We start from the raw sequence: 137578 nt of genomic DNA, 5'->3' as shown, positions 1-137578 counted from the left end.
TGCATAGATGTCTCAGGAGCAGGAACCTTGTGCTCAGCATCAGAGTTTGAGTAACCCATGCTGTTTTGAAAATGCAAGCCCTTCTTCCAGAGGGGAAAAATCTTACTATCTGTAGCATTAGATGTTAGAAATCCCCATTTCAGGCAGGGGGTGTGAATCCTTGATGCTGTTTCCTGTCTAAAAGATTTTAAATATTCTTTATAGAGAAAAAAACTCCTTAAAAATGCTTAGCTTTTTATTGATTGGTAATATCATTTAAAAGTTCTGTCTGCAGAAATTTCAAAATGCAACTTGCTTCAGTAGGTAGCAACCATGATATGCTATGAACCCCATGTTCATGGGTTTTTGCCCTTTCCTCCATTTTTTCTTACGACTGCTATATTGATCTTCAGAAGTCCTAACTGTTAATGTCAGGACTGATGGAAAACATTTCAATTCAGCATTGATCCTTACTGAAATCTGTTTTTTTTATGAGAAAATATGTATTTACTAAAAGATTAGAGTTGTTGAATTTTTTTAATCTTCTGTAAAGCTATTGAATTGTCAGTTCGGCTTGTATTCTGATACACAGTTCAAATGCTAGTCACAGTAGTGATCCAGAATGATTTCTTCACAGTAATCTTCTACATCAAACTTAACTACTGCTGAAGTAATTTTATTTTTTTTTCACCTTATTTTTATGAGAAGAAAACTACTATCTCTTTCCCATCATCCCTTCTTGGGGTTTCAATAGATGGATCTGTAGTTCAGTAGGAGTTCCAGTCTTCTGTAAAAGATTTTGGCATAGTATTTTTAACTTTAAGATAGAATTATGTGACTGAAAAGTTCTTGGAAGTAGCTGTCAGGTTTGCTGTGGGCCATATAACTAACATTGTTTACTCTTCCAGTGACACCCAATTTTTTCAGGAAGAGCAGATTTATTTACAGTGCCTAACACTGTGTAAATTTTAAAAAAAGTATATATTTTTATAGTATTTTACTACACGTAGCCTGCCTGAAGGATTTAATACTTGTATTTCCAAAGTATATAGCTTTTTTAGGAAGCCAAACTTTTAAATCTCTCTCCAATGTCCTTTTTCTCTATTATGCATGTATCAACAAACATTTCACTGGCAAAAGCTGATCAACAGTAAGGATCTTAGTATCTGTACTGATTGTCAAGATACCCTTCCAGCTTTTAATTTCTGAAGCACTTCACAGACAGTGCTATGCTTCTCATGTAAATCAGTTCAGCTTTCACAGATCTTTTTCTGGCTAGTGATTGAGACACAACAGGAAAAGGAAGCTTGTCTAAGGATGGCTGATTTCCCTACAGTAGCAGAGAGCACTGCTATTAGTCATCTGAAAACATTAAAGAAAGTGCTAGAAGTGCACTGTCATTTATTTTTATTTAGCTTTGATATACAACAAGAAAACAGTAGCAGTAGATCACTGAGGGGAAAGCAAGAAGCAGTTCTTCTGTAGAGCCTTGAATTTGAGGTCTGTGTTACTTATTTTGTTAAATCTAGTCTATTAGGAGCAGGCAAAAAATTGCTGCTGTTATTGCTGCTTTGCAAGCAACAAAGCCATGTCCAGCAACCTTTGCTTTAAACTGGTGCTTGAAACTTTACAACACCTCATCAACCAATTTATTCTGTTAAGGCTATGAGTAATAATCTGATGTGTATAAAAATTGAGAAGGATGTTTTCTATTTGTAACTTTTTATTCATAAAACATTGCCTTTAAAATTGCATATAGGGAGCATGTTTCCCTTTGCCAATTTTTGGCACAGAAAGCTCCTAATGCTGTGAAGTAATTTCAGCAGTTGGTAAAAATCAACATGGTGTCAAAGATACCTGTGGAATTCATGCACTGAAATTAGCTACTGACAAGAACCAGCATCACAGATCAGAATTCTAGTGTCTGCAAATCTTGCCAGATTGCCTGTAGACAAATGAATACTTGGTTTCATTTTGAAGTACTGTTTGTATGCAAAACAGATTTAATGGAAGTGTTGTCTTTCCAGTGTGTTCTTACCAGCTTTGGCCATATTAATTTGATAGATGGACCACTTGGTGGACAAAGAGATGGCTGGGTGGCCGCACGCAAAGAGTTGTGATCAATGGCTCAATGTCCAGCTGGAGACCAGCAACGAGTGGTGTCCCTCAGGGATCAGTGTTGCGACCGGTCTTGTTCAACATCTTTGTCGCTGACATGGACAGTGGGATTGAGTGCGCCCTCAGCAAGTTTGCTGATGACACCAAGCTGTGTGGTTCGGTTGATACGTTGGAGGGAAGGAATGCCGTCCAGAGGGACCTTGACACACTTGTGAGGTGGGCTGATGCCAGCCTTATGAAGTGTAACCATACCAAGTGCAAGGTCCTGCACCTGGGTCAGAGCAATCCCAGGCACAGCTACAGCTTGGGCAGAGAAGAGATTTAGAGCAGCCCTGCACAGAAGGACTTGGGGGTGTTGGTCAATGAAAACTAAACATGAGCCGGCAGTGTGCTCTCACAGCCCAGAAAGCCAACCGTATCCTGGGCCTCATCAGAAGGAGAGTGACCAGCAGGTCAAAGAAGGTGATTGTGCTCCTCTACTCTGCTCTCATGAGACCTCACCTGGAGTACTGTGTGCAGTTCTGGTGTCCTCAACATAAAAAGGACATGGAACTGTTGGAACAAGTGCAGAGGAGGGCCACAAGGATGATCAGGGGACTGAAGCACCTCTGGTATGAAGATAGGCTGAGAAAGTTGGGGCTGTTCAAGCCTGGAGAAGAGAAGGCTGCGTGGAGACCTCATAGCAGCCTTCCAGTGTCTGGAGGGGGCTGCTGTGGAAGGACTCTTCATTAGGGACTGTAGTGATAGGACAAGGTCTAATGGGTTAAAACTTAAACAGGGGAAGTTTACATTGGGTATAAGGAGAAAGTTCTTTACTGTAAGGGTGGTGAGGCACTGGAATGGGTTGCCCAGGGAAGTTGTGAATGCTTCATCCCTGGTGTGTTCAAGACCAGGTTGGATGAAGCCTTGGGTGACATGGATTAGTGCGAGGTCTCCCTACCCATGGCAGGGGGATTGGAACTAGATGATCTTAAGGTCCTTTCCAACCCTAACTATTCTATGATTCTGTGTTTCTATATTAACACCAGCTTTGTATCATCAGTACTGCAGTTACTGGGAACTGAATTCATTAGAGCAAGTTCAACCTGTTTAAGGATCTATAAATTCATGGAGTGATTTGTTTTCACTGAGGATAAACTTCTCTGTCCTTGCTCAGTGTTACTTTTAAAACCCTAGAGCTCTAGGCTGGTATACCCCAAGGCATTTTGAAGTGCACCCCTATTGGTTGTACACATGGTAAATGTAATTTTGGACTTGGAATGGAAATACTGTCTTAAAACTTTCTGCCTAGCACCTTCTCTGTGGACCTGAAGTGACTTCATGGGTAAAAATTTAAGTTATGGTTTAAGAAAAGTCTTATCAGCTAAAAGCTGTTGAGTGTGAACCTGCCTCTAAAGCCTTGAAGGAGAAGCAATTCAATGATCTCACGAAGAGAGGTTTGGTAAATTGTTGGTGTTGAGATTTCAGTGGTTACATTCAGAACGACTCCACAAACAGTACAATGGAAATGAGTTTTAATGATGTCAAATATGAGATCAGACTTGAATAACTAGACTGAAAAAGAAACATTTCAGTGTGATCCCTTTTATTTCTCTGAAATAAGCACAATCTATTTGTGTGAAGCAGTGTATTTATTTGGCAGTATGTATGACAGTACAACTGCCCTTTTGTTTTTATTAATATGTCTGCACTTGGGCACAGCTTCCTTGTATGGGAAGAGGTGTATGAATATAAGCCCTAAAAACAAGTACAGAGACCAAAGGAGCTTTGATCGTCTCCTAACACCTCAGTATTTCTTCCCAATGGGTTTTGTTTTGGTGATCCTTGTATGGTGCCATGTGGATAAACTTGTACCTCCAGTCCACTGAGGTCAGTGTGATGATTGGCTTATACATAGAACTTGGTTTTGGTTTTTGTCTCCCCATTCCATCGTTTCCTCTCCCTTCTCCCTGCCACCTGTGGTTAATCATGCAGCTTGAACACTGTTCAGCCAGTGGAAAGGGGAGGTTCTGTCTTCTGAGATGGCTTTTCTGAGTGACTTTCAGTATTTTTTTTTTTCTCAAGCATTATATTTGATTAAATAAAATTTAATGTTTTGTACTCCTGGAGTTTGATTTCTAGGATTTGTTGCTTCCAATCACTAGTGTTTCCCCCTCTAAGGTTTATACTGGCTACTGAGACTACAGTTTGCGGATAACTACCGGAACGGTAAGGGCCTGCTGGTGTTTATGTGTATATTTTGCTGAAACTAAGTCTTGGCAGCTGAATAATAGGTAACACTGGTACTTTTTTCTTCATTGCTAATCAAAAGCCATGAACAAGTAAAGAGCTGCAAAAAGGTGTAGAGAAATAATTAAATATCTGGACATCCATAATGTTCAAACTGCTGTTAGCACTTTGACTGCTGTTATCCACAGTTATCGCTCTTGTGATTTGAGCAGTCTGTGGTTTGTCATATTTGAGCAATGTTCCTGAAACTGTTCTTCAGAGTGCAGAAGGGAAGTCACTTCCAGGTTTGAAGATGAGACTTACCGAGATAGATTTGTGACTGCTTATTTGACCATTTTAATGTTTCTTTAATGCATTAAAACCTCATCTTAGTTTTAATAAGGTCAGAGAAATGTTTAACTAGTAGATAATGGCTATATTGGAATAATGCAATATCTGGAATTAGATACTCTGAAATTTTAACGCTGGATCATTTCTGGTAAGAATAACTTAACTTGAATATGGCTATTTGGTGTGTATGTATAAAACTTGTAATAGATTCTGATATATTTCATAGTACTTCTGGTTTAGGCATGATCCCATGAAGTTGAGATTGTCTGAAGCTATTTCTTATTTTGATATTGGAAATATTTAGGATGTCCGTATCACTGTGTGCTTTAGACTAGAGGAAAACTGCATGTGGTTCAGCTCTTGTTTTATTGTTCTCCTGCTATGTGGTCAAAATCTTGTGTGTTACTCACCAAGTGACTTGTGTGATGTGGCTTCATGAAATTCCCTTTCTCAAGAGTACTCATGATAATGTTATTTAGTGGGCTAAATAGTATTAACAAGTTTTTCAAGTAGGGAAGCTTTTGCTTTTACAGAGTTGTAATATTCGTGCACAGACCTAAACCATTTATACTCAGATTGTTTGAGAACTTGATGTCTCTTAAATATTCCCTGCTCTATAACAATTTTTTTAAAGGTCAGTATGTTCCTGTTTTTTTCACAGTAACTTTTAATGCTGACTAAAAGTCATTGTACCCTAGCTCTTCAGTAGCTACCACTAGAAGGTTTTGAATTTGATCTCCTAGGTCTTGGCAATGTGACTGCAACACACTTGCAACAGCTTCAAGAAAGTTCCTATAAGGACAATAGATCCTGTTACCTTTTTTTTTTATCAAGTGACCATTTTTAAATATGAAAGGTTGCTGCAGAACTGTTCAGAGACGTTTGTTGTACTACAGTTTTTCACTGTCTAGAATTAAACCCAGGTTCCCTTACTGGAGGTACCTCCAGCTGCTTCTAAATCTTCACATGTGCCCACCTATAATTTCTAGCTACCTTTAATTTGTATCTTGTCTAACCACTGTATGGACATTGAACTGCAGTTTCTTATAACTTTGTTTCTACCAAATCTCATTCCAGGTTGCAATAGCTGCAACTCTGAAATTAGGGCAAGACTGACCCTATTTGAGACATGAATATGGCATTTTACTTGCACTAGCAAGTAAAAACTCAGGTGAGCTTTGAAATTGGAAATTGAAGGGGAAGTTAGTTTAAAGGTACAGTTTTGCTGTGTTTATAAGATAATTAGTTAACAGCTGGTCTCGCAGGTTGATTCACCATGTGCAGAGGTTGAATTTGTGCCAATTAGCCCTTTGCATTTTTTAAGCTACAGCTCTTATGTAAAACCCCAGTGTTTCGGGTTGCATGATATAAGCTTGAGATCTTTTTGTAATGATTTTGAAGTCCCGTTGATACAATACAAAGTTGCAAGTGATACCCTGATTTGATAGAACCAAGCACCTGAAAAATATATTGCAGAAGTAGTAGTTGTCTGATGCTTCTAATGTGATGTGTTCTAAGACTACTTGCCTTATTCCTACTGCTGTGCGTTAGTACCTCAGAGAAGAACAGCAATGATGTAAGCATCTGTAGGCCAAATAGATGAACAAATGAGTATTCTTTTTTTCTGTTATGTACAGCTTTAAAAGCAGGAGCTATACCTGGGCTTTAGTAGTCTTGGTTATGTGGCAGCATGATGTATGCAAGGTTGGGTTGTCAAAGCTACTGTTTACTGCGTTTGCCTCAGTGGCAGTGCAGGGTTGCTCTGGGGAAGAAGGGAGGCTAGTGGGGTGTTTCTCCTCTCAAAACTTGTAATGTTGTGACAGCTTCTTTGACTACATTTGCATTGCTGTGACTGCAGAGTTGTTCCAGGGTTTCTTTAATCTTGTCCTCTTCTATTTCTTGCCTCAGATCACCTGAATAATGATGAAAAGCTGAGTTTTAGTGACATGCCATGGCATAGTGGCTCCCAACTATTGTTGTAAGATAAGAGTTTGGAGTATTTACTGTTTAAAATGAGCTGATTTAAGTAAACTTCTCTCAAGAGACACACTTTTCAGCCATTGAAAGTATTTAACAGGTTAAGATTTTATTTTTTCTTTTCCTCCTGTTTGACTTCCAAGAACTGATTGAACAGAAGGAAAGGACTTTGTTGAAAATATAATACAGGACAAGTTCCAGGATTTTTTTGCCTGTATGCTTTTTGTTAGTCTTTTGTATTGGCAAGACCTAATTTTTAATATTAGTTATAATTTATAGAGTGCTAAGTATAGACACCTCTGGAAAGAAAAGTCTTAGAGATACATCTGTTGTGTCAGTACCCTGTGGTAGCACTGAAGGATGCAAGTACTTATTCCTGTTCCAAAGTCTGTGTGGCTACAGGAGAAAAAAGAAAAAGTATACTGCAAAATCCATCTTGTCTGTCAATACAGAGTGACTCCAGGATTCGAAAGGCAGTTCCTCTTGTGGCAGATCCTTGCCTTGAGCACAATCATTTTCAGCTTACATGATTTATGTATTAAGATGTGAGAAACTGGCATGAGATCTTTGGCCTCCTGGTTTCAAGGTGGTTGTTTTCAATTAGTGCCACACATCCAGGGTAAGTCTGATCTTGCAGAAAGCATTTTAAGTCCTTCCTAACCATAGAGTGAGAGAAACTGAAATCATATCCTTCATATGTTTAACTAAAAGTTGCTGTGCAAAGGCAGCATTGCTAAAATTGCAGTTTTGTCTGCTTCTCCTTTGCTGACAGCATAAGCAGAATAAATATATGTCTGCATGTGGAAGATGATGCAGACTATTTTGTGGAACACAAAAAGGCTGTGGTACATACAGGACCTGGGACTGCCAGACATTTGTGCATGGTGAATTTGGACAAAGATGCCTTTATTTCAAGGCTCTAATTTTACTATTTCAGGACTTGATTATGCCACTGACTCATTGAAATAAAGCCTTTTTCTTTTTCTTTTTTTTTTAAATTCAACTGATGGTTTAATCAACTTTTCCATACAGAAAGAAGCTGCTCAACTGGGATTTTTGGTGATGAATAAAGGATTAACCTGTTTAATTCCTTTACTACTCACTGACTGCAGCATTGCAAGCAGCACATTTCAGTAACAGAAAATGATGGTTTTCTGTTACTGAAAACACATCAGAAATACCTATCTTTTAATGACAGAAAACTTAAATTACCTGAATTAAGAAGACTGCACAGAAGACCCATTGAGTTATATTTCACCTCAGGACTTGTATTATCATCTTGTAGAAGTTTGTGTAAGCTTTGAACTAGCTGTAATTCCTTAAAAGATTCTTCAAGGGTTTCTGAAAAATAAGCAAGCAAATACCTGAGCTGTTACCTGAAAAGAAGCTGGGAAGTGAACATGCTTCCTTTTTAAAAATTAAATTCCTGACAAGCTTCATTTCAAATTGGCTATGCAGGGATGTCTTGGGCATCTGTTGTCCCTACTGGAGAATTTCTGTATTATTTTTCATGTAGCGTTTCTTCACTGCTCTCATTCTGGAAGACAGAACCTATGTGCTGTAGATTGTATAAAATAACTTCATAATAGATTAAGATTTGCAATGATTGGTGCTACAAATGTGGATTTGCATTACTTGCCCAGTTGAGTTTGAGAGCCTTAATGGTGGACTGAGCAGTAAAATGGGCTCTTTATTGTCTTGTTATAGGAAACTCCAAATTTTCAGTTTATCTTTTGATTTATGTAGGTTTGTGGTGACTGTCTTTATTGTAGTAAATTGAGACCCATTTTCAGATGCGGTCAGCCATATAGGAAAAAGCTAAAAAAGAAGTATACTCAGTCTTGAAAAAAGTATACTCAGTCTTTCTGAAAATTAGCTCAGTAAAAGTAGGTACAGTTTTCTCACTTGTTTCATTTGCACCTTCTACAAGGCCCTTTTGTCTATGCTTCTGCTTTGTTTCCTGCATTAGAATGTCTGTTTTCTGAAGATTATTTCTTCCATTTAGTCTTCCTTGACCATTCAAGTCCATAATTTGTCCTTAATTTTGTCTTCATTTAGGCTTTCTCATCTTTTTTTCTCTAGTCTTCATTACCTTTCTGTTTTGTTGTGTAGGTTTCTAGCAATATACCATTCTACTCGTAGATTGTGCCTGTCCACACAACCTGATCATTTGACTCTAAACAGAAAAAAAAATCTTCAGGCAATTACTGTAGCCTGCTGCTTTTGTCATCTTCTGAATGGCTGACCTTTATTTCATGCTGAAGAGCTACATCTAGGCAAGAAACACACTTTTTCTTAACATGGTACATAGAACTAAGAGCATTATCATGTTTTTTTAATAATTGAGGATCTTGCACAAATAATTGTTTTCAGGAGAAAAGTACCTAAATTGATTGCAGATGCTATTGCCAAGGCATTCAGAGCCTCATTCTGCATGCCAGCATGTTCACTTGTTGTCATGGAAATCAGATGCTTCACTCCTTGTGCCTCCTGGATGGCTTTGACCACTTCCTGTTAGATCAAAGGTAAAATATCACAAATGGAAATCTGACTTGTGAATAATGTAAAATGAAGAAAGAAATTATATTGCACTCTTCAGCCTCTTAATTGATGGCAATGATTTACCTGCTGCAGTGCAAACCAGTATATGATGACTAAATAACATTGCTTTGGGCACTGACCATGCACATCTGCCTCGGGCTGGTCCAATTTACTTGGAATATCAATACTTGCAATTGTGTATATGTATATCTATAAGGTAATTTTTATATTTTGTTTTAAGAGGTTTAGTTTGACCTAACTTAATTTTTTCATTTCAAGCCTGCAGACTAGCAAATATGAGTTCTACTTTATCAAACCCTTTGCAGATAGTATCTACTTTTTTTGTTGCTACCTCAAATGAAGCATGATTGAGATGCCTGTGTATGATGACATGATATACAAAAAACAGATCCTGTTCTAATATGCCAGCAGGCACAGGTCATGCCAGATTTATCCATCACTAGGTAGGTAAGTGGGCTCTTTGCTCCTGGAGGACTGATATTTGGGACAGGTCTGAGTGATCTTTGCCATTTTATTTAGAAACTAATACAGAAATAGAAAAGCTTTACCTACTTAACATTTGTCAAGCCTTACTCAAGTTAAAAGTTGACAAGTGACAGTAAAGTAACCATGTTATTCATTTCTGTGCAGTATCTGTGGCTATGGAGAGCATGGCTTTTCTGCTTACCTCCCCATTACTGATACTGAGGCAGATGAGGGGTTTTTACTGTGAGGGGTTTTTACTGTGATTTTTTTTCATGTTTCTAATGATAAAGCTGTATGTGCTGTTTAACACAACCCCCAGCTATATCGACAAGCTTTAAAAATATTTGAGAAGGATAAAATAGATACGTATCAGGCCAGTAGCTCTCGTACTTGGGATCTGTTGTGATGCAAGATCGATGCTAGCAGCCGATTTGCTTCTCCATGAACACCAGTATGGTCATTAGTACTGCACCACTGCACAAGTCTGTTGAGTAGCATAGGGTCTTGGCCCAAGATTTCAGCCGCATCAGCTGAAGAGAAAAACATCATCAGGAGGCATTCAAAATCAAAGTTCTCAGTCTTTCTGTCACAGGCCTGAGCTATCCTTTAAGAGCTGTAACTAAAGCATTGGGTTTTAAGAAATCTTGGAAATATTACCTGAGGAATGCTACTTGTGTTACAGTAACTTTTGGAGTTGAAGAACAGAATGAGCTGTTCCAATAAACGTATCCTTTTTAAGAAGCTGTTGAAGCAGGGCTTAAAATGAGCAACTACATATCTTTGAAAACAAATGTTCTGCTGCTATCCTGAAATGTTCATGGGCTGTTTCCTGTGTAGTTTCTTGTACTTGCTGTTAGAGCTCTGAACAAATGAAATCGTGGGCTCTTTAGATCCTGTTCTTGCTGTTTCAGTTCTCAGTAATGGTGTTAATTACTGTTGGTAGCATGTAGGAAGCCAAGTCTTAGAGCAGGATTGCAGCATGTCTGTAATTGCATGTCTTAAGACTGTGTTTAACTGTGTATTAGGCATCATCAGGATGGTGAGCCTTTTAATGTGCATTACCTTGTGTTTCAGGAACCCTCTTGCAAGACTTGCTCGAAGTATTAATCTGTTGGTTGACATTTGGAAAAAAACCTCACTAGGTAATTTTTGCTAAGTAGTGGAACTCTCATGATAACACTGGCTTAATGCTCATTGCCACTAAGGAAGACTACTCCCAGAGCTCTTAGAATTTCAGGAGCAAAAGGAACTCTGATTATGCTCTTTATCAGTCAAACCCATGGTTCCACAGGAGTCTTACTGCAGTTTAATAACATGTTTTTAAAGTGCTGTGAATCAAATGTAACTAACTGGTAGAAAGTGATTTCCTGAGAAAAGCTAAAATGCAGGTAGAAGGGTGCTGAAGGCTGAAATACTCCTTTCAACCAGTTATGTTAAACAGAGGTTCAGCCCTAAGAACATCCTGGTAAATACTGCTCCAGTAATTTCAGTTAGTTGATCCTGTTCAATACTTAAAGACTGAAATTCTACATCTTGGTTCAACTGGTATTTCCTTCTGACTGAAGTGTACCAGGAGAAAGATAAGAAAGTAGTAATGTGCACAACTTAATTCTTTTTGTGGGAATTGAGTGTTCAACCATTTGGCTTTGAGCACAAGAGTTGTTTTGTAAACTGCCAAACAGCTGTTTCCATGCATTTCAGTTGATCATGAACTGAGGGTATAAAGGCGCAGTATTTCCAGCTGGGCATCAGATGTAGCAGCTGAGAGACAAGAGTAGTCATAGGACAGATGCTCACTTTCAGTGTAGAATTGTTCTATTTGCAAAAAATAGAAAAAAAAATACTGTAGTTATAAAATTTAATTCATATTTAGGAGTCTTGTATAGTTAAGGATTTTTCTTGTTGATGTCATTTTGGTGGTTCATAGTCTTATCCTGTGTCCACCCCTCATTGCTGGAGGACCACAGCAGAGGAACATGAAACATGCATTGTGTGCTCTGAAGGAGAGATGTGTTGAAGGCCTTCCTGGGCCGTGTACATTCCCTAAGAAGGATTTATAGGATTTGTGAGCTTCTTCCAATCTTTTTAATTTTTCCATTTTTTTAAAATAGTTCCAGTCCTGAAGTAAGGTAGCCAGGGAGATCCTTGCTCCTTTGGAAGCAAAGACTTGAGCTAGAACCAGTATTAACATCTGGAACCACAAGGAATAGGTTTGGCTGATAAGGGCATCACCCTGCTCCTGTCTCTTTATCTCTCTCTTTCTCTGTGTGTGGCATTTGTTTTGAAATATTCAGGAAAGGGTCAAATAGAGCATGCACACCAGAAGGTCAGTATCAATAAACCACATGATTACTCTGGATATTTTGCTGAAACCTGTCAACAAATAAGTCAAAATAAATCAACTTTACCCTTTCTATTTTGGGGAGGAAGACAAGGAAGGACAGACATGTTTGTTTGTTTATTTTTATCCAGTATGCTAAGAAACAATCCACAGATCAAAATCCCACAAGGAATCTGGGACATTCTAGCTTAGTTGAACATGTTTGTTTTGAGATGAGCTGCTTGTCATTGCACAACCACCTGTGTATTACCACATGTAACAAGCTTTTGTTTCTAGGTCAGATGTTACACATTAGTCTGAGGAGATCATGGTAATCCAATTTAGTACAGGAAGCAGAAAGTGATGAGAGGATGGTGAATGGAACCAGTCTAAGAGGTTTGATCAAAGGAAGTGTCTTGACCCAATTTGACAAGGACTTCCTGATGTCTACCAGCAATAGAGTTCTTTGAAATAAAACCCAATTAGTTATTAACAGGAACAGGCAGTTTTAACTTACAAAACACCAAATTTTAGTAATTTGTATGACTGAACTTTCAGTTCAGCTGAAAGTCTTTGGGCTGTTAAGTGCACAAATTCTTCTGCTCCTCTGAAGCAAAACAATGGAAAATCAGGAGTTAATGTTAACATCTCTTTAGTGTAATGAAGCTGACAGATCTGATTCCTGTTTTCTATAGTTAGAAAGAAATCCACCTCTTCTAGTCTGTAGGCTTCAGCATGCCCAGTGATTGTCACAGTAGTGAACTTATACTAGGTAATGCAATTAACTAATTTAGTGTGGATTTCTTAGTAGATGTGTATTCATAAGAGTTCAAGCTGAGTTAATTAAGGACAATAGTAACTCATGGGTAAACAGAATAGAAAGTAATTAAAGGTGGGAGAATTATGTGCTCATAGACAGGAACAGACAAACATTAAATAATCAGCCTTTTTGGTTTTTCTACTCTACACTTGAATATCTGTATTGTTTCAGATTCAGATATTGTAGCATTTTGTACCAAGTTCTGACTTTATACAAGGGCAGGTAGATAGCATTGAGTTTAAAAAAATGTATAAAATTTAGTGTTTCATAATTTAGATCTGTGTAGTTAAGATGCCACCGTTTTAAAAGCTAAACAGTCTCCATCACCATTCAGATACAACTTTGGAGAAATGATCTTTTAATTACTTTTTTTCAAGGCCTGGAAGGAAGAGGGTAAGTTTCTGTATATCTTGTAGTATACCTCGGTGAAATGTAAGTGAAAGCTTTTTACTGGACTGGAATCTGTTTATTAATATGTGGGCTAGATCTACATGTCTATCATGCATATTAGTTTGAAAAAGGATGCAAGTAGCTTGCTATATCGAAGTGATGTCTTCAGTGGTGTAAACAAGTATGCAGCATGGAATGTAGAAGACTGAGATTTTTTTCTCCTTCCATATAATTAATGAATTTTTAATTGTTCTGTACTGTCAGTTTCTATTGCAAAACAGTCACAACTTCTCTGGTTCTGTTTTGACCTATTGTTATTAGTGCACATCTCAAGGTCTTCTAGGGCAGCTGCTTTGGTGATATGAAAGAATTGGAACACTTATTAAGAAAACTAAACCCCACAATGCTTGTTTTTGTGTTATACTCTGGTAAGAAGCTATATAAATCTAAGGATAAATTTAGATACTATAATAGATCTTAACATAGTTCTGAAATTGTGCGTGTTTCTAAAAATGCAGGTATAAGCACAGAGTGAGTATTGTTGCCTTTGCATACCCACCTCTGTGTAGAAGTGAATGAAGTGCAAGTAAAAAATCCCATATTTCAATGTGCAGATTAAATTCAACATTTGAGCCGTATCAGGCAGAGAAACCTGGCACCATATGTGTAGAGAGACTGGGTGGTAGAAACTCATTTCTCCTGCCTCACTCCACCCCAGCTCCCTTTCATCCTTTTATTATTGTTTTATTATTTTTATTTATTTCATTTTATTATTATCATTTATTAGTTTTATTATTGATTTGCTTTCCTGTGATTTGGCACTGTAAAGCCTTAGCTTTAATCTTTTCCATTGTACTCATGCCTTGCTAGTATATCTCTGGTGGACAACATCTTTCTTTGAGGCCTTTGACATTTCTCACTGACTATGCAGATTTTTCCATTTGGTTTCTTTCTTATGTACTTCTGAGACTGACTGGGACAATATGGAAGGCTTGCAGCCTTTGGCAATCATCTGTGTTGGAACCTCTCCAGACTGAGTGGAATTAGGTCAGCAGGACTCTTAGCCTGTGTTTTCCTTGCCACATTCATTGTCTTGCAGGGAGATGGGAGAAGTGGGGTGGATATTTGACATAAGTAAACATTAGCAATTCCTTACCTTGACCATCTGCTAACATTCGTAGTGTTTCAAGGAGTTTAAACTGCACAGGAGGCATCTCTGACCTTAGAAGTGTGTGAATCCGTTCTGCCACACCTTCTTCCAGCATTTGAACTTTGCTAACAACTAGAAAATGGAAAAATAAAGACAGTGCTGTGAAGCTCAATAACCACACAAGCATCTGAAAATTTAGATACAATATAACTGTTCTGAATTTTAGGCTGCATTATGCTCTTACCAAAAAGTCCAGCTTGTTAGAGTGCTCAGAAACGAGGTCAGGACTACCCAATTGTTCAGGTTTCTCTTGAACTAAAAGCTTCTTAGGAATTGCTGTTATAATATTTTGGTTAGTTTTGATCTGAGCCCTGCCTGGAGTGAAGTGCATAAATAGGATAAACACAGCATTGTTGTTTCTCTTTCTAGTTGTACTAGACAATCCATTCATTTGATCACTCTCACGAGCAAGCCTTTCCTATGCTTGCTCATCTCAACTGGGTGGCAGAAGTGATTTACATAGCCATATTTATTGAAAATTAATTTTCTTTTATTATTTGAGCTCCCTGATCCACTGTTGTTCATGCCTTTTGTTTCTGTGCTTTCTCTTCCTTAATTCTTGTGTTTGTTTCTGTGCTTTCTTCTCCTAATTCTTGTGTCTTTGCTCCAGTTATTGCAGTAATCCCTGGTAATAATTAGAAGCTTGTCTGGAAAGAGTCCTAATACTGCTTAACTGTGTTACCAAAAGCTGTTTCCTTCAGAGCAATTCTTTTACCATCTTCACCATGCCTTTTTTGGGGGGGGTGAGGGGGGAAGAGAGCACACATGACACACAGTGAATTTAGGGAGACAGCTGTTCTATCCCTTCCTCATCTTATTGGACAAATTGAGAAGCTGACACTGTTAAGTAACTGTCCTTAATGTCCATGTTTTTCGGTGGCACATTCACTACAGCATAATTACTTTTTTCCAATTTTTTTTTTATAATCTCCTTGGTCTCAAAGATCATTACTTGAATTGAAGACTTTCCCTGTTTTCATTTGCAAGTGTTGATCCATATTCATTTTTGGTTTATGATTTCTTTGGATTTGCTCTCAGTCTTTTTGTTGGCTGGTGGGGTTTTGTTGTTGTTGTAGGCTTTGTTTTGGGGTTGGTTTTGTTTGTTTGTTTTGCCTCCATGAAGCAGACTATATTATTGGAAGTGGTAAGAGTTTGTGTATTTCTGGAAGTGATTTATTATTGTGAGGGAAAGTTATGGCATATAAAGAACATTGAGATGTACTGGTACTATGTATAGTACCAGTACCTGCTGGCAGTGACATAGGGAATGAAGTTGTAGATTGCAACCATGATTTCTGGAGATTTAGATCCTGTAATCTTTGCAAGATCAGTTGTGTTTGTTGCGTTGCTAAGGAACTCCCAAGGATTGCCTGGGCTTGGCATTACAAAAAATGGACCTTGGTATTTGTTGAGGAACATGTTCTGAGTTAGAACATAATTATCTGCTGCTTGTCAAGGGAAACTACATCAACACTGCTATCTTTCAAATGAGATTAATTGGGATCTTTGCTGCTTGTAATCCTTAATTCCTATTGTACATATTGCAGGAGTGAAGTCAATGGGGACTAAGCATGGGACACCCCTACGGTTATGGAAAAAGTCCACCATTTTATTCTAATAATGATAGTTACATTTTGCCTACTAAATCACTCTCCTAATTTCAGCTGGATGGCTCTCCGTGATTTTTTGTGGTTCTGTGATTATCTTCTAATAGCTCTGTGTTAGGTTGTAACTGATGTGAGGTAGCTGGCATGCATCCTCAAAGTGCTGCATACTCTATTAGCACCAAAAAGCAATTTGTCTGCTGATGTGAGTGGTGGTGGAACATCTCTTCAGAGAAATAAAGTACACATAAAAGCAGTGAGGGGCTTATGGTGTGAAATATGTTTGTTAAAATACTGGATAGACAGATAATGTCTGGTTGTTATGATCCAGAGAGTGTGGTGATATTATAAGCCAAACTAAATAAATTACTTGAGAGCTTGTAAAAAATAAGTTGAAAGAAATAGGTGAGGTTCTGAAGACAGCTGTCTGCAAGAAGGAAGTGTATCAGCTTTAAAAGGAAGTAGGGGAAGCAAAGTAGCAAGTACTTTATTCTGTGGCTCTCACTTGTTCAAAGCAGTGATTATGTCTAAAACTGTCAGACCAAGCATGCTGGCTGGTTTACATAATAAAATTGGCAGACAGATTCAAAATCTGTTATTTTTACAAGATATTATTGATGCCATGCTCTTCTCTGGAGTACTGCATAGCAGTGTAAGGACTGTTGCAGGGTGCTGCTGCACTGTTAAGTCTCTAGGAAAACATTTCTGTCCTGAATTGCAATTTCACATGGAAACAGTAAATTTGAAATAAGAAGCAGCACGATTCCCTGATGTGTGTTAACAAAAGGTCACAAGTGTAGAATCATAGAACTGAGTTGGAAGGGACCTTCAAAGCTCATCTAGTTCAACCCCCTCCCTCCACCCCACCTCAGTGAGTGGGGAGATTAGATCAGGTTACTCAGAGCCCCATCCAACCTGACTTTGGATGTTTCCAGAGGTGGGGCGCCCACCTCCCTGGGCAACTTGTTCCAGTGTTTCACAGCCCCCATTGTAAAAAATGTATTCATTATATCTAAGCTAAATCTAATCTCTTGTAGTTAAAAAACACTGTCCCTTGTCCTATCACAACAGGCCCTACTAAAAAAGTCTGTTCCCATTTTTCTTGTGCTTCCCCTTAAGTTTGTAGTTTTAAAGTGTGTTTGTTACGAAGGCTGAATTCAGAATGAATATTGGCTGTATAGAAGAGAAGCAGATTTATGAAATCGCTGCCAGCTGTGATGCAATAGCTTCACCCCATACTCTTTATTTTAAGCTATAAACTGTGTTCTACAGTTTTGTCTTGAACTGCTCTATGTTGTTAACATGAAACTACTTTAGCAGCCGGCAATGAGATCACTAGTATGTGTAGACCCTCTATGTAGGTAAAAAGTATTGATGAGTTACTGAAATACATATGTCTCTGCAGGGAGAGAAAAAGGTCAGTTGCCCCTCAAAATACAAGGGGCTGAAATTGGTGACTTGGACAGAGCCACACAGATCTCCATTAAATGATCCATCTTTACAAAGAATCACAGTAAATCAGTTTTCTTCAAAGTCTGTACCTGGTATAGCAAGGTTTCGAAGTGCACTGAGTGCAGCATGTTGAACAGAGATGTCCTCACTCTCTACATGTTTCTCCAAAAGATCCAGAAGCTGATGTATGACTCCCAGCTGTACCATTCGTACACAGTTGCCATCTGAAGAAAGGCAAAACCAAGCAGTTGAGAGGTAAAAAACACAATGGTAGACATTAATCATGCAAATTGAGAATTCAGGGAGTCTTTACCTTGAGTGTTTTAATGTCTTGATAAATTTGAGACTATAGCTTTTGCATAGTCTTTTACATCCTTCAACTCTAGAGGTAAGTGGGCATTAGCCACCTGTGAATGATGTTGAGACACCCTTGAGTAAAGGTTAGCTTAGAGAGCTTTCTAGACAGCCACTGTCAAATTAAAACTATATGTCCTTCAATAAGGTTTGTTGCTTTTTTTTTTATTCTCTGACACCACCACCACCCCACCCCCCCAAACTGCTTTATTTTCCACTATATATGTGGTAGAATACTGGTAGCATTTTCAGTTTCTCCATAGGAGAAATTTAATATTTCAGTTTTGCTATTCTGCTGGTTTAAGAGACCGTTGTGAGAGCAGGGATCTTATCCAGCAGTGGTGAGTCTGATTACTAGTTTTGTACTGCTGTTACTCCTTGTATTCAGTCAAATAATTTGTCATTAATCATGGAAAGAATTGGGCCTAGCTTTTATTACCTGTTTTGAGAAACCCACTCTCTGAAATGAGGACTTGCTCTCATATGAAGCTAAGAAAATATGAGCTGACCTAGAGAGTTCTGATGTGGTGAAAGCAGATTTATACATTCTGCAGAACTACCATTTTGCTTGGTATATGCTTTGCAATGTTTTCTGTGAGTATTTATTTGTTATATATGTCTCCCTCTCTCTTTGAGAACTTGCTCTGCAGAGGTGACAGCCCTTTTGTTATCAGCAGCTACTTAGTCCACCTTAATAGGAAGTGAGGTGTTCTCCTAAAGAGCAAAAGGAAACTGCATATTATCATATGCATCCTTCCTGAAGGAAGTATTTTGAAGATGCCTGTTACAAATATTTTTCTGTGTTTTATTCAATACAATTTATTACACCTCAAGAGAACCGTATTCCTGACACCAGTAGAAGTTTCTTTATTGCTGTGCTGTTACCTTGTGAATGCTGTTAAAAAGTGGCAAAACACCATATAGGAATACAGTATTCTACAGGAAGGAAGAAATACAGGGTCTTATAGGAAGACCACATCTTCACCTGCAGTAAACAATTATCCATGGAATTATACGGACTTCATGTAAGTAGAGAATCTAGCCAGAATTAGCTTTAGGTGCCTCTTGTGGTACTAACTGCATGCCTAAAATGTACACTTTCAATTTTTGTGTGTATAGCACTTAAAATTGGCTGTAGCAATTTTAACAGCTTCATTGATTTGAATGTTATTTCCAAGCATATCCCAGTATTTCCATGTAGTAGAAACTCCATGTTGTCTTTTGAACCAATGCCTATTATTCCTTTAATCTCTTAGCATTTCAGTTAGTAGCATATTTTTTTCCCCTGTATTACTACATATGTTAAATAAGAATGTCAACTGCTTATAAAACATAAGTGGATATACTCATGAGAAAACTATCAGTCTGGAAAATAGTTCAGTTTCTACTCATGCAAAAAATCTTTTGGTATCACTTATGTATACATTCTCTAAAGCTGATGTTTTTGCTTATGATTCCTCAAATCTTCCCTTGCTTGGTTCTAATCTTTGGAGATCAGAGTGTATGAGGAAAATTACCTAGTTCTCTTTAAGGACAGGTTCTCTAGAAACAGACCATCTCTTTTGGTCTGACAAAAATCTGAAGTCAAAATATTTCGATCTTCATGTAGACTAACCTTAACTGAACTTCATTTCTCTCCTCCCCCCATCTCTCCTCCCCTCACCTTTCAAACCAAAGAATGGCAGGGCATTATTTTCTCTTGTACTAAAGTGTGAATAGGCAGGACCCATTAGTGTCTGCCTTGCTTTGAATGTCACAGAGCTCCAAATTGGTTCTTTCTTCTGTGGATTTTTGCTTGGATAGCAGCAGAACCTTCAATTTAATGGCTCATAGTTGAAATATGATGGAACAGCCACTTCATAGTTGCAAAAGCTGTCTGTCATCTTTTCACTGCCTTGGAAGTTATTTGATGCTGAGATCAGATTTCCACAGTGGGTTTTTTCTCTTAGATTAAAGGCTGTGCATACATCAGTGGCACATATTGAGGCCTGAGAGGGATTGTTCACTTTTTCCACATGAAACATGTAATGGGGTTGTGCGGGAGATAGATGGAGAAGAATGAGTGATGAAGCAAGCCATTCAGCTGAATAAATTGAAGATAGCTAGTTTAAAGGCACTGAGGGTATTTCTGTGGCCTTTGTAGAACTGTAATGCACAATAGCTGATTCAGAGCAAGGTGTAAGAGAAGTAAGAAAAGGAGGCTAGAAAAGATGGTGGAGGTGGAAATATGTGTGTATGATGGCTTGCTTTAGCTAGACAAACTTTTATTTTTAACATTCAGGCAGATGTGAGGGAATCTTATATGATAAGCACATATTAATGAAAATTGTTGGTTGCTTTGGGATTGGAGGTGGTGGGATGCAGTACAAGTGTCCAGTTCTTGATGTTTTATTCTTTAATCTGTATCGTTCAAAATGCGACATAGCAGGGCCGCTCTAAACTAAGTTGCTGTTAGGTCTTCATCCTTTTAGTATTCCTGAAATCCGCTTACAGACTTAGTGAAAAATCTAGGTCAGCAGTGTAGTAGTCTGTTCCTAATAGATGCAGAATTTATGTTACAAGAAAGTTCTTTCATTTGTTATTCCAAATGTTTGAAGTATGTACTCAGAATAGTACCTCGGGAAACATGAGTAGTTCAATATCACATGAACTTAATTTGATGATTAGGTTTAGATTTAAAACTGGCTCTTGGGGCAGCTGTGAAAGTAAGTTTATAAAAGCAGGGTGTGAACTGACAGCCACAGGTAACAGCTACAATGGTCTGAAGTTCTTGTGCTTTCGTGTTCTGCACGGGAGCAGCCACTATGGTATTGGATGACTTCAGGCAACATACGTATATGCTTGAAGGGAGGCATGGCAATGGGAGTGCTAGGCGCCTATAATAATAATGTAGTGCCTGAGAAGAATTCTCCTAAGAATTATGAAACAGGTTGCAGATGTGCCTGTTAACTGTGAAAGCAGCAGAGAAGATGGCAAATCCAGGGGAACTTTTTTCCTTTCTTTTTTTTTTTTTTTGTACCTGGAATGTTAGTATACCTTCTGGTTTTTTTTTTTACCTCCAAGAAGCAGAGAGACAATGAGATCTGATGCAGCCTTCACAATACATGTATTTTCAGCTTGTGAACTACCCTGGAGCCTCATCAGGATCTCGGACAGCACCTCTTGCACACCTGCCTCCACCAACTGCACTTTTAGAGCATCTGTAGAGATAACAATAAAAGCACGTTGTTTTGGTTAAACCCAGCAGGCAACCAAGTACCAGGCAGCTGCTCACTCACTTCCCTCCTGCCCTCTCCCCAGGTGGGATGGGAAGGAGAATCAGAAAAATGTGAAACCCAGGGGTTGAGATAAGAACAGCTTAACAAATGCAATTAAATAAAATATAATGATAATAGAAATAATAGAAATAATGCCAACATTAACAATACTGATAATAGGGAACAGCAGTGAAAATGAGACACATGAGACAAATGTGCAACACAAGTGATGCACAATAAAATTGCTCACCACCAGCTGACCAATAGCCAGGCCAACCCAAGCAGTGATCAGTCCCTTCTGGCTAGCCCAGTTTATATACTGGGCATGACATACTGTGGTCTGGAATACCAATTCGGCTAGTTTGGGTCAGATGTCCTGTCTCTGCTTCCACCCAGCTTCTTGTGCCCCTCCTCGCTGGCAAAGCATGAGGGACTGAAAGTCCTATATCAGGATAAGCATTACTTAGCAACAACTGAAACATTGGTGTGTTATCAGCATTGTTCCTGGACTAAAGCTGAAATACAGCACTGCACCTGCTACTAGGAAGAAAATTAACACTGTCCCAGCTGAAACCAGGGCACACACTAAAAGCTTCTTAAGGCTTTATTGAAGTGTTTTGATCTAAGAAGCTAAATCCTTGAACTTTAGCCAGACTCTTTAGGTGTGGTCTCTGTTTTGGTTTTGCATGTAACAGACATTCTGATGCTAGGATGACACCAAGGCAGAATGAGCAATGCTTCTGCACTGATCTTTAACATTTCTTGTCTTGCCAGCCATGAGTTTTCATTTCTTTAAAATATGTATCAGGTGTCTAGATATTTTTAATGGGTTCTTGTTGGTGCTTATTACACCACTGCTTAGAGTAGGCATCGTCTATGCTATTTGGTTGTCATTTTTTAAAAGAAAACAATGTCAAGTCTGCTTTCCTGTTACACACCATGGAGTATATGAGTTGGCATCTGCTATCCTGTAGATCCACCAAAGTAGAGTGAAATGCTACTCCAATCCTTTGTTGCCTCACCTATTAAGCTTCAAATTCTTGCTCAGGCCATGATTTCTTATATTCTTGTGGCTTTTTTCCACTGAAGAAATTGCTGGTTCCATTAGTAGGATCTCATGGCAAACTGAGAACCCAGAGTTTAAGTTAAGTACTAGTATCCTTCTCTCCTCATTCTCCTAAGATGAAAAGAGACTTACCATTTTCTGCAAGTGCTTGCAGGACCTCAAAGATAATTTCTAACCTCTCATGGTTCTCTGCTCTTCTCAGTTGTTTTACCAGCTGTTCAGCAACCTTTGTCTTGCTTAGAGCTTCCTTGGCTGTATCTGTGTATATGATAAAGTCAGGACTTTGAATGCTTCTTTATCTGATTAAATGTTAAGAGTATATCTCCCTATAATCTGTCAATTTGCCACATGAAATTATGCCCTCTGTACTTATTTGTGGGTCAAAAGCTGCCCATTAGTTCTGAATTGTTTTTAATGTATATCAGCAATTGCTAGTTCTCCAGGAAAGAGTAGTTAATTCTCCAATACAGGTAACTGTGGCCAGTCCCTGATTAGGTATCAGTAGTATTTAAAAACCAAAACCCCGAACAAAAACCACAAACCACCACTCCCATCCCAAATACCCCCAAAAACCAAAACCAAACCAAATAAAAATACCCCACAAAATCCCCCAAAACAGCTCCCAAACCTGTGGGCATTCTGCATTTACAAGGAAAGGCAGTGACAGTATGAAGATTATATTTTGCTCCAAGATAGAAAAAAAACTTTACTTACCAAGGTCTGCAAGATTGCATAAGGCCAGTAGATCAACATGGACAAGTGGTTCACTCTCTGCATAATCGGTTAATACTCGGACTAGTGGTGTGATTACTCCAGCCTTCACCAGCTCTTCCTGAAGTTCCCCTGGTAATAAGAATAGAAGTTACAGGTGATTAAATAGGGACCAATTAAATTGGTAAAAAGGGACCAACTGAGATGCTTTGCAGCAGGATATTCTGGTACATTCTCACACTGCCAGAATTTGTGCAGCTTTTGTGCTGGGTGTTCATGCTAATGCATGTGTATGAGAAATGAAGGTTCAGGACAGAGTGTTGCTAGACCTCCTGGTTCTACTTTGACTAGAGGAATTAAGCCACTGTAAAAGGTATATAAAGACAATTACATGAGCATCTCTACTACTAGTGCAGCTTCTAAAGCGAGTTTTGATGGACTATATCTCTTGGTGTGTGTCTGAAAATTAAGTGAGGCACAGTTGGCTTATTTCTCCCAGGGAATGGGAATCTCAGCATTATTATTTTATAGCTTCTTTTGTTCTAAAGGTCAGGGAGAAAGAAAGGACTGGAAACCCAAGATAAAGCATAGCCTGCTGACAACTCTTTTCAGGAATCAACAGTGTTCTGACTCCTATAGCAAATGTCTATATTTTTATGTTAGAATAATGGGTTTTGTTTATTTTTCTTTAAAAAATGTTTTTATAAAACAGGACACTTTACCAATATTTGAGCTATTATACTACTGAAAGGCAGACTACTTTAATCTTAGGGAATCATCCTCTTCTAGTGATTTAAATGCTGGTTTCCCAGCATGCAAGGAATCTTGGGAGTGCTTGAGTTCAAATTCTCTTTGGATTTTTTGTAGGCTGAGTAAGTTTCTAAGCAGGTGTTAATTTGTGTTGCTGAGGAAAACACTGATAACTGTTTTCTTTCTTTTTGTAGTCATCTTGTCAAATCTGCTGGGCCTGTGTTCTGACAGAAGTGAAGTATGTTAATCGTATGGCCATATGCTGTAGTAATGCTGGTGTATACTAGTTGCAAGAGCCTTACATGTAATCATATGGGGAGGTTTTTTTACTGTCATTCCTTGGCAAATACATGTTAATTTGCAGAGGGTTAGTAGAATCTATGCCAGATACCTATCATGCTTGGATTTCATAGAAACAGACCAGGAAAACAAACCTATAGCTTTCTAGATAAAACTATGCAGGTCCACACTAGAAAGATAAGAGAAGGTATGTTAAAGGCAGAGGGAAATGGATAGAAGGTACTGGGGGTGAAAATTTCCATATTACCTCCAGTATACAGTAAATACTTTTGGTCATTCTGGGAATTAAAGGTAGAAGAAAAACTCTTAAAACTGTTTGGGCTAGTAGGTGAAAACGGTTTAATTCATGAGACGAGCACACTAGTGTACTGGCTTCATGGAAAATCTGGAGCACAAAGATCTTGGAGAATACCATCAATAAATATCTGTATTTAGAGTATGTTTTTTCTGACACATTTTTTAAACAAGTGCTTTGCTTTATAGCTGTTGTTACTACTTTGGAAGAAGGCAAAGCCATTCAGGATCTGGGCCCAAAGCCGTTCTGCAAAATTAAGATATATATGAATCTCTGCTACTTTTGTTGTTGCAGAGGAGTTCTGACAAAGAATATGTCACCTTGAAGTCAAAAGTATAGGGGAAACCCAGAGTTTTGGAGGTGTTTGAGATGTATTCAGACTGGTGTCTGTAAGCTGTGTGAATTGTATATCTAACTGGAGGCTGAAGTACATTCTGTGCTCAGGTCTCCAAATTATTATGAACTGCAGGTTACAGTACCTTATAAATTAATGCCTTACAGCTAGGGAAAATGGGATTCTCTCAAGTCAGTACTTACGATTATCATAACAGATGCGGCCAATAGCCCTCCCAGCATGAAGCAACATTTCTTGGTCTGTACTTTCCAGCAAAGGTATCAAAGTTGGAACCAAATCTGCTTCAATACATGGTTTCTTCATTTCCTCTGTATAGGTAAGGGAGAGGGACTTGTGGTTTTTTGCCATGTTGAAATAAAAATAGTTGCAATTGCAAGACCAATAGCTATGTAACAAAACTCAAGAGTGGAAATGTACAGCTAATGTGCTGTAATACACCTTGTAGTAAGGCTTTACTACAACATACCATTCTTGGCTATCTCTGAAAGCACCTGGGCTGCTTTCACTGCGCATCGTGGATTGCCCTTCAGGATTTTTGCCAAAGTTAAAAAGATCCCACTCTCTCCGAGTAGGCTGAAGGATCTTTGCTCTGTAATGATAAGAGTGTTAATACCTGCAGCAGGTTTGTAACTAGTTTATTTGCATGTTCGCTTCCTATACCTTCATAGACTGTATCTGTGGGATCCAGGGTTCTGATTTAGCAAGGTACTTAAAGGCTGTTTCAGTCTAAATGTATGAGATCAGTCATGTGCTTGAATTGCAGCAAGTGTAGTTCCAGCTGATGATTCTGCTTCACGCAGAATTGCAGCACAGGTGGCAAAGCAAAGAGGAAAGCAGTTTCATCATCTTTGACTATAAAAGGATGCTTGCATAATGCATGGGAAGTCGGGGATTAAGATTCTATTCCTGAGGTATAGCTTAGAAATAAATTTTGTAGGTAAGCACAACATCTTTAATTAGACTAGTAATTAGAACAGTCAATTCATTTAGTTTTTTTTCATCAAAGGTATGGCTTATTGTTCTTAGGGTAGTAAATCACCGTCTGCCAGGAGTTTCAGGTAATTGCAGGCCTGTGTTATTTCAGGAGAATGGGCAGAGACCTTAAGGACTTCTGTATAAGGAGTCTGGGAGCTACTTTTGAAATTCCTGATTTGATAGGGTCACCCCAGTTTAATTCTAGGAGTTCGTAGTAAATAGAATATATTAAATTTAGAATTTGTCTGCAGCTTCAGGTGTTTTAGTGGCCAGTAGCTTTTTTGTGGTCACAGGTAGATTTGCAAGTATACAAAGAGAAAGGAAAACAACAAAATAGGCTCAGGACAGCTGTAATTGTAGCAGCAATCACTTCTTGCAATATAGATTATCACAACAGACAAAAACATTCAGTGAATGCTTTTGAATTGTACAGATGGTTAAATAGCAGTGTGGAGTGATACTTAGCTATCTTCAGTAAGAGCCAGGAGAATCCCATTCAGACTTTCAAGGATCTGATCTTCAGCTTCTGTGTCATCTCCACAGAGCTCAAGGTACTCCAGGTGTTGACTCAGGGTTTCTAAACAGAATGGGATAGAAAACTGTGGTGAGCTATTATGGAAAATATTTTGAGCTCTTTATGGTGTTTCTTTTTAGTGACAGTGGCTGCCCATAAGATCATCTCCTGAAGCGTCCAGATCTAAATATGCTCATTAAATAACTAATCCAAGCGCATGGGGTCAAAAGCTTGGTCCACTTCTCAAACAGCACATAGCTCTTGTGCAGGCATAAACTTGCAGAGATAAATTCTATCTGGAAAAAGAAATTAGCATATGGTAACTGGCTGTTTGAGGTGACAAGGAAAGAGGAATAATTGGAAAACCCAAATTAAGCCTGCCATTTCTAAATACTTCTTTATTATAAAGATGGTATTTGCAGTTCAACTATCTATATATCTATTCTGGTAGTGACCAGCAGCAGGCACTGAAAGAATGCAAGAGTGAAGGAGATACATTAACATACTTAGAAACATATCTAGTATTTTTATCTGTGTATTTAATACATTTAGATGGACTTTTATTCCATAAATATAATTACTTATTTAAGTTAATTCATACTTTATCTCCACAGCACACTGTGCCATCAAGCTCCACAGTTTCACTGTTGTAAGAGTAAGATTTTAAAGCTAAGTAAAATACTTAGCTTTAAAATAGCTACCAAAAAGCTCAAAACTAATTGCCTTTGAGGTTCTGTAGCAAGAGAAAGGACAAATAGTATAGAATCATTCCTTCCCATGCTTGTCGTGATTAGATGGATTTTTAGCATATCTCTCCCTTATAATTCTTCTGCTAATTCATCTAATATTTTCTCTACAGAAGCTTTCATAACTTGCTTCCATCTTTTTGCAGGTAAGGAGCTAAAATTTGAAAGTCTCTTCAAGGTACAGGTGGACTGGTTTTAAGACAGAGATTGGAACGCTTTGTTTTCTACTCTTTTAATCCTTTGTGTATTTAAGAATGTGTTTTGTGCAGCTATTCAAAATTACTCAGTCTTTTCTGGGCAGATGAAGCTCATTTAGACCCCACCATTATTCATACATAGGCCATCATCTCCCCATATGTGTTCTGCGTTTACAGACACTGAATGTGATGTGTCTCTATCCCAAGTTGTGCAGGCTGATAAGATTTTTCTGCCACTCTCTTCAGACAGTTTTAAATTTGAGTACTCCAAATAATCAAAAATCTCTTTACCATTCTTCTATGTCTAGATAACTTATATTAAATGTGTAGGTTCTGGCAAAAGTAACCTCTAATGATTATGCCTCTCTGTTGTGAAAGCAGTCTTTATTCTGCCCTTCAGTCTTTATCAGATAACCTTCTCTAGTATCACAAGATAGCTTAGGTGGCAAACCTTATTGAATGGTTTGTAGAAATCAAAATGCATTGTTAACAATATCTCCTTTATTCACCTTCATGCCAGCTCCTTAAAAATATGGTTAAAGAGAGGGGTTGAGCATTACTTGGCTCCACAGAAGTCATATAGACTCTCTCCATTTTTATTGCTTCTGTGCTTTATTCCAATCTTACAATTTGCCTATGCAGATATCAGATTTCCATATGTCAGTTTCCTGCATTCTTTGTAACTGTTTTTGTAAAGTCATGCCACTCTTACTGCTTTCCACCCTATTAATCCTTCCTTTGGTTCAAATGGCATTCTGTGTGTCACAATTAGTGTGATTTGATGATTCATATTTTTAATTCCTTATAAACTCTGGGGATTAACATCCAGTGCTGACAATTGGCTGCCATTTATTTTATTGATTTGTTCTAAATCTGTTGGCCTTTCAATCTGAAAGTTCCTCCATCTGTTTCCTGAAAACAAAAAAAAGCTGCAGTGATTGAAATGAATATGGGAAATAATGATGGAAAACTGATGGCTGAAGTAGTTAAGTTATAGTAGAATATAATGTAAGGTGTTACCAAAACTGTAGTAAAATAGCACTTCTGTTTCACAACCTATTTCATTGAAAAAGACGTGTTACAAGTCTTGGCTTAGAAATTCTTCAGCAACGGACTAGTAAATAATTTTTGTTGTTTGAGGGATTCACCATTTTCTCTTTCTTTAATGTGTCCATTAGTTAATGTTTCATTCAGTGGGGGTTTTATTTATTTTTTTAAATTAGAATCCATGAGTTTGTGCTTACAGGAATTTACTTCAGAGGAGCCCAAAGTGTCTTGAGCTCTTTTGAAGAGATGATGATTTAAACATTGGGGAAGTAGGACAGAAACAACTTTTACTTATATAAAGATAATTCTTTGACTTAAAAAATTAAAAGCAGTTAAGAGCAATGACAATACTGGTTTTAAAAGAAATGCTATCTGAAGAAAAACGGCTTGATTCATCAGGTTAAAAATCTATATGGAGAAACTTCAATACTTTTTATTCTGAGTAAGAAACCCAGGCTTGCATGTATTGATGCCTCTTGGAAATGTTTTGCAGTTGAAAGTAGCTATGTGCTTGTCTTTTTGTGGCCTTCTGAAAATCATGTGCTAAAGGCAACACAGGCATAAAATTCATAGGAGATCAGCATTTGGTTGTTTTTCTTTCTTTAATAGATTACTTTGGATTTGTTGCTTTTTTTTTTTATTAAACAGGGATAGATGTACAGCAAGGATGATTTTATTTGACCCAATTACAAAAATTAACATTAATCACTGGTTTCCATTTCTGTGTATTTTTCCTGTCACAGTTTGGTGTATGAATGCTTTCATATGAATGAAGTATATGCAGAATACAGTTCTCTTACCAATAGAAATAAAAAATTCACCTGAGCAACCTGACAGTTGAATCAGCTTTAATCTTAAGTTGGATCTGGAGGGAGTGGGCAGAAGGCTACAACTGCTAATAGAGCAAGAGAAGTCTGTGAGAATGAATTAGCTACTGAGCTCTGACTTCATCCTTATCAAGACCCCAAATGTGTTGGCATGAAGTGATGCATTTAACTGCTTTTACTCTATATCCTCTGATTAGAGCAATAGCAGTATTTGCATATACATTTCTGATAGAGTTAGGATACATACAAAGGTGAAAAGGTGACCAGATCTCTGAAGCTGTTTTACAAATAGCAGGGAACTGTCTATATTACTGGTCACTCATTAGGTGGGTATAGTGGTAATTAGAAATTCAGATGTTTTATTGTTTCTCCAAGGAACAGATCAGTAGAATAACACCATGTGCGCGATGACAAAGTCCTTGTAAAATACGCTCTGGTTACAGTCTGTAATGTTGTGAAATTAGTACTATAAGCAGCAGAATTGACCGAGTATTTGGCTGAAGAGCTATTTTTATAAGCCTTGCAGAAGAGGTGGTATTTAACAGTCTTAAAATATTGAATCTTTTTACTCAGAATTTTATCATGTTATATGTGATTTATAAAAACCTGATTAATTTAACCAACATGGGGCTGATTCCTCAATACTCTAATTGTCTCTAAGTCCATGCTTCTGAAGTGGAATTGAAGCAGACACTGTATAACAGTTGTTTTTCTTGGAGAGGCAATAATGCATATAAAGATTGAGAGGCATACGTAGTTCCAAAAGTTTGGAAATAAAATAGGCCAGAAAAGGATATTTCTGTTTTGTGGAAAATTCTAGGTGGTTGACATTTTGTTTCCTCCCATGCTCGAACAGAATGTTGACATGGTGGAACTTCAGGCAAAACAGAACAATTTGTTTCACTTCTTTTGCAAATGTGGTTCTTTTCCCCCTGGGGTCCTGCCTGGCCTGCTGCCTGGCTGGCCAGTAGGTGAGCTGGAAAGGGGCCAGCTAGGCTAGCCAGCTGGTCAGGCAGTGGGAAGTGCCTGCCCACCTGGTGTCTGATGGACAGTTTTAGCTGGATAAACATGTTTTTGAGGAACACTTTTTTGTTCTCTTGAATCAGCATTTTCATCAGAATATTGTTGAACAGTATGTTGAGCTTTAGTAATTCACGGTAGAAGCAGGGAAAATGTACTCAGGCTCTGGTCTGGAAAGCTTTAATTTTACTTTCTCACTGATTACCTGAAGGCTCTGAATTTAGAAATCTCTGGAGACTGAAGTACAAAAAGCTTCTTCCTGAGCTGAAGGGCTAGGTTATTAGTTTGCACATAAATCTGTGCTTAAGCTACTCAGAGGCACAGGAAACAGACTTTTGCTGTGGGAGTTGTTTTTTAATCTTCCTAATGAAAGCAGAAACTATAAAGCAGAAAACATGCCACACTTCGAGACTTCATCTGTTTTTTTGCAGTGAGGAAAGAGCCATAAGGTATGAGCTCTTTGGATCCCTTGTACCATTTCTGCATCAATTCGTAGTGCAAGTTTTGACCTATGAAATCCTCACTGAGTGAGAAAGAAGGAATTCCACACGTCTTTGTTCTTCAGTGACTGCTTATGCGGCACCTAAAACAGCAATGCCCTAACTTGTTTGGGGGTTTTTGGTGTTAGGTTTCGTTGGTTTTTGTTTTTGTTGGTTTTTTTTTTTGTTTGGTTGGGTTTTTGTGGTTTTGGTTTGTTTTTTTGTTTGTTTGTTTTGTTTTTTTTTTGGGGGGGTTTGTGGTGTTTTTTTTTTGGGGGGGGGGCATGCTCCTCATTTCATGCCCTTTCACATGTGTGTTTTCTCTAGAGCAAATACAGACCCTATCTTGCAATAGCAAACGCCACATTTTGGAATCTGAGCAGTTTGAACTCAATATGGTTCAATTTGTTTGAGGGCTTGAAACAGTGTAGTCCAGTTGAATGCCTAGTATTGCATGTCTACTGCTGCCTCTTCCTTCAGTAATTTCACATACTAAGTTTGTTCTTCTGCCATTTACCTTTAGTATATTTTAGAAGTTGTATAAGAAGGACTTTATTATTATTATTAAAGCTGGAAAATAATATGTATTTCCAGAGCAGAAAAATATGGTTCTTGTTCACAATAGAGGTCCGTTTAACTTAGTGTTATGTCTCTGGTAACAGGTGACTAAAGAATAGCAACAGAAGACAGTAGGTATCCGTTCCCTGGAACACTTTCTCAACTTTCAGTAATCGGCTCCTTGGGGATTTTCTTTGCTGGAAGTTTCATCTTGTTTAACTGCACTTAAATTCATGAAAATACATATTTTGAACTTGTTTGTAGTTTAGCTTGTGGGACATAAAGTGGTGATGAGTTCCACAAAGTAATTTTGTATTGAGGGAGAAAGCTCTTTCTTGTTTTCTCTTGTTGAAGTCATTGGATAATCACTATTATCTAATGTTTAGATAAAGGCTTTCTCTTGGTTCTGATTTTCTGAAAATGTATTGTATTGCCAAAGCAGGGAACAAAAGGCTCAGTCAAACACATTCATATTCATGTGGCTGCCTGCAAAATCATGTAGCTTTAAACCTCCGTTTCTCACAGTATTTTTTTTTATGTATTTCCATGAAATAAGAAAAATAAATCCTGGTCTGTGGCACCTCCCATGTAAACCTATGGTAACAAATGTGCATGCATGCAAAGTAGAATTAGTATAGTAGTAGAAGCAAAGCTCCACATCTCCTCATCTAGGAATGTGATCTTATATTTACTTCATAGTGAAACATGAAGGTGTAAATTGTAGATGGAGAAATCCAGAAGGGCTGGAAAGTGTACATGTGTTAAGAGCAAATAAAGGTCAAATACTCATATTCCTGCTGACTGTGAATGGTGTAGCTATATGATTGTAGTAATTGTGCTGTAACCAGGGAAGCAAAAGCTGCTTCTTTGGACTTTGGTGGCCCTATCAGGGAAGGGAGGAGAAAGGTGCCATTCAGTTTGAGGAAAGGTATTTTTTAATTTCTGGGAAAGGTGCCATTCAATTTGAGGAAAGGTATTTTTTAATTTCTCTAGTGGTGAATTATTATGTTTCATCTTTACAAAGACATGCAACTGTTTTGGGACTGGGCTGACTTATATTCTTTCCGATAGAACTATCTTATCTTGGTGCATGAAGTAAATTATTGAAGGAACAGATCTTCCATCTCTTCAAACTTTCAAACCCATGGCAAGAAAATTGTCCTATAAATCAGATAAGCTATTATCTATGTCTCCATGAAAAGCCACTTTAAGCCACATTGAAAAATGTTTTGTGTCTTTGTCTTTGCACTCAAGGGTGATGAGATGTAGGAGAAAAATCATTAGATTAAAAGGGAGCTGGACAGAGAATTTAAAACCAATATCCTAAGGGTGACAGAGATATAATTATGCTTTTTCTGCGTGAAAGTTACTTCAACCTGAGAAGTCCTGTAGTTAACGATCATGTTGGCATATATAGCCTTTGTATCTTTCCTGCCACAGCACCCCTTGGCCACTCTCTTCGAGAAGGTAAGAAGGAGGAATGGATGGCTAGCATAGGTTATCCTTGGACCCATGTCATTCTCTAGGAATTGAAATCTCTCATTACCGCTCTCAATGTAATATATTTTCCCCATTATTCTCTTCTCCTGGACTAGACTATTAGTAAATACTTTCAATGTTAATGGCCAAATATGTACAGTTTCTGTGCATGTTTTAAAAACACCTGTTGCCAAGAACTGAAAAATAGAAGAAAGGCTGCTGTGTTGTTCACAAAAACTAGCCTTTGCCCATTGTTTTTGCAGCCTTTCTACTTTGCATTGGCCCATCCTGAACTCTTTTGAGCATTTGTAGTGCATATGATACTGTAGGATGCACTTTTCAGCATTTTACTGTTCAAAGAGCATGAGAATGCAGTGGGTTTTGAAAGAGATTTTTTATTTTTTAGCCTGAGCTGCAAGTTGAAAGGGCGATGAAAACAGGAATTTAAGCCTGACTGGCTAGTACTTACATTGATGTTTTCTATTAGTCATAAGGATTTAAGAAAACTTCCTATAATCAATGTCTAAAATTCTCTTAATTGTCATAGATCAGCCAGGACAGCCACAAATGTTCTTTCTTTGATGTGGTGACATGTGTGGCATTCATTCCCCTCTCCTTTGAGAACCTGTGCATAGTTTTAACATGAGCAAAACATGAGTGAAGAACTTGAAAATGTAAGCAGTTAAAGGAAATGTAGAGATGTTGCATTATTTGGTGGGAATTACATGGTTGAAGCTTAAGAGTTCCACAATGCAGTGACTGAAGTACAAAGCTGTAAGTACATGGACAAAGGCTTTTTTCTTTCTTGATAGTAAAGGACTTGGCTATGCGTCACATGATTAAAAGATGATATTTTGCAGAAAACTGGTAAATTCAAGCTCAGAGGAAGAGGCCCTTGTAAAAGGTGATAGTGGTATTTCTTGTGGTAATACAAATTGATGTGTTATCACTGGTGAGAAAAATGGCAATTGAGTGTGAAATGGAGATTCATTGGGAGGGAGAAAGGAACTTTTGTTTTCTGGGAAATTTATTCTTGGATAATTTAATTTTACCAAGGAAGGAATACAAGAAAGATTGTACGTGGGGAAAGCTAGGGGTACAAAGCAGATCCCACTGGCCTGTGGCTGATGTTGTACCCTGTAGAGTCAAGAAGAAAACTGGCTGTAGAACCCCGAGTCAAAACAGATGAGAGGAAAAATATGATTATCCTAGGATAACCTAAAACAGGTCATTGAGATAAGTCAGAAGAAAGCCAGCAGAGTTCAGTCAGGGAGAGCATATGTGCTGAAGAGATGACCCATAGCATGAAAAGCTGCTTAATCGTATTCTGCTAAACTTACTAATCTTTTGAGAGCTGGACAATAGGAATAAAATTCACTTTATTGTAAAGGAATCAGTGTTATGAACTTGTGTACAAGTATGCACTCTTTTACGTGCCTGGTAATTCCTGTTACACTTGGTGCTTATGGAATAGGTCTGTTTGACAGATGCCAGCTTCATAGGCTAATGCTAAGCTTGAGCTCCCAGATGATCTAATTCCTTATGCAAGGTAAGGGGAACACCAGCTTTCAGGTTTACAAGTCAGACTTGGGGAAATAACAACGAATGTACTATGCTCAAAACCAGTGAGTAATGCATGTAAAAATGACTTTCTCCATGAACAACAGTTTATGTTTAGGTCATATTCAGGTTTTTCTTTGTAGACAAGAGGTCAGGAAAGTTGCTGGTTTAAGTCAAAGTTCAGCTTCCATAGTTGTTTAGTTCTAGGAGGTGTTGATTTCATCAAGTATTGTGAAATAGGAGTAAATTGTCTGAGCTGGCAAAGCTACATGCTGACTACAACAATATGAGCAGATAAGTAATCAGACAAATTGTGACAGCTGGGTATAAATTGGCTGACTTCATTTATGGAAATGAATGAAATCCCTCTGTCTTGCTCACTGGAGATCTAGTGTTCTGAATTTTTTATGAGTGATGTTGGTCTCTAAAGGTACCTTTGATCACGCAGTTAATATACATCTGAAGTAGGTTATCTTTTGTATGATGTGCTTACTATTTGCTCACATTCTGTACTTTTGCAGCACAAAGTGAATTAAAGGAACCCTTCCCTTTGGGCATTATGTGTGTATGAGAAGTAAGCTGTAGTCTCAGCCAAACAGTATTCAGTATTCATTTCCCTGGCTCCCTAAATTTAGCTTGAAGAGCTGTCAGTGGAGGAAAAATCAATTAGACTCCATAGCAGAGAAAACACTAATTTCCTTTGGCTGACAACTCCTGCAAGGGTTTTTTCAGCCAACTGAAAGAACAGATGTGAAAAAGTAAGCCTTTGTGCTGATATCAAAGCATCAACCCAGTCCTCAACTATCCCTGCTAAACAGTCTGTTGGGGGAGTGTAGGTGGAGTTAAAGACTATAAAGAGTGACAGTAAGCTGGTGATGTCCAGACCCCAGAATGCAGTATCAGAAGAAAAGCTGTTGACAGGCAGGTGTTGGAGGCAGAGTGCAGAATGGTGGGCTGGATAGCTAGGAAGAGGTGCTATCTTTGCCCTCAGCTGTCTGCTGCCTCTACAGTGAAGCAGAAAAGTCTCATTCCTGATCACGGCAGTGCATGTTATCTGGTTCTCCACGGCACCTTGTTGCAAAGCCATCTGGTTGGCTGTAGATGTTTTGATTGGTGTATATGTATGGAGCATGGTGATGCACAACTGAAGCCAAAATGTGTGTCTGCAGTGAAGAGAGCATCATCATTTAGAGAACAAGACTAGCCACACTGGGAAACCCAGTTATGTGGCATGGCTGATGGAGCAAGGAAGTCTAACCAGGGTACCCAGTAGCATGGAAGCTATGTGGACAGATAACAAATAATTAAGCAAACACAACTACTGGTCTTTTGTGCATGGACTCCATCTAAATAGGCACAACACAAAGGTCCCACAGTCCAAACTAAAACTTGTGAACTTCGAGGGTTTAATAATTGTTGTCTGTGAAAAGAAGTTCATAGGCCTGAGCGCTTGTCTGTTCCAGTTGTGTGTGATGAATATTGTGAGGTAGGTGCATCATGTAGATTTCAAAGGCTGTAATACAAAGCTGTGTTACCAGATTGGAAAGGACATTTCTTACTCCTTTGCTTCCCTCGTATAATGCTAAAAAAAAAAATAAAAATATGTATTTCTCTAATTCTCAAAAGGACAGAGCTTTTATCTAAATTCATCCTCCACCTGCCCCTATCTTGACCTTGCTAATTGCTTGTATGACTCAACCCAAGATCTGGAAAAAGCTGTTGAGAGTGGGGGCTCTTGACCCTGCACTATTGAGGAAGATGATTGTGTCACATGATCACTGCAATTACTGAGGTTGCGTACTAATCTCAGAATTTTCTGGAATAAAACAGACTAGTGGGGACTTGTGTAAATGCATTTTCTGTGAGCACTGTGTGAAGCTTTTGTAGTGGTCGGTATTACAGTGTCAATCCAGCTTGACCTGTTTTGCAGCTTCATAGGGATGAGAAGATTCTTGGAAGATAGTCTCAAAGTTGATTGCATAATGGACATACTAGGAATATATTTTCTAATTAGTGTGGGGGATGTTTGCCTATTTTTATGTGATACAAGAGACCTCATACTGAAAAAAATATTTTGAGGTCTGACACACATTTTAAAATTTTTGGCCATAGAAGATGTCAGTGCTTAATGCAAGTAATGTATGTAATTGTTGTAACGTATGACCTGTATTTAGAACTCTGCTTCAAAACTTGAGTTGCTCAGTAGAATCTGCTTATTAGTACATCAATTTATCAATACCTACAAAGTGTTACTTTTATGTTTGTTCCGAGTGGAATAAGAAGGATCAGATTTTAAAGGTATGTTGAAAGGCACAGGTGTCAGTTTGAACAGTTTTGAAAATTCAGTTTGACTATGTTTGTTTTATTTTAATTATGTTAACCTTGCATTACCTGTGCTGTATGAATAAGTTTGAGCTCTGCTGCACAAGTTGGCGTTGCCTGGGTATTGAAGAAGTGACACACAGTGAGGACTGGAATGCAGCCTGGGTTTTGCAGAGGACTTGCTTCTGAGATTTCCCAGTAGCTGTTCTCTGCTGCCAGTGTGATGATATCAAACAGTACTGTTTGATATAACAGTACTGTTTGGTATAATTGCCCTCTGTTTGAAAGGGAGCAGGCTTATACAGATTGACATCTTGAGAAAATCCTGGTTGTATTAGTGAAATTAATTTCAGAAAACAGTTGGCACACATTCAGTTGTAAAGCATTTTAGACACAGTTCATGTTTAAAACAGCTCCAGCACAATCATAGAATGTTTGGGTTGGAAGGAAACTTAAAGATCATCTGGTTCCAACACCTTGCCTTGGGCAGGGACACGTTCCAATAGACCAAGTTGTTCAAAGCCCCATCCAGCCTGGCCTTGGACGCTGCCAGGGATGGGGCATCCGCAGCTTCTCTGTTACAGTGCCTCACCACCCTCACAATAAAGAATTTCTTCCCTGTATCTTCAGGTAACACATCTAATCTAAATCCACCTTCTTCTAGTTTAAAGCCATTCCCCTTTGTCCTATCCCTACATGCCCTTGTAAAAACTCCCTATCCAGCTTTCTTGTAGGCCCCATTTAGGCACTGGAAGGCTGCTCTAAGGTCTTCCCAGAGCCTTCTCTTCTGCATGCTGAACAAGCCCAACTCTCTCAGCCTGCCTCTACGGGAAACGTGCTGCAGCCTTCTGACCCTTTGTGGCCCTCCTCTGCACTTTCTCCACCAGGTCCACATCCTTCTTGTGTTGGGATCCCCCGAGCTGAACACAGTACTCCAGGTGGGGTCTCATGAGAGCAGAGTAGGGAGGGAGAGTCACCTACCTCCTACTTCTTTGATGCAGCCCAGTTGGCTTTCTGGGCTGCAAGCATACATTGCCAGGTCATGTTGAGCTTCTCATCAACCAACAACCCCAAGTATTTCTCAGAACTGCTTTCAATCCAGTCTCCACTCAACCTGTAGCTGTGCTTGGGATTGACTGATCCAGGTGCAGGACCACTTCACCTTCTTGAACTTCATGAGTTTCACACAGGCCCACCTCTTAAGTGTGTCATTGTCCCTCTGGATGGCATCCCTTCCCTCCAGCATGTCAGCCACACCACACAGCTTGGTGTCATTGGCAAACTTGCTGAGGACTCAATCCTGCTGTCTGTGTTGCCAGCAAAGATGTTAAGCAGCACTGGTCGCAGTGCCGACACCTGAAGAACACCACTTGTCACTGGTCTCCACTTGGACATTGAGCATTTGACCATAACTCTTTGAGTGTGACCATCCAGCTACCTAGATAACATGATTAGCTACTATCTTGAATATCTTTTCCTGGGCTGAGTGCTGTAATAAGATTTTCATGCACAAACTTATGTTTGCATAATGCTATAAAAGCTTTCTTGAGAGTGCCTGGAACTATCAGGTTCAAAAGTCTTTGCAGGTTCTCTCATTTATCTGTAAGAAACACTTATGATCATTAAGAATTACCTAAGTCAGTTTTTAAATACCAAAATGCATATCAAAGTGTATGGAAGTGGATTTGTAGAAAGGAAAAAAGGAAACATTTAATAAAGCTGAGAAGGTCGTATCTGTAAGTAAGTCATAAGATTATTTTGCTCTGGTGAGCTTGTGCACTTTGGTTTAAGTACTTTGTAGCTAGTTTTCTTCTATTGTTCTACTTTTCTTATACAGATAAGTTAAAGAATGATAAAATGTTTTTGGTTAAATAGTTTTGGGGTGCTAGATGTTTTTAAAAAATGGGTTGAACAGTGCTGTTTCCAAATACTTATTTCTGGTATTTTTTACTGTCTAAGTAAATTGTTATCTAATTTGTAGCATTTGTAGGGGTAATTTCTCTTAAATTTCTCTTTTTCTCTCTGGAACTGATGCCTTTGAAGATGTTTCTAGAGGTCTTTCAGTAAAGCTGAGCAGCATCTATCCCCCAGTATTTTTACACTAAACGGGACAGTAATTTAATGCTCCAGTCTACAAAGGACCCTAGCAGAATCCCCATACCAGACTATATATAGGAATATGCGATATACTGTCACTCTGTATTTTCTGTATTTTTTGTTGTTGGTTGGTTTGTGCAGTTTTGGTTGGTCAGTTTTGCGATTTTTATTTTTTTTGGGGGGGGGGGTGTGTTTGTGGGTTTGGTTTTGTTTTGTTTTTTTTTTAAAGATTGTTGGTGATCTTGTGATGCAAACAAGTGTTTAGAAGTAAAGAAAGATGGAAACACAGATAGTTGAAATGCTTCTGGGTATGGGCCTTCAACAACTGTCCTTCCTCAAGTCCAAAGCACTTCTAGCTGAAATGAGGCTGAGAGACTTTGAGGAGCTTGCTCAAAAACATGCTTATTTGGACTTTGTCTCCCCTTCTTCAGCCCATACAAGTTAGGATAGCTTTATTGACTTTGGTGCAGTCTAGATTCTAATTCTACAGAACAAGTGACTGGATTTCCATTAGTTTCTGGAAAGCAACAAGCTTTGTTGACTCCAATTTATGTAAGTACATCTGACACAATGCTTTAAAAATCTATAAGGAAAAAAAAAGCTTGAATTAAAAGCAGCAGCTGTGGGATTTCCCTATCGTATTGGTGTATTAAGGGTATAAAGCTGTTGAAGCAAATGGCAAGATGCTGGGGAATGCTGAGAACCGCACACAGGAATTTGTAATTTTGTCCAGGCTGGCTTTTAATATTTTTAGTTGTAACGAAAGTAACACAGAACACAGCTTACATCTAAACATTGCCTGAATTCTTACATGGTTCTGCATGAATAAGTGCTTCTTTTGAAAAGGTAAGTTTGAAAAATCTGTACTTTAGAAGTGTATGGGTTTTTTTCTGTCACTTTGTCTTCTCCTGTCAAGTTTCATACTTGGGGAGCAGAAACAGTGCTGTGTGAACAAACGCATGCTTTAAAAAGCACTACCAAAAATGGGAATCAAAACCTTGGAGCACCAGTCAGCCAATACTGCAAAAGAGTAAGCTTTCTGAACAGGAAAGTAGGACAGATACACACAAATGATATAGGATTAAGAGGAGAAACAATCCACCACATTCAGTTATCTCCATCTGAATCTCCATAGGAAGTCAGGCCTACAGAAATAATCCTCTACAGATGGAGCTGGTTTAGCCAGAAGCAATACCTGTAGAGTACTGGTTTAGCCCATCTATATTTTGTGTCCATCTTTCTCACTGCATCACAAGGTCACTAACAATCTTTAAAAAAAAAATAAATTAAATTTTGACCTGCTTTGTTATCAGTGTCCCAAAACTACTGAGATGTTTAAAATCACCTGGGCAATTATTTAATTGACTAAGAAGATAATTAAATGGCTGCTCAGTTGTCATACTCGGAGACAGACTGTTTCACCTTTAAACACGTTGAGTAATGCTAAGATTAGTTCCCCTGATGTCATGAAGTCTAATTGTGGAATAAATTACCATCATGTGAATGAAGGTGGAAGGCTGAACTCTTTGATCCAGTTACCTGATACCTTTGAATGATGTGGAGAATAATAGAAATTGAATTCTCAGAGGAGTATTTTAAATACAGTATGAATGTCATCCTTTTCATAGGGACCGAGTGCTAAGCTAATGGAAGCTAAGGGCCTATGCCCCAGTTTTATACAGGATAAGAACTGAGTCAGAGACACACATTCAAATGCCAGACCACTTAAATGAAGTTCTAGTCTTTTCAGTAGCACTTGACAAAGTGAAATAAGTATGCAGAGGCATGTGTGAGCAGCTTTGTTTTGATGCATGTTGTACTGTCAATAGAGAACGATGAATTTTAGTTCCCTTCAAAATACTGAAGTTCATAAGAATTTATAATTTTCCAAGGTTTTAAGTTCATTTTTCATTGCTGTTCTTAATTTGCTAATGTTATTTAACCAAACCTTAATTTTCATCTGACTTTTAAGTATTGTTTGAAATAGGACACACAAGAATTTCAGGTAACCTATAGTACTGCATTTATCATAGCACTACACTTCCATATTTAAATGATACTAAATTAGTTTTCTATTTCTATCACAGACATTTTCAATTCTTATATGAGAGAAAATTAATTGCATATTAGAGATCATATCTATCTATAGTTAACAAGAGCTTTACTTACCCATAAAAGCTGTAGCTCTCCAGAATGGGGACAGTAAAGAATAATTGATCTGTACTGTGTGCCTTTGTCCTTTCCACCTAGCTAGCTGTGAATAAGGGGAGATATTTTATAGCTTTCGAGCTGATGAGCAGCCCACAGCATGCTCACTCTCTTTTCTCCTTTTTCTGTGACCCTGCTTTTCAAATGCATCTAATACTCCGTAATTACTTAATCCTCTGCTGCTGCTTGTGTTTCCAGTTCTTAGATGTCATTAACAGAAATGGAAACAGAGTAATTATCATGCTGGGAGAGAACCTTTCAGATGTTCAAAATAATTTATATTGAATTTTTTCTACTGTCATTCAGAAGTGTGATTATTGAATTGTAAGGGTCAGATTTCCAAGACAGGCCAAATCCCTCACTGGCATCTAGGTACACCAGCCAGGTTTAGAAAGTGCCTGCCTCCTAGAATTTACTTCCTGCCAAACTATATCAATGCCTGAATCTTAACTGGTGGGTCCTAAGTGCTTGAGAAAGCCTGATCCAAAATCATCTCATTGGGCTTCACAATCACCTTTCAAGTTTGTGTGGATGAAACATATGGGAGTATTCTCTTTATTTTCTGTAAAGACAACATTACAGCCTGAAGCTGCCATTTCTGGGTTACAATTTCTGATCAAGTAGAATGTTGCTTAAAATCATTTTTTTAAATTGTTATTGAAAAAGTAAAATTGCTGTCTTTCAAGCAATAGTTTTATAATGTACTTTTGTTGTTACTGCATTTTTCAACCCACTTTATTGGAGAGTTGAACCTCTGACAAATAAGAGCCATTTACAGGATGGCTTATGAACTATGTGCTGTTCAGGATGCATTGCAACCCCCTAGTGTTGCTGCATTATGAGTTAGAGGAAATGCAATCTGCCAATTAATACTATTTAAAGATTGTTCCTGTAAGCAGATTGAGCTTCCCAGTGTGGTGCTGCCTGGTGGTGGTTGTGTATGGTGATGTTTGTGGTGGTAGCAGTGGGCTCCAAGTGTAGCGTTCTAAAACCTTCCTGTACTGTGGTTCTATAATAGCCATGGTGGTTATAACACTGGAGGGACTTTACATCACTGACTCAAAGACAAAAATGGTCTGATAATGAGTTTGGAGACTGAGGATCAAATCTTAAGGAGGGTGGGACATTTTACTGACTCTTGCTAGATAAGTTAAAAGCTCTTCCCTTTTGCTGGGCTTACGGAGAGGGAAGGTGAGCTGAATGCTTTATGATTAATTTTTTTTTCTTTTCAGTGGCACATTTTGCAAAGTTTCAAATGAATTGGAAGATAAAATTTGTAAGGTAAAGATTGTTGCATCTTGTAATGGGAAAAATTGCTTATGTCCTACAGATACTGAAAGAGTATAGTATGTTTGACTGCTTAAAAGACGCAAAAATCAGTCATGGATTAAGCTGCATGTCACAAAATGGTGACACCTGCCTGCCAGTTCAGGGATTGACAAGATTAAGTGGTTTTTGATCACTTTTGAAAATCAAAGGTACTGCTCTTTGTTGAGGTTAGAGTGCAAACTGAGTCTTAAAAAGAATTTCCACATACTGTCAGCATGAGCAGAGGTTGTGGCATTTCTGAAATGCAAGCAAGAAGGTAACACTTTATGGGCAGACATGGAGAACTGTGAAGCTCACCAAAAGAGACAAAATACAAAGTACAGAGAGGATAAGTAGGTGGTGTGTAGTGCAGTAGTACGTATGCCAGAAGCATTCAACCTCCACAGGGGCCAGTTCCAGTGTCTTTTGAAGTCAATGGGATATTTTTCAAAGGAATACTAGATCAGGTTCATGGATACATAGAAAATGGTAATAATGACAAGAAAACAACAAACCCAGCTTTCCTTTGTAAAAGACTGAAGACAACCAAGGGAACAAAATAAGGTGTACAGTAAATGGGTGAAGACAATAAGAAATCACATCAGATAAACTCATCTTTAGTGTCGTTCATCATCTTGCTGCAGTGAATACTAATGGGAAAACACAGGTTCATAATATTGCACAAAGCACTGACAAGCAGCCAGGTATGGAAATACTGTGCCAAATGAACCGTGATTTTATATGCAAAACTAATCAGTTACAAAGATTATGGCAAAATAAGACAGTATGGGAATCCAAATTTATGGAACAGCACTGTCAAGCTAAAATGCTCTTTCTGTTTGCATATAATCCTGCAAACTAGTTGTAAGAGGCACTGCGTAAGGCTTTTACCATCATCAGGTGCTGATTCTGCTATGTGCTGTTCAAATGCACAGGGAGCTTTTTCTTTTTTTTTTTTTTTGTGCTGGGAAAGCTTACAACCAACCCGCAAAATCAGAAAATGCCTCGTCAGTAACCTGGTGGAGGGCCAGCGGCAGAGACAGTGAGGGGAACCCAGCAGTGTTCCTCGAGTGAGGGAGACCCAAGCTCTTCTTTGGTGAAGCATTAACAGGTCTGCACTGCTGTAGAGGGGCAATGTGCTTGCGTCGGAAAGTGACCATGGGCTGTATAGCTTCTGAAATAAAGCTCGGTCATGAGGGGCTTTGCCTATGGGACCTGAGGTATGTTTCTGCTTCTTCTTCTAGCCATGTCCCAGGACAAGCAGACACGCAGAAACCATTTTCTGCAGATGCCAGTGAGAAAGCTTCCTTTCAGCAAAATAAATTATCTAGAATAAATGGGGGAGTGTTTCCTTCTTTCTTAATTGATGGATTGCTTTAAATCCTGTTAATCTGATACTCTATAATGTGATGTATCTCTCATCTGAAGATTAATCTGTTGCTTAAATTTTTTACAAGGTGGAATATGGTTTATTTGATTGCAGCTTCAAGTAATCTGGCCTCTGTTCAGAAAAAACAAGTGGGTAGTGGATACTTGTGATGTTCTGAGCAGTAAAATACCAGAAAAAGACATGGAAAGGATTCTTTACACTGTGGAATAGACAGTGCTCCTATATATGGTATTGTTTTTCTTCACTGCCTTTGAATGGTACTGAAAAGATACTTTAGTCTAGTTCGTGGGTCTAGTAAGATGCATTTATATTTTGGAAAATCAAAAGAATTTTAGGAAAGGAACTATCATCAGCTTACTTGCTGAGCATGAGATTTCTCTGACTGTGATGAAAATAAAACTAGCAGAACAGAAGGGAAAGTGGAGGAGTTAAAGCAGCGGGTGAGCAGAGCAGAGTATTGCTGGGGCCTGTGGTCGTGCTTCAGCAAACTTGTTTTGGAAAAGGATTGGGAATAAGCTGGTCTACAACATCCCATTAAGATCCAAAGCAAGTCCCATTTTTTTCATGGTGCTGTATCATCACATAAGGAGCAGTGTACAACATCACAGTGCTTTGAGAGAGGTGGCTACAGTTCTCCCAGCATACTGCAGTGCTGATTTAGCTGTGTAGAGACTATTAAAGATTCATTACTCTCTATAATTCAGATTGCTCTGACGTACTTTGATGGAGAATCCATACTGGCGAATACCATTACTGGGCTTAGAGGTACATTTTTGATTTATTATGAAAATAATAATTTATTTTTATCTGTAAAAACGACAAGTAACAACAGTTACCAAAGTTCTGTCTGTGATTTCCTGGAAAGCAACACACTCATCTGCTGTGCACTGGATTTACTCTAAGTGCACCTGTGTATGTCAGAAGTGACCTGAGCATGTCATTTTCTTGGATTTCTTGATGGTTTAGAATTGTTTTGTAACTTCACCCCTGAATGGGCTTCAGATATCCCCAAATCCAGGACAAATTGTCATTAGGTATCTCCAGCAGTCTGTCCTAATCTACATGCTGGAGACCCAATTTATGCATAGTTAGGGGCCGTGTCTGGAGTTCTGACGATTTGATCAGGGTTGATTGTAAATGTACCTAATAGTTGTGTTCTGAAATTAAGTACAGTATTTCCTGATGGCAAGCAAGGACTTATCAGTGAGAGTGTATGAATTGCTGCTGTCACTGCTACCTCTTTTCAAGCAGTTTTTACCAATGCACCTTCAATATGAGAAGAATTTGGCCACCAAAAGCTTGCCTGCCTGTTAAAAAGCCCAGGCTTTATGGAATAGAGGCAGTGGGCCATCTGAAATAAGATGTAAAAAAGGACATCTTTTAGTTAATAATGTGTTAAGTGTGGAAATCTGGATTTACTACCCAAGTCAGTCTTTGTTTCAGGTCCCATCGTTACTACTTGAATAGTAATAGTACTAGCTCAGGGGCAGCAGGGTTGCTGTTATTGCTGCATTCATTAAATACCTAGATCCTTCAAGCCTATTAATTTGGCAGTAGTTTTGCGTTTTCTCTCCCTTGCTGAAATTTTACGTATGGCTTTTTCTTCCTGTTTTTTTGTGTTGCTGATATGATTAACATATGCACCCACAGAGTTTTATGCTTTTTAGTACATAAAAAGCATTTTTAGGGGAAAAATATCAAATGAATGTGGAAAAGCAGCAGATAGCTGTCAGTCTGAATATTTTCAACTGAGGAAAAAACCACCACCATTATCCCGCCTTTCCCTTAACTTGCATTTCAAAGAAGCCTATCTGGAGTTTTTTCAATGAGGGACAGATACTCAAAGGAATTGAAGTTTGTGATTCTTGGGGATCAGAAAGAAACTCCCCCTTTTAAGAAAAGGCAGATGAGAAATACCAGTAATTTCAGTCTTCATTTTTAAAAGAGATCCTTCTGGAAGGAAAAGAAATTACTAACAATGATAGTTTATGATCCTGGCTGAATTTAACTTCAGTCAGGAAGCTTGCATGTGAAGATTCAAGTTGGTGGTAACAATGCAATGCTTTGGTTTTGTGTGTGAGTCACTTTTACTAGGCCCACGTACTAACATTTCTCAGAGTTGTCAGAACACTGTTCCTAGCCTTGTTTGGTGCTGTAGCAGTGCACTGAAAGAAACTGAGATTAGCTGTAATTCATAAGCACCATTAGCCGCAAGATGATGGCCAAATTACTGTATGCTGAAGAGTAGCTCTAGTCTATACAGACTAGGTTAGGATTTACTATCCTTCACTCTCGTAACATTTTAAGGCATGGAGTTGGGAAAGAACTGGTTTCAGTTCAGAAAGTCATTCACGCTCTTGAGTTTCACTTTAATTTGTTGGTCTTGTACTTTACTGTGATACTGTTTCTTGTTTATATATGTTTAGTCTTGGTGGTTTAGTGCCAGGGCTGCTAGTAGAAGTCCTTAGGTGGCTTGAAAGGCCATTGCATGGTCTCACACATACAGAGCTGCTTCTGACCGGGTGTGTGGCAAGATTGATTTCTTTGCAGCTGTCAAGTTAAAGGGGTTAAAATGGGGTTAATACTTTCCTGCTTTCCCTGGAATATTGAGGCCTTACTAATCAGGTAGTGAATAAACTGACTTGTAGTGAATTAGAAATCTATGTATTGCATTAAGTTATAATACCTACACTATCTTAATATGCATGCTACTGAACTCTGCTCAGTGGGGCAAGAACTGTGGACTTTTGCAACCGAAGGACAAGTATAAATACTAACCAGCACAATCTTCTTTTACCTAGGAGTCCTTTATTATCATGAATACAGGTCAGTTTTCTATTTCTTGATTCAATGGCTGTAGCATATAACAAAAAGTGAAATTCCAGGTTGTTGTTAGTTTGCTGTAAGAGTTTGTTCATATAAAAAAAGGGGAAGAAAATGGAAGGGATGTTAACTTTTCTAGAGGTTATCTAGCTTTGTTGAGCATGGGAGATGTTATGTCCTTCCACATAACTCACTTTTAAATCCTTTTTCCCTCAGGTCATTGGTCAAGAAACTTTCTGAGAGAAAATTAATGAACTTTCTAATTCCTTTTCACAGGTTAAGGAATGGTTAAGCTATCAGTGAAGACTTAGAAGTAACTGGGTAAATCCCTTGTTTAGAGGAACTGTTCTGCCATTATGTATTTGCAAAATGCCCTAGGTGTTGTGCGTACCAGGCAGATTTTAAATTAGCTATAGATTTTTCATTCTTTCCATCTGGATCAGTAAAAAGATAATTTTCCTCATAACATGTTATAATAGCAGCTGGCTATACAACACCAACTTGGTTTCATAAAAGTTTTTTGAGGTTTTGACATTTCATTTTCTTCCACATTGGGAAGATTTTGGCTTCACTTTTATGATTCTGCCACCAGAGCTGTACTGGGGTGTCATCTCATTAATTGAAACCTTGGGATTTCAGTTTGAAGACTGTGTGTACATATCCAGCTGGGCTGCTAAAGCTGGTTTGGGAATGGGCAATATGCACTTCTGTTCTGCCTGCTATCTGCTGGGAGTAGGTTTTCAATGAGAATTCATCGAAGTACATCAAAGGCTTCAATATTAGGGCCAGTGCAATGAGAATGTCTCGCTTTCATTCTTAGACCTAACCCCAATCACCCTTTCTTAAGGAAATGCTTACCGATAAGTCTCTGAAATACTTAGACTTTTACAGAACTTATTTTAGTCAAAACCATTCTGATAATCTCTAATTATTTCTATCCATGCATGACAGCATGTATAGCTGTACAAAGGCAAAGCTTCCTACAATTAGTACATTTATTCCTCAAGGAAAGTGTTTAAAATCAGGCATTAGATAGTTGTTTGTGCCTTATCTGTCAGGCTCAGAAAAATATACTTGACTCCAGAATTCAAACACCACTGTAATTAGTAACATCAGTGAAACATCACTATTTTCAATGCCGCTTTTAATTACCTATTGTTACATAAATGCTGCTGTTCTTTTTCATTTTATAATGGAGATCAGAGAAACTTTCTCACTGCTGAGATTAATTTTTGTGTCAATTATTTTCTTAGGCCCTCTGAGTATTTGAGGGTTAGCTTACTATAATTTTCATTAATACTGGAGTTAGTTTTTTTTATTCCTTCAGTTGTACATGATGAGGCTCAAAAGACAAATTTAAAGCCTACTGAAAAAATCTCTGTTCCCAATGCTGCCTTGTGAGGCAGTGAATCTTGTAACATGAAGGGAATGGAGCAGATGAGTCCTACATCTCAGCTGTATAAAATGTGACCAGAGTCCTTGCTTAGAGATATTAGAGAATCATTCCCGCTGACCTTTGGAGGAATTCTAGGAGATACAGCAGAGAACCCAGCCATGCTTGTTTCTTGTGGTATCTTCCTGACATAAAATACTGAATTATTTGAGAGAAATTGCCAATTCTTACATAGATATCTGAAGGATACTAAAGCAATCCAGTAGCTGCACTGTTCAGGGAAAAGGGCTGGTGCATTATGCTTATAGTATTATAAAATTGCTTGGAAATTTAAAAAATTGCATTGTATTCATACAGTTTTTTTCAGAAGAAAACATGAAATAATTGAAACTACCTGAAAGTCTGACTTTGTAGGTCATAGAAGACCCTGTCAAATCCATTGTAAATCCACAAAAAAGGTGGGGTGTTTTTTGCTGGTATACATGAACTTAAAAAGAGAAAGACAAAGGAAGGATATATGCAAGTATTTATGATGCTCAGAGCTGCTATTATTCTTCAGGGACTGTTGTGGGTTTTCTTCATCTCATTCCAGTTCAGTAGTGATAACACATTATTAGACATAAAGCTGTGAGATTAGGGTTTTTTCTTTTACAGTGCAGTTGCATTTATAATTTTTTACAATACTTGTATGATAAAGGAGTACATAAATGCAGAAACATATCTTTATATATGATTTTGGTTATTGAATATTTAGCAAAGACCGCAAAATATCTTTGCTTACTGGAAGATCAATTATCATTAATGGTACAAGCTGTTTTGTTGAAATATAACAGTTGCAAAATACAATGATACATCAGTAACAGAGAACCGCCTTTGTATTCAACCCACTTGCTCATAATGGAGAATAGGCCATAGTTATGTCTAGAAGGTTCTGAGTTTCTGGGAGGCAAACGTCCTTAAAGTCTGGATATTGGTTGCAATTTCATAATTTCCACCTGTCCAGCACCTGTAGTCCTTAAGACACAAAGGAATCCTTCTGGAAGAAGAGTTTCTGATTGCAGATCCAGATTACAATATTATTTTTGTGGTTAAAATCTGGGACCTTGCTTTATTAAACCAGGGTGTAGACTGTTTATTGGATTTTTATTTTATAACACTGTTGGCTCTTCCTTTTTCCTTTTTTTTTTTAATGTAGCTCTGATTTAAAATTACTTTCTGTATCGGCCACCTCCATCTTCCTGTAGCTTGGGTTTTTTTTTTTCTAAATAGGCTGTTTAGTCCTTGTTCTGTGTACTGTATGTCTGTAGTATCACTCCTAGAGAATGCAAATATTGTCCATCTTTATGATGGATTTTATTTGTTTTAATGCAGTATTTCTGTAATGGAACAACATCAGCTAAAAAAAAAATAAATTGGTTTCTCAGTACTTTTGAAGAATTGCATGAAAAAAGGCTGAAGTAGAAAGGAAGAAAATGCAATAAATTACAGTCTGAAGCACATAGTCTTCAGTTTAGCTGAGCCAAACTCTTTGTATAGCCTTGGGGTCTGTGGGAAGGACTGGAAGCAAGGTTGGGCAGCTCAAATTCCTCTGTCATCTAGAGAAGCTTGTAATAATGCTCTACATACTTTTTCTCGGCCCAAAGGAACCTTGATAGGTGCATCTTTTTTTCTCTAAATAAGCTATTTGTTCTACAGCATTCTGCTGACACCTTGTAGCTTGCCCTTCAGCTGAGATGTTTGCTTGGTTTTGTGGGCTGCTGTACAGACTGTATGGAGCAACACAATCTGTGGAATGTGGAGTCCTTTGGAAAGTAGCTAAGATGGTTGTATGGTCCCTATGGCTTCCAAGACCTATATCAGGGGTAAAAATTTGGCCTGTATTTCCTTGTTCCCCTGCATATCGCTTAATAGTCCCTTGTACTTACTGGGCTTTTTCTGTGGGAGATGCACTGTCTGATCCTATTTCTTCAGTGACTTACAAAGCTTTTTAATATTACACACTCTAGTTAATCCCATTGATTTCACTGGAGTTGACTACACAGTATGAAGTTAAGTGCTTCTTCAGTCTATATTTTCATTAACAGATGGGCCAACAAAAGAAAGACTGCTGGTGACAAATTTGCAAGAAAATCCAATAACTTTTAGAGAGGGACAAAAAGCTTCTTTGTTTTCATTTATGTAATAGTTATGGTTATAAGGATTATTAATTTATATGATCAAAGTAAAGCCTAAATTATCAGCACAAATGCTACATTACTCAAGTGCTCTCTGGCAGTTACCGTGTTTAAGTGCTAACTTCTCTGTGCTATTTGGCAACAACTCCACTTGGGAGCAGTCTGTTTCACTTTACAGATTCATAGTAAATAAGCCAGAAGGGACTATTAGATCATCTTAATCATAACACACCATTGAAACTTCATTTGTTCATTTGAAACTAACATTTGTTCTTAAGGCTCGATATAACAGATTTATGGTCTTTCTGAATACCATAGGAGACAATGGAATGGCTTCATGATTGCAGGAGCACTCTAGCACTCAGAAGGGATAGTTAATTTAGTTTACAAAGAATTGTTTGTGGTGCCAGTAGAGAGAAATTGAAAACTTCCTGCTAACCTGGGCCTTCGGCTTCACACTAGTTTATGGCTAGTCTCCTTGTGAGACTAATGATGATCAGTATAATTTAATCAAGGAAGCTGTTTGTATCCATAAAATGTAACCTAGTGGATGACTCAGTTGAAACTCCCAATGGTATTAACATAAAAATTCTCTCTTGTAGTAAATAAGTCACATTTCACCAGTCAAATCAAAGGGACCAGGTCATCCTGCATAGTTCAGACCCTGAGTTTGTTATGCTAACTATGAGAGTTTAGAAATTACTAAATTCCCTTATGCCTCACTTTTGTTCCATAAACTGATCTGTTTGCTTGCTTTCATGAGGAATACATGATCTTTTCTACCTAATAGGTTTAACTAGGGTATAGCCACAGTTAAGTGGCTTATGTTGCACAGCCAAGTGCAACATAAGCCCAGCTTCTGTGGAAGGGCCAGCCTTTTAGCTAGTATGCTGAGCTGCGGTGTACAGGCAGTGGTTATAATATTATGTGCTAGCCTGGCCTGGACAGGCTGTTGTGACAAGAGGACTGAAAGAGGACCATGGAAAAAAAAAACAACAATGAGGTTCTTTGTGGTTTGGAGCAGAATAGCTGGTTAAACTTTCTGGAGTTCATGGCAGTGTGGGTGGAGGAGACTTCTGAGCTACTTGGTCGTGCAGTTAGGGCAAGTGGTCTGTGAAAGAGAAGACAGGATGCAACTACTTCTGTGGAGTGTAATAAACAAGCCTTGGTATGAGACATCAGATTACTGAAAATATCACAGGAGCTGAACCAGTGATGTGCTAACAATCTTCAAGAAGCCCGAGTTATTCTGGCTGTAATGGAAATAGATCTGTAAGCAGTTGTGAGTGACATTCAGCTGGAGACTAACCATTACAGGCATGACTATACCCATGACTGGAGCACATTTTGATAACTGAAGTGCAGCAGTTAACTGAGCTTCACTTGATTTCTGAGGACAGCTGACAGCAGGTTCTGTCATTCAATACTTTGCAGAGAATGGAAGAGTTCTGATCTGATGCTGATGGTGATCTATATAGGTAGCAGTGAGAGAGTAGAAAATGTGCAACAGTAGTAGCATACTCTTTCCTACCTGGACAGCATGCTTGGGTCCTGATGGTAAGATAAAGAGGCACTTAAGGAATTCTAAAATGAGCACATAAAAATTATCTTGTTTGGAAATTGGAGGTAATCTTATTTTTTGAAATCTCAGAATATCCCCCTGAGGGCATGTTGGTGGCTTAAAATGACTTAGTAAAGGAAAGAAAGACCTGGAACAACAGCCACAACCTGTTTGAATCCATTGTTACTCAAGAACGGCTAGAAAACTTGGTCAACATATGGTAGGTATCTCTTCGCAAGAACTAGTTATGTAGTACAGTAGCAGTTTTCTCAAAGCAAGAAGTTCTGTAGGAAGAAATTCCTCAGTCATCCAAGTACTTTAGTCATTTTGTGGCCACATTGTATGATGTATTTAATATAATGAACTGTATTACCTTTGCATATGTGGGTTATGGGGATTGTAGAGGGGCTCATCTTCCTGTTGGAAGAGAGGAAACGTGGGATACCACAGGCACAGTACAGGCCTCTGCAGTGAGAGGAAGGGGGATGAATTTACTTTGAGCTGGTCTTTCTCAGGAGGTAGCTACTGACAATGGATATAAGCTCAGTGCAGGAAGCAGCAGTAGAAATCTAAAATGCAGAAGCTCAGGAGAAAGGAGAAAAAGAAAAGTGTGAGGATCTGCCCTGTGTGGCACTGTTGGAAAATAATGAGGAAGCAACTAATATCACTGAAGATATGAGTAGAGAGAATGAGGAGAAATAGTGCTGCTCTTCTACTTCCTAAATCTGCCTTAAGGGACTGATAGGGGCACATCCTTATTGTGAAACTTGGATCTTGTCATGACTTCACAAATAGCTTTCAAGAATGCGTTTTCTCTCAGGTGAACAGAGCACAGACATAAATGCCAAAGCTGCTAAGGCTTGTATTGTGAGATGAGTCAGTAGCCTTAATCCAGGTTTTGTGATTTGAAACTGTGAAGATGATTAGAGTTAAAAAAAAAAAAAAAAAAAAATGAAAAATCAAGTGAGTTTTTTGACAACGTCCTGAGCCATTCTTTGTCCCACAGTATGTGACAGGAGTGGAGAACGTCTTAAAGTGGCTATGAAGTAAAGGAGAAGGATTTTCAAAATACTTCAGTTACTGCTTTTTAAATCTTTTGAGCAGCACCTCAGTGTCAAGACATAGAAAATGCTGAGTATGATCTGCAGCAGAAAATTAGGGCTCTTTGGCAGCAGAGGCTTTGGCATGTTAGGAGGTGGGCAGCAAGTGAAGCTGAAAATTAAAGGGCTTTAAAAAACAATATAAATATAATATAAATAAAGAACCGAGCCATCAAAGCAAACCAAACTCACAAAAAAACCCCACCCAAACAACCAGAAATAAAACCCCATAACAGAAGTATTCAATTTTGAAGTTGCAATTCAGAATGGCAACTAACTTAATTTAGCTGGGTTGTTGATCAGGTCTTGTAAACAAGAGTCCAATAGTTAAAAGAAAATCAATGTAGTCTTCATGCAGATTGAAAGCTGCCTTTGTAAATCTGTAAAATATTATTAAGAACAAAGATGACAAGAATAAGAAGCGGCTTAAATGGGCAAAATGCTATGCCCTGGAAGACAATCACTTGCATGATTCCACTAAAGCAAGACAGTTTGTGTATAAAGCTGATGAGTCATTTAAATGATTAAAAATTTTCCTATTGGTGGCCTTCAATTGCAAGTAATCAATTTAGCTGCCATAATGTAGTGTCTAATATGATGTGAAGTTGATATGATATGATTGCTGCATTAAACATAATGCAGCTAAATTGTACCAGAGAGTATATTACAGAAAATTAGCTTTTGCATGATACATTTTGAAGCACTTACAGTTAGATGGAAAAAGGTGAACTGACTGAGCATCTTCATAAGTTAATACATATCTGAGAGAAGAAATTCCTGTAATTCAGAGCATGATGTCTTTTGGGTAGCTTATTGTAATGAAATTGAAATTGAAATTTCATTGAAAATGTACCAAATGCTGGAATAATTCCATGTAGCAATTAGGTCATGGAATGCAAAGGTCTCTTGGGTTTTGCCAATACACAAAGTGAATAATTTGGGTAAAGGAGAGTATTGAGTTCCTGCTTGAAAATATGTATCCTGTTATTTTGCAGACAGCCAAGTCTTGGATAAGGTGTGTGCTGAGGGGAAGGGGAAGGAAAGACTATACCAGTATTCTTTAGGTAGGTGCGTGTACTTGGAGTTTTGTCCTAGGTTAACACTTCTTTATAAAGATCAAATAGAGGTAAATCAATAAAAAGAAAAGGTGTGTAGAGTCTTAAGAAAAGTCGATCACTATGGAGTTGAAAGGCAACCAGTTGTGCTTTGAAGAGTCATGGATGGCCTCCCTCAGCTATGAAGACTTCTGCTGGGAAACAGGTGGACTGATGTATTTTGTACTTACACAGCACAAAGCTGAACTGCAGCGTGCAGTGTAAGCACATGCTGCGTTTAATACAGTAAGGTAAAACATCAGGGTCTGACATGAGCAAGGAAATGTAAATAAGAGAGCGGGGGACAGTTCATTTTGTGTATGTTTTTGAACAACAAAAAAAAATTAATTTGAGACTGTTGCCAGTGGGCCTTTTTATCTATGTTAAGGCTAGATCCCTACAGACACTTAGTGAGCTGTAATTGCTTAAGTAGAGCCTGCTGTCTGCCAGCCGAGTACATCCCATTTATGGCTGAGGGTCTGACTTGAAGAGCTTGATTACTGTTTTGTAAATAAGATATACACCAATTGAATTAGACAGCACAATCCAAGTGAGCGGATGGTGGAGTACCAAGACCTCTTAGTTAACTGCAGTGTATGTGTGTTTTGCCGTCTTTTTCTGCCCCTCCTCTGTGAAGTATCTCTTTACAGCGCTTGGCTTATGGGACACTAGTTGTTACTTGCAAGCCTACGTACCAAGTTTTCTCAGATGAACTCTCTCAAGGAAGCTTGACTTTTTTTTATCTTTGGTTTACGTTACTATTTTGCACTCTGAATTATTTTAATGGTGGATGTTTAATCCTCCATTTGAAAAATTATGATGGGACTTGCCAGCTCTTTGATGTATCTTGCTATTGTGAGCGTATTAATAGCAATAAACATCAAATACATAATGTTCTAGTTTGGGTTACATCCATGTCTATTACTATGGAGGTATTAAAACAAGTCTAAACTTAAATTTTACAACCTTGCATTAATCTCAGACCTTTGTAATGAGGGTCAGAAGTCCAAATATCAAATTTCAACTAGTATCAACTATTTCAAATAGTATCAACTTGAAGGAAAAATTGGAGTGCTGCCCTTTCAACCCAGCACCCCAAGTCTCTGACAAATGGTGCCGAACCGTGAAGGTATTACGGCCTCCAGTGTAACAGTGTGTACATCTGTTGCACAGAACACAAATGGGTAAACATAAAGTGATCTTTCTGGGTAGGACTGCCATACTGCCAAGCAAAAGTGATCACTGATGTAAGGTCTTCTGAAGGGCAAGTAGTGTTGCAGAGTACAGAATTAGCCTTGGGAGAGTGAAGTAATGACAGATCACTGTATTATCTGCAGCCCTGGACTTAAAATACTACTTTCTCTGGTTAATTCTGTGCCTACTGTCTGTGCTATCTGTATTTGAGATTGTCCAATTTGTTTGAGGGGCTGAGAAGTAACAGATTTGAATTTTGAAACAAAAACAAAATAAACCCAATCCAGCTATCTGATGAGATTCCTGCCACTGTAAATGGTGGTTGTACCATTAAAATCCCAAGTTAGCATCACTTAATTTACAACTATGTGACTGACAGTATGATAAGACATTTTTTCTCATTAATACATTTGTATCTCTTCAACTGCATTTCATTTAAGCTGAATTTTAAATCTGTTTAATTCCTATTTTGCTATACAGACCTCAGGGTTGGGTTTTGGTTTTTTTTTTGTTTGTTTTGTTTTCTCATTTGTTGGGGCTTTTTTTGGGGGGGGGGGGGGGTATTGGTTGTTTTTTGTTGATTTCTTTCTTTTCTTTTTTTTTTTGTTGTTGTGTTGTGGGTTTTTTATTGGTTGTTTTTTGTTGCTTTTTATTTTATTTTATTTTTTATGGCAGTACCTTGTAGAAATACCAGTATTGAACCAGTACTGACATGATAACAAATATGCAAAGCCAGTCCACGATCCAAAACACTTCACAGTCTGATTTACTGACACTAGCCCTATATGAAAAAGGAAGATCTGGAAAAACATACCCTTATTCTTGCTCTACGTGATGCTTTGTAATGGAGTAGCAGCTTTAGGAAAATGATCGTTCTGATCTAGTTGCAGATTGTTCTGTGGAGGTGCTCGTTTTAGCCCTTAGAGGGAGCCACAGACTTGACTATGGAAATGGAGGGAAACTGGGCACGTTTTCATCTGTGATAGATGAGGTGGGGAGGGGATGCTTCCCAATTGTTTCTGGATTTTTTTTCCTAGTTTTTAATTGACAGCAATATGAAAATTAGACAAAAGGCTGGTTTGTTGTGGTGAATTCCCTAACGTGTTTGCTTTTGTAGTGACAGATTTGTAGGATTTATAAGGCCTCTAGCAAATTTTATGTTTCTGTTTTCACATGGTCGTCTCCTTTCCACACCATTCCGTTTCAGATTCTACTGTTGTCCTTTTGATGTTGACACAGCAGGATTTAAAACATTCAGATTTTGTACACTGCTTACTAAACAATGAAAAATGTAAAAAAGACACCACAAAATGGTTGATTAAGGCTATAGAGCTCATAGTCTGGAAAACTTGGGGAACTGAGGTGGTTTAGCCTGGAGAAAAGGAGGCTTGGGGAGACCTTATTGCTCTACAACTACCTGAAAAGAGGTTGTAGCAAGGTGGGTGTTGGTCCCTTCTCCAAAGTAACAAGCTGTAGGATGAGAGAAAACGGCCTCAAATTGTGCCAGGGGAGGCATTACCCCTCTTCCTTTCCCTGTAATCTGCAGTTTATAGCAGAATATTTTTATGTAAGTGCCATAGCTAAAGTAGATTATATGGCTGTGTTGTAAAATCAAAATGAAAATGCTGTTCTTATGGCTCAGCATTCACCAGCATTGCAGCTGAGCTATTCAGCTCAAGGAATAGAGGATGTATATGACTGGAGAAAAATGGATTGGGAGGTTTGCAGGCCTTGGTCAATTAAGCACGTCTCCTTTTCTTAAAAATGAAATTAAAATATTTCTTTTCCTCACCCTCCCTCCCTCTTCCCCATCAGACGAATTCTAGTGGCAGTTCTAAGAACTGATTAGCCAGGAAGATGCTATAACACAGAATGGGATAGTGTGTCTAGTTCCAGAAGGTAAAGGAAACTCCAAACTTAAACAGTTCTGAGCTCCTTGAAGAGGCTGCTGTTAATTACAGCATCAAGTTGTGTGGCAATTACCATTGGGTATGCCTGCCAAGAAAGAACTGCATTAATAGTAATCCTTTATTTTGTGCATAGGCTGTTGAGATGTAATGTCTTTATGTAATGATTTTAGCTTTTTTTTGATTGTTGAACTAGGGGTAGCCAAGTTAGAAGAGTAATGAAGAGGTCATCGTCCTTCTAAACTATTCAAACTACTTTACTGGAAAGCTGGGAAGATGCTGAATGGCCACAACTGGGAAGCAGACATCCTTACTTCAGATTTCCCTGCTCTTCTGAGTAATCAATTCATCCATACCTTAGGTTTGGTATTTCTTCAAGGTTGCCTTTTGAGTTTTGGACCTCATAGATTTTTCCAATTTTTCTGAAAAATCAGGAGTGTTCATGATAATTCAGACTATTAATTTGGAATATTTACAGAAAGGTGAACTATAATTAGGATCATTGTCTACTGCGTTAAAAATCTTGCCTTGGATTTGCATAGGATACTGCTGGAGATGTTTCATAACCAGACAGCAGGTTCACTGAGATAGCCAAGAGAGAAGCAGCCCTTTTATCTTTTTAACGGCACAATGTCTTCAATTAAGAGAAAACTCATTTTTGAGTAGACGGACACTTCCTCCACCTCTGATGGGGTAGGCTCAGAATTGGAAATTCTGTCCTTGGTTATACAAGGATCTGTTATTTTTTGCTTTTAGCTATGGTGTTTTCTTCGAATTTTTGATTGTCAGACATCTCTTGTATCAGGAGCTGTTAATTGTTACCTGAGGTCATTCTAGAGATTGTCATTCGTAGAGGTATTGAGTGTCTACCTTTCTCTTAGTGAAGAGGGTGAGCAGGAAGCAAAGCTGCACAGATGCCTGCCTCTCGCTGGTCAACCTGACATTCATGTGTTACAGGAGTGGGCTGTGAAAACAGCCTACGTTTAAAGATCACCAAAGGCCAGATGTGAGGATATCTTTAACCTTTAAAATGATGCCTCCCCCAGAAGACAAGCAGTGCAAAAAGAGAACGTTTTTACACAAATATTATTTCATTCTGCATAAAGGGTCACAGCTAGTTATGAAGGCTCTTATGTTTGGACCACCAGCTGAGGAAACTGGCTTCTAGAGAAGCTTCATCACAGTGGGTAGGAAAGCACATGGAGAGGATTGGAAATAAACTGCGATGGAAAAAGAATGAGTGGGAGATTTTTTTCTGCAGTCTGTCTTCCCTGTGATGGTTATTACAGTGGAGCAGGTGACTGCGTTTTGCGTAGACAGGTTTTTTTATTCCTAGCAATGCATGTCTGCGGTCATTCTGTCTGTATCAGAGACATCATTTAATTGTTTTATAATAGTTCTTTAAGAGTATTTCTTCAGAGAGGAGAAATGTGATTCTGAAAGGATTTCTGTTAAATGCAGAAGAGATCTGAGGTACTGGAGTGGTGGTAATTGTCTGAATTACTATTGTTCTTTGGCACTTCTAGTCTGGTAAGGGTATATGGAAGGTAGACCTGTTATCAGATTCTTTCATATCCTTGCAAGGTGCTCAGCATATGGATGGATTGGGTGTTGTGAGTTCCTGATGAAGCCAGCAAGCTAGGCCTGGTTTGGGCCAAATATCCCGTTGGCCCAAAATATTCAAAGTTTGCATTTCTGGAACACCATCCTCTGTCAGTCTTTTCTGGTAAGTGGAACATTGGATTGTTTCTCAAGCATGCCTAGTATTTACTTACATCTCTATACCTTTGGGAATCTGGCAACTGAGTTATGCCTCTCCTTCCATTTACTCCATTCCTGAACTGTTCTCAAATCAAATGTTAATTAGTAAGGAAAAGGAAGGGACCGGTTAAAACACTTACTTCTTCCTACTGGTCCTCTTGGATTTTCTACCTCATAAAGAATCATAGAATGGTTAGGGTTGGAAAGGACCTTGAGAAAGAAGCATAAGTCTTAAACAAAACTTAGCTATGTGTGAAAGCAAAGAGAGAATTGATGGAAAAACTGCCACCCATGTGAGATTTTGAGGATCAGATGTTCTGAGGCAAAGTATCTTGGTCAAGAAACTAATGGCAGAAGTAGAAAGATGTGTCTTTCTACTTCTGTAGGATATTGGCTTACATCAGATGGAGTATTTCTTTATCTTCTTTACTTCCCCTTTGCATGTTCACAGTTTTCTATTTTGAGGTTGTTGCGATCCAAAGAAGAAAAGCTATGACAGAGGAAATTGATCAGATTCATCGCTGTGATTAGATGACAAAACTACCACATCTGCCTTTAAAAACCAACCGAACAAAAAAAAAAAAAATCCCACACAGGTTAATTCCACTTGTTCATTTGGTTACCACTCTCAAATATTTTTGGTGAATAATCTTCAGGCAGTGGGTGGTTTGTGAAGTATCCATTTCATCTGCTTGCTCTTGCTATTTGCGTTGCATGATCACTCATTGAACATTACCAGAAGTTGCCTGAAAATTTGTTTGTATGCTGTCTGGTATCTCCATCCTGATCTACTTCTGCAGCTAAATGCAGTTCGGAAATGATTCTTCTTATTATGCTTAGATGCACATAATACTTGATGAAGAGTTTGTTCTTTGCACTGTGGTCATTTCTGATCAGGATTTGATTTCTGTTCTGTAGAGTCAAGTAAAATAAAATAAGAAAGATGAAAAATGGGTAGAACAGCAAAACTGCTTTCCCTGAAGCCTTTGCAAAGGCGAGTCTTTTTCAATTAGTGCCAAAATGTGGAGCCACAGCTCTAATATAATTGAATAAAAGCAGAGAAAGGCCAGCCCCCCCCAGGCTCTCCCCTTTTATATCTGTCCAAGTGAAATAGAAGAAAGAAGCAGTAACAAAGTCTTTCTTACCCAAGGTTTTTTCTTGCCAAACTGTATTTCTTAAAAAATAAAAATAAAAAATCATTTTATTATAGGAGACAAAATCTGTACATGAGAGAGATCCTGAATTGCAGAATAGCATGCATGTGAACTGAACTCTGTAAAGCCCAAACATATAATGGGTTATGAAATTCTATTTCAGCTGAAGGCATCACTCAAGTATAACCTTTGAATTCATACTTCTAGGTGATACAGTGTCTTCTTCTGAATTTTAGATCTGATGTAGTTTCTGCCTATATTAAGGTGATAGTCGTTTTCATACCTCAAAAAAATGTTACATGAATACATGCATTAACAGTTTAATTTTTTTGAATATGAGGATCATGGAAGTCACAAAAGAGTTCAACAGATACCCATCTATAAAGCAGGTTTCTTGTGAGGGAGTACAGATCTCCTTTTGCTCTATATTTTTGCATAACATCAAGCAGTGGGATGCAAATGTAAATGTGATCTGTGTTTTGTTATGACTTTAGTTTTTGGTGTGTTGTGGTTCGGTGTTTTCTGGCTTTATGGGATTTATTTGCGTGCGTGTGTGTGTGGTTTGCTTTTTCATAATGAAGTGTCTGTTCACCCTGGTGTCAAAATAGTATTATTTTACTGCTAGAATTTGCTTGAAGAGCAACATTGTAACTTTCTCCAGTCACACAGTTGAAAATGATTTAGCAGCAGGACTGTCATAGTCTGCATGAACTGCTGAGAACTTATTCTTGTTTAATTAATATTTATTTACCATTTATAATGTGATAACAAGATTCTTGTGGCTTTTGTTACATCTGCTTTTAATCTTAGAGACATTTTAATTAGTTTGCATGACAACATTTGTCAACACTAGGTAAATAGGACCTCTATTATGACCTACTCTGTTTAGACTAGTTACTAGGCTAGGCTGGGAAATAATATGCAAACCCGTTTCTCCTCTCTTATCAGATCAGTTCCCAAAGTGACATAGATATTGTTGGTGTAGGTGATACCTTTAACCATGACATCACTTTAAACCCCTGGGCGACACTTATACCCTTGGGAATGAATTGCTGCTGAAGGGAAGCATTTGAGCTGAAAGTGTGAGAGTTTCTCTACATTGGATTTACTTTTGCTCAAGGGAGCTCAGCTGATGGATTCAGTCAAGAATCCCTTATTTTCACCAGTCTGCAGTCAGGAGCACTGAAGTGACTTTTTTTTCCTCTCTGTCCTTTTCATTTTTACTTTCCTTATCTTTGTCTCTTACTCCCCCTTCCTTTCACTTGACACCTGTCTCTGCCTTTGGAGGATGCGGTAAGCAGAGAACTCCGTCCCTCTAAGAGACGAGGAGCAGAATATGCCTGCACAAAGAGGGCCACAGCAAGAATCAAACCTCTCCTGGGCAGGCAGGTGTGGGAGAGCTCTATTGCTGCAGGCTGATTTCTGAAGTGCTGTCAGTGGGGTCTTGTCACTCTAGTGAGTGTATAATTGGAAGCAGGTTTCTCTTTTTTGCCCCTTTTTCTTTTTTTTTTTTTTTGAGTCATCATGCTGCAGCAAATTTTGCGTGATATGTATATTGACCCTGAGCTCCTGGCAGAGTTGAATGAAGAGCAAAAGCAGATCTTGTTCTACAAAATGAGAGAAGAGCAGCTGAGGCGCTGGAAGGAAAGGGAAGAAAAAGCACGAATGGAGGAGGCCATCTTAAGAACGACAGCGAGGCGCAACCAGGGTAAGATTTGTCACTTCCTTCTATACTTAAGAGATGGGGATGGTGGGCATGCAACTGGTTATGATGCAGCATGCTTCTGGAAGAGATTACAAGGAAGAGTATCAGCTGTCCCCATAGGCAAAAAGACAGTCTGGTGCAGCAAAAGCACCACGTTCCTGCTCCTTGCTCCTCAAGGCTGGTTCTTTCTCCGGGGGAGTAGTTTAGCATGGGAGCAAGTGGAATTGTTCTGAAATGCCTCCTTCAGTCAGGAGTCAGTACTCCTATTGTCTTAGTGATAGCAGACGTACTGTGACCATGTTTCTCCTTCAGTTCTAAGGCACTTTTCTTCACCTACCATTCCCACTCAACACCCTCAACCAGGCAAAAGGCAATCTTATCTGTGCTGTTGGGTTTTCTTGACTTGGCATTAAATGTAGCCAGGTGGCTAGAATAGGAGATAAATTCATAAATTTGAGTTTGTTATTAAAGGCTGTTTACGAATATGATGTGATGTCAGAACAGCCATACCATATGAGACTAAATTTCCAACTGTACTAGTGAACACTCTTCAAAAGATTATGTCTGGGGAATGGGATAATAGTGGGGCAAGCATGTAAAAACAAACAAACAAGCAAACAAAACAACAACCAAAAGAGAGAGAGAAAAAAAAACCACCAAAAAACAAAACAAAAAACCTCAAAAAAAACCAGAAAAGTGTTTTCATGCAATATGTAGTTAAACTATGGAGCTCCTTCCACAGGCTGCTATGGATGCAAAACACGTGTGTTGACTTAAAAAGGAAGTAAGCAAAACCATGGAAGAAAACACCAAAAAAGTACTTCTCCAGATGTCATTTCCAAGTGTCTGGTCTTGGGTACAAATGGTTTGTGATCAGTGGAAATACTATTTCCTTGCTCTCTTCTCACAACAAGTGTCTTCCGACCCTCTCCATTCAGAGGATTGTTAGTCTGACTCAAGATAGAAAACATTTTCATCTTAGAAATGTTTGTATAGTAATTCCTTACCCAACAAGGAAATGTCACAGCAGTATGTCAAACACTCCTTTCCCTGTGAAATGCCAAAGGTCTTATCCTGTCTTTAAGTCTATTAAAACTTGAATATTCAAAATTTCTAATCATTTTGGGCAGCTGATTTTAAGAAAACACTCTAGTAGCTCTGCAGTAAGTCTTTGAAGCATTGCTCATCTTAACACACCCATAGTAGAAAGCTTAGAGAACCTCAGTGCAAATAAATTATTAGATTCAGTTGTCAGACTTCTTCAAATATTGAGAGCCCTTGAACCCTACAAAGTGCCCATGAGATACTTATTAAATCAAAGGTTATTATTAAACGTGTCTCAAAGCAAATCTAGTTTCCAAGACTCCATTGAAGCATTTTGACCTTTATGAAATTACTCTAGCGTAAGATACAATGGTAGCCTTATAATAAAGGGGGAATGTTCAGACCACCCTGATCAACCCTAACAGGAGTTTAAAATGTCCACTCACAGATGGCAAGGTGTACATTGGAAAACCTTGTTCTGTTTAATTTCTATTTTCTTAATGTCAGTGTTCATACCATGTATGGTGCTCTCCTAAGAGGGATGGTGTCAAAATAACCTCTCTCCTACAGCACAAAACCTTTGTTTATTTTGATTGATTTGTAGCTGAGAGGAAATTAAAAATGCAGTTTGGCTCCACATACTAAAAAACATTATATCTTTGAGATAATCTGTATCATGCCCATTCTTTGAGGAACACAGATGCATAAAAATCTAACTGCAAAAATATTTGTGATGATTTTTCACAGTGTTGACACCTAGATTTCCATATATAAATTATACATTAGACATATTCAGCTTCCTACTACAGGAGACCATTTTCTGGGTAATTAATTTTCTGATTTATAAAGAACAAGAGAAAGGAGAACTGCAGACTAACCTATAGATTATATTTGCTCTGATGAAAGTATTCACAAATATACCTGGAGTTAAATTTCACAATATACCATTTCCATTTTACTTTCTTAAATTGCCAATTTAAGGTATTGCTTAGTTTGGACTTTTGCCCACTTTTAGGAACTAATTCCTTCATAACTGTACTAAAGAACTGATCTTACTGATTTTTTTTTTGTAGAGAAGTATTTGATTCAGATTTGCAAGTTAGATATTTGGTTCTGTTGAAAATGTATTTTGACGTCCATGAACTGATGTGGGCCAGTTACAAAAGAAAACTTCCATCTTTTAGGCATGCTGGTCATTAACTATGCAGATTACAGATTTCTGCTTACAGTTCCATAGTATGCTCATAAACGGTCTCATAATGGAGCTAGTTTCTTTTTAAAAAGATAAGGCTTACTGTTCAATATTCTTGCCTATATGACTCAAAGGGTAAAAGTAGATGACTGTAGTAATCCTTTCTTTTCTTAAACGAGATTTTTTTTATTATTTTTTTTTTTTTCCTTCCCTAAAAGGCTTTTGGCATCAACATTTCTTGGACTTTCAAGCTGCTTAGTTTTTAGTTTCCATTGATGTATAAGTGAATTTCCTTTCTGCCCCTGCTACACAGCATAGAATATAGAGGTTTTTATTACTGTTTAAAATTTAAGGTTTACCACGAATTTCAGGCTACTGCAATTACATGTTCTTTATTCCTTTGAAACTTGAATATTTGACCAGTTTCACCTGCAAGGTTTTGGTTTTGGCCCTCTACTGCATGGCACAGGTTTTATGTTTGGGCTATTTTGTCAAAGCCAAGTGTTACTCTGGCTTTATAGAGATCTTTATAGCCTGTCATATAGCAGAAAGGCGAGACTTTAATATCCCTCATGTTGTGCCAAGTTTTTGAAATTTTCTATCTGACAGAATATATACAAATATAGAGTTGTATATATTTATGAATACAACATAATACTTGTGTAAAATTTTTTTTTTACTAATTGAATCAGAATTATCTTCATAGGATTACCTTTCAAATCCTTCTAGTTTTGTCATAATTTGAATAGCTATGCATGAAAACTTTGCCCCACTCTTCGGGATGGGATAGGATGAGGCAGAACAAAAAGAATTAATGAAAATGAGCACTTCTGTAATTAAAAATGCTCCAAAAAGTGCCTGGGCTTGATCTGGATTCCCTTTCTGCAATAGGTACAATTTTCCATCACTTCAAAAGCTGACCTGCAATGGTACGTGTGAATCCAGCAGCACAGGAAAAATGGTGGGTTTTTCAAAAGAGCAAGGATTGGGAATCAAATTCTGATTTTCTACATTGACTTGAGAATATGGGATTCTTGTGCAAGGTTTAGATGTGTTGTCTTGCAGAAACCACAATTACAGAACTGGGTATGAAAAATCTATTAGAATTTGAGCATCATTTGGGTCTTCTGAAAACTGCAGTGTTTAGTGCTTATTCAAGATTTAAAAAGTGTTTTGTATCTTTAATTAAATCATGACTGCCGGCTTGTACTGAAGTAGCTTGACAAGTGAGTGGAATTCTTGGAGGTCTATCTTCATTTCATTTACAAATTACTCCTGGGCAGATCTTTCAGGAACATACTTTAATTGTAATAAAACAGGTTGCCTTTTCTTACTGTGCTAAAATCATTAAGGGAAGTCTCCTCAAAATTTAAAAATCCCTTCGGGATTTGCTGAAAGTTGACTGATGGGCAGCTTTGCAATTTACAAAGAAACATATCTATTTGATTAGGCAGGAGCCCTTTAAGCACTATAGTTGAGCTGGGAGTAAGCAAAGGACCCTGCCAGTTTGGATTTTGACTTGGATGCAATATCCAGACCTGTCAGCATACCCAAAATGAGATCTCAAAAACAACTGAGCATTAGGTAGCTGAAGGACAGACATGTGGGAGGGAAGACAATGCTAGGCTGCTGCTGCTTATTCTGACATTTATTTATTGTGAACTGCAGCTCATGATGTTCAGACATGAGCTATTTGTAAACACTCTTACTTACCTGTCCTTAACAAGAGTAGCTGGGAGAAAATTAAGTAGGCTTATCACAACGTGGCTAGAAAAGAATTTATTCATCTAAATCACATTTGTGCTAGAAAATCACTAGAGAATAGTTGAAGTTATTTGAAAGTATTTCACATACCACAGGCAGGTGATTGGAGAATACATCAGTGTCACATGTGAAGGCCTGTGAGTGCGTGTGTGTTTTGATGTGTGTATGAACAGTGAGAGGCTGTACAAGCAGTGACATTTTTTCTGTTTTTTAATTCAGAAATGTGTTCCTTGTTTATACTAAGGCCTCTCCACACGCTGGTAGCGCTTAGCTATGATTTCATCTCTTATGGAGGTATGCTCCTGGCAGTATTCGTTCTCTTTCTCTGTATCATTGGATGTGAGTTTAACCAGAAACATCAGACTTGAGTATTTCAGAAATTTCTGGCTGAATGTGGTCTTGAATTCTGTAGAACTCTCTTTTGTTTCCAATTTAGATACAACTGAAAAAGTAACAGGAGAATGTTAGAATAATTTTTATTAGGGGACTAAACCAACTAATTTGAAGTAATTGGAAAATTTTTTTAATATAACATTCACAACCTGTATAGCAGCTTGTGATATGATGCAGCTTTGTTAGTGCTGTATACCTTGGGTACAGAATTCAGCTGCTCAGAGCTCATGCTCAGTGTGGCTGTGCACTGAGATACGGTTAAACAGCAGCTTCTAAACTGTCTTTTCACTTCTCCAAACCTGGGTCTAGAAAGAGACCTCCAGCCACCATATGACCTAAATATGTACCAGATGGGACAAATCCAGAGAGACTTCTCTGCCTTCCTAGGATTCGGATCCATAAACCTGTGCTTCTTCCTCTTATATCCTGCAGCTGACTTCTCTGTTTTGCAGAAAGGTGACAGCAGAATTTTGTTGGCTACCTGGGCCTTATTATATTGGATTGATCCTCAACACTCCTGTTGTCTGAAGCATCTGGCATAGGCTGCTTTCTGAGAGAGGCTATTGGGTTAATTGAGCCACTGGCACGAAGAGCTTTCCTGTGTTACTCTGCAGCATTGTGTTCCTCAGCCTGTCTGGCCACAGTGGTGTTAGATGGGCTTTCTTGTACATACGAGTGCTCTGGTAATGATATGAGGTTGTGACTGTCTGCGAGTTCATGAATACTTGATATGGAAAAAGAGCAGTACTGTAGCCAAGGAGAGAATGGGATTCGCCCTAGCTAATTAAATATCTCCTTGCTGATTTCGCTAACTTTTAGCATAAATGACTAAAATATTCAAGGACAAAAACACTAGGTTTTGATAGCAGGATTTGGAAGACATGGGAAAGTTCAATGGATTCAAGTCAGCAGTGGATTTAGCCAGACACTGGTGGTTGTTCAGTAACATTCAAGTGCACTTTTATGCTGTCGTGCTAGAAAATCTGGCTGTAGTGGTATAGTTCTCCCTGATTTTCTGGTCCTGTGTGCCTGATAAAAGGAGTCAGTGCAAACCTGCCATGCTGCATTAAGTAGTGGAATCTGGTGCAGAAAGCAGGTCTCTGTTCATTCTGTGGCAGAGAACACTTATCCTTCTGAGTTTCCAAGATATCCTGAAGTAGCCTGCAGACTTGGGTTTTGTTTATTCTCCATCAGTGGGAAAACCTGGATGATTTGTGATAGCACTGTGTGAGAAATTAAGCCCTGTACATGATTTTACAACCTCTGACTGATCGGATGTGTACCTGCATGTTTATACTATGAACAGTGAAAGGGTCATCAAAACGGACAGACAAGATACTGCATTTAGATTTTACCTGGAGTTAAACAATGTCTTGAAGAACAAATTCAGAATGTTATCTCCCAGTTGAAAGTGGGAAAATTACAAAATTACTTGTTACAGCGTGCCTTCACCAGGGAGCCACAAAAATATCTGGCACGTACTAGATAGGGACTGCAGAAATGATATTTTATTTCTGTGTTGTTGGTTTTTTTTCTTCTTTTTATGTTTATAATATGCAAACCTGTATCTAGATCTTGCATACATACATACCATGTGCTAATGCAAACCCACATACCTTTGGGTGTTGCGTACAGTTGTTGCTTCATTTGTTAATTACCATAGTCTTGGGTAATTGTTTCCTCCCTTACTGTTTGCTCTCTTCAGTCACGCTTTCTTTATTTGATCCTGCAGGGGTATATTGCAGCATAATTATTTCCATGGTAACAGGCTGTAATTCCATAAACAGAAGATTGAGTTTGTTATATGATCAGGAAGCAGCTGGAGAGCCATGAAGGCTGATTTTTCAGCAATGCTGAGATCCTGCAGCCCTTATTGATATATTCATATAAATTGGCTGAATTTTTTTCTCCCTCTGCAAATCCTCCTGTAAATAAAAAGGCACACAACACAGTGCTAAAATTGGAGGGTTTGTGAACTGAAATGTTGGGGGGATGCTGTAGAAGTTCAGAATTTTTCTCTATTGTTTTAAGAATCAAAGTGACTGTTTTTTTTTAACATATTCTTGAAGAAGAGGTGTTCATGGTCCAATCAATATTAGCAGGGGCAGATTACAGAATTAATTCTAGCAGATCTTCAGTTTATTGTGGGATTATGTTATTTTCCTTACTTTCATCATCACTAGTTACTCTATATGGGTTTTTTAATGGATTTATGGCAGTTAATGTTTGGAATAGTGCATTCTGTCCTTTTAACAGTATCTCTGAAACATCCGCAGTAACTTCCTAGGTTTTCTCCTCAGAAAAAAAGTGAAATTATATGTGTGTGTTTGTATAAAAAAAAAATAAATTAAATAGATACTTGTACTGGGCAGGCTCAAGGAACTAAAAATAGCCTAAAACTCACATTCTCATTTTTGTTCTAATCAGTGTGTTTCTAACACATCCTGCAGCTAATGAAACTCTGAATGAAACCTTATCTACCCTGCAGGCTGTCAGAAGCCAGAAAAATAACTTTTTCAGAAAGCCAAGGGTAAAATCACATGTAAAACACGTTGCGCTGAGACCAAAGTATATCACATATCTAAACTCAAAAGAACAAAAAAAAAAACCCATCCTTACAAACAAACCAAACTCAGCCATCTGTGGTTTACCTCTTAATGACAAAAGTAGATCGGACTGATTTCTTGATTTCAGCAGTGAATGATTTATGTAGCCTGTTTCAAATGCAGAATAACTTTCAGCAGCCTTTTTCCAGCGCAGTGAGAGAAAAAGAATATTGTCTACAGAGAGAGTCAAAGGATATTTGTTTGACTACAAAGCTTTCCAGCAGGTAAGGAAGGAGAGTCAATTTCTGTTGCAGAGATCTGTAGCTTCCAAGTAGGAAAACTATGGTGGGGAGCCCAACTTCAGAGAAACAAGGCTGTTCATGGAAACAGCAGACTCTTTTGAAAAAGTTCCAGCAGACTTTGAAGGCAATTCCGTATTTCTGCTGTTATAAATCATTGATCTTCTAATTTTTTGAATTTACACTTGACACAGCCTGTAATATTCCGTATGTTAGAAAGGCAGTCAGGGTTACTTGGTGTGCTCTGTCATTTTGCCAGACTAACTGGGCTGACTGGCTAAGTGACAGCACAGCTGGGAGACTTGACACCAAGCTTCTAATGCTCCTTGGAGTAGTTCACTTGTAAACACTGGAGATGCATCACAAGTGGGAATTGTCGGGGATGCTGTAACCATTAAAGCAATGCCAAACAAGCTTAGAGGAAGGAAGCTGACTCCAGCAGTATTCCATTTTCTCTGATTACTGTTATTTTTAAAGCACTTTTAATTAGAGGCATGCATGAAAATGAAGCCAGATATAACCCAAACCCACAAGAAACAGCCCAAAAAAACAAACCCTGTAAAACCCCCAAAGCCAGTCTGTGATTCTACTCTGTCCTGTTTAGCAGAGGCATTGTAAGGCCCAGCTCTCCTTTGTGTAATTATTTGTTTTAAGCCTTAGTCACAATGTAGAAGTCTGAGATGATTGGAATTGGAGCCTGAGTTAGCCTGAGCATTGCATGCAGCCAGGATTTCCCCTCCCATGCGTCTTCACGTGCTGTTTTTGGTTCTTTGCCAAGGTGGCTGGCAGTGTTTGTATTTTCTGCCAGCATTCAGCCATGGCAGAAGTGATACCCTGCTTAAACCACGGACATCCTGAGGTTAGCACAAAGGGCAAGAGCATCTTGTGGTGCTGTATGCCACAACTCAAGGGTGCACTCCAGCATTGTGTGTGTGTGTATATGAGATTAGTAGTGCTGCTGGTACAGACTAGTAATTCTTACAGGCAAGAGCCTTGAGTTTACTATGGCTCTCCAGGGCATTGTTTTATACTTCCATTGCTGTTTTTTCATTGACTGCATAAATACAAACAAATAGAAAACATGATTTGGTCTTAGTTTTGATGGTGTGTGTTCATATGTGCAAATTTTTGTCACTGTTGGTTCAGGCTGTAGGTTTCCAAAGACAGTTTTTACTGTGATCCCTTTGTGCTGCAAATTGAGATACCTGATTTTGCATTTGTCTGGAGTAAGGAGCAATATACAGAAACTAACTTACTGGTCTCAAATCGGTATAGATGTAGGTTTAGGGGAACTCCATGGGAAATACTAATTCAGGGAGAAGCTACAGGTAAAAAGAATTGCAAGAATTAATATTGCCACCTTTGTGGTGCTACAGAGTTGTTATAGAGAAAAAAAATCAACCTGTAGAATTCTGCAGCAAATAAATTGTTGGTCTGAACAGTAGAAATGGAAAAGACTTGGTAAATTATTCAGTATAGTTTCCTGATAAAATAGTGGGTTTTTTTGAAACATTTTCATTTCTACTCTCCAATCCAGACTAATTTTGATGTCCTAATGGTAATTATGTGCAGCCTGCCACAGTTTCTCCAGGAAAAGTACTTTTGTGGTCAAGGTCAAGACTGGGGCTCAAGAGATTTGATTTTTATTTCCTGACTCTGCATCAGGCCTTATGACTGGGCTCAGAACCCTGTTTCTAAACAAGAAACATGAGGTTTCCATGTCTCTTTCTCATCTAGATTTCAAATTTGCTTAGGCAGGACCTTTGAGATGCATCTTAAATCAGGAATTATTTTTGTTAGAGTCAGACCTTAGCAGAGAACACTAGTTTTCAAAAAATATTAAGGAAAATAGTTTACTGTACTTTCAGCCCAGATCTTGCAATTGGTTCTAGTTTAAACGTGCATGCCCAGAGTCATTAGATTAGAAAAGTTGACGCTGCCCACTATGAATTTGATTCTGCAGGCTGCAAAGACTTCTTATAGGGCAGAAATTAGGTTTTTTACAGTGCCAGATTTTCTCCTTGTGCTGATTATTTTCCTTCACTCTCATTACGGAATGTTGTCGGTGCTAAGAAACTTCCAAGTTTTATGATCAGATTGTACAGTAAAGCTCCTCTCCAACTTCATGAAAAGTGTAGGTTTAAGGGAAGATTTACATGGGAGCCATTTCTTGAAGTATAAAATAGGTTGGATATGAAAAAAATCTCCTAAAGAAAAACCTGAATAAAGGCATATGTGCTCAACTTGAATTGTTTTAAAATTGTACATGTGGAGATCTGTCTGTTTAATGCTGAAACTTCAAATTGCCAGATTGCTTGATACTGCTATAATCTTTCAACTTGATCTATGGGTACATGTACAGTAGTATACTGTAGTGTAGCATACTGTAGTGTAGCATACAGTAGTTTGTGCTGAACAAGCCATAAGTTATTATGATGTTTTCAAAAGAGTTTATACATCTACTGTCTATAGCTTTAGAAGAGAGATCCATTGTGTTAAAAAAAAAAGTGTATATGGGGCTGTGTAGTAATGGATAAGTTGTGTCTCTGAGAAACATATTAATAACCCTTTGGCAAAGAAAACCTAGAAAGAAGCAAAGATAAAATTTGTCTGCTTACCTAAAAAGTTATTTTTTTATCCTCTTTCCATCTCATAAGCTGATAAATGAGTAGAAGTTGTCCCAGAACACTAGAAGTATTTGGTATCTACCAGTTATAAGTTAACATGAGGCATGTTGTTTACAATGTTCTATTTAAATTAATAAATAAGGTGGAGCATCTAAGATATTCAAATTCCTCCCAGGTAAGAAGACACGAGCCACTTTTAAAACAAAAGTTGCCATTGGTTATGTGAGATCAGTATAAAAAAAAATCATTTATAGTTCTCAGGATACTTTGCCATGAAACGCAGTAGGTGAAAACCTTGCAGGCAAATACTGATATGTATGGCCAATCAGTTCTCAGCAGACACTGTTCAAATGTTATATTGAAAATGTTGTGCTGACAAGAACACAGAAACATACAGAATAGTAACTGTAGTAGAATACATTCACATTTATAACCTGAGACATAATCTGATAGGCTGTGAAAAGAGCAAATGCTTTTGAGAGTTATTGAAGGAAAACATTATTAGCTTAGACTTCTACCCCCCCCCCCCCCCATGAACTCACTACCATTAGGCCAACACTGGGAATTCTTATAAATCACATTTTTAAATTTATACAGAATATTACCTTTCATTGAGAGATCTGATATTTTCATTGCCTTCAGTTCACACTGTCAACACTTTCGAGTGTGGGTTGGCATTGGCACTGCCTGCTGTCAACAGCCCCACTTCATCCCCTCCTGCAGTTTTCTCTCTTCAGTCTGGGATGTCAAAAACACTTTATTGATTGTGCATCGGGAAACTTAATCTAGTTAAATGGATACTGTCCTATTACAGAACAACAGGTAGTTAAAAGTAAGAATAGCTAAGCTGATGCTAATAGAAGATGATGTAGAAAGAGAGAAAGCAGAGACTGGCCATACAAATAAGACCAGGTTTCTTTTAACTTTTAGGGAAATATCAGAGAGAAACTACCTAGGAAAACAGCAGACTATCCACTTCTTCATGTTTTCAAATGAGACAATATTCCTTTCAGAACCTATGTGGTGACACACGATTTATTAACCTCAATATTTAGATACGAGGGGGAAATCTAGTGGACTGCAATATACAGGAAGCAAAATGAACTGCTGAAACTTTACGGCCTTTTAGTCAACATTCTTTAAGATAAATCCACTGTCCATGCCAATGGTCTTTATGGTGAAATCTTCTTTTGTGAAGAACAGTTTCAACTAATTTGCAAGAAATAAAACATAAAAATAGATGGATAAGAAGTGTTTCTACCAGTTCCTTATGATGAACATGTAAAGTGCATAAAATATCTACGAGGTATACATATAAAAGCAGAAAAAAAGTCCAAGCCATACTAAATCAGGTAATCTGTATGATGATTAAAATATATTCAAGTGGGATCTAACCTCGTGCACTCTGTAGTCACCAGAAATCATATAGTTGGTTCTCGGACATGAAGGTACACCAAATGTAGTCTATTTTGTAACAAGAACTCAGGGTTTTTTTTGGGGGGGGGGTTAAAATCACTCTCTACTGTCAACACAGTAACCGTAGATTTTTGCACCGCATCTTTTTATGAAAACTGAGCCAGAAACTTAATCCCTTTCAATTGCCTACCTGAACAGAAAAGCCTCTGCAGTATTGAGTGGTGTGCTCTGAGTATGAAGGCTTTCTGAAACTCCTCCTTCACTCGGTGGGATCAGGAAATTCCTGGCTTTTTTGCCGGAGTTCCAAGGAATTCTCTATATGCTCAACACTCAACATTCTCTGTGTCCTGAAGCATTACTAGTCACACAATGTCACTGGTTATTGTTGTCTGTCTTTTTTCATTCTCTTCATTCATCTCTTACTGAATGAAGCAAGAAAATGTACTTATAACAATTAATAAGGGATTATAATACCTAAATTCTGGGAAATACATTTCAGAATTAATAATTTCTTTCTTTTGTGGGATAGCGAGTCCCTTAAGATTGTGATCTGGACTGGACAGGCCCTTTTGTTCCCTTAGCATCATAGATTGTTCAGATATGAAAATTTCATCCAAGTTCTGTTTTATTCAGAATTGTAAATTGCAAGCTTAATGTTTCTAAATTCCATATTTCCCATCTTCTATATCCACATAATATTTTGAGCCAGTATTTATGTTTTTTATTTGTTCTTGGTGGCTGTTGCAGGTAATGGCAAACATGTGCAGTGGCTCCGTGGGAAGGATGGTGAGGTCTGGGTCTGGGTTATGGGAGAAGCCCCAGGTGACAAGCCATATGAACAGATATCAGAGGAGCTAATAGCAGAACGAGCCAGGAAACAAGCACAGAAGGAGGCAGAAGAAATATGGTGAGGATTTAAGAATCTGAATTCGGGGTCCACTTGGCATATTGGGAGACATGGCCTTGTAGAAAGGCAGCAGGTAATGGTGGGTAAAACTGGTAAGTATGTTTTGTGAACATTTGCTTTCACTTATTGTGGCAAGTTTTTTGCAGCACATGAAAAATGTATTTTTATCAAATACTGAAAACCAACAAAACACTCTTTCACAAAAAAAGTGAAACAAACGTTTTTCTTTTGGGGAATTTTCATAAACCATTGACCAGTTTGTAAATAAATAAAAATGAAACAAGCTGTTTTTGAGATGATTAAATTAGAAATGTTTGCTTTATAACACATCTATGCCCACAACGGGGATTTGGTACAGAAAATCCTTTCTGAAAGTGGTTTTATTTGCATATTGCTTATATTAATTCTTATCCCAGCAGTTAAGAAACTGATTACATAAAGCGTTATGCTGTTTTTTCCAGCAGGGCCTCTTCCAGCTCTGCGAGAAATTCAGAAGTGTTTTGGTGCTTGATATTGTCAGGAAATAGGCCACCTGCCTCCTGCACTTCCTTTTGTAGTGCAACACTGAAAAGTGACAGTTTAAATATCAGATTATTCTATATTGTACTTTTAATGTGAGATTCTTCTTGCTTATAGTGATTGCATATTTAAGCAGGGATTAAAAGCTGCAACCTGTGCTCTGCATTCCTTTTACATTGTCAGTACTGATAAAAACCCTAGTGTAAGAATTTGGCAGACATTTGTATTGATATTTGAAGGACAATAAATTCCCAATCATGCTTTGATACACTGACAGAAAAAAAAACTGTTTTTCAGCCAGGGAAGGAAAAACACAGAGTATGACTCAAAGATATCCAAGAAGTACTTCTTTAATTTAGAAGGTGCTATTTTAATTAGTCATTTATCAAAAATTGAAAATGTCTGCTTTCTTGATAGTTTCCTCAAATCTGATTTGTGCTGCGTCTCTTGTTAAATATATTTTAATTCTTTCCTTGCATGTTTTCATGAAGTCTTATGCTAAGTATTTGTTGCAGCCAGTGAGCAAATATATATCCTCAATTTAAAAAAAAATAACTGATGTCTTAAATGACTTTTATTTTCAAATCCTTTTCTGTAGGAGACAAAAGGAGGCCGAAATTACAAAGAAATTCCGGGATGCTATGGCTCAAGAAAAAGCCAAAATAGTGGCAGAAAAATGGAAAATAGAAATAGAAGATCGGAAGGCTGCCAAATTGGAGGAGGAAAAAATTCAGGAGGAACTGAAGGTTTGCATAGAGTAATTTAGCATTTTTAATAGTGTTTTTATATAGATTCCAAGTTCTTGTCACCTTCAGTGCATGTTTATTAATAACTTTAAAACCCAGAGTTGTAATTTTTCATCCTGGAATGTACAAATAGCTACATGGTGTTCACCGGAACAGCTGGGTGAGTTATGCGAAAAAATTACATATCTCATTCAAAAGTGTCAGGACAATCAAACTGGTTATTCAGCTCAGACATTAACAGAATTGTTCAGTCAGCTGTGTGGAATGAATCATACTGGGGAAAAATGTACAATTGTGAAATGTCACATTTTAAGTTAGTTTCTTTGGATGTATTTTGTGTATTTTGGCTGGGTTTGTTCACATATTTAACTTGAAAATTCTGTCACTACTTTCTTCAAGGGGTGGATCCTTCTCCTACTCAACATATGGGAAAAGTCCAGTTGGCTTTGCTGGAAGATGTTCATTTGCCTGATTTTTATTCACTTCATACTGAAGTTTCTAAGAGCAAAGTTACAGAATTTTACTGTTTGAAATATTTGTTTTCACATTCTCTTGTTGAAAAGAAGATAGCTTCTGTCTCCCTTTTCATATTACTTTATAAAGATAAAAACTTGTTTAAAAAACCCTAAAATATAATTGGTTTGGAGTGCAGAGAAATTGTCAGCCTTCTGAGTCTTGGATATGTGCACTGGGACTGCACAAGATGGTGAAGCTGGGTTTCCATGGAGAAAGTCTGTAGCAAAATATGACTACTAGGAGATCTGCATCCAGTAACTTCCATCTACATGCTTCTCCCCTGCTGATGGCTTGCTATGCCATTTTTCTCTTCCTGGCATAGTGATTAAAAGTGTAGAAAGCGTAGATAGACTCCCACCCTGTCCTTCTGTGAAGGGAGGAATGCTGAAAAACTCAGTGTTAAATTTATGTGGTTTGATTACAAACTAGAGTCAGCATGTTACCTGTCATTCTGTGAACTGTGGGCTTGGAATTTGAGGGTTGTTATATTGATTATAGGGTAGTGCAAAACAAGGGTGGTTCCTGCACAAAGTTGCTGATTTACCTTTGCACAATTAATCTGAATTCATAAGAGAGAACAGGGCCTTTGAAATTTGATGTCAGTAAGTAATGAAACTATACCTTTCAAGTGCTTTATTAATGTATGAATAATGAACAGAGCAACTAATTAAATGCTCTTTTCTCTGCTTCCTGGAAAGTAAAGCCCTCTTAAACAAAGACTGATGTTCACTTAATATCTCTGTGGCTGATTTACAGTGCACAACCTATGGGTTGAGATAAGAACAGTTTAATAACTAAAAAATACAGTATACTATTACTACTAATAAAAATAACAAGGAGATATAAACCTAAAAGGGGGAAGGAAAACAAAAAAACTAAAGTAACAAACAGTGATGCACAATACAATTGCTCATCACTCGCTGACCAATACCCAGCCCGACCAGAGCAGTGATTGGTTCCTTTTGGATAACTCCCCCCAGTTTATATACTTGGCATGACATGCTGTGGTATGGAATACCCCTTTGGCTAGTTTGGGTCAGGTGTCCTGCCTGCTTCCTTCTGGCTTCTTGTGCCCCTCCTCACTGGCAGAGCATGAGAGACTGAAAAGTCCTTGACCAGAGTAAGCATTACTTAGCAACAACTGAAACATGAGTGTGTTATCAGCATTGTTCTCAGACTAAGACAAAATACAGCACGGTGCTAGGAAGAAAATGAATTCTGTCTCAGCTGAAACCAGAACACCAACATCTTTGGAAACAAGATATTATTCAGTGGTTATTTTTTTAAATGCCCCTTTACTGAATGTGCTCCCAGCATTTGCTATATTAATACAACATAGTCTAATTACACTTCCAGCCCTGGGTCTTCATTTAGGTCTATAATTTGAGATCTTTTACGAGGGAATTGGACTAACACAGCAGAGATCCAAATACACACTTGATCCCTGGTACTATAGCACCACAAATTTGCTGCTCAAAAAAGCTGCTGATCTATTACTTGGTCTTGAAAGAGCAGGTTTTTGTACATAGGACTGTAGAAATTATTAAAAACAGCAAAGGCATTTCAAAGACAAGTGAACCTCACAAGCTAATATGGGGAACTTAACTTCTCTATCCACTGGCTTATTTAAACTCACTTGGCTTTCCTTCCCCTTCACATTTTACTGTTTTTGTAACTATTCTTGTGCAGTGGAAGAAGTACATGAAATATTTACAAGCTGAATGAGTAGAAAGATACCTAAATAGGGAAATGGGAAGATATGTTTCTGGCATCTACTTCCAACTACAAAAATTGAATAGAACTAAGTTGTTGGGAAAAAGATGAATTAAATCTACTCATGTATGACTGCAATCATGGAAATCACAAAAAAAATGTACCTTTCATGAATGATTCAGGGTGTGGAATGAGATACAGATCAGTTAGCAAACCCACTTTAACAGGTTTAAAATATTTAACACACTGATAATCATCCTTCTGTGATGACAAACAGACCATATTTAAAGCAGTTTCAAAAATGAGGTATGAAAACTTCAGTTTCTGCTCATGTTTCATCCTCTTGAAGGATTTCGACTTGGGAGATCTGGGAGATTGAAACTGTCCTTTCTGCTGATGTATTTAATTTCTAAACATATTGTATCTCACACACTCCATTTAAAAGAGATTTTATTCCTCTTAACCTATTGTGGGACTTAGGGCTGTCTGCACTAGATAAATGATGTCTCACATATCAAAGTGAATGACGATACCTATTTCCTTTTCCAACACTATTAGAAAAGTATTACTTTCCTTGGTGTTTCTTAAGCAGAAATGCCTTTAATTTATGATGCTAGAATATAAATGTTGACTGCTCTATTTTTGCAGTTTAAGGACAGCTATTCTTTTGTGAATCTATTGCAAAAGACAAACAGGAGAGCCAATTACTATTGTTAATCTTTATCCTAATTTACAAAGGGTATGAGATCACAGACATAATTTCCTACTGTAATCAGTTGCTGTCACTAGGAATCCTGAACAATATGCAGAGCTAGGACAAATTCAAGGTACCAATGTCAGCCAGCAAGGCATGGGAAGTATCTTTCATCTACGTTTAGAAATACTTTCTCTCAGTTTGCTCTTCATGTGGTCTACATAAAGCAAGAGAATGTTAAAGTACTATCTGTATGACAAGATCAGACACCTGCCAAATTTAATAATATAATCATGGTTCACAGTAAAACTAGATTGCTTCTTAAAAATTCCTTGGGAGATGAAATATTTGTTAACTGAAACTTGCATATGTCAACTTTTATGGGTATTGTTTTTCTTCATGCATCAAAAAATATTTAGTAGGAATTTTAATGAGAGTGGGCACTTAAGAAGAAATAATCCTTATTCTGTTGATAGGCAACAACAGAATAACAGTGCATTATAATTTTCTCCCACAATTTAATTTTTTTTTTTAATGCAAGGTCGTAGGATATAATATGGTTTGTGTTGGAAGATCATCTAGTTCCAATGTCCCTGCCATGGGCAGGAACACATTCCACAGGACCAGGTTGCTCAAAGCCCAATCTAACCTGGCCTTGAACACTTCCAGGGATGGGGCAGCCACAGCTTCTCGAGACAACCTGTGCCAGTGTCTCACCACCCTCACAATAAAGAACTTCTTCCTTGTATCTAGTCTAAATCTACTCTTTTTCAGTTTAAAGCCATTTCCCCCTGTCTTGTCACTACATGCTCTTGTAAAAAGTCCTCTCCAGATTTCTTGTAGGCCCCTTTTAGGCACTGGAAGGCTGCTATAAAGTCTTGCTGGAGCTTTCTCTTCTCCGGGCTGAACAAGCTGAAATCTCTCAGCCTGTCTTCACAGGAGAGGTGCTCCAGCCCTCTGATCACATCTTTGTGGCTCTCCTCCAGACTTTCTTCACCAGCTCTACAACCTTCTTGTGTTGGGGTCCCCGATCTGAGTGCAGTACTCCAGGTGGGGTCTCACAAGAGCAGAGTCCCTTTACCAAGTCATGTTGGGCTTTTTGTCAACCAACACCCTCAAGTCCTTCTGCTCTGATCTGCTCTCAATCCAGTCTCAGCCTGCTGTGTCAACCTTGCCAAGAGCAGGCTGTCCTGGAACCCAGAACCCAGGATTTCCAGATTCCCTCTTTCAGAGCATGAAGTCTTAAGGACATAGATCTGAAGATGAGCTCTGCTCTCAGCCCTGTGGCAAGTAGCCTGCATGTCTGCCCTGGGTCAGGGGTGGTTCACGCATCAAACATTATTTAGAGCTGGCCATAGCAAAGCTATCAAACATTGTGAAGCAGACATTCACAGTAACAAGTAACAGGTCTGTGGTAAATGTTCAACTGCCAGAGGCTATATAGGATCATTTAGCATGTTCAAATTCTCCAGTGGAGTTAACACTAGAGAGGATTATTGCTGCCTATTGGACTTTCATAGTGATTTGTTGCAGCAGGTTGGTATTACTTGGCAATTTTTGACTATATACTGAATTGTCACCTTTCTAATTATTCTGGAAGAGCTGAAAGGGTCATGGCACAAAGTACAATCTCTCAACTGTCAGGCAGAAGGTGGTGTTTTTAGGTTATTGTTGCTTTTCACCCTCAGCTCTGATGTGCAGGATTGGGTTCACAGGGATAAGCAGAAAAACTGCTTGCCCTGTTCTTCCAATGGAGTAAGCGTGGCAAGTTCAGTTATTAATTTAAATCAAGCATATGGGGTTTACTCATACTTCACAAAAGGAAGTAACATATTAACAAGAATTGTTTCTCCTCACACACACATTAAGGAGTTGTACAATATACTTACACATGTATCCATGCACTAACTTGAATAAATAGAATTTAATTTTTTCCTTTAATAAGGAGAATTATATGAAATTTTTTTGTGACTTCATAATCAAATGTCAGTGTTAAGTTTCCATGTAGACTTCAAGTCTCAAGTACTTACATGTTTCTTATTCCTGTTAATACCTGTGCATCTCAAACATATCTTTATCAGAAATTCCTAAAAGTTAGGAAACTTCTATTATGCCTGTTTCGATATGTGAGAAACCCAAAGTTAGAAGAGAGCGTGATTTGTCAAAGGGAATGTAGCTACCTGTGGGAGGAAGCAACTGAAGCAGTGTTCTAACTTTTGGCACATTCTTCCTCACCTCTATTTTACTTCATTTTGCCTAGAAAAGAGAAGAAGAGGAAAGACAAAAAGGTGAAGAACAAATAAAACAACAGGAAGAAATCCGAGCAAAAGAGTTGTATCTGAGCCTCATGCAAGCTCAGCAGCACAGTCAACAAAGCGATGATGACCAGGAGTGGGAAGAACAGTGTGAGTAAAATTACCTTCACAGAATTAATGTATTTCGGAAGGCAAATAAAAGGAGACTGGTAGAATGGAAAATAGTCTTGCTGAAAGTCTCTTCTACATAGAGGAATGCAAAATGCTGTATTGTTTTTCAGGAAAATACCAGCCTGAGCTCACAAACAGAAGTTACAGTGAGTTTGCCAATTTTACATACCTTTCTGAATGAGAATCGATGTCAATGTCCTATAGACATTTTTTCATGTACAGTGACTGAGGTAATTAATATTTTGTCTAATGTCATTAATTAACAATTTTGGCTTAATAAGAATTCTGGACACAGTTATTTTGCAGCTTGTCCTCAGCTGTTTCTGAAGAGGTAAAATCTGCCTTAATCTGTATTTTAATTATTTCCATATGGCAATGGAGTCAAGCTATGATATGAGCACTGGCACTCACTTAATTGCAAAAAATTGCAGAACATAATATTTAGATTGTTGCCCTGAAAATAATCATGATGATGATCTCTCCACTAAAGGTGCTGTATCTATCACCATTGTGATTAATTTAAAAATAAGTTAGTGATTTTTGAAAGCCTTTAAGGAACAGAATAAATATATTCCTACATATATATGTATACATACATACATACTTTAGGTAAGTAAAGGTCCACATTATGAGTAAATAAGACTTAATAGGATAATATGAATAAAATGTACACCTATATCCATCTGGATGTCTGTTGTATAGGTGGCTTTAGAAGTAGAAAATCTGTTTGCAATGAGAATTATGTATTTTTGTTGGGGGAAGAATATTTTTTATTTCCCACATCTATACTGATTTAATTACTCTGCAGAAAAAAGGAAATGTAACGATTAGAAAGTTTTATCTAATGTGGGGTTATTATATTAGTTATATATAACACAAAGGTTCATTAACTAATACTAAATATGGAGATATATGGAGCTGATAGTATGTGTTGCATGAAATACCTCATGAAGTAGGAAAAAAATATTGCTGTAGTGTTACATATTTCCTGACAAAAGTAAAAGAAATGCCTAAAAAAATGCATTGAGTTTATTTTATGGTTCTAGTCATCACTTTAGGAGTTCCTGAGAACTGATTACTGGAGTCCTATTACCTGGAATTGATGTGATAGTGAATCATTTTGTACAACATGAATTTAATCTGTATAAGATGCACTGCTGCCATTTTCCAAGCTCATAACAGGCTATGCTCATTTTTGATCAAAAAAACCCTCTGTATATAACACTGGCAATAAAAAGAAGGTAATTATTTCCTCGAGAATTATCTAAACCCATGTGTATGTCTTTATTTGGAAATGAAAACTGTAGATTTCTGTATATTGGGTGTTTAAGAGCAGAATGAGTTGGGAATAAAATAGCCTCTTAGTTTTGTAGAAAACTAGCATCAGCTGGTAGCATAGCACAGAGAATGATATTATGTGCTTTAGTATTTCTTTGATGGTATATAAGGAAAAAAAAAATTAGCAATCATGTTACTAAGAAAACCACCACCACCAAACACACACAAAGACCCCCAGCCTCCCTTTACACTGAAATTGGCAATAAAACAAAATACCTTAAGCATTGCTATAACTATATACTGTAACTATAACTTATTTTCTTACTCTTGCACTACAGACGTAACTGAGGTTTTAAACTGTTGCCTCTGTTTTCTTAAGGAATGTTGGTTATATGAAGACAGAGATCAGAAGTACGTTAGAGGAATTATGGGAAAAGGCAGAGAGGAAAGGAATAAGGTCTGAAAGGTTTTGACCACGATTTCTGTAATGGCATTCTTGATCTGTCAAAACACTTTTGGCTGCATTATATGCTGATGAATATAATCTACCATCAGTATTTTGTCTTGTTTAACCTTTGGAGTATTTTGTATGCTCTGAAGGAATTCTATCACCGTCAGTCTGTGTGCCTCAGTACTTGCAGACCTGTCTGCTTGTGGTCAAAAGGGTGACTGACTGCAGTAATTTCAAGCTGTCTAGCTTGGTCACCAGTAATAGTGCTGCCATGGCAAAACAAAAGCTCAGCACCTTCTAGCTGGTGGCACCAAAGTTGGGTTTTGCAGCCTACTATAAATTCTGTGCTGCTAGAGTTTATGCTGTTATCAGTAATTGATTTAGCATTAAACTAAGTGCAGAATAATGACTAGAGTGTATCACATCCTGATTTATCCTCTTATGTTTATCTTAGTGTCTCAATTTATCCCAGTTGTTTTGACAGCTTAGAACTGCGTTCCATTAGCAAATGGCTGTGACGACTTAAGATATGAAGATGCAGTGTTTAGTGCCTCATCTGAAACCAGTTCCTGGCTGGTTTAGACTATGCTATCAGACTGCATTGAGCTTCCTCGGGAATGTTAACATCTTCCATTTCCTTAACAGGAACTGGAAACCCCAGCAAACAGGCAATAACAAATATTAGGAAGTGGGAACATCTGAAATTGCTATGGAACTAGTCCTTCAGGTTCACCAGATTTTTTACTTCTGATTTCAGTTCCAGGTTTTTTTCCACCCTTTTAATGACGATCCTTTCATTTTGTCTTCAAATATTCCTTTGGGACACTGAGAGGAAATTTAGTGAAGTTAGGCAAAGCTGTCTACTTGTCATCTTTTCTGAGCAATAAACAAATGCATGAATGTATAAGAGAATTACAAGCAGATGTAACATTAACATCTTTTGTCTCTACACACCAGCAATGGAAACTATATTGCCCATTAGGAACAAGGCCAGGCTCCTTTGTGTCTTACCTCCTTGAAGTCAGCCCTTCATATTCAACAGGGCTGGGGGTCAGTACTGAAGAGGAAAAGTAGTGCTAGAGCAGCTATTGTGGAGAGCAAATGTAGCTATGATATTGATGACACTACTAATTTATTTAGTAGATGGAATTTAGAACGTGATGAGGATTCATCTCTCCTCATCACATTATCCCTCAGTTGTTTATTGCCAAGGCAATAAGCAAAGTGTTGGTAAAATTAGCTCCTGTTGCTTGGTTCAGTTTGCTTCTGCTTTTTCCCTGTTTATGCCAAATATCAATAAAAGCCCATAGAACCAACATGTTAATTGAAATATATAATTTTAGTGCTTTCTAATGTACTAAATGACAAACGTAGAATAACTTTAGAAATAGGTACTAAAAGGAAAAAAAAGTGTTGTAAGACCAATTATACACTTCAATTTCATATGATAGATATATGTTGTGCTGTTTTAGATGGCAATTATGAGTTAATATGTGAAGTCAAGTATATTGGCTGGCAAATGAGAAGATGAATAGTGGAAAAGACTGAATCAAAGTGTCCACTGTTCAAAGCTGTTCTTTTGGGTTTTTTTTTTGAAACTGAGAAGTGAGAACTAAGGCTAAGCTTGGATAGAGGAGTGCGTATATTCTGACTAGTTTTGGACCTTTCTACAGGCTGTTCTTTTTTGTAGGTTTCTAGAGTATTCAGTAAACAATACTGTATATCACAGACTCCAAGTGTGACAGCAGGCCCTTTGTGAAAGCAGAAAAGGAATCTGCGAAACATAATAGGAAAAACAGTAGTATAAATATTCATCTGATTGAATATTGCAAACGGCATTCTGTTAATACACTTAGAACCCCCTGCAAACTGCATCAAACAATGAAGTGCTCAGATACCATCTGACCAGCTTTACTCATCTCCAAACAAAAATTATTCCAGTAAAAAAGTAGACAGAGTTGACTGACTTTACCTATTCTTATGCTTTTCCCAAAGCACCCACTTTTGGTCTCTGTTGGAAGTAGGATTCCAGGCTGACTCATTATATCTTCTTTTATATTGTTACATTTTTATGTTCTTCTACAAACTATGTCCATGAATTTATTTTTGTCTTAATTTTAAAGGAATTCATGTTTGTTTGGTTCTTATTTTCCACATAAATGCAAATGAGTGAGTTTACTGGCAGGAGCATTTGATAAAGTGCTGAATTTTGAAGTGAGCAGTCCCCGGCTCAGCTATGCATTGACAAGAAAGTGCTCAACCTTAAGTATGTGCTCACTGAACTTCAGTAGGTCACAGAGTGTGTTGTTGAATAGGGCATGGGATTATTCACATGCTTTTAGATAAGCAGATTGCTGAATTGGAGCATATCGCAGAGTATTTTTGAGAAGTTATTTTCCAATTAGGAAAGGGGAAAACACCATGTGATTTGTATGCACACTCAGAAAATTTAAAGATTGAATTTTATCTATTAAGTACTCATTTGAATTGCTCATAAACAAGCTTTCAAGAATTATTAAGAAGGGTAAAGCTGATACAAAATAATTTAAAAATGAGAATGCATATTCATAGCACATGGGTTTCTTTCTGCTTTCGTATAGCTGTGATTGTAACTCACAGTCTTCAAAAGCAAAAACATTGTACAAAATTGAGAGTTCCTAGTCTTTCACAAATTGTGTGATCAAGTTCAGCTGCAGCAAAGCAAATCCTCATCTGTATCAAAGATTTGGCATTAGAACTTTGCCAGGACTGCTAATAGGGATTTCACAATCCTAAGAGAAAAATATAAAAGGAAATCTTGCTTTTTCACTCAAAAGACAACTTAGGTTAGCACAGAAGAATAATAGATTCTCTTGAACTGTTCAAGGAAAACAAGGCAAACTCAGTGAGACCTATAGGATCGTGAAAGGTATTGCACACGCAAGCTGTGTGGTTTCTTTTTTGTTGTTAGAGTATGTTCTACATGACACTGCAGGTCATGTAAACATGTCTAAGCTGGCCTTAAACTATTTTTTCTAGCAATGATAGCCATGTAATCATGACAGCACAAACCTTAGTCTCAATATTTTTACCAATTTTCCAGGAGAGTTTGATAACTCATTTTTGGCCTGCTCTACTGCAGCCACAATCATATTGGCACCTAAAATTCTCTATAAACTATATAAAGGCATTGCTACATAATTACCCTGCCATCAAGGCAGAAACATGCTTAATTTTGTAAGTGCTGAAAGAGGATGTACCTGTCTTTGGTATCACCAACACCTGAATTAAAAACTAGTAGTGGAGATGGAACAACAGGACTGGGCTGAACTGTAGATTTCCTGCAAACTTGACAAGTCAATCAAATTCTTCATTCCATATGATGTTGATATTTAAAAGTTGCAAACTATGCTACCTCTCCCCATTGTTTTGTCATAAGGAATACTAAAATTCAATAGTTTGGGAAAATGTAGTCCAGGTCACTAGCTTCTGATGGTACAGATTTTATTCGCTAGTAAAAATACAGTAAGAATGTCTCTTGAAAAGAGTGTCTGTTGCTGGGGAAAGTGGGGCATGAAGATACCTTGCCTTTTTTTTACTACCAGGCAGCCTGTACATCAGTAGAATAGAATCCCAGAAAGCTCCAGGCAGTTTGACCTTGATCTGTGACAACCAGTGGCTGGTTTCTAAATGTCTTACCAAGTTGCATTGCACTCATCTTCCTTGCTGTCTCATGTTGTTGCAAATACAAAGTCCACATTTAAAGCAGCCATTACTGAGTAGCTTAACAAATGATACATCACAGAACTTTTTTTTTTTTTTTGTAACTAGTATACTTGAGCCATTGAAGTAGCGTATTTAGGTGACATTATCTACACTTAAAAATAACAACCTGTAAGATAAATAGTGAAACCTGTTACTCAAATTTTCTGTGCTGTGCAGTTGTTTGGTATTGTGTTTAGCAAAAACTGCTCTGTATGTAGTTAAGTGAAACTGAAACCTTGCCAGTTATATACACATGAAGAATCTATGACATGTTTATGATGCTATGTTGCTAAGCTTTTAGTCCTGCATATCTTGCTACCTATGATAATATATAACTCTTAGCCTAAAAGTCTTTTTCCCTCATTTAAGGGTTTTATTTTGTGTCATTTTGTTTTGAGCACTTTTATTCCTTGATTCCATGAAGCCTTTTCATGATTTGGAAAAATCCATTTATACTTCTGCTTGCTTTAAATCAGGAGTGTAAACCAGTGGCATGCAAACAGTCTAATGGAATGCATCTATCTGGTTTTATATCATGCATTCCTAGTCACAGGTGCAATCACAGCAGAGTAAGAAATAGTCTGTTCACTTTATGAATTGGGTATGATCTAAGCCAGGATAGTCATGGCAGGATTGATAATTGCTACTGGAGGCAATAGGTTGCTGCTTTAATATGTGCTTCACTGGATGTTAAAGGTTTGTTTTGCACTGGAATAATTTGCTTGCCTGAAGTTATTTCTATCTCAAAAAAAAAAAACAACACACAAAAAAAAACAATCAAAATGGGGCTTGAGGCACCAAGAAAGAGCTGATAGATAATGAATATTTGCAGTACAATTCTTGGTCCTTTTAAGACATACCCTTTTGAAGAGAGGATTTTTAGGATGTTAGTTTTAAAATGACGAAGGTTTAGTGAAAGATGCCTGACCTGTGAGGGCCAGAGCAGCAGTCTCATTTCAGGTTATGGAAATGTTTATCTCCCTTGTCAATGCCATTGATAGATGTGTATTAAATCTTCCAGTACAGATTCTGTTTCTTTATATGCAATTTGAGAGACTCAAATGTGAGACAACCCCATCCATAGCATCAGCATGCCCTTTCCAAAGACTATTAACTTCTCCATTGTTACCGAAAATATTTTTTGACTGCAATTTTCAAGACGGAGACTTCTGTGACTAAGTACTGTAACAAAGATAGCATAGGCCTTTCAGAAAGAAAGCAACAGTAACAACAAAAAGTGTGACCTACATGCTAGTTTTTATCTAACTGTAATTTTTGAGAATAGCTCCTACAATGCCAGTTATGTGCGTAGCTGCAAAGAATTTCATTAAACACTGACTTAAGTTTAATTGGTAGTTAACATTCTTTCTTGAAACATAAAACTTGCTTCACTGTCACTGGAAAAGATGTCCTGAAGCAGAATTTCTCTTATTACAGCCAAAGCAAGTGTCAGATGTAATTGCACTATGTAGAGGCTCAGTTATTGCCAGCAGTCATCAGATCATTGATAGCTCAAGTCTGGCGTGCTTTTTCTAATGATGGGCCTGTATCTGAAGCATCACAGAAGTCATCCAGTTACCCATCTCTTTGATAGTGCATTGTAATTTGAATGTTCTTAATATCACATTATATAAGGAATAAAAGTAGCTCTATTAGGAAAATGTTAAATGGTTGGTTGTATTTCTGAAGTCTCTCCTCCTCACTCTTTCCATTCATTCCACCCAGTGCGCCGCTCCAAAGCTGCAGATGAGGAAAGGAGCCACAAAGCACGCAGGGCTCGGGATGAATACCGACGACAATCCTTGCGTGCCATTCAGAAGGGAAGAGTGGCTGGCTTGAGTAATTTGTTCCAGGGGACAAGCCTGAATAACGATCAGGAGATAAAACTGAATAATAGTGCAAGTTGTTTGCAGCCTCTCTCTGCAGCATCCAGGTTGGTTTGTACACAAGTCACTTACCTACTTAGAAATAATTTTGTGTTGAATTGATCCTTCTCCAAGGTTCTCCAAAACCAAGCTTTTCTTCAGTTGTTGGAAATTCTCAGTCTTGCTCTTTCACTACAACTAAAAAAAGAATGTTTAAAGAAAAATGAAAACAGAGGAATGCTTAATGTAAACTAAATGCCATTAATTTTTCAGACAGATTTCTTAGAGTTCACACAGAGAGATGGATCCTTCAAAAGCCAGTATTTGATTAGTGTGCAGAGCTGTGATATGGAGAAATCAAATGGACAAATTCTTAGGCAGGTCATAAGCCTAACACTGCCTGCTGAATCACAGCTTTTTGAAAAGTTTTACAGACAGCTGCCATACTCCTAAGTTTCAGGGAGTTCAAGTTTTTATTTCAGGAAAAGTCTTGTTTTTTTCTTTACCAGTTATTGTAGCACCAGTGAGAATTGTTTGGAAATGTGTTGTGCTTTAAGAAGTTCTTTGCTCTACTGTGCTGAGACAGAAACTCTCCTGTAACAGCAGCCAAAACTCCCAGTTTGAGGAGCAATCAGAATTTCAGTCTTGGAGAGACCAGGATTTTAAAGTTACCACCAAATCAACTTGTCAAAGGAATTGTCTTCTTATTTGTCCACACTACTTAAAGTCTTATTCAAATTGCAGTAGAAAAAAACACTATTAAAAGTGGCAGATTTTGAAAAGGCAGTCTGTAACTTTGACTTGAAGTTCTGAGCTTGTGAGGTGAGATTATTTACTATAGAGCTTGGTTGTGCTAGATGTGATCCTTTTCAAAAAGGGCATGAAAAAAAGCTGAAAAATATTTTGATCATTCTCCAGCTCATGTTCAGTACTACTTATTTGTTTCTAACCTGCACCTATACTACAAAAAACAGGCAATATTTCTTTTTGTTATCTCTTAAGGCTCCTCTTTGTCTGCCCATGGCTTGATTTGAAGGCATCAAGAAAAATAAAGGTTGCTTTAAACACATACTTTAATAGTGAATATACCTAAATGTCTATAATTCAATTTCTCACACCTAACACTGGTATGGCTGAGCAGGAATAGATGTGTATCTAAAATTTTACTTTGCCAGTGACCTGAGAGGTCAAGGAGGAGATGCACAATATGTTGTTATTTACCAGTAGTGTGGGACGGATTTTTTCCTCGGGGGAATGTGGGTTTGGTGTTATGTCTCTGAAGTTTTTCAGCATGAAGCATAGCCCCTTTAGTTTTTGCCTTGCCTTTTCTTTTAAGTCACTAGAAAATAGTATTCATTTATATTTATTTAAAATCTTTCTTTCTTATAATTTCTATACTTTAGAAAGCTTCCATTCACTTTTTTCTCACTGGTCTTACTTTGCTGAGTGTTTTCTAAATATGTAAAAAATACATTAATATTTCTATTGTCCCTTGGTTTTACATACTGCTAATTCTCTGTATGACTCTTCTGTAATTACTTGCCTTTCAATACAGTAATATCTGGGAGCGTCCTTCTAGACCCTTTTCCCAAGATGTCATCATTCGTTGGTTCAAAGAAGAGCAGATTCCTCGACGTGCGGGGTTTGAGAGGAACACCAACAGGATTGCTCAATGGTTTCATGGTAATACACTGATCCTTCATTTCATTTACAATAGAGTTGTAAGCATACACTCAAGAAATGAATCCTGCCAGTTTTCATCACAAAAAGGAAAGTCTACTTGACATTGTGAAACATGGTGCCTGTTAAGATTTTTGCATCATTCCTATTATTTGCATATGATGTTCCAGTTTTCTGTTTTCTGATTAGGTACAGTAGTTTGTGATTCATACCACCAAAATTTTGTTGTTTTTTTTTTCCCAGCAATATTCTGGCCAAAATATATTTGCTGTTTAATAACAAGCCAAGCCGGAGCATTGATGCGGAGTTTTTTATTTTCCTACAAATGACATTTTGTGCTTTTTTTCTGAGAGACAAACTGATTAAAATTTCATATGTGGACATTTTTCAAAAGTATTTTCAATAATGATCTTTCTGTGTCACCTGTGGTAAATGTTTTTCCTGCTCGTGAGAAGTTCACATCCATATAGATTGGCACAAGTAGTGATGAACATAATTCATGCCTTAAGTTAAGAAGGCATCTGGACTTGTGCAGTCTAATTTCTGTGGTTTTGAATTAATGTTAATCATGGCAAGAACTGAAGAATCAGTGATCTTTCTTTAGTTTCTCAGGTCATGCTGACTGTATCTTAAGAAACTGACTATCCAATGACATTTATGAAGGTGAGCGAAGTGCCTCATTTGTCCTCCTCCCGCTCATAGCCTGACAAAGTTAATTAAGATAGATCCCAAACATGAAGCTCAGCGGTTTTCTTTGTGGAGATCCACATGAATGCACCTTTTGTACTTATTTGCTGATTGGCTGGTTTAGCTTCTGCAGCCCTGGTCAGATTCATCATAACCTTTAGTGAACAACTCAAGTGCCTTGTAACTCTTCTGGAGTTGTGGAAATTGAACATCAGGTTGTTACAGATGCAGTAAGCAATGATTTGTAGTGTTATGCACTATGTTATATTTTGTAATGTAGACAAATTTGAGGAAAGAAAAATAAATGAAAAATTCAGAGCAAAAACAAACCCAAACCCTCTTGATTGAATTTGCCTCCAGTCTAGTGAGGTGGGAAGGAGAAGGCAAGCAAAGCCATTTTTGATCCAGCCAAAAATCTTTTTTCCTCTATTCTTTATTACTCATTCAAATAAAGATTTTGATGCCTATTGTATAAGCCTATTTAGGATCTTCTGTGTGTTGTTGTTTTGCACTGTATTCAGGCAACCAGGACATTATATATTTTTTGGCGGTATGAATAAAATACAGCAGACTATATATGACTTGTGTAAGAAATTGTCAATACAAATGAGAGCCATTATTCAAAGCCCAGAATTACAGCTAACCATGCAACCCAATGTAGCAATTATAAAAATCATCATTTGGTCATGTGGATGTTTCTGTGGAAAGAACTGCTGCCTAGTATTTAATGTTTTCTAGTGTTATGATGACAGGTTCTCAGAACCTCAAGCATCTCTCAAACAGGTATAATCAGGTCTTCACATCCTTGAATAACTTCTGTATTTTGTTATATTCCAGTTTTGGACCATAAAATGGGAGTATAATATTCTGCCTCATGTTAAAGGCTTTTTGAATGCAATACAGTGAGAGATCTATGATAGCCATACCAAAAAATTAGATATTAATTTCTTGCAGAGTTACATGGTTTTGCTAAGGTTAATAGACCTTTGCTTACTTGCTTTGACAGTCAGGTGGTTTAGCTTTTTAGCTAAAGTTTAACATTAGCTGATTTGCTGTCTTCAAATTGTACTATGGACATATGATATTTTCTGAGTTTGAAGAGATGAAGGTCTGAGACAGATGTGTTTAGGTAAAATAACAAAGTCCAAATAATAATGCAAAAATGTCTTTAATCTCATATATTTGGCATATTTCCCACATTAAGTCATCAAACTGATCTGATTCTGTTCTGAAATACATATTGTCTAGGGCATTTTCATGGTATGCGAAACAGGGAAACCTATGGCATACTTAAAGTACTTGAAGTTTTCCTTTTGTTTTCATTTGAAGTACCAGTACAAAATGTTTAATTTGAAGTGGTAAAATCCGTAATAAAGAAAATTCTTTTTCAAGTATGCACATTTCCTTCCTTATTCACAAAATGTTACTTCTTGCACCAATATCAGCTTCAACTTCATCCATATCTGTCTCTTGAAATTATAATCAGTTATCTGAACTCCACTGAGAGGTGTTTTTAGCTCATTTTGAATAGGCTTTACTGTTTTCTTGATTAAATAATATGTTAAAGATACAAACTGTACTGTTCAGCTGAATTTTAGGTGTAATGTTGGCTATGTTTGAGTAATAGATCGCTGCCACCAACTGGATTGTTTACCCCTTCAATATAGGATAATTTTTTTTAAGTTGGTAAAGAAGAACATTTTATTTTTAAAGATCTATATTTAAGCGTTATTCATAACTTAAAAGTGCATTTATCCCGTTAGGAAATCATAAAATTAGATGACCCAATGAACCTTTTTTAAAATTAGCTATGCTCACTTAGTGGCTAGAGTGCAATGGTACTTGGTTCCCAAACTGCTAAAATAAAGGAGAATTGGAGGAAGCAATTAAGGTGCCTCTGAGACTATACTGGGATATAAGAAGATCAGTGTCTATCTTTTGTACAAAACTCAGCTGTTTCTTTTATATTACCTAATAGTTGTCTTAGGTTTGATTGGAAAGAATTATGCCTTCAATTTTTGACTATGGAAACTAATAGGTCTGAATTTAGATAAAGGTAAATTCTGAATTCTTACCTGTTAATTGATGAATCTGGGTAGATGAATCTAACTTACAAGGGCGTCCTATATTGTATCAAGATGTATTTTTTTTTTTTTTTAAAATCTGAATTAAGAAGAGTCTTTTCCAAGATCTCAGTTGGTGGTATGTTTTGAAAGCTGGTAAGTAATTTGATGTTTAGGATGGGAAGGCTAGAAAGGGAGACACTCTTCATTTTCGCCACGTTTACCTTTGAACTGGAATTTTCAAAGATCTGTGCAACCCATGCCAAGTAAAGGGAAAGTTTCAGCCTTCCCTGTATGTTAAAGAGTTTTTCCAAACTCTGTCATAGACATTAGCAAATTGTAGTTTTCAGTTTTCTGCAGACATAAAACGTTGGGAATAGAATTCCATATAGCAACAAGACTAGAGGCCTCTTTCTTCCTGAAGTATTTCACAGAAGGATGCTGGTAGCTGAAAGAGGTAATAGTTCCATTTGGTTTTTTTGTCTTTCTTTTGTCCTGTTTTACTTGAAATCTGTTTCAGCATTTTTTTCATTCCCACTGGTTTGTCGGATGTTACTTTTGATATTTTTTTGTTTTGTTTGTTTTGTTTGTTTTACTTCAGGTGTTAGACTTTTCACTCTCACATTTTCTGTCCTGTATTTGGTTATTTTCCATTCAGAACATAGGACAGGGTTGCTGTTTGCAGGGTGGAGTTCTGTCTAAGTATTCCCCCAGCTATAGCTGAGACCAGCGGGTTATGGTTGTTGATTTTATCCACAACGGATCTGTTAGGGTTATTATAATACAGTATGACAAAATGAGGAGTTTATTCGTTGCCTGTCAGTGAGGTGGCTCTGTGCATATTTGCTAAGCATCTACTGTAGCACTATCAGATCTCTACTTGCCTTCAGGTTGAAAGGAATGTTCAGAGGCTGATATCATGGATCTGGAAACATGAGGTAGTTGCCCTAAAGGTTGTTCCTTTAAACTGTAATTGCAGTAGCATCTCCTGTTGTGGAGAACTATTTTATCAAGGGAAATCAGAGTGGCAGTGCAGTTACTACCTAAGGGAGTGGCAAGCTGTGAAGAAGCTGATCAGAATATGCTGAAGGATGGATTGAAAAATGCTGAGAGAAATAGAAGCTGAGTGATCCCTGAGGTCAGGGGAGGCCGGAAAGACAATTTTTGGTTTAACAAGATCGTGTTGCAAATGTTTATAGATTGCGGTTTAATTTCAGATGTTTTTAGGAAGAAACTTGTTTTGAGGAGGTAAATCTAGAAGACCTAAATAGTGCCAGTGGTTCTGCAAATCAGATGATCTCAGTAAAGGATTACAAACTTAATATTTCTGAGCATCTACTAATTTTGAGTCCTTGAACAGTAGTGACAACACTAGGCATGTTGGTATAGCTGAATAGTGAGAAATACACCTCATAAAATATAGCTGGTATTGTAGTATTTTTTAAGGGACTCAGAAATGGCAGTGGTTTGGTTTGAAATACATCTAAGAGTGAATACAGTTTGCTGCTTTGAACAGAAAAGAAAACTTTTTCTTCTGCTCTTGAAGAAGAACCTTCCAGTCATTCAGTGGAAGGAAGATGTAAGCAAGTGTCGTAAATCCAGCCAAAGTACAGCCTTTTTGGTATTAATGATCTATTTTCCAACTCACTGCTTTCTCATTATCTAGCTTTTACTTCTATTTGAGAGAGTGCACAGATAGATTCTTTGCTTAAGTAAACTGAGCCCCAGGGTCTGCTTATTTTTCCCCTTCTACAGTTGTTGTCGATGAGATACTTTGTTGGGCAAAAAGACACAAGATCTTGTTAAAAACCTCCTGAATTAATTGAGAGCTTTTACACTGTCCTCCACAGGCCTTGAAAGACACATCCAAAAAATAGCTACATGCAAAGTTTTGTATCTAAAACATCCTGTGATTGGGAAACATCTGAAATGGAATCAGAGAATTCCTGATTCAAACGATAAAACCAGCTAAAATAAAAGTTGTCAATTAGTATGTACCTGTTATCTTGCACACATTTGCAGGACAGTTCTGGGTCTCCAAGTTATTCAAGTACAGGAAGAATGGGAAGTGTAAGATTAAAAGAGTTACAGAATATAAAATTATATTTTGAAGAATTGTCTGGGAAGGATTAAAAAAAGATGACTTTCAAGTTGCTAGATTTAGAACAGACTATGTCTTATTCTGTTTATAGTAAAGGTAGATGTCTCTGTTTTGTACTTTGCCAGCCTGTTCTCAAGAAGAATGCGGGCACAGTTGAGACCAGCAGTTTGAATAACTGAGGCTTTGTGGCTTGTGAGTCCTACAAGGATATACCTAGGTCAACACAGGAGATAGCTATTGCCACCAGGTTTATTTTGTGTAAAACAAGTAATGCCGCAGTCATTTAGCCGTTATTCATCATTCCTAATCTGTGTGGATTTCTCAAAAAAAACCCCACATTGTTAGGAATGAGTGTTACCTTTGTTGGGATACTTAGGAAGAACAGATATGGAACAAATTTGGATGCCAAATTACACCCTCATCACATAACCTTACATTAGAGAATGTGTTGAAGCATACTCTTAGCCCTGATTGGGGAAGCATGTGCTGCTGTCACCCCTATTGTCACTCTTCTGTCTTTAAACAGAGAACATTGGTTTCCAAGGCTGTTTAGTCCTGTGCTTTTCATCACTCTTAAATTCAGACACAGTGATGAATGATAACCATATCACAGTGGTTATGGCAGGATGAATGAGAGCCCTCTATTTTATTATATAAAGGGGTTGCTAAACATTGAAGAGGCAATTCAAGTTGGAAAATCTGTGTCTAGCATTTGAAGGACTGATGATAGGCTCACTCTGGTTTTGCACCATAGCCTTTAAATAGTAATAATTTTGTAATTTTACTTTGAAATAATTATAAAGCTGTAATGTTTATAACCTGCACATACAAGTTTTATTGTATGGGCACGATAGATGAACTAGTTTGACTTTGCAGTTTTATACATATTCCCCATATGGGTGGATTTACACCCATATTATTAGAGCCACGATCATCTGTTTATTTCTTGTGAGATGGAATGCTATATATTTCCATCACATATTCCTATCAAACACCTCCTGGATGTTCTTATAGTATTTTTCAAAGATATTGCAGTATTTGGAATTATGTCTTTAGATCTTATGGTAGATTCTGATAGTTATGGATGTCTCAAGGCAGATCCATAACACAACAAAACCCAAATACTTCCTCAGCTCTAATTCAGTTCTTAGCTTCTTCTTTAAGAAATAAAAGATGTGATGCTGTTTTCTGAGAAATATGATTATCATTCATATACTAAGTCATTCCACTTGGGTTATACGATTGTATCAGTCTATCAGTTCTTTTGAAGGCTTCAGAATTGTTTTTCTAGTGCCATTGCAAAAGTGGCACTAGAAATGTCTACACAAACAGGGTATTAGCAAACAAAAGTTTTGGACTCTTGGCTCCCCTTGGAATGGAGCAAAGTATCAAAGTGAGGTAACATGAGCTGTAACATGCTGCAAGGAGAAAGGAAGCGCAAAGAACAGCAGGGAAATTGTAGAATGAGGCAACTGAATAATTAATGTAAATAGGCTAATTGCTAATGTGAAATGAGCTTTCTTATGTCTTTACAATACATTGTCCTTCTTGACTGCTTTTTAACTAGAAGCTATATACTAAAGATTAGGCATGTTCTAAAGACAGAAGTCAGCAGTTTTTCTGAACAAGTATTGCAGACACTAAAAATTAGAGGCAATAAAGAGCATATGAGCACAAAGTGGAAACAATTTTGATAAAGTGTTTCATGGATACAAACAGATCAGGTGCAGCGCCCATATAGTGCACTGCTAATTAAAGTTTATTATAAAAAAAAAAGTAAATCAAAATCAAGTTTGTGCCAGACAATTCTTTGCATTTGTGAAAAATAAGCACCGTGTTTTTCATAGAATTTACTTCCAAGTGAATTTACTAATCCCTTAATGAAAAAATATTTTGCTATTGAAAATCAAATTGCTTTACATTCTGAAGGCTTCTGCCCCTTTATTTAAATACTTCTCTTCTCCATGTGCTACTATTAGAGCATGACACAGTGAGAAATTATGTTTTCATTTAGTAAGCCATGGTGGTAGCTTAATGTGTTTACCTGCAATTTTAGGTTACAGTTCCGTGTTCTGTCTCCTTACTGAAGTGGGCTGTGTGTGAGTGCATTTTTCTATTACTGCAGCTCACTCAGTTTTTTTTTACCACATTACATAAAAGGGAGAGGTGTTCCTGAGTGGAAAGCTCTGCTGTTAGCATTTGGAAATGTAGCATCATTTATAAAAGCAAGTGATAGAAAAGCATGAGTTATTTGGAAGAAATTGCATGCAAGACTTAAAAGTGACCCAATTTAAAGAATATAAAGAATGTTAGAGACAGGTAAAGATCCCTGTTATCTACAAGTGTTGTTTATTCTAAGACCGAAAGAAATGATGATGACTGTTTATGGCAACCAAAGTGCACCCAGAAGGCTTTGCTCATCTGCCTACAGATGAGCTATGGTACCCTTTTATATATATTGTAATCTGTTCCATACATGCTGGATCATGCTTTCTCCTTTCAGTGTCACTTGTGTATGTGTTAATGGTTAGTTTATTCACAAGGTGCACTGAAATGTCAGTTGCTACCAGCACAAAACACTCAGCTCATACTGTGTATCTTTAAATGCTGTATCTGGATGTTACCTGATCACCCCCTTTAGCATACCACAGGTGTCCTGTGTAGAACCCTGTTAGTTTTGGCTGAATTGCTGACATCCTGCTTTTTCTCAGTCCATATCTAACTGTTTATCGCCATGTCTCCAGCTCTTGCGCCTTTGCCTGCATACGTATAATAACATGCTTTCTATTTTACAGGCTTCTGTATTCATCTTATGCTTGACTAAGTTATATTTATTATCTGCAGTATTTTCTGTTTCAAGCACAGCAAGTACTTGCAGACCCAAGGCCAGAAAATTTTACTGGTTTCCCAGCAGATGCTCTTCTTACCGGTCCTTCAGTATTGCCACACAAAATATTGAAACTGCAGTCCTATTGACCCAGCCTCAAGGCAAAAGACTACAAGTTATGACTTTGACAGCTCCTTTGAAATAATGCTGTTTCCCTGTGAAGTAAACACAACTCTCTCAAACAGGGTATCAGCAGGTATGGTGTGTAGTCATGCTGGGGGGAAACGTGATTGTACAAAATTATGTTGCTGGTTTTGCTTCACTTCAGTTCACCCAGTTAGGAGCAGATTGTGCCACTTAAGCTGCTTTCACCACAGGAGATAAACAGTAGGAGATTGTATGAAAATAAAGGGAAAAGATTTCTCTGACTCTGTAGGTGACTAACCTGTATGTGAAACTTCATCATTTGATGCTGGCATGGAGACAGAGTGAGGTGGAGTGTGGGAAACATTTTGCCATTCCCCTGCAAAAGATAAGGGAATGACAGCTCCCTTTTTCCCTCTTGGATTTCAGAAAGGTCAGTTCTTCCTTCTTCTGGCCTTTCAGTGAATGGGACTGTCAAATCACGAACTCATGAATCTTTTTTAGAGGTAAAACTCCAAAATTGCTATGTAGTTTAGCATGCTGGTAGGTATTGGCTCTGACTGGATCACACCCTACCTCTCTATCTGAGGTTAGAATCTGTAATATAATACACAAGAGTTCTTAATCCATGACAGGGAGGACTCAGATCTAAATTATATGTAATTCCATGGAACACTGTGCTGCTGCTATTAGCACTGCTTCTCACAATTAAACACAGCATGGATCTTTCATGAGTGCATGTGGCTATTGTAAATTCATTCCAGTATGCTTGATGAAAATAATCTTTTGTACTTGAAATAAGCAGCAAACATTTATAGATATTTCAATCCAAGATGCAACAAAGCAATAGTATAGTCATTGGATAGAGCTCCCTCTCCTATTTTCTCTCTTAGCCATGCTACTGTTTAGAGGGTGGTAGCAACAAATGAGTCTGCACACTTGCTGTGTCCAGATCGCCTTATCATGTAAACTGGAATAGTTCTATTGATGAAATTTAGATTAATTCCAGACTTTGTATTAGAAATTAAGTAAAAAAATTCAGTTTGCTTCTGTTTGTAACATTCAGAACCTCAGATGAAGTTGGTCCTTCCATTGAAGCCATTTCTGCTTACTAAACAGTGGCTTCAAAAACCTAATTCAGGTTATTCTGCTGTGAGTTTGAACTAGCTGCTAGCTCACTTAGTTCCAGTGATGGCAGGAAATCAGGCTATTTAATGGCTGGTTTTTTAGTGTCTTAACTGAGAACTGGGTCACTAAGAGCTGCACGTGGTTATTATACTGCCACTTATTAGGCATGAAGTTTTAACTATCCCAGTGTTACTCTCATTTGACTTTCAACAGTGCTTCAGTGTCTGGCTTGCTGTATTGAGTGATTAAAGGTAACTTTTCCCCCTGAGGAATAGTACACTAAATCAATATGCAAGAATGTTGCAAGCAGCTTGAAAGCACTGTAATTAACAAAGTTAGCGTAAAGTTCCCAAATCTAGCCAAGTGTCTGAGAAGAAAAATTAGTTATCAATATTATCCCAAGATTTATTTTTCTTTGAGCTGGATAAAGAAGTATAGTTTCTTAAGTTCTTACAGAAAAGACCACCATCCATCTGCTTTGTAGAAATCTATCTGGAACTCTTATTTTTATTCAAATATAAGAAAATACTCCAGATATAGTATGATTTAAATCTGTATCCCCTTTAGCAATACAAGTTCTAATGATATTCTAAAACATGCAGAAGGATTTCTTCTAAGACCACTGGTGTCATTTGGAAGATACTCAAGATTTCAGATTTGACTGCAAATGTACCTAAACAATGTATGTATTCTTAAGCCTTACACAGATGGAATATATGTGAAGCAAAATAATTTTTCTTCACAAATGAAAAAAGCATGAAAAGCAAAGAACACAGTATATTTTCTGCTTAGTTATCTGTTTGTAACACCAGCTGTAAAATTTGAATTCCAGGGCTCCGTGTTAACACTGACTTTTATTTTTTTCCTTTTATTGAGTAGGCTCTGCTGACACTGTGATTTACTATTACAGTTGTCATTTAGGTTCATGGAAAATGTATCTTGACAGTTTATTTGATGCCTATGAGATTACAGTATTCTATGTAAGCTGTATGATATATGTTCTTTTGAAAACCATAATGTATATGTGAATGTATTTGTATACATGTGATGTTTTCCTACGTATTGGATCTGTTATTTTTATTATAAAAATATTATTGCAGAGATAAAAAAAGAATAAAAAAAATATTTCAGAGAGGCTGCCTGCTCTAGTAAGTCCCACGGACTATTACCCACTTCTAGTGATCCATGTGGGTGCTGGTGATATAGATAGCAGTAGCCTGGAGAACATAAAGAAGGACTACAGAGCCCTGGGAGAGGTGGTTAGGGGCTTTGGAGCTCAGATAGTCTTTTCATCAATTCTCCAGGATACAGGGGAGGACCCTAAAAAGGCTAGGAGGATTGGCCAGGTTAATAAATGGTTAGAAGGGTGGAGCCATAGTGAGGGGTTTGGGTATCTTGAACACAGGACCCAAGCTTTTAGGCCAGGACTACTGGGGGCTGGTGGAGCTCGAGCGGTTTTGGTAGTAGGCTTGCCAGACTCGTCAAGGAGGCTTTAAACTAGATGTGTTGGGGGAGGGGGGCATCATTTCATTCCAACACACCCAGTCAGTTGCCAGCACCTATAATAAATGCTTGGAGCAATGCAGAGATATGTAAAGGGTGAGTGTCAGGATGATGGAGCTAGGTTTTTTTCAGTGATGTCCAGTGATAGGACAAGGGGCAATGGGTGTAAACTGGAGTATAGGAGGTTCCATGTGAACATCAGGAAAAAATTCTTTACTGTAAGAGTGACAGAGCACTGGAACAGGTTGCCCAGGGGGGTTGTGGAGTCTCCTACGTTGGAGATATTCAAGGCCCGGCTGGATAAGTTCCTGTGTGATGTACTCTAGGTTACCCTGCTCTTGCAGGGGGGTTGGACTAGATGATCTTTTGAGGTCCCTTCCAGTCCTTGGGATTCTGTGATATTCCAGCTGCTCCAGCCAATGAGCCGGCTTCAGTTGGAGCTCGGCTCAGATGCCTCTATACAAATGCCCGTAGCATGGGGAACAAACAAGAGGAATTAGAGATGTGGGCACGTCTACGGGGGTATGATATAATAGGCATCACAGAAACGTGGTGGGATGGCTTCTGTGACTGGAGTGTTGGAATGGAAGGTTACGGGCTCTTTAGAAAACGTAGGCCTGGCGGGCGGGGAGGGGGAGTTTCTATTTATGTTAGGGATAGGCTGGACAGTACAGAACTCTGTCTGGGGACAGGTGATCAGTTAACAGAGAGCTTGTGGGTCAGGGTTAAAGGGAGAACAGCTATGGGGGACATTACTGTGGGGATCTGCTCCAGACCGCCTGATCAAGGAGAACCTGTGGATGAAGCACTCCATAGACAGATAGGAAAAGCCTCACGCTCGCAGGCCCTTGTTCTCATGGGTGACTTCAACCACCCTGACATCTGTTGGAAGGACGGTACGGCCCGGCACAAGCAATCCAGGAGGTTCCTCGATTGTGTGGAAGACAACTTCCTTCTGCAAGTAATAGGGGAGCCAACAAGGAGAGGTGCCATGCTTCACCTCGTGCTCACCAACAGGGAAGGGCTGGTTGGAAATATGACGCTCCAGGGCAGCCTTGGACTCAGCGATCACGAGATGGTCGAATTTGAGATCCTCAGGACAGTGAGAAGAGCGTGCAGCAAGCTCACTGCCCTGGACTTCAAGAGAGCAGACTTTGGCCTCTTCAGGAACCTGCTTAGGAAGGTTCCATGGGATATAGCCCTAGAGGGCAGGGGGGCCCAACACTGTTGGTTGATAGTCAAGGATCACCTGCTGCAAGCTCAGGAGTGTTGCATCCCAACTAGAAGGAAGTGCAGCAGGAGGGCCAGGAGACCTCCTTGGGTGAATAAGGAGCTCCTGAGGAAAATTCGAAGGAAAAAAAGAGGCTTATGAAAGGTGGAAGCAAGGACAGGTGGCCTGGGAAGAGTACAGGGATGTTGTCCAGGAAGCTAGAGACCAGGGTAGGAAAGCTAAGGCCCAGTTAGAATTAAACTTGGCTAGGGATGTTAAAAGATAACAGGAAGGGATTCCGTAGGTACATAGTGAATAAAAGACAGATTAGGGACAACGTAGGCCCCCTCTGGAAGCTATTAGGGGAACTAGCTACACAGGATTTGGATAAGGCTGAGGTTCTGAATGACTTCTTCGCCTCTGTCTTCACTGGCAAAGGCTCTGACCACACCACCCAAGTCTTGCAAGGCAGATGCAGGGACTGTGAAAATGAAGACCTTGGGCCCACTGTAGGAGAGGATCTGTTTCGAGACCATGTTAAGAACCTGAATGTGCACAAGTCCATGGGTCCTGATGAGATCCATCTGTGTTTCCTGAAGGAGCTGGCAAATGAAGTTGCTAAGCCATTGTCCACCATATTTGAAAAATCATGGCAGTCAGGTGAAGTTCCCAATGACTGGAAAAAGGGAAATATAATCCCCATTTTCAAGAAGGGGAAAATGGATGACGCGGGGAATTACAGACCAGTCAGTCTCACCTCTGTGCCTGGCAAAATCTTGGAGCAGATTCTCCTGGAAGGCATGCTAAGGCACATGAAAAACAACAAGGTGCTTGGTGACAGCCAGCATGGCTTCGCTAAGGGGAAATCCTGCCTGACCAATTTGGTGGCCTTCTAGGATGGGGCTACAGAACTGATGGACAGGGGTAGAGCAGTTGATGTCATCTACCTGGACTTGTGCAAATCATTCAACACTGTCCCACACGACATCCTTGTCTCTAAATTGGAGAGACATCAATTTGATGGATGGACCACTTGGTGGCTAAAGAACTGGCTGGATGGCCGCACGCAAAGAGTTGTGATCAACGGCTCAGTGTCCATTTGGAGACCAGTAATGAGTGGTGTCCCTCAGGGATCGGTGTTGGGACCGGTCTTGTTCAACATCTTTGTCGCTGACATGGACAGTGGGATTGAGTGCGCCCTCAGCAAGTTTGCTGATGACACCAAGCTGTGTGGTTCGGTTGATACGTTGGAGGGAAGGAATGCCATCCAGAGGGACCTTGACACACTTGTGAGGTGGGCTGATGCCAACCGCATGAGGTTTAACCATGGCAAGTGCAAGGTCCTACACCTGGGTCGGAGTAATCCCAGGCACAGCTACAGGTTGGGCAGAGAAGAGATTCAGAGCAGCCCTGCACAGAAGGACTTGGGGGTGTTGGTCAATGAGAAAATGAACATGAGCCGGCTTCAGTGTGCGCTCGCAGCCCAGAAAGCCAACCATTATCCTGGGCCGCATCAAAAGGAGCGTGACCAGCAGGTCGAAGGAGGTGATCCTGCCCCTCTACTCTGCTCTCGTGAGACCTCACGTGGAGTATTGTGTGCAGTTCTGGTGTCCTCAACATAAAAAGGACATGGAACTGTTGGAACAAGTGCGGAGAAGGGCCACAAGGATGATCAGGGGACTGGAGCACCTCCCGTATGAAGACAGGCTGAGAAAGTTGGGGCTGTTCAGCCTGGAGAACAGAAGGCCGTGTGGAGACTCATAGCAGCCTTCCAGTATCTGAAGGGGGCCTATAGGGATTCTGGGGAGGGACTCTTCACTAGGGACTGTAGTGACAGGACAAGGGGTAACAGGTTCAAACTGAAACAGGGGAAGTTTAGATTGGCTATAAGGAAGAAACTCTTTACTGTGAGGATGGTGAGGCACTGGAGTGGGTTGCCCAAGGAAGTTGTGAATGCTCCATCCCTGGTGGTGTTCAAGGCCAGGTTGGACAGAGCCTTGGTTGGCATGGTTTAGTGGGAAGTGTTCCTGCCTGTGGCGTGGGTGTTGGAACTAGATGATCTTAAGGTCCTTTCCAACCCTAACTATTCCATGATTCTAAAAAAGTGGAAGGGTTGATTTCTTATTTTTGAGTGTGTGACATATTTTGGTTAATAACCAAGGGTGGGAGGTTTTGATATTTAAAAACAAATGGAGAATACATTGAACTGATTTTCTTCTAATTCACAATCAAGAATGTTATTGTTAAAGCCTCCTGAAAAGTTATTATACATTATACTCACAAATTGTTGTGGTGTTTGCAGAGCCAATTGCACTATATAATTACCATTGCCAGCTGATACCTACTTAGTGTATTCATGATAGTGTGTCAAATTAGCTGTAAACTGTCCGGCAAATTTATAACAATGGTCTAGGTTCTTCCTGAAATTAATGGTTTCATGGTAGGAATGTACATCAACCCTTAGAAAACATTCTAAAAAGCTGATGTAGAATGGACCCCATGCAACAGAAATGGACCCCAGAATCAGAAAGTCAACTCTTGCTGCTTATGGAGCTGGAGGTTGAACTAGAGGTTTAATGATTCTTGTTTGGTGCAACAAAGAATGAAAATCTAACTTCCGTATACTCAGATAAAAAGCACATTGAAATTAAAATAGCAGAATATCAATAGGAAATCAGTAGAAATCAGCATCAATACAAAAAGGCCAGTGGAAAATATCAGCAAGTCTATCAAATTAGCAACTTGTCAGAGGCTGTAATGTGATATTCTGTTTGCTGCCATGTAACTCAATTAACTTCTGAGCATTTCAGTGTCCATCTATTGGGCAAATGCTCTTACAGTGAGCCCACTAAATCAGTGAAGTTGTATTCATAGTACATTCCCAGTGTACTGAATGACAAATCAATACTAGCATAAAGCCATTTAAACTAGCATTATACCAGGAAGACTCCTGAAGAAGGCTCTGAACCTTCTAAATGCTCAAACCCATGATCAGCCTAGATATCACCTCTCTCTTGTTAGCCAGTAGAATTACAAAACCTTTCCCATACAGTTGTGCATTTTGTTTTACACTATTCAAGATGATTGTTCATACAAACTTGACATTTCCATAAAACTAAGTATGGATATATGAAGAGATTTGGTTTTCAGTTTACATACAAGCAAGTTTTGAATACCTAATAGTCCTTACTCATGTCAAAATCTCACTTCTCTGTTTCACAGTTGTAATTGTGAAACTTCTTTTTTTTTTGTAGATCTGCATATTAATTTGCTGTATTTATTCAGTAGGTATTTATTAAATATTGTTTTTCTTTCATCATATAGAAAACTGTTTGGACCCATAGAAATACCAGTGACATCTGCTAGCCTAAAGACAAATCAGTTGTCTTCCTTTTTCTACCACTAACATAATCACTGCTTTTCAGGTATTCTTAAGATGTGCTTTGTTTCAGTACATCTCATTTATTTTTTTTTAAGTTTTATTCTAAATATGACTAGGGTATGTTTCCTGATTGCCTGAAGCTTAGTCGATAATTTTGGTTGCTTTATTGCACACAAATAAAATACATCAACCCTCTAATAAAGACAGTAAGTTCAGTTTCTAAGTCCAAATTTGAAATGCTGGGCTTTATTTTCATTCACAAAAAATGTGGGAAACTTAAGTATGAATTGAAGATATTCTTTAATGTGTTTTGGTTTTGTAATGAAGAAAATATACTGCTTTTGTGCGAGACATGTCAATGAGCTTTATGGCAATATAGAGAAGGAAAGAATGCCCAAGAAAATAGCAGGCTTTTTACAATTTAGCTCACGACTGAAAGAGCTGTTTTTCTTTGCTGTATTTTTTTTGCATGGGTTTTGGAGATACTCTGATAAAGGCAGAAGTACCCATAAAATGTGGTGATATAGACTGGGCTGTTTTGGTTTTGTTTGTCTTTTTTATAGTCAATTTCTGCATCATGCAGCCTCCAGTGCAATTGACTCATAATTTAAGAATCTTCTTGTTCATTTTGCTGCTTCTCCCTTGCCTTGATGAAATTTGCCTGTAGCTTCCTAGTACCTAAGCAATTTGTTACTTTTTTAGTATATCCAGTGGCTATGCTTCATAGGTACTTACAGATATGGCAATAATGGCACAGGAAAACTGCGTTAGGACTTAATGTTGGTGTCTTACTTGTTTTGAAATAAAATCGTAGCATATTATAATTCTCAGTAATTTGTTACTATTAATTAGAAAGCTTTTTGGCAGACAGTTGTCTTAGTCCAGTCTGTGTAGACAACCTGATTTTTTAATGTTCTGTATTTTCTGTACTCAATTACATGATGCAAAAATTAGTGTAACAGATCACAAAACTATCGCAGAATAAGTGACTGCACAATATACTAGGCAAAAGCAAATCAGGCCCTAACTGTTCTGCCAGAGTTTCTTGATTCGTTATATGGTATATTCAGTAAAATGTAAATCGTAGTCACAGCCTACACATTAGGAATTTCACAGGCACTTAATTAAATATCATTTTCCTCTAGAAATGGTATATTCATGACAGGTCATACAAATGGGGGGGGGAATCACAGTGGGCTTTTTTAATGAACATGTATTATTGTTCCCTGTTCTATACACCCTTAAATGTGGCCATATTATGAGAGGAGGGGATGGTTACGCACAGGATCCAGTCTGCATTTGCAAACAAAAATGGTTGTTTGCCTAAGCATTCATATATTCACAGTTCAGAAGCATCGAAAATGATTTATATATCAGTACTGTAAGTGGAACCATATATAATTGGTTTTAGCATATTGTGTTTTTCTTATGTCAAGATTTTTTGAGGACTGAAAGAAACTTCTTGCTCCTAAAGAAGCATCAGTATATTAAAATGTGCTGGTGCTAAAACAAATATATTATCATTTATTTTTTTAAATAGTTCTTATGGGATTGCATGTTTTGTGAAGTATTCCACACTCCAGTCAGAAATGCTTATTTCAGAGCTAGTAAATTATGTATGCTGGTTTAAAGGATTGCATCATTTATCCTTCTAGGTAGAACTTTCGTGCTTGACTTGACTGTCTTGTTGAGATTAAACACGTGTTGATTTGCAAGTACAAGCATTTCTTCCGGCACTGGTTTTTAAAGAAAATTGTTGTGGTTAAATGTTCATATATACACTTGAGTGAAGGGAGAAGCAGCAAGCTGATCAAGATCTGACATGTTTTATTTCAAAAGCACTCTTTGAAACTGGCAGTAGTTTTAATGCAATTTTTCCTACTTGTCTTCCCCTTGCAGAAAGTGCGAAATGGTAACATTTACACTCACTAAGTTAGCAGGTTCGTAAAGGTTTGAGTTCCAAATGCTGCTTGCATGGCAAATCAGAGAACTTGCACTCAAATCTGATTCTAATGCCAATGCTTTCAGCAGTTGAAGTGTCCAGCAATTGATGAGTTTGAATTGAAAATAATTTCTAATTTTAAATGACTATTTCTTTAAATTCTTTTTTAAAGAAGCCCTTTATTCAAGAAAGAATTCCCTCCAACCTTACAAACTTCTTTCAGTTTCTGTGTGTTCCAAACTATACCTTCCCACTCTCCATCAGCAACTATCCATCAGCCAGTAATAGGCTCTTTGAAAACATGCCTCTGCAGGAATGTCATCCTAGCCAAAGCTATTGAGTAGCTGTTCTTGTCTTTGGTTCATGTGTTCCCTCTGGAGTGTCACCTGGCATTGTTGCCTCAGAATGGGTTCTACAAAGTCAGGAAAGGTCTACAAAGAGGCTACCTTTAACCAATTCTTCCAGTTTGCCTTTTCACAGAAATCTAAAGCAAACAAATATCTCACTGTGGGCTTTATTTTGCATTGTGCAGTTGGTTTGGCAAAAGCTCAGACTTCCATGGTTTTTAATGTCCATGCTGCCCTTAGAAGTATTTCGAAGAAACAAGGACTTATGATGGCTGGAGTTACGAAAATACATATAGATCCCAGGAGGGATTTTGCACTCTTATCCTCTTTCTCACAGATCAACTTTCTCATTTTGTTCTTTGATTTAGATCTTATTTGCATACCAGAAGATTTTCTCTCTCATTTTCAAATTCAGCAATATTTGAGGATTTAAATAAGTAACAGGGTGAGTAATGTAAACAAGTGAAGTGGATACGAAGTGCTTGCAATCGATGCCCACAAGCTAGAATTTCCCTTTCTTTATTCTCTGTTGTTTGCAAGACCAAGACTGACTGAATGCCAATATTTGGTCTGCCTGGAGAAAGGATGGTGAATACTGGCCACTAACATTCAAAAAAACCTGCCATGCTTTTCAATTTTCACACAAAACACAGTATCAGTGACTATTGTACCAGAACTGCTGTGTTTCTCTTTGCCTGGACTAGGATCAGAGCTTACATCGGCTACTTTGCTCTGCAGTAGGTTATGTGTTACACCACTGTACTATTTCTAACCCTGTCAGGCTGCTTTGGAAGGGTATTTCAGCATGCGTTACTGATTAAGCAGATTTTAATGTTTTGGAAGATCCAGTAAGGTTTTAATATCTACTTTGCATGTGTCACGTAACGCATCTATCACAAGAGCTGATTGATAGTCTGTATAGTTGGCTATCTTTTTCACACATAAAAGAAATAAAAATTTGATCTCATCTGTACTGTAAGAATGTGAATGCATCCTACAGGAATAATATTTGTAACAAAATTGACTATTTGGATTAGTGTACTGATATTTTCTCAAAGCATGTTTGTTTCATATTTGGAGTTTGCAGACAATCCTTATGAGTACCTCTCCTTTCCATGCTATTTGCAGGAAATGTCAACTATCTGTAACAGCATTTAGGATGCCTATATAGGCCTGGAAGTATTTACTGATTTTTTTTTTTTTTTTTTTTTTAAAGCAATCACTTTCTTATTATCCAGTCATCCTATCATCAAAGTAAAAAACATCATTATCAAGAATATTTGTACTGTTTATGTAAGGCATCCTATTTAGGTGCTTGGAACATCCATGTTAATCTTCAACTGACTTCACTAGGCCATAGAAGCTTCCAATTGTAGTCAGTGAAAACAATACAATATGAAATATTCTTGCCCCTCAATTTCTTTCAATTTACTGATCATGCATGGTATACTACACTCAGAGAAGGCAGTCTGAGAAACCACTGAAAATGGAATGGTTAACTGTTCCATTTTTTAAAATGCTTTTTTCAGAAGCTGTTCAGATGATAAACCTCAGAAAAATTAAAGAGGCTTATTGAGAGATTTCAGGGCAGAAGGATCCATCTTTATAAAAAAATAATCAAGACATATATACCTGAGATAAAAGGTTAAAGGTCTTTTGTGCCACATTTCTCCCGTCATATGTGACAATTAACAATGTACCAAGAGGAGAGCTAGTCTGGAATCTTTGTTTTCCTCATGGCTAATGCAGTCTAGGCTGATCTTGAAGGAAAGAAAGAAATCAACACTATGCTTTGAGGAGGCATTAGCAGAAAAATTTATAGCTCTATTATACCCATGGTGGATTCAGACCTATCTTTTTGTGCTGCACTGCTCCTTAGTGAATATGGTGTAAATATTTCGACAGTGGGTATAAAGGGTTTTTACAGTACTTGATAGTTTGGATATAGAATGAACTTTAAAAGAGACAATTAAGGGGTATATTTTCTGCAGGGTGCTTAGGGAATTAACTGTAAGCCACACTAGCGACAATGGATGTAGCACATCTGATTTTCTGTAAACCTGAAGAAAAATACTCATTATAGCTGTATTACTCCTTTAGGTAGCATTTTCAAAGATACCCAGGGGAGTAAGGCACCCATTTCCTTCAGAATTTCAGTAGGTTTTTAATTGCTTTAAGGAATCTCAGCCTTAGGGAATTGAGAAACCTTTTGAGGTCTGATTTTTTTTTTATTCTTAGAACAGCTTTATGCTGACAGAACAGAGAGATTACTACATATTATTAAAAACAAACCAAAACCACAATAGCAACGAAAGCAAACAAAACACAAAACCCACCAAAATACAAAATACCACCAGAGAGGCCTATATTTTTTTATATATGATGCTTTTCCTTGGTGAATTTCTCCTGTGCATAAGATAGTTCTATGCACCACATAAGTCTTCAAGAAGAGCTTGTTTAGGGCATGGTATATTATCAGTACACCTCATCCTTGCCTGAAGGGATTTCTTGCCACTAGAAAAGCATTATTCCTCTGGGCCTTTGTTTTCTATATATTTCTGTTTGTAGCCCAGAGGATGCTTTCTATACTGAGCAATGCCTGCTGGTGAGATAGCTGAAATTCACTGGTGTGATTTTTCCCAATGTGGCATGTATCTTAAATGTACCAGGATAGTGACAAAGGAGAGGAATGGTGAAGAATGGGTAATGGACTCCTGCTTACCTTTCAAAAGCACAGATCTATCTCTATCTTAGGTATGGAATGCTGCATGCTTTGTTCCTGAGCTTGCACAGAAAGAGGTGAATGTGGAACAAAGAAAGATTTCTCCAGACTCTCTAACCAGTGTCACTTCACTTTGTCTGTGCAGCTCTGGGAGAAGGCCAGCCCTGTACTGACCACTGAGTACTCAGATAACCTTATCTGTGACATGGCCACTGTATTTCAAATATGCATTTTACCTGTTGATTTTTAAATGCATCCAAGCTTTGCTTCCCATTGCACTTACGTGCAGACAGGGAGGTTTTAGTTTATTTACTTGTATTTTAGGTTCTGCTTTTTGTAACCTATTGCACATTTTCTCCCTATTATCAGCACAGAGGCCTATAGTCCCTTAGTAATATTTATGGATACTGAACTATTTACTTGGACTTATATCAGATTACAAACATGCATCACAGCATGAAGTATCTACATTCTCACCATCTGTAAGAAGGAAAAGCATTTCATAGGAATTCAGCTCTTGGGCTCTTGCTGTGACACTTTTGGCCAGGTTTTGGAAAAAATAAAACCCAACCACAAAACCTCAGTCATTGTGCAGCTTCTTTTTTTTTTTTTTTTTTTTTTTAAGCATGGCCATTTATTTCAATGCCTAAATGGGAACAGAACTCTTTTGAAGATCTAGTCCCATGGGAGTTTATCCTGCCTTAAAAGCAGATGATAAATAGCTTCAACAGCTTTGTTTCTGTTACCAGCAGTCTTTGATTTACTCCCTTGCTTTGCTTTGCACTCTTTAATGCTTCTATTCTGAAATAGCATAGGCAGAGCTATTGTTATCTCTCTGCCATAGCTTTTCTCACAGAATGCTATTGATCTTCTCTTTTCATTACTTGTTTTGTTGCACCAAAAAAGTATTGTGACTAAAAGGAAGGAGAGAATGAAACCTTTTTAATAGTGGCACACTGAAAAAGCCTACTCCTGCAAATATTTATGCATGTATTCAACTGTGCATGCTACTCCTGCTGTAACACCTGGAAAAATGAGAAGGTGTGACCTAGATATGTACATTATCCTTTAGCTCTAAGTTGCAGATCAGTCCATAAACCACCATAACTGATAGCAGTGATCTATAAATTATACACAGCATTGGTTTTCTCATAATATATTCAGACTAAACATCACAGTTTTGTGAATTAATTGTGTCCTTCCCAATGAACAACCACAAGTATGTTCTCAGCTTAAGAGTCCACGTATAGACTTGCGCCCGTGGAAGAGAACTGAAAAAAAAACAGCCTGAGGAAACTATTGCTTTGAGTGATGTAGAAACTACTTTTCCTTGAGAGCGTAAACTATAGCTGTTCTAGTTCTTGCACTGCAGGGAAGCAATCACTTCATCTTCCATTCTTTAATGCTTTTGATCTTTCTGAGTGGTTGAAGGAGCTGGATTTTTCACCTTCTCCTAAACCAGAGCTGGTTTCTAGTATCATGCATTCAAAGATTTGTTTCAAGCCTTTATTGTCCCACCTTATGGGATGATAAAAAGGTCAGATTTATTCTGAACCTTAGTTCCCCAGCTTCAGCTTTCATCTTAGTTTGTGTTTATTCCTCATGTATATCTTCCTTTGCTGTGGACTCTGAAATCTATGACCCCCTCCATTAGGTTCACAGACCAGTGTTCTTACAAGCTGCTTTTGTACTTCCTGACAGTGATTTATGTTAATGCTGGCATGCTATCACAGGCTGTCAGCTCTTCTGAAAACACACTGGCTGCAGTTGGATTAATCCCTTCTGAATTTCTGTTTACATTTCTGATTATTTCTTTCAAAACTGATTGCCTTTAATCGTATTTTGGTCCCAAGTGGGTTGGGTCTTTAATTCCAACTACGTGATTTTTATTATTATAGTGATGTATGCAGAAAAACCTGTAATGTGTTTTCTCCTTCTCAAACTGGAACATTTTTCTTTTAATTAAAAGTACCCAAGACAAAATATCTGCTCAATCCATATTTATTTTCAGGCTTTTATAGCCACTGTCTGAAATTTATTTAAGCTTTTTTGCAAGGTAATCCAACTTTTGATTCTCAAAGTAAGTCATAGAGGAAATTTATCTGGAAACTTTTTGAATATTTGCTTGTTTATTTTCTTTTGAGAAACATTCCAAATGGTGTAGTTATAGTAGTATGTCTGTCTAGCTTAGTTCTTCAGTTCCAAAAGTTGGAAGGGATTGGCTAGTGCTTAGAAAACTGATCCTTTTAACCCTTGTGCCATTTTATAACTGTCTTTCAAATTGCTACTTAGATCTGCCTGTATAATTGGACAAACATAGTCCTTTACATTATTTGGGAGTTATCTCCTAATTCTTCATAATTCCTTGTATTTACTCATTTATTTATTACTTACACTTGCTCTAGGTGTAATGCATTTGTATGACCTTTAGCATATGAATTATTCACGTAACGATGGCTAGGAATATTTGTATTCACATGGGCTTTGATCTAATTCTGTTGAAAACAGAAGAGATGCTGGTATTGGCTTCTCTGTGTTTTGGATCCTAGTTTTGATTGGTGACCTAAATCACACACTTCCCTGGCTAGATGTCTTAAGTTGTATAAACAGGATGAGTCTCTTTCCTCTTCATTGATTACCTGTGTATATTCATAATTATTCAACAAATCAATTTTGTGAAATAGAAGGCTTTTCATAATGGTCATGAGAACGCTTTTGGCATGAATGCTCTCATTACTATTTATTCATGCCAGTATTTGTGATGCTTTTGCTCTGTAAATAAAGCCTCATGCACTAGAGTGTTTGAGATCAGTCTAATGAAAAAATATGAAAAGAGAAAACACTGACTAAACAAATAGCTTCTATTGCAGGAGGGTAAATGAATGCTTCTAGGCTGTGTTTGTACCTGCTGTCCCTCCAGCCTTAGTCGGCCTCTTGGCATACATAAATGCACATATCCATTTAAAAAATATAACAATCATTAAAGGCCAAATTATCTTTATGTATTGACATTGTTATTACATGTGGCACATTAGACCACAAGTAGATGACAACAATGGACATGATGTAATTTTATCTGCATAATAAAAAAACAACTTTAGTCTTCTAATACATAGTCCTGCCTTGCTGGCAAAGTTTATCAGCTTTTCTAGTTTGAATTCGTGCTTGTTATGGCATTCTCTTAGCAAATATTTCTGTATTTCATCTCTGGAGTTTCAGTCAAGGATGTAGGTAGGATAATGCTGAGAGAAGAGTGGGAAGCTGAAGTGTCATCTTATAATATTTCAGAATAGCATTTTCTGCTATTGAGGCTGCTGTAAACTTGGAAGGCAGTATCAAGATTTCTTAGCTGTGCCCACTAAGTTTATAATGGACTCTCTAGTTTCCATGTGGGCTTAACATACCCTAAATGTTAGGATGTTCTTTTTCCTTTTTTGGAGCAGTTAATTGAAGATTGGTAGCAGTAAAAAGACCATAATTACAACAAAATGTTAAGAATTGACTGTCATCCACAAATTGTCATTACAGGCACTGTATTTAAAAACGAAGATGTTAATGAGGAACGTGTCAGTTGATGATGAATGGCCTGTGATTTGAAATAACTGTCTTCCAAAATGTTACTTTCTTGCTAGGAATCCAAAATGTTAATATGCATTATAAAATGTATATTAACATTTAACTTAATATCTTAATGACTTACGTTAATGAACATTGCAAAAGTAGAATGGACAGGTAGACGCATACAACATGATAGATGCATACTGTGAATCTGGGAGGGGGGCCTAAAACTCAAACCAACTGATGGGTTTCCATGCTTTTCAGAGGAGCTAGTTACTCCTTTGATCCTCTCCCAGAGGATCAAAAAAATCCTACTGTCCTTTCACAGTTTGTTATAGACAACAGCAGTTTGTACACTCAGAGAAATTGTTTAGCATGACAGGTAGAAGATGTAAGGGAGTTTCAGTGGGGTTGCTAACTGCTATCCAAATACTCAGTATATGTGTATATGGCCACATGATGGGTTAAAATAATGATACTGATGATAGGTTGATTAATTGTGATGTATTTATTTGAATGACTGGTTTGCAGAGTTGTGCTGACATTACAGGATTACTGCTTTTGTTTAAGACAGCATTGCTTTATATCAAGTGAAGATGTTGCCTCTTTTTTTCTTTTCCTTTTTTTTTTTTAAGCGATTAGCAAGGATTAGTGAGAGGGGAAAATTAGCTTTCAAAGCATCAGTGGTTTCTTTTTTGAGATAATATTTCCAATTAATATCCTAACGAGCACAGATAAGAGCATCAGTGATTCTAAACCTCTTACCAGAGCCCTGGGAAACCAAAGTTTCCTGACTTCAGTTCAAAGTTTTCAGTGCTCATGTAGGGCTTTCTCAGATGTTGTGTATTTCCCTACAGCTGTCTCAGGAGTGAACAGTGCCACTCTTTTTCTAGTTGTCTTGAGAACAGCATACCGTTTTCTAAAGGGTGAAGGGAGACTTTCATTGCTGCAAACACCACACACTAAAACATTGAACCAGAAATAAAATAACTGGGAGGCAGAGAGAGGGAGGAGGTGGTAGAGAGAGATGGTTTCTCATGAGCTGTTAACAGAATCAGGAGAGAAAAAGGGAAGAAAACAGCTGGCTGATAATTTATTACACCATTTTAGCAGAAAAGAGAATTAAAGCAGAAAAGAACTTAGCTGTGAGCAATGTAGCATTTCTCATCTACTCAATGATATAAAGTGCCCAGAATAAAAATAAGGTCTGGCAAAGCATATAACATCACGTGGAAGCCTGCAGTGGTTTAGTTCTACTGGTGGGAGTTGAAAGCAGGTGAACAGATTGTTTAGCATTGAATTAATTGGTGCTAAATGAATTTTGTATTATATGGCTGATAGTGATGGTCATTCTAACCCGAGAAACATCCTAAGAATAATGTTCACCATATAATACAACCCTTCTTTTTTGCAACTCTGTTTTTTTACAAACCCTTTATTTTTTAAGTGACAAATTGTCTATACCACCTCATTCCCTAGCAGGGCTGCATGACAATTCTGACACTGCTTAGAGAAGGGGTAGTTGTAACAGCATCCAATTCCTATCTCAAAATTTAACAGCATGGTTTCAATCTAGAATTACAGTATAAATATTGATTATTGGAATTAATGTCGCATTTGCTGGTAATGGAATTGTTTATCCTTTCCTGTATCATTAAATGCTCTGAGCTTGTTAGTGTGGCTTGTCTACATGTATTTCTAGCAGAGATTTAACAAGGAAGTAGGTATTATAATCACTAATGAAACCTTTCATTGTATATTTAAACTAAGGCAATTTGGGAGAAGAGTGGATTAACAAATAGTCTGATTTCAGAATCAATTTTTGTGTAATTCTTGGTACAGGGCACCTAGTATTGGGATCCTAGTGATACAGCTTCACATAATATGCCGTATCATATGGATTCATATTAGTACTGCCTTTTCATTTGAACAGAGTTCAAGAATTTTAAACAATTAATCTTGGAATGCCTCCAATAAAACTGATTTTAGTTTTGCAAGGTGCAGCAATTGACACTATTGGCTGAGCCATTGCCTGCTGTTTCTAAACAAAAGCTTATGTTTGCATGATTGCTGCCTGTTTTGCATTTCTGGTGCAAAAATGATGCAATATCCTCCAGAAAATTTACCTTATTCAGCAGAGTATATATGTGTATGTTTCGTCTTAATAATTACTGAAGATATTTCAGGAAGGACCTTTGAGCCCCACTGAGATTGAGCCCTTGTTGTGTTCCTCATTGCACCAAGTAAAACTGTAAAAGGAATTTATTGTCTCAAAGTAGGCAAAAACTGAAAGAAAGAGATGTTTTTCTTTGTTTCTTAACATCACACAGTGCTTGCTTTTAGGACCTAGATCTCCTCAGTTCCTTCCTATGTCTCCCAGAGGCATAATTTTCCTTGTGGGCTTAATTAAAGCATCCCAAACTTTGTTTCTTCAGGTAGGTACTTCTTTGTACAAACTGGTAATCCCTGGGATGTGGTTATTATTATTCTACACCAGTGTGGCTTTTCAGTACCTGGACTCCATGGAACTCTCACTAGGACATGTGTAAGCTTCTACAATAACAAGCAGTATTATATTGTTTCAAGAAAGTTTAGCTTCACAGAGAGTAACTTTGGAACATGTACATGTATTATTTATTGACATTTGTGCCATGTTCACATTCAGGATGGCCTAATTCAACATCTGTTCCTGATTAAAGTGAGCATCTGGTATTTCACAGATAATGATGAGAGACGAGCTTACTGTCCTCTAGGCCTACAAGGCAAATTTGAACCAGGGTCTCTAGGTGGATGGACCTGGTTCAGTACTGGGTGCAATTCTGATCACACCTTTTACATGGAGTGTGATCAGAATAGGGTTTATCTGCTATACCCTGTTTGCAGGCAGAAGTACCAGCAACTTCTGTGCTGCATCCAGGGATCAGGAAGGAAAAGAGAGATGAAGATTCTTCTAACACAGAAGCATAAAATGGGAAAATTCTTGAAAGTTCTACTCCTGTTAAACTTTTTCTCTTGCTTACTCTGAAATTCTAAATTTGTGATCCTTCTTTGCCCTGACAAATGTATTTGTCATACAGTAAAGGAATTAATTCACCTATAAATTAATTCACCTGGACTTGGTGTCCAGGTTATGGGGAAGACTTTGTTCCCTGGTTGATTTGATCAAACTGGTTGAGTTTGTCCAGAGAAATAAGTTGGCTCCTAGAGAAAATTACCACAGGATGATAGTTACAGACTGCAAGGAGCCCCAATTAATTTTGTCTTCTCTTGTCCCAGAGCAAGGTACATAACTCATTATTCATTATGAATAAAGAATTTGTTTGAATTTGTCACTTCTGGTTGACAAATACAATATTCAATATTTCTGTTGCTTTAGCTCATGGCTACAGTTTTTAATTAGAGAAGACTCTTTCTCTCATATTAAGCCTGAAAGGTCCCAGAAGGAAAGGGCTATGAGCTTGCTTTGTTTCTTGTTTTCCTCTGTGACAATGTTTCCTAGAAATGCAAGCTTGTGAATAAGTAATCTAACATGCTCATCTCTCTCAGCAGCTCTGTTAGTTGCAGGATTTTATTTCGTGTTCCAATTTATTTATATGCATCTATGGACACATATGTGTAGGGATGTACAAAAGCAGACAAATGCTTTTTCTCCTGGCACTTGCTTTATGTTCTTTCTCTAGGACCTATAAAACAGTTGTAAGTCAACAAGTCAGATATACGGCAACACAACTGCAAATACCAGCAGTTTACTGCAAATTCAAATTGCAATGCCAAACTATGCTAGTCTGCTAAATGATCCCATGTACAGAATTTGTTAGTCTGATAGGCCGGTTGCATTTATGCACTTCCTTTGTAAAAGCAGTAAGCAATTCTGAATCAGACAATTTAAAAGCATATCCCACCAGACTCCATCAAAACCCTTTTACTATTCTTCAGAAACAAATGGCATAAACATTGTCTCCATAGCTCTGACTCCTCCTATAAACATTTCAATCTTCAGAAGTTATGCCATTTGAATTTCACTTCTGCTCTGTATTTGTTGCATGTGATTTACTCTGACTGCTATCTGCATAACTGTAGTTTTTGTGCGGTTTTTTTTCTTGCCAGGCATTATCAGCCGCCAGGAGGCAGAAGAGTTGTTGATGAATAAATCTGAAGGAACATTCCTGGTGCGAGTCAGTGAGAAAATCTGGGGCTATGCATTGTCTTATCGCCAGCAAAGTGGGTTCAAACACTTCCTCGTTGATGCTTCGGGGGATTTCTACAGCTTCTTGGGGGTAGATCCAAACCGACATGCAACACTGACAGATCTTATTGATTTTCACAAGGTAACACTTGCTAGGTAGAGATCAATAGCTGAGTGGAACAGATTAATAATTTAGAGAGGAGCCATGTAATTTGAAACCACATTGGAAACCAGTAGCAACCACAGTGGAGGAAAGAATATATGTATATATTCTGCAGTTAGCCTGGCATTTCTAGTAACATTTCTAGTTTGTGTCTTTGTTGCAATGAATCAGAAGGCTTTTACCATTCAGTCAAATGCTTCAACATGTATTTGCATCCCTTTCTAAGCAGATTCTTCCACAATGTGCGCTCTCCTGGGCTAAAAATGGGCTAATAAGGATTGACACAGCTAACATTTGCAGCGTCTTTGCTGTGCAAAATTGGATTGGAAATACCATACAAAGGTCTTTTGATGAAATTTCAGCATTTTCCCAAACTTTGATGTGATGCACTTTGAATGTGCAAAAGCAAAGGAGTGGGGCCCTGCAGTAAGGAAGGGAACATGGAGGGATGCTCTTTTGGGGATGTTGTAAAGGTCACTCCATATCACCCAAAACAATCTTGCAAGAGTAGTTTACTACTCATCTTTGACTTTAGATGGGTTTGAATTATTTTGCCTCTGATTTGTGTTTCTTGTTGCCAGACTGTGACTCAGCTTTCTGATAGATTGTTTCCAACATGTTGCATCTCTCCCAGATGCAGTTTTAATTCTGCTTTTTTCTTAGCCACCCTCAGAATTTCTCTTCATCCTCTCTTTTCAAGGTCCCTTTCCTTTTTTATCCTTTTCTCACTCATTTCAAACTAATTCTGTTGAATTTTTTTCTCCTCTTTTTCTTCACAGATTTTATTTTTTTTTAGCATTCAGTCTCACAAACACTAAACAGTGGTTATTTTTCTTTCAATTTTGCTTCTCTTTTAAATCTTTCTTTTATTTCAGCTAGTTTGCAACATCTCTTGAGTGTTTTACTGTCCCCTCACAGATTACTATGACATTATATTTCCAAAAATTATATTTCCACATGGGAGGATACTAGGTGTCATATCTGACCAAAAAAATACAACCTCCCCTAATTTGCTGAAATTCTCTCTCAAAGACTATGTTGGAAGCCAATCCCCACTCCTTCTTCTTCCTTTATCCCATTTTTATTACTGAGCATGACATTTTATGATACAGAATATCTTTTTGTGCATTTTGGGTCAAACAGCTGGGCCGTGTCCCCTCACAACTTCTCACTTGTTCCCAGCCTACTCCCTGCCAGCAGAGCCTGAGCGGAAAAAAGAGAAAGCCTGATCAGCAATAGCCAAAACATTAGTGTGTTAACCAACACTGTTTTAGCAACAAATTCAAAACATACCACCATACAGACTGATGTGGAGAAAGTTAACTCCATCCCAGACAGACCCAGTACAACTGGAAAGAGTGTAACCAGAGCCATTCCAGGGAAAGAAAAGCACACATACAACACACCAAATACAGGCTACCAGGCACTGGATGTAGGAGCTCTGGCTAAAGTAGTATGCCATGTACTTCTGGGGAGGGGTGATGGTGACAACAGATCCCAGCCATCTCTGTTCCAGCTCTGTTCCCATATTTTCATCACAGCTCACCCTAGCACTAGAAACACACATATTTGCAGACTGTAACAGAGTATTTGTCAGAATCAGAATGGCTTTTAGTTTCTAACATTTAAAGAAAGCAAAATTTTTCTTAGCTGTCCCCTGACAATAGTTAATAGCTCCCTCTGCAGTAAGCCAATAGGAGAAGCCGGTTCACCTTTAAAGTCCCCACACAATTCTCTTTGAACTGTCGAAGATAACAGCTGTATGAAAACTGGTTTCTTTGGCAATCACTTCAGAAGGTATCTTATCCTGTTTCTTGCATGGTGTTCTTTGAAGCTTTTCTGCCTGCCCTTTCTGGTACAATGTCAAGTGTCCCAAAGCCTTTTTGTAACCAGCTATGAAATCTTTATGTAAATGGCTGCGCTGCAGGCACATTTCCTCTTGTATCTATTGTTATATTGTTTGGAAAAGTTGCTGCTTCCTCAGTACTATTTTTGGCAAAATTATACTTCCCCACCCCAAAAGTTTCATGGGCTCCTCTCTGAGGGTCCTTCTTGCTTTCAGTGAAAATAAGCATGGCTGACACAGCTGGCATAACTATTTTTTTTAATTGCTTATCATTATTATTCATCTAACACTGCTTCATTTAAAAAAAAAAAAAAAAGAGATCACTTAAGGTGACAGATACAAGGGGGTGTTAACCATTAGCTGGAAGAAAATAAATTCTTACGGAAGAGGGTATAAGTGAGCACTTTCTCTTATTATTTGCATTTAAATACTGTTGGAAAGTAGCAATAACATATCCAAAATCATTGTTAAATCTTTACATTTACTTCCTCATAACCTTCTTGTAAGCACTTAATTTGAGTCGTAACTTTCTGAACTTATTCTCAGTCTGAGGTAGTGATTGGGATGGAACCACACCTGGGAGCATCCACATATTCTGAGGAAAGGAGACCGCAAATTTTTCACTGAATTTCGATAGAAACTGGATAAGTTCTGAAAACGTTAGGTCCATATAGATCCATAAATTGGAGCTAAAGTTTCAGATGAAGGATTGCTATTTTAGTCAGTATAATTCTGGATTCTGGCTCAATTTGGTGCATCTAGAAATCTTAAACTTTACAAAAAAAAAAAAAGTGCATTATCATTACCATAGAAATAAGTACAAAGACCAAGTTCTCTACTTTTCCAGTAAGTTTTTCTTTTTTTATCCATGTTGGTATCAATTACTGAAATGATAGGCTTGCCATGTGGGTATTTAATAAGAATAGGTGCTATTTGTAAAGACTGTCTTTACCCTAGCAAGGTTAATATCTTTGACTTCTCTATAATCAGTCAGAAAGCTGTTACTGTTATGTGGGAGCACTCAACATTGAGCTCTCACTCAGTCTGCCTGGGGAAGCTTCTTTCATCGCAATGGCTATGGAAGTAGCATAGTAGGACTGGCATATGTCTGTTAATCCTTGAGAATATCCTTTGTAGGCATCTGTAGCTGTTTCTTTTTAGTGTAGGAACTTACAGGAAGTATATATCACAGCCTTTCTTGTACACCAACTGCTTGATTTCACTGTTTGATACTGTCACAAGTTACTACTGGCATAACTAAGAGATAAAGCATGAAGAATATGGATAGTTGACAGAATCCCTTTGATGGCCTGTACTTATTTTATCTAGCATTTATTCATAATTGGTTACCAGTTACAGTGGAGTGATGGTCTTTGTTCTTAACCGTTGCTTTTTTCAGAAGATAGGAAACAGCTTAGACCTTTGATATTTTAATTGATTTTGTCTTTCTAGGAAGAAATCATCACATCCTCAGGTGGGGAGCTACTACTGGAGCCATGTGGACAGCAGAAGAATCCACCAGACTACATCCCTTTATTTGAATAACTGATTCAGGACTAACAGGAATGCATTCTGGATAGCTGTAGTCATAGATAACTACAAAAAATAACTACTGAAAATTAGTTAATGAACTTCCAATGCCACTGGTCTTGTGGCCAAAATGCATCCTCATTAGAAGGCTCAAAATATTTCTGTTTTGCATCTGAACTATCATTGTTATTCATATTGCTGACATTCTAAATGTGAGAAGTTACTGGCAGATTACAAATGAGGACTATTCCCAGAAATTTTTCAGGGGGTCATGGCCAATTGCTGAATGCTAAGTTCCTATCTTAATTTTTTTAATGTCTGAGACTGAAAAAGCAAAATGCAGCAAGAAGTATGACTGGGAACTACTTACAGAGTATTGAATGAAGTACCAATATTGGTGATTAGATTCTTTTTTCATAAGCAACCTTTGTCGGTTTCTGTTGACAATCTCATTACTTCGCACTTTTGATAAGAGAAGCAGTCTTAAAACATCTTTCTGAAGTTTGTAATTGCTTAAGTGTTTAGATGTAGCTGGAAACTTGCCATTGAGCTTTTGAATTCAAACCTACAAATTTCACCACAGCAGAGACAGTATAAGGTCATATACATTTTATTTACATTTTCATGCAGTGCAACAGCCTTGGAAAGAATTTCCTGTATAGAAAGCGGTCAGTTTATTCTAATGAAAGCAGTTTGATTTGGAGCAACAACAACTCCTCTCATCACAGCAGTCAATACGATCTCCTGAAATTTTTGTCTTAGCACTTCTTGAAATCTGGCTGTCACATGGTATTGATGTAGTCCTGCATTGTTTCACAGGTAAGCTGGATACTACTGAGGCAGCCAATTCAGGGAATGGAGTGAAAATGCTGCAAAACTGTTACTATCACCTTCCTGTGCTCCTTGCTCTGTTCCCATACATGGCTATGTAAAATCTGCTGGGTATAGAAGTGCTCATTTTAGCTCCAAACATTCATTTTGCAGGGCAATATTCCAAATAACAGGGTTGTGACGGTTTTCTGTGCAACTGATTTGTTTCAAGAGTGAAGTAGGACATGATGGAGGTAGTTGTGAACCTACTGATTAGTCTTATAGCCACGCTTTTAGTAAGCAGTTTATCAGTACTTTTTCATATGTAATGCGTATTTTGAGATGTAAAGTGGACCAATCCATATGTGTTACTGTACCTTCACAGTTAATTTTTTCCTGGAAATCTGTGAACATATAGGAAAGGCACACCATGTGTATTTCTATATGCTACTGCTTTGGGCAGTCCCTGAATTTCTGTGTGGTTCTCTTTCAAATCCCACCATAGACTTCTCTCCTGAAACCCAGGTAAATCCATCTCCCCTCAAACAGTCATTTCTCTTGAATCACTGCTCCTTTCTATACTTTGTCAACCTAGGTGGTAAGCTCATCTGGGAAAAGACCCTTGTCTTGTATGAAGTGCTTTATAAGCTTGGACATTTAAGGTGCTACAATAATAATAAAAACTTGTGGTAATAATAGCAACAATTATTTGTAATTCTACAGTTAACCCATATTAAAGTACAGACTTTTGCACACAAACTTCATTGTTGTTCAAGAAAATTTTCTTTTGTTAACATTGGTTTTTGTGTGATTTAATCCATCAATATTTGTGACCCATGAAAAGAAAGTTGTAATGAACTTTCCACAGAGACTTAGCTGGAGAGTTTCTGTATTAACCACTTGAATCACTGGCTCAGGAGGTTTTAAATGGTTACTGTTAGCACCTCATAACAAAGCAAATCAGTACCCTGCAAATAATGCTTATTAGCTGGAGCAAGCTGTCCTTGGTGCACAGAGCTCAGATATGACAGCTGGGCTTTTCATAGGAGGTAGGCTTACAGAGATAGAATCTTTAGCAATGTGTCTGATACCTTAAGAAACAACATGACTTGGCAGCTAGATAAAGGATCAAAATACCCAAGTGGTCTTGAAATTTTTTTAAAGTGTGATCCTTTGCAGGTCACCAGGGTCTGGATTCTAGACATGGAATGCCTAGAATCTGCAATTCCAAACATAGTAACATTTATGTAGGCCTCTTGTAGGATCTATTTTCTCCATTAAATAAGAAGCCTTGTGTGTGTGACCTGAGATCAGAATCCAGCAGGTACAGGGTACATACAGTTGTTGAATCCACCTGCCAGAATGTGGACCTCAGCACAGAGTAATTCTTTTTGCTTCAAATGTGGACTCTCTAAAATAATCACAAAGTTGCTTTTTTCCAGGAGAACATTTGCTAAGTGCAATCTACCTCCTCCAAACAGCTCCAGGATCTACCAGCTGCTTCCTCTGAGAAACTGGCTCTGCGCTTGCTCCCTCTATATAGGCATCTCAAGAACCACCTCAGGTTTTTCACAGCTGCACATGTTCCACCACCTACTTCAGAGGAGAATGGACAGAGACCATTTAAAGTTAAAAAAGATACATGTATCCATAGACCTACCTCTGAGGCCAAAGAGCAGTATATGGCAGCATAGGACTGAGGTTCTAAAGGTGGTACTGAGTAATTAAGGTGGTATTTAGACACGTAGATATCTTTGCAGACTGCTGTTCTGCCTCCATGTACTGTAAAAAAAAAATTAAAAAAGAGGACATAAAATGCTGCCTTTTCTTTGGAAAAGGTGCTAGGCATGCTAGAAAAGAAGACATGCAATCTCCAAAGGTTTTGGAAGATTACTGCATTGCACACAATTCTTAGAGTGTTTACAGACAGGATATTGAACAACTTGTTCCATCAGGAATTCACATTCAGAGACTGATAATAACACAGCTATTTATTTCTGGTGACACACTTCCCAGCAACTGCTTGCATTTTGTTTAGCTGATAAGAAGGCTTGGGAATATTAGCTTTTGAGTTTCTGTCCTCTTGTGATGTAATTAACATCACAACAGCATCCTCATTTTCACTCCAGAGCACATTTCCTACTTTAAATTTTCTGAATGTTTCTGTCTGAATTCCATCCATTTCTCATTCTAGGTTTTACCTGGCTTTAAAATAAATCCCTTGTAAGTTCCCCTGCAAATGAAATTACTTGGAAAACTGCAATTTCGTCTGAGAGTTTTATTATGCTAATAAATGTCAGAATTCTCAAGTAAAGGAATTGCTTTTTGTTTCTATAGCCCCACAGAAATAATGAAAAATAGCCGGCCAATTCACAGAGTTACAAGGAAAGAAAAACTCAACAATACATAAGTAGCAGCAGCAATAAAATACAGTGCAACTTAACTGAAGATAAATTTTGAAGGAAACAAAAGGAGATCATAGCAAGCAGAAGTTAAGAACAGAAGCTTTCCTTGATAGAGACATGCAGCCGCTGTCAATACACTTGAGAGCTGTGTGCAAAGTACAAGCGTGCAGATATTTTCTAAGCCAGCAAATGCTTCTTGTTGCCTTACATAGGAAATAAATGTAATATGAAAAGGTAACCAAATTGTAAAAAACATAGAAGGGAAAGCAGTAAAGGAGTAAATATGGAAAAATAAGAAGAAAGGGAGAAATGTGCTAATCCCGTTGTTTTGAAGGCATTTTGGATTTTTGCTACTCTGGGAGGAAGACTGGGCACCACTACCTCCCTTTCACTCTGCAAGTCTCCAAGATTTCAGCTTTGTGCTAAATTTACCTTGGAGCTAGACTTTACACTCACAGTCTGTAAGATTTAGGCTGGTCCATACTGTAGCCCTGAATGCTGCATCTGCTTCACGCTGCCTGCCTCTACATTTAGCGCTCTCTGAAGCTGTTCATCACTGTATACAAAATCTTTTTAGGCTGCAGCTTTATTATCCAGAATGGCTGGTTTTATTCTATTACACAGTGACCTTCAGGTCTTGTTTTCTGATCTGTTTTTGTAGTGGTACCTACTGTTGCGTTGTAAGAGGTGTATGTTATGGATTTTCATTATAAGATTTCCTGTCTATATTTCTTGACAATGAGACCACCAGGAATACCTGAGAGGCCTATTACAGTAATTCTAGTTCATAATGAAAAATACTACAGCAATAAAGGAAACTTTAGACTTTTAAATTAATTGAACTTTTCTTCATACCTGTTTCACAGTAATAAAATATGGCACACAAGGTCCCAAGCTTGTTTGCATGTATCTTTGAAAAAATCAGCTCCTGAGAATTTATTTTTGCTTCTTCATAGATCCACAGATGCATCTGTTCCTTCTAATTTTGTTTTAATCTGTTATTATAGATAGGCATCTCCAGTGTAATACTGCTGTCTTCTCTGAAAGAGAGCTGTTGTGGTTTAACCCCAGCTGGCAACTAAATGTCACTCAGCCTCTTGCTCACTGCCCCTGGGTTGGGACTGGGGAGAGAACTGGAAGAGCAAAAGTGAGAAAATACATGGGTTGAGATAAAGACAGTTTAATGGGTAAAGCAAAAGCTGCACACACATGCAAAGCAAAACAAGGGATTCACTCACGGCTCCCCATCTGCAGGCAGGTGTTCAGCCTTTCCCATGACAGCAGGGTTCCATCACATGTAGTGGTTACTAGGGAAGACAAACACTCTCACTCAAAACATCCTTCCCTTTTTCCTTCTTCCCCTAGCTTTATATGTTGAACATGATCAGCTCTTATCTGTCATATGGTCTAGGATACTACTTGGGTTAGTTGGGGTCATCTGTTTCAGGTGTGTCCCTTCCCAGCTCTCGTGCACCCCCAGCCTACTTGGTGGTGGGGTGAGAAGCAGAAAAGGCCTTGACACTATGTTAACACTGCTCAGCAACAAGGAAAACCTCCCTGTGTTAGCAACATTGCACAAATCCAAAATATAGCCCTATAGCAGCTGCTGTGCAAAAAATGACCTATACCCAAACAAAACCAGCATAAGGACAAAATCTTAAGAAATTGGCAAGCAGTCATGGATGAGATTTTCTAGGCTACTCAAATAATGTAGATGCCAGCCTATTACCTATTATAATTGCTGTAATGAAATAATTATATAGTATGAGTATTTACATATTGTTTTTTATAAAAGACTAATACAGGACAACTATTGAGGACTAAATCCCTACTGTGCTGAACAAGTACTGAGCAAAAGAAAGTAACTCCTGCCTCAAGAAAGACATATCTAAAACCTTTAGATATAACAGAGATTATTTTCAGACTTACTGAGTAGAAACTGTTTCCAAAGACCAGATTCGGAGTGAGAATTTCCATCGGATTTAAATTACTTTGAATCAAATGAATAAAACCTATTTCTTTGCTGAGGTGAGCCAAGATTAATACACTGACTGCAGTAAAACAATTAAGTTTTGATCAAACTAGGAATCTACTTCTGCGCATTCTTCTCCTGTATCCCCACAGACCTGAATATAGAACAATAACGGAGTTACACCACATTTCACTGCAGGCTAAATTCTTCTTCTTACATAATGTCACAACACAAATCTGGTCTCAGGTGAAATGTGGTAGTTCACGGTGGGAGAAATTTTTCTCTTCCTTTGTTTGCATAATTTACAGGTTGGAGTTTCTTTTACAATGGTTTTCAAGGACTGACTTTATTTTCTGTTGTGCTATGCCTTTGCTTTAAGATTCCTTTTTCCTTTCCCAAGAGGACAGTGCTTCTAACCTCTGTGAAGTAATAATGAATCCCTGAATGGGCTATTGATTGCAGATGAGGTGTTTCCATTTGACCAGATGTTTGATTTGTGTTTCCCGAGATGAATCTTCTGGATACTTACTGTCTAATGATAATGATGTGTAATAGATGTTTATAGCTAATTTCTTGCCATGCAAGTGTGTGTGAAATCTTCTCTTCAAATATTTGTTTACTGCTAGTGATTAGTCCTGTAGCTTGCATATTTACACTATGACCCATAGCTAATGTGAATTTTCTGCTAGACTGGAGCCTTCAATGAGTTTGTTTCTTCTTAGAATTTCTTTCAGTAGTTTCAAATGACGATAACATCATTTTATGGTATCTTTATTAAACATCAGTAACTGATTTTTCTTATGGAGGAGAAATAACTTCAAAAGAGATTGGACATCTAGTTTGGTCCAAATCGTGTTCATTTGATCTATGTGTAAAGGAAGCACTTATCATGTGAATGTCTTCTTTAAAGTTTAGCTGCCATTACTTCCCTGTTCTCAGTTTTAGTAAGAACTGTATGTGGGAGAAGGTCATACACTCATGAGCAATGGAGAGAAAGGAGAGGAGGTAGGACTGTCTTATTTCATGTAATTTTACATGTAAGAGCAGGCAAAATCTTAAATACAGTATTTCCTCGGATGCAGTGTTTTTCCTGCTTAGCATTCAGAGCATCTAAGCTGAGACCTATCATCACTACTTTTCCCTTACACAACGGCAACAGGAGGATATTCATACTGGATGTGAAAAGGGCCCAGGTGGAGTGGAACGACACATTACAGTGCCCCAAGAATGACACAGTAGTGCAGATCAATAACACGGTAAAGACATATTTTGTATATAGGTGTGTAGAACTAGGAGTTACTAGAAATTCATGTTTGTTTGAAGTTAATTCTTTTAATTATACAATTGTCATTAATGGTCAATGCATGTGAAGATGTGGCCGATTTTAATGTCTTTCCTATTCCACAAATTCATGTAACCTATATTGCCTAAAAGGAAAATCAGAAATACTTGTCTTCAAAAAGAGCTAATAAGCATTACTGTATGATATTTTGGGCAGAGAACTTTAAATTGTATTATACATGACTATCAGAATATGAGAATGTAGAAGCTGAACACTGTTTACTGCATAAAGCATAATTGACTTCTCAACAAACAATAAAGCCTATCCCCAGTTATACTCCTCTCCTGTAGGAAATGGACTTAATATTGTAGACAGGAAAACGTCATCTTATCTAGGAGTTTAAGCTTAATAATGGTCTTAAATATTACACCAAATCATTTCAGAGGGCCATATGCTGAAAGCTGCACTCCAGTTGGTAAAACTCCAGTTAGTAAGAGTTGCACTTCTACTTGTTCTTGGTTCTCAAACTCCTCTTGCTTTGATAGCCTGATGCTAATGAGAAATACTGGTTCAGTAAATAAGTAAGTCATTCAAATCCAGCTTTATGGAAGATGTATTAAGGTATATGTTTCATTTTAATTTTTACCATTAACATTTGTCCTTATGGAATCCCAGAAAAAATGGAAATATCTAAGATATGACTAAATGCATACAGTTTTGGTCTGACTGCTAGACAGTATTTTGTTACCATTTATGTGCTGTACTCACAGCACACCGTTCATTTTGAATTTTGAATTTCAGTATGCTATATGCTACATTAGAACCTATCTACATTTTTAAATTAAAAAACAGTAAAGAGCAGTGCTGAGCCCTACAACATCCACTGGAGTTCTTAAATTCTCAAAAAATAACACAGATGTTTTTTGTAAGCATTGCCTGTGAGAATCGCTTTTCACTTCCCCCAGAAAGAAACTGAGCTACTCTAAAATCTCCCATTGACACTTTTTAATGGAGAAACATTCTGTTTCCAAAATGCAAACCCTTGTGAAATTGTTTCTATTTTTTAGCATAAAAAAGATTAGAATTACCTGAAGGCATTTTTAATTGTAGAAAATATCAAAAGTATACTTAAATTTAACATACAACCCCCCTCCCCATTTTTCATTCAGCCCTAAAAGAAAATACGCTGCATTGGGCTCCAAAGTCTACACAGATATGCAATGTTTTTGACATTTCATTAGGTATCCATTCTCTTCATTAATGCTAGTTTCCTTTTAAAGGAGAATGGAAATACCCAGAGAACAGTTATTCAAAATGTCAAGCCCATTAAATATCCAATTTGATGCTTGAAATAAATTTATGAAGTTATAAATAAGACCCCAAGTAATGTTTTCTCAAAAAAAAAAAAAAAAATCAAGCTAGCAAGTGAGTTCAGAAAAAAAGAACTGATGTATCTTGTTCTCAATTTTGAATATTTTGTGTTACATGGTTGGATCCTTACAGTATGATTTCCATTTATACATTACTAAAAAGTGTAAATGATGAAAAACAATTAAATGGAATAAATAACATAATGGAAACGAAGTCTGCTATTCCAGTTTCTCTGAAAAAGACTAATTCTCTCAATCAACCCTATGGTTATGTGAAAAACTAAGCCTATTCATGAACTTTTGCAGGAAGAAGGATCTAATTTTCTAAGGTGTCATTGTGACTGACCACAACAGATATCTCCTCCTGCATGAAGGTCTCTGATTAAGAAAGTTCTGACTACAAATTTGAATACCAAATAGAAATATTTGCAAGGAACCAATTGCATGCAAATGCAAAACATCCCATAGAATAGTCACTGTTGTGTAGCAAAAATGAATGCTTGGCCTCCAGCTGTTCACCTTAGGTTGGACTAGAAACACTGACTTCATCCAGAGTTCCAGATCAGTCTGGTATCAGCTCCTCTGTCAAAGATCACTGGTTATTTGAGGAGACAAGGGGTCAGGAGAAAATGTAAAAACTCTGGAAAACTTGAAATATTTCTATGACAGGAAAAAAAAAAACAACTTCCTCTTCCCCACCCTAGATAAGAGTCAGTTTGCAAAGGAAAAAAAGGAGGCTGTGTGAAACTGTTTTGCTATTGATGAGTAGACATTTAGACAATTTGTTGAAGTCAATGAGAACTAAGTGGGGAATAAGGATTTCACAGTTGGGTCATTTTTTATTCATTCTGTTCTACAGCGCTGCACATACAGTTGTGAAGTGCTAACCCATCTGTTCTGGGAAGTTGTTAAAATCCAATGGACTAAAAATACTCTGTCTGCCAAGAAGGCAGTCAAGGTGATTTGAAAAGGCTTGTCTGCATTTACTTTGGACCACAGTCTGCAGATAAATCAAGAGGCACCAAGGCTTTCCTTTTTTTTTTTTTTTTATTTATTTTATATTCTCCTCTCCTCCTCCCCCAGACCTATCAATAATGAACCAAATTCACAACAGCCAAGGAGAAACCTGCCTCCTCGCTAATACTCTGTTTGTAAAACTGTGTCTGCACCTGCCCATGGTGCTAAAGTTCAAGTTACACTTTAGTAATTAATGATCACTTGCCAAATCCCTTTGTAAAGCTTTTTTATCAATGTCTTTAGTGGTTCACTTTGTATCAACAGCGAATCAATGAATGGAGTGCTCGAGACTGAATGTTGCTTTACCTGTTTCAAGTTAAGTTTTCAAAGACTAGAAGGATAATATTCAGATTTTTTTCTTTGATAACTTTGCTTCTGTGCAATGGTGGCATCCTTGTGATCAGCTGTAACAAAGATTAAATGCATTAATGAACTTAGTTTAACATTAGAAATGTGTGCTGTGAGAGACAACTGAAAAATGTGGGGCTTCAAGCTGGTAGCTGGATCGTTGTAAATGTAAATGCTGCAGAGATGTAGCAAGGAACACACTGACTCCTAGGATACTAGCTGGGGAGTCAGGCAGGATCTGAAACGGTTTAAAACTCTCCAAGGTAATGCAGTAATTAACCACACAGACAGAAGTACAACGAGGTCATGAGCTGAGTTCCTGTATTTAAAACTTCAGAAGTAGCCTGTATTGTTGTCAGAATAATCCCACAGCACTGCAGGAATAATACCAACCATCGCACCCACCTCAGAACAGCTTATGAAGTACAAATGTCTTGTCTGTCAACTCAACACAGAGGAGGTACCTGGGCTGCCACTGCTTAAATCCTGCTAGTCTGTATCTATCACAGATGAAGAAACTTACGATCTTGAGAAGCTCCAACAACCTTTACATCACCTTGGAGCCATCTGTACAGCAAAGCAATTGAACTGTTTCATTGCCTTGTAGAAATGATTTCTTTGTGGTCCTCAAAGCCATGTGAGCTAATTACATGGGATTTCTCATTAATTTTGCTACTACAGATGACTAAAAAGTACATGACAAACGAAAATTACTTCTTCTCAAGCTTAAATAGTCTAGGACGAAACATAAACCTTTTCCTGACAGTTTAGCTCCAGGTTTATGCTGCAAGTTGCACGCAACTTCATGCATAGGTAGAGCTGAGGCTGCGTGTTGCCTATCATGGCGCGCACCGGTACAGCAGGGTGGCACTGCTGAGGGCAAGCGGATCACAGAAGTGATCGCAGGGCTGGGCACAGGCTCATTGACGGGGAAGACCTAGTGCGTAAAACTTGCCGGCGGCATTAGCCTGCGGCATGATGCGGACAAGCCAGTTGCTCTGGAGAGATCCTTAAAGTTAAACCTCCCCACAAATCGCGTCTTTCTGTTGTTTTTAGATTCCTCCGCATCTTTCTGAGAACAATTAGGGTTGAGCGCTAAAGCTTATCTACTTGTTGAACGGCCCCGCCTGCGCAGCCGGTCTAACGGCCGCCCCTCAGGGGCCCCTCCCCGCCCTCGCGCGACTGCCAGGTATCTCAGCTGAAAGGCCGGTGTCGCCTTCTTCCTCCTTCCGGACGGGAGCCTCGCGGCACGTGCGTTTTGTGCAAGGCCGCTTCGTTTTGGCCTTTCCCAAATGAAACCGTTAGACTTAACGCTTGAAATCTGTTATTATTTTAACCATTACGAAAACAAACAGCCTTTTTGAAAGGGAGAGAAAAGAAAGGGATAAGTAAAACAATGCTTGTTTTGCATTGTGTAAAGTTAATTGAATTGACCTAAATTCACCTGAATTTGTCCGGATTGACTGCCAGATTTTCTGTGTGTCACCGGTTTTGTCAGACTTGACTGTTTTTGTCTTCCTGGTCCCTTGGCCCCCTGTGTCTCAGAGAGGCAGCTGCACGGAAGAACTGTGTCCTCTAGCTTAGCCTCGTCACTGTGTGAATTTAGGATGAGGTGCTTTGGCGCTGTCAGGGTGGCTGAAAGAGCTGGCGGCTACAGAAGCAGTGGAGGACAATGAGGGCTGGAGCTGTTGTGGCTTAGTTTGCTCATGAGTGCTCCAAAGTGAAGCTTCAGATGTTGCGGGCTTAGTCTTGTAGGTTTACTGGAGAAGGCTGTCAACAGTAGTTTTCATCTGCCAGGAGCCTCCTATGTACTGAGCCTGAAATGCAGGCCTGATAAAAACTTTTTCTGTGGGTTGATTTCTCCCAGCTGATAATTTACAGACTGACACGATAACACGGGCAGTAGGAAATACATGGAGGAATGCTGAACTATTCTGTTCAAAGAACTCTTTAGCTACTGGAGAAGACTCACTCAGTTGTGCTACTTGTGGCTGCACAATAGAAGTGGGAAGACCATAAAGAAGGAAGCTACTATGTTGCCTCCAAAGGGGAAGGAACCATCTTCTCCAATAATATTAACCTGATGAAGCTGGAGTGGAAGGTAAGATGCATTTTTTGTTTTTGTTTGGCTTAACTTCCCAGAATTGCCAGGGTAATGGTGCTGGAATGCAGGAAAGATATTGGCTGATTTTTGAAAGAGGAAACCCCCTCAGTGGTTGCTGAGGAGGTTAGTGTTCACTGGCCCAAGTGTTAACCAAGTCTGAAGTTCAAGTTTGATCTAGACGGAATCTAAACGAAAAAAAAAAAAAATTCCTGCATGTTTGTATCTCCATGAGTCACTAAAACAAAATCAAATAATTAGCTCAGTATTGAGGATAGTTACAAAATGCACGTTTTACAGTGCTTCCAGTGGGCGTTGGATCAGACCTTGAATGCAAAAGAAGATAAATCTGCCTTCTCAACTTCACAGTCACAGCTGGCACACACATTTATAAGGGCAGCTTGTGTTTCCATTAATGGAACTGTTGTTGTTCAACGAAATAAAGTGTACCAGTCTCTGGAAATACAAATTTAAATCTTATCACTAACACCTGTCTCGATACAGCACTAAAACCAGTTTCGTATACAGGAGAGGGAAAACTGTCTAAAGACTTGAAAATGTCAAAATAAGAAATTGCTAAAATAGAATTGTTGTGGTAGAGAAAGTAGAGTGGCAAACAACTATGTTCTGGTTGACTTGACATGCTTTGATACAGTTTATAAACTTACAAAAAACAAGACTATTTAATACATACTGATATAATGCTCAGTAATAAAGCTTGAGCATAACAAGAAATACTGTAAATAGCTACCAAGAATACAGTGATGGCTGTTTTTCACAATGACATTATTCTGTTTTGATTTCTTTTTCTAAAGTGATCTCAATATGCATCTTTTCAGTACGGAAGAACAAGCTAGAGAATATCTAACTGAAGTTGCATTTTCTTAAATAGTTGGATGAAATGCTGATGCTTATTTGATATTTTGTGGATTTTTTTTCCATGTTAATTTAATTTTCAACAAAATAAGGAGTACAACAGAGAAAATGAAACATAGACATATGATATTGTAACTGTGGTTGATTAGAAACAGCAGGTAAAAGATGAAGAACCTCCTGCCTTCATTCTGCACAGCACAACACGAGTTAAACAGTCACCCATGACGTGAAAGAAACTCCTTTTAGCTCAGAATGGAAGAATTGTAGAATCACAAAATAATTTAAGGTTTTAGGGTGTCTTTGGAAGTCATGTTTGTACTAAAATTTTAGGATGGCTTCCCTGGATTTGTGTGAAGTTTGCTCAATTTTATTTTAATCTTTCAGCATCTGGGATTATTTTATTTTTTCTTCTGCAGGACTATAGCTAATTTATTGGTATATAACCAACACATTTTCACATCTGTCCTTGTGAATTTCTTTCAGATTTTTATTCTTGGAGCTCATCTTTCAGTAAGGGTTTTGCCATACCGCTTTTATTTTACCACAGATTACACCAGAGCTGCTGGAATTCATTGTGTGTGAATAGGGGCAGAAGTTCTACTTAAAGAGGCTGAAAAGTATTTTACAGAAGCCAGCTTGGCATTCTTGCCATGTTTGCAGTGTTAAAACTCATAATATGTGTGTAATAGAGATACAGAGGTGTTTGTGGTTGGTCTTGTTTTTGTTGGTTTTTTTTTTATTATTTAAAAATATATTTGATGGATAACAGGATTTGTTGAAGGCTTCATTTTAGTGTGGGAAGTGGAGTTTCTTCTTTAAGCTGTGTATTTTACAGTGACTGCTGTTGTTGCACTTCTGATAAAACGCTGTTGCATATGAGTTCTGTAGCAGCTACATATGTGACTGAGGAGGTGCCTGGGGTCTTAGGAGGTAAATAAGAAAAAAAAAAAAGGCAGCCCATTTCTAACCAGAGAATGCAAGGAAGGAATTTGTCGCTATTGACGACAGCGAAATAAATATTACAATAGATTTATGTCTACCCAATGAATTTATATTGGCATCTGAGTGATGTCCTGTCTCAGGAAGACTCGTAGACCAGTGTTACTAGCTTCCTTGATGGTGATCTTTCCTTTCAGGCAGTGAATTTGTGGTGTGAAATTGGCATCTTGTTTATTGTTTTTCTTGTGTTCTTTTACTTCCTAAAGGAACATGCATATTATTACATTGTACTATGGTAAAAAAAAAAAAAAAAGTCTTAGTTTCATGTCCAGATCTAGGCTCCAAAATTCACATTTTGGCACCACAATAGAAGTAGCCAAACTGAAGCCTCAGACATTGTACATAACTTTATATGTACATAACTTTATATGTATGTGCATCATATTGGAAAAATTATTGTTTGTATAAATGTAAAATAATAAATTTGGAGCCTATGTTGAGGTACAGAAGGTGCTACAGTTCTTGTCTGTCTATTTAGACACACATTATGGGAGTTCCTCATCAACAGTAATCATAAGACTATAAAAGGACCTATGCTTTCTGGAACAATAAACAGTTAATTGTAGCACAGCTCAGCCTATTAACTGGTTTAGTGTTTCTACTTGATTATTCTTGTTGCTCAGTTTTCCAGGCCCAGGATCTTCTGCTTTTATTCAGAGATACAGATACCTTCCACTTCTTGATTCTTCTAATGTTTTGTTTTTTTTTTTTTTCCTACAGTCTGGTGTTTGCCAATAAGTTTAGTCACTTGAGTGCACCATTAAAGCGTGCTTGAAGAATTCCTTTGGAAACTGTGCTAGAATAGTAATTACAGAAAAATTACTGTAGAAAAGTAGAGAAAAAAAAAACCTCAGATAAACAATTTAGTTAAACAAAGGAAATCAATTTCAGGCAAACTGAAGTAGTTCTGGTTTTATATATAATACCAGAACTCTTTTGAAGTTTAAGAAAAGCTCAGTGCCTCCAGTTCCAGTCTCCCCTTAGGCTCTCCTAAACTCCTGGTTCTTACTAGCTTTGAACTGAGTGATTATGGAATGCTCCGTTAGTGCCTGCCTAATCCAGAACTCCTGGAAATCCATGCAAGTCTGCTTTTATCTTAATTTTCCAACTTGTTAAATGTCTCATACATGAAAATATATAACGAATGGGAAGTGTCAAAAGAAGACCTTTCTAGGAATAAATTTGGTGGACCCCAAAGATGTAAGTTCCATGAAACAATTTCAGATTAGTGTCTGAACTTCTGTGTTTCATATAAAAATGGTTGAGCTTTTTGAGAACAGCCAATCTCTTAATGAAAATGTTCTTATGTATTTTTTTTATCTATCCTGCTGCTTTAGATGGTAAGTCCTTTAATAACTCTTCAGAATATATTGAAATGCTACGCTGTGCTGAAAGCTTACTTTTTTCCCTCTGGATCTTACCTTAAAAGTGAATGCTGTACAGTAGGAGATCGTTTTGGATTACAGAACAACAGCTCCAAATGTCAGTAGTAAATAATCAGCAAATCCCTCATTATCAATAAAATGGTCCTGATATTCAGTAAAAAGCCATTCGTTAATACTTCAAATCCATATCCTCACAAACCTTTTATCTTTAGCAATCCCACCCGCACCAAACAAAATACAGTTTAATGCAAGAGGAATCTTTGAGGTTTTTTTTCATGCCTAATAAACTGGAGTGAAGGGTTTAGAAACTCCTGCTGGACAAGGGACTTACTTTGATTTTAATAGTGTTTTAAATGAAACTATTTGAAGATGTTTTTAATTCCCCACCTTTCATCACTGTAAAAAAAATACAAAATCCTTTAACATGTGTTCAGGTACCATTTATTTTCTGAATAAGTGTCTATTATTGTTTATGAAATTGTTTTGCTCTGAATAGTAGTTTGAATGTCACTAAATTAATCATGTGCTTAGTTACCTTATTCATTTACACATATTCCTTAAAAGCTCTCTCCCTTGCATGAAGTGTAAAAACCACCTCTCTATTGTTACTTGTGGAATTTGTAACTCAATAGGTCTAAAGCCAGTATTTCTGTGATGTAGGTCAGCTGTAAAATTCCCATTGCCTCAATTGCCAGAGGAGCTAGACCCATACGAGAAGCAGAGAAAGTCAGTGAAAAAAATGCTATATGAAAATGTGTTGATATTCCAGACAAAGTGTGAGCAGAGTGGTAGGCATTGGTGTTGGACTGAAGAATGCAAGCTTGTTTAACTGCAGTTTTGGGAGTTCAGCACCACGTTAATGTACAGTTCATCAAGGTTCTGTAGATTTTGTGACTGGGAAGATGATTTTGACTTTATGCTTTTGACTTACCTGCTGAGGTTTTCAGACTGGTGATTAGGTAGCCGTTTACGGGAAATCCTATTAATGTAAGACAGCCCATCTTACATTAGCTTCCACATGTCATCAGCCTGGACTGAACAGTCCTTGAATGAATGACTCACTAGGGCAAGTCTAGGTATCTGGCGCAAGCTGCTAGCCAGTCGATCATATGTAAAGTAATTAAGAGAGCTCATAAAATATAACTGATTTAAAAATAAAAAATAAAAAAGTTTACCAGGAGGTAGGTGGATCTGTAATTTTTTTGCCAAAAGAGTAACAATGAAAGTGATCTTGTAAAATCATCTCCTAACTACACCTTAGGTATTGATGCTTACAAGTAAACACTCAGTAATATGCAAGTTACTGGAAGGTAACTTGCATGTTACGGGGTGTTTACTTCGAATTTGAAGAGGTCTTCAAATACAGGTGTTTTTGAGAGGAAATGTGTCTCAAATTTTTCGAATCAAAATTGTCTAAATCTAGATTCGAGAAGAGATTCGGAGCAGCCCTGTGGAGAAGGACTTGGGGGTGTTGGTAGGTGAGAAACTGAACATGAGCCGGAAGTGTGTGCTTGCAGCCCAGAAAGCCAACCACATCCTGGGCTGCATTAAAAGCAGAACAAAGGAGGTGATCCTTCCCTTCTACTCTGCTCTCGTGAGACCTCACTTGGAATATTGCATGCAGTTCTGGTGTCCTCAACATAAAAAGGACATAGAACTGTTGGAACAAGTGCAGAGGAGGGCCACAAGGATGACCAGGGGACTGGACCACCTCCCGTATGAAGATAGGCTGAGAAAGTTGGGGCTGTTCAGCCTGGAGAAGAGTAGGCTGCGTGGAGACCTCATAGTAGCCTTCCAGTATCTGAAGCAGGGCTATAGGGATGCTGGGGATGGACTGTAGTGACAAGACAAGGGGTAACGGGTTAAAACTTAAACAGGGGAAGTTTAGATTGGATATAAGGAAGAAATTCTTTACTGTGAGGATGGTGAGGCACTGGAATGGGTAACCCAAGGAAGCTGTGAATGCTCCATTCCTGGCGGAGTTCAAGGTGGGGTTGGACAGAGCCTTGGGTGACATGGTTTAGTGTGAGGTGTCCCTGCCCATGGCAGGGGGTTTGGAACTAGATGAACTTAAGGTCCTTTCCAGCCCTAACTATTCTATGATTCCAGAAATGATCCAGTCTGAGTAAAGCAGTGCCACAAACGTCTGTCAAAGTTGTTCTCAAATACCAAAGTATTTCAAAATAAGATTCATGAATAGTAGCTAAGTTTCAGTCATATGCATTCTTTTTTTAATAACATATTCCATGCTCCTGATGGAAGTTAGTAGATCTCTGGTTGACTTCACTAAAGCCTGGACTGTCTGCACAGCTTTTTTTTTGCCAATCTTATGTTTCCTGAAAGTATTTTATGATTCTTTTTCTACTTACTTTTTCCTTCTCAACTTCCAGTCATGGTCTATAATTGAGCAGTCAGTAATATTGACGTGTATTGCATAGTTGAATCTCAAAGCACTTTCTGCTACAAGTACAGGTTAGAAGATTACAGTGGTATGGCTCATTTAGCACTTAAGCAGAGTTGGAAACAGCTAGGGCTGGACTTATTTAAATAACTCCATGAGAGAGTGTGCAAGATGTAGAAAGCAGAGCTTAAGGTGTAAAAAATGGGGCTCTAAGGTTTGATGATCACCATAACAGCTTCTCTAAGATACATAAGTAAATGCATGTCAAGCTATTTCCATAGTCTATGCCTTGCTTATCATGACTCTAAAGAACATA

General features: G+C 38.0%; 2 protein-coding genes and 1 long non-coding RNA gene across 3 annotated transcripts; 1 reads left to right on the top strand and 2 right to left on the bottom strand.

The window, feature by feature from the left end:
• Positions 1-6435: 6435 nt before the first annotated feature.
• LOC133267647 (rap1 GTPase-GDP dissociation stimulator 1-like) lies at positions 6436-25152 on the bottom strand. Its single transcript, XM_061450082.1, has 11 exons — positions 25011-25152; positions 24727-24852; positions 22848-22976; positions 22266-22391; positions 20867-21010; positions 17546-17680; positions 14347-14472; positions 10051-10190; positions 9018-9144; positions 7846-7974; positions 6436-6569 (listed from the first exon to the last, which is right to left on the bottom strand). Exons 2-11 carry the CDS (start codon positions 24845-24847, stop codon positions 6436-6438), a joined length of 1311 nt encoding a protein of 436 aa, XP_061306066.1. The 5' UTR covers positions 24848-24852; positions 25011-25152.
• Positions 25153-60664: 35512 nt separating this feature from the next.
• SH2D4B (SH2 domain containing 4B) lies at positions 60665-120688 on the top strand. The gene is made up of 8 exons (XM_061449978.1): positions 60665-61140; positions 73166-73325; positions 74443-74590; positions 79774-79918; positions 87138-87345; positions 88833-88960; positions 116679-116899; positions 120219-120688. The coding sequence occupies exons 1-8, from the start codon at positions 60957-60959 to the stop codon at positions 120309-120311; spliced, it is 1287 nt and encodes a 428-aa protein (XP_061305962.1). The 5' UTR covers positions 60665-60956; the 3' UTR covers positions 120312-120688.
• Positions 120689-128604: 7916 nt separating this feature from the next.
• LOC133267585 (uncharacterized) lies at positions 128605-130299 on the bottom strand. Its single transcript, XR_009742805.1, has 3 exons — positions 129906-130299; positions 129459-129556; positions 128605-128717 (listed from the first exon to the last, which is right to left on the bottom strand). It is a non-coding gene; the product is annotated as an uncharacterized LOC133267585 (long non-coding RNA).
• Positions 130300-137578: the final 7279 nt, after the last annotated feature.

This window comes from Pezoporus flaviventris, unplaced genomic scaffold (assembly GCF_033815535.1).
Source record: "Pezoporus flaviventris isolate CSIRO_AGI_PZ_B2104156 unplaced genomic scaffold, CSIRO_AGI_Pfla_v1 ptg000001l, whole genome shotgun sequence".
Classification (NCBI taxonomy): domain Eukaryota; kingdom Metazoa; phylum Chordata; class Aves; order Psittaciformes; family Psittacidae; genus Pezoporus; species Pezoporus flaviventris.
This window is presented reverse-complemented; position numbering and strand designations above follow the sequence as displayed.

Bases quoted from the DNA above. Each gene is read 5' to 3' on its own strand.
- LOC133267647 (XM_061450082.1), bottom strand. From the start codon at position 24,847: ATGAAGAAACCATGTATTGAAGCAGATTTGGTTCCAACTTTGATACCT. The intron at 21,011-22,265 runs GTAAGTCTCTTT...TTATCTCTACAG, and splicing joins GCAAGCACTTGCAGAAAATG to ATGCTCTAAAAGTGCAGTTG. The intron at 17,681-20,866 runs GTAAAAAAAAAA...GCCTTTCTTCAG, and splicing joins TGTCTCTCTGCTTCTTGGAG to ATGGCAACTGTGTACGAATG.
- SH2D4B (XM_061449978.1), top strand. From the start codon at position 60,957: ATGCTGCAGCAAATTTTGCGTGATATGTATATTGACCCTGAGCTCCTG. The intron at 61,141-73,165 runs GTAAGATTTGTC...TGGCTGTTGCAG, and splicing joins GACAGCGAGGCGCAACCAGG to GTAATGGCAAACATGTGCAG. The intron at 74,591-79,773 runs GTTTGCATAGAG...CATTTTGCCTAG, and splicing joins AAATTCAGGAGGAACTGAAG to AAAAGAGAAGAAGAGGAAAG.